The sequence below is a fragment of the Dermacentor albipictus genome, chromosome 3 (assembly GCF_038994185.2).
Source record: "Dermacentor albipictus isolate Rhodes 1998 colony chromosome 3, USDA_Dalb.pri_finalv2, whole genome shotgun sequence".
Taxonomy (NCBI): domain Eukaryota; kingdom Metazoa; phylum Arthropoda; class Arachnida; order Ixodida; family Ixodidae; genus Dermacentor; species Dermacentor albipictus.
Window position 1 is genome coordinate 121,176,326 of NC_091823.1, and position 121,896 is coordinate 121,298,221.

The 121,896-nt window shown below is 48.4% G+C and overlaps 2 protein-coding genes across 2 annotated transcripts; both read left to right on the forward strand.

Moving 5' to 3' along the window:
* Positions 1-15,032: 15,032 nt before the first annotated feature.
* On the forward strand, positions 15,033-37,482 carry LOC135919462 (fatty-acid amide hydrolase 2-A-like). Its single transcript, XM_065453292.2, has 7 exons — positions 15,033-15,283; positions 23,290-23,509; positions 25,666-25,875; positions 29,073-29,192; positions 30,232-30,386; positions 32,120-32,215; positions 36,464-37,482. Exons 1-7 carry the CDS (start codon positions 15,095-15,097, stop codon positions 37,061-37,063), a joined length of 1,590 nt encoding a protein of 529 aa, XP_065309364.2. The 5' UTR covers positions 15,033-15,094; the 3' UTR covers positions 37,064-37,482.
* A 15,091-nt stretch (positions 37,483-52,573) lies between these two features.
* On the forward strand, positions 52,574-119,135 carry LOC135919492 (uncharacterized). The gene is made up of 9 exons (XM_070536003.1): positions 52,574-52,857; positions 54,507-54,891; positions 64,347-64,554; positions 67,575-67,778; positions 85,131-85,334; positions 96,890-97,153; positions 97,680-97,904; positions 116,591-117,041; positions 118,611-119,135. Exons 1-9 carry the CDS (start codon positions 52,633-52,635, stop codon positions 118,998-119,000), a joined length of 2,556 nt encoding a protein of 851 aa, XP_070392104.1. The 5' UTR covers positions 52,574-52,632; the 3' UTR covers positions 119,001-119,135.
* Positions 119,136-121,896: the final 2,761 nt, after the last annotated feature.

Consider the following 121,896-nt stretch of genomic DNA (forward strand, 5'->3'; position numbering starts at 1 on the left):
CATCAACCAGTATGTCCGAAAATATGCTCACGCTATAGTGAGAGAATGGTTAATAAATACTGCAGAGGTTAACGGAGCGAGACGGTCGGCATGCTACTGCAGGTTTATGATAGCATAAAGCTTGAAAGAAAAAAATAAAAGCATAAAATTGCACATGCGCACAGTTAACGGAGGCCAAAGTTGTTGCCATACGATGACCGCAGTGGAATGTGGATCGAGCTATATGGCCACGTCAGCAAACAAAATTATTTCTGTCTTATGCCCCCTTGGCACCATCAGTGTACATTCTGCTTGACAACACCGAAAAAAAGAAAAAAGACAGAAAGCTACTGCTGGCCTTAGGAATGTTTGTAATGAATTATTTCACCGAAAACCGCAACATCTTATCCTTTTGTTCACTACTGCATATTGGTTTAATAACAAGCCGCACGCAGCGGAGATTGCACCGAGCGGCGGCAACTTTTGCGATGCTGAAACGCTTTCCAAAACAGCACACACGCATTCCTCCTCACCCACCCTTCCCTATAAGTGAAAAACAAGCTGCATTATCTCCAGTACTCTGGCAGCCGCAGCGCAGTCTTGAGTGGCCGCTCTTTATGCGCTAACGAGAGCGGCTGATAAGAAAGTTCACACTCTCCACCCCCGTCTGGAAGATGATAGCCAGAAGCCTTTTCACCGCGTGTGTGCAGCGATAAGCCTTATACTTGTATACGCTTGCGTCGTCGGACACAGCGTTCTTCGTGCGATGGCTTCCATCCTGGAAAGCTGTCGCGAGCTGCTAGTGGAGTTGGGCGTATACTTGTGGTGCGTCGTGGTCAGGCTGGTGTTTGCCTTGTGGTTCTCCTGGGAAAAGCCTGTACCACTGCCAGCTGCCACCGACAAGCTTCTGCTCCGTTCTGCTACATCGCTTGCGGCAGACATCAGAAATGGCAAGGTGGAGTAACTTTTTCAAGGTGGCCTCCCTACCAAAACAGCGTTCGCAAAGAAACGTTTCAGTGCGCTGTTCTTTTTTTGGGGCGCGCTAAAACACAGCATAATATAGCAACGACGCTGAGATAAGAGTTTTAAAAAAGTTGCTGAGCAGAATATGATAACACGTGGCTGATACGCGGACTACCACAACGCGGTGACGACATTTCAACGCGCTTAAATCTGTGATACATTGCTGCTCGCCTTACATTTTGTTGCTGTCTAATTCTTTGGTGTCTGCAGGCGTATGACTTTAAATACAGGGTGCTCCAGCGAACACTTTCAAAATTTTTTTTTCCTGTGCCTGTAGGAGATAGCACCATTCTAGTCCATGCGCTCGTCTACTCGAAGAGGCGGACATTACTTGCAAAGTGAAATGCGCCTTGAACTAATTAACAAAACATCACTAATTAAGCTTCGAGCTGATTACTTTATGGCACATATTATAATTTGGGATCTCTTTCGGTGAAACTGCAGGGCATATCAAATTGAAAAGAATAGTGTGGATGACACCACTTACGAAATATGCATCATCGAACCTGTAAAAATGCGCCGTCGTTCCATTTAACAAAAGGTCACTTTATGCATTGAAGCAAAAAGTTAATTGGACCGCCAATGCATTTCTCCGCAAAGTTCGAGAATTAATATCTCAAAACTGGTGACATCCTCAGAATTCTTTCCGACTGAACCCGCCTTGCAAGCTCCCCGGCTAGAATTTGCAAATTTCGATATGTGCGCCATAAGGTAATTAGTTTGAAACTTGGTTAATTTTTTTTAATTAGTGGATTATGCATTTCATTCTTATGTTGTTTTTTTTTGCAAGTGATGTCCACCTCTTCAAGTAGACCAGATCATGGAATGTAATTGTGCTATCTGCCACAGGAAGTTAAAAAAAAAAATGAAAGTGAAAGTATTCGCTGAAACACCTGGTATATATACTGGGTGTCCCAATTAACTTTAGCCAGAGTTTAGAATGTGCAAATGCCACGTAGCTGGACAAAACAAATGTAATGTTGTTTGCCGTCACTTGGAAATACTCAAGAAGTTTATTTAATTCTGTCTAATTAATTGTTAGCCTTAATTAATTCACCAGCTTTTCAAATATTTTAGTTAGATGAAAATTGTCGATGAGAAAATTCTAGAGCGACATGAAAAACTCCCGATGCAGCTTTCTGTTGCTCAATACGTGCTGCAACGGGAGTTTTTCATGTCGGTCTACAAATTTCTCTTTGACACTTTTAATCTAATTATAATATTGGAGAAGTTGGTGAATTAATTAGTACTGATTATCTAATTTGGGCGGAATGAAAAAAAAATAGTTTGAGTATCTCCAAGAGACGGCAAACATTACTTTTGTTCCGTTCAGCTACGTAGCATTTGAATATTTTTACACCCTTGGCTAAACTTAGCTGGGAGACCCTGCATATTGTGCAGCTGACGGCGGTCTGCTCCGGACCACCGTCGATCGCACTTCGCTCCTCAAAGAGGCAGGACATGTGTCGAGCCAGCTCCAGAACGACACTTTGCTATGTGGTGAACCCGGTTTGACTCGTGGATCCGGAACCTTAAAGAGATGCGAGGTAATCCTAACGCATTTATTTTGCATTTACCACCAAATAGCCACAGAATACTCATAAAATAAAAATGAACAGAGGACTTGCCATCGTTTGCTAGCCAGTGCTGCCCTTTTCCCTCGTTTGCGTGTGTTCGTAAAATGGCATTAGCTCTGCGCATGCTGGATTTTTCGCGCCGCAGTTCCAGATCATTCCAGCGTACTGTGGGCGTGATTTAGCCGCGGCTCAAAAGGTAGGTCACCACCCTCGCTATAGATTGTGCGAGCGTTCGATCGAAGCGTAAATTATCGGCGCGGTTGTGTTATTATCAGGTTATGATAATACCTTTTTTTGGGAAGGTTGGCACGAGATTAGCGAAGGTCATCACCTTCGCTATAGATTGTGCGAGCGTTCGATCGAAGCGTAAATTATCGGCGCGGTTGTGTTATTGTCAGGTTATGATAATACCTTTTGTTGGGAAGGTTGGCACGAGATTAGCGAAGGTCACTGAGATTAGGCTTTTATCGGCTGCAGGTATTTCTATCTAACATATAGAATTATCGCATTTCGTAGGCTCGCACAGCAACTGTACGCGATCATTCACGTCTGTGTAATGGATGCCTTGAGTTGTGTCATTGACAGGGTTATCTTGCAGGTATCGAACGGTGCAGATAAGAGCGGAACAGTCTGAATGCCGATGCCGACTAGCAGAACCTCTGTATGCCCGGTATTCTATTATTATTAAGGAGTCATAATGCGCCGCGCGTCAAAGCAAAAAAAAAGAAGCGATAGCGTCTCGAGAAAAAGCGAACAATGTATCAACAATACAAGCTCTCACAATTTCAATAAATCAATCAATGATATAATGTGCCCTGGAGCAGCGCTTAGGTCTGAGTGCGTTAAATAGGAAAATCAAAGCAATATTACCGGCAAATAGAAGTAAAAATCCACAATGTATAAAAGGAACAGTTATGAAAAGAAGATCTACGAACAACAACGCGCAAGGTAAATATAAAAGAAAAAGAATGAGAAAGGCTGTTGAACGATGTGGGAAAATATAAAAGAACAACGCAAAGCTTGGAGAACAACACTGACAGTGAGTTGTGAAAAACGGCATTAAAATAAGCGTTATAAAGACTCAGTGCTGCGTGTACGGTTAAGTATTGGGGCTGACCGGCAGGAGCATAAAGAAGGCCGGCGTTTTCCTGTGATCGTGCCCGTATTACGAAACATGATACAACTCGGGAGTTCGCTGCAGTTGCGCATGCCGTGAAGTATACTCTCTGCAGTGAAGTAAGCTTAATGACAATGATCCAGCAGCGTTCGAGCAAGGTCCAGTGTCCGTACTATTCAAGCAGCGATGATACGTGCTTAGAAACGTTTTAAGCGCAAGCTTACATGCCCCGTCGGTGAAATCGGTGAGATTATGTGTCACCGCGAGAGAAGCGTGCGCCGGAGGAGAAAGGCTCCTGGAGGTGGAGAACAGAATTGCGCGCTGAGGACAAGTACGGGGACGCGCGCTGAGCACACTAAGTTTTATTCGGGAACCTTGCAGCGCACGGCCAGGGTTGCCAGATGGTCTCCCCAAATAATAGCCAAATGATCTCAAAATGTGGTCTTAAAGTACCCAAACGCGAATTTTTTCGTGAGCAAAGAGCAGCCAAAAACATAGCCAAAACGTTTTATGATGTTCTGCAGGTGGCTTACACATGCTGTAGATGGTGTCCGAATCTTGCAGCGTATTTTTCCAGCTCTAAAGTTACTTCCACCGCATGCAACTAGAGCAACACTGGCCTCAAGATCTGCGTAAAGAGCTCTAGTAAGAGCTGCCGCTCAGACGTGTATTGAGACACCACTTATTGTTACAATTAACCGAAGAATTTCTCAGGTTTAATCATGGCATTATCGTTATTTACTGAGCAACGCTTTGAGATAACTTTAGGTTAGGCCTCGCTTTACTCAAGGAATTTTTCTATAAGGCTCGGGCAATATCATTCCAGTTGCAACCTCGAGGATCAGATTTGGCTGGTGACGATCGAGTGCCCAAGAAGCTGTCACAACTCAAGGTATTAAAATAGGGATGCCTTTCCTATACGCTTGATTTATAAAATAAATAAGTTAGTTCTTTCCCAGTCCCTCTCGCCTCTCTCGACTTACTCGAAAGCAGCTCGACGCTGAGTGAGGAAAGGCTGCTGCTTGGAGGCACACTGGACTCTGGAGAAAACTTGAAACCTTCTCTCATTTTCCTCGTGCGAAGAAGCGGCAGTTGTGACTGCAATTTTCCTTTGAGTGGGAAAAACCAGAACAGCTTGCTGGCCCATAACAGAGTAGGTGAATTAAAGTTTATGGTTTCAATTGCCACCTGAATTACGGCGCTGACAATAATCCAGGTGGTATGAGTATAACTGCGCAACATTGTAACAGAGATTCGCAGGCAAGTCTATGGCAATATGAAAACGTGTGCGTAAGAAGCTGTGATTAAAGGCATGAATGCGTTACCAAATTTCTGGGGAGGGCTGGGTATCTTACAGTTTGTGCGATTTGAAATTTTTTTTCCATCACAGCTCGACAATACGCGTGAGTAAAGTAGAATTTAATGAATAGTAAGACGAACGAAGAGGAATTACAATGGTCAGAAAGTAAGCGCATAAAAAAATAAGCCATAATCGCAATTGCTCGTACGCGCATAGTCTAACGAGAAAAACATTGTCGCAGCAATACGGTATGAAAATCGACGAGTTATTATCCTGACGTTGGCAAGGCAATCACTCGCAAACCTTTGGTGACCAATTGTCTTGCCATCTTCACTGTGGACGAACATTCTTTTCATATATTTACAGAGCTTATCATTGTAATCATAATATTAAACGTTCACAAAGCATCATAATACAATAGCAACTTTCAATTAATACAAAGCCGCTTGACTAAACCAAAGAACGAAAAAAAAAACATTAGGTAGAGTCCAAGTTGGCACTTCTCCTACTGGGGATTTACATAAACTGAATAAATATACAATCTAGACCCATTTGAGTTTACGCCGACTGCCACTTGGACGATATAGAATTGCCGAGTTGAAACGCGACAGAAACTGTTCATCTGGCTGAAAATCTTTGCAGCAGTTCCCACTCTTTGCCAGTACCAAACTTGACGCAGTGTCTCATTCGACATGCGGTTTCTCAGACAATTCCTTGTGAACGAAACCTGGCTGAACAACACGCTTTCAACGGCTGCTTTCGAAACAGGCAGCGCAGATAGGGACAAAGCAAGCTCAGACAGCAGAGGGAACATTAAATTTTCGGCAGTGACTTTTGCATTCCTCATGGTAGCCCATAACACGGTGATGCTTGGATATTTCGTTTAAATCTTCAGTCGAGAGTACTGCGCTTCGCTGATAATGTACAGTGCGCGTCACGCCTGTGTAAAGCACAGAACGGCGGCCGCCGGGGCGCGCCGCTGCCAGCCAGTGACGCCCGACGGTAGTAGCTGGGCCCGAGATTATATGCGCCGGCCGCTGCGTGTCGACACAATTCTTATCTCGCGCCCAGCAGCTACCGTTAGACGTCGCCGGCTGGCTCTGGAGCGCCCCGGTGGCCGCCGTTCCCGCACTCTTAAGCAAAAGTTACACCCTTTGGGGTGTATATTTGGCACACAGTTACACCCTAAAAAGTTTACACCCTTTGAGTCGTATCTTGCCACACAACGCTCTAAGAACAGTTTACAACCTTTGGCGTGCCCCTTCTGCCAGATAACACTCTTAGAAAAATTTACACCCTTTGGGGCGTATCTTGTCCCACAACAATACACTCTTAAAATTTTACACCCTCTGGGGCGTATCTTGTCCCACAACAATAATCGTCATCCGTGTTGCCCGCGTTTCCTTTCTTTAACGCTGCGAGCCCGGTACTTCCCAGTCACGAACGGCATGCGCGTTATCAGTGTGACGCAGCATTCTCGACAGGAAAGTTGCGAGCGCCAAGTTTTCAGGAAAGAAAACGCAAGCAAGCCAGATGACGTATATTGTTGTGGGACAAATATACACCCCTAAGGGTGCAACCGTTTTAAGAGTGAACGATAATCGTCATCTGCCTTGATGCGCTTCCTTTCTTTAACGCTGCGAGCCCGGGACTTTCCAGTAACGAACGGCACGCGCGTTATCAGCATAGAAAACTTTACACCCTTTGGAGTGCCCCTTCTGGTAATGCGCGTGCCGTTCGTTACTGGACAATTCCGGGCTCGCAGCGTTAAAGAAAGGAAGCGCATCAAGGCAGATGACGATTATCGTTGTGTGGCAGATGGGGCACGCCAAAGGGTGTAAACTGTTCTTAGAGTGAACAATAAACGTCATCTGTCTATCATCTGTTTAAGAGTGCACACTCTGCGAAAGGGTGACGCGCATTCTACGTAAATAATCGAACCGTCACGTTTCTCGTTTAGGGAGACTTGTGAATTTTTTGCGCAACGCAACCAGATAAATAATGCGTTAGTCTGCACGAAAACCAAGCGATAAGCTTCGAACAAGCCTTGATAAACGTTGAAAGACCACGGGTAAAAATTACGCGCCGTGACATGCGTACGTACACTTTAAAAACAGTTGCACCCTTTGGGGTGTATATTTGCCCCACATTTATAATCGTCATCTGTCTTGCCCGCATTTCCTTTCTTTAACACTGCGAGCCCGGTACTTCCAAGTCCCGAACGCATGCGCGTTATCAGCGTGACAAGCATTCTCGACAGGAAAGTAGCGAGCGCAGCGTTTTGAAGAAAGGAAACGCAAGCAAGACAGATGACGATAATTGTTGTGGGACAAATATACACCCCAAAGGGTGCAACTGTTTTTAGAGTGTATATTTGAGCTGTTGTATAAGCACACATAATAATTTGCCGTATAGCTGCCGGCAGCGAACACGTACTCGAAAGCTGTCAGCCCCACTCTTATTGAATCACGCGTGAACCGTCAGCAGATGGTGCCGAATACAAAACAAAAAGAAGAGGGCTTAGCAATGGAATGACATATAAACATGGCAACCATGACTAAATGCCATCCTCTCAGCGCGGACATTGCCTAAAAACACATCCTTAGAGATTGCCTGCACAATTTTGTAGCAGCAATGAGCTTTGGCTTTCATCAATGGGCGTTGCCGAATTTTGCCAGTGTTGGCGTGGTCCTCGGGACTCGGAAGACGTTAAGACAAAAATAGCCCAAATATAGCCATGTAGCCAACTCTGAATTTTCGCATCATCCCGTATAAAAGGTAGCCCAATTTGGCTACTAATCGCCCAATCTGGCAACCCTGCTGACGGCAAAGCAACGCCACCTAGAGGAAAGCCTAGGTGGTACTGAGCGATGCAGGGAAGGAGAAAGGAGGCGAAACGTGGCGGAGGAGAAGGGTAGGTGGAGGCGCGCTGGGTTCACCTCCTCCGGCAGTTGCTACGAGTTCTGTGTGCACTATGGACGTTCCTGGTTTGTCTCGTGATCGAGAGGCGGAGCTCTGAGCGAGATTGCTGTGGCAGCGGCGCAAGCGGCGGCAGGTCAAGCGCGAGTGGACCGACCCCGAAATGGTCGCCAAGCGCCGGTCATGAGCTAAACAAGTCCGAGAAATGTGCTGGCTTGCCCGGCAGACTCCACAAGATGAAGAACAAGAAGAGCAAAATGAATAGTGGGAATAGTACATTACCAAATTGCTTGAAATACTAAACACTGCGCATTTCCTTCCAATGCCTTACCATCTTTCCTAATTGCACATTGCACTTTATAAGAATAAAGAAAAACGGTCGTAAGACATTAAAAAAAATATAAGCCTTGAATAAACCGCTACACTTACACACGATCAGAAGCAGCAATTGTAGTGAGAGGCAAGGCACCAGTGCAACCAGTACACAAGCTCTCCCAAGTAACAAAAGGCCTAGTAAATAAACGACAAAGAATCAAAGTGTCCAACTCAAGAGATAAGACAGAATTCGCAGAACTGTCAAAACTGATCAACAAGGTGAAAATAGGTGAAGTTCGAAACTACAACGGGAGAAAGTCTGAAGAAGCCGTTAAAAATGGACGCAGCCTGAAATTGGTGAGAAGGAAACTTGGCGCAGGACAAACCAAGATGTATGCACTGAAAGATAAGCAGGGTAATATCATCAGAAATCTCGAGGGTATAGTAAAAGCAGCGGAGGAATTCTGTATTGACCTGTACAGTACCCAGATGAGTCAGGATACCTACATTGGAAACACTAACGAACAGTATGCACAAACTCCTCTTATATCTAGGGATGAGGTCAAGAAGGCATTGCAAGACATGATCTGAGGAAGAGCGGCACGAGAAGATAGAATAATAGTCTATTTAATCACAGATGGAGGAGACATAATGCTTGGAAAACTGGAAGCTCTATATACGAAGTGTCTATCGACTGAAAAGGTCCCAGAAAACTGGAAGAATGTAAACATTATACTAATCAACAAAAAGGGAGACGGTAAAGACTTGGAAAATTGTAAGCTCATTAGGCGTACTCCCAGCATTATACAATATATTCACCAGGATAACCTCCAATAGAATAAGGACTACACTGGATTTTAGTCAACCAAGGGAACAAGCTGGCTTCTGGAAGGAATACAATACTATGGATCACATCCATGTCATTAATCAGGTAATCGAGAAATCTGCCGAGTACAATAAGCCTCTCTATGCGGCTTTCATAGATTACGAAAAGGCATTTGATTCAGTAGAGATACCAGCAGTCGTAGAGGTATTACGTAATCAAGGTGTACAGACCGCTTACGTAAATACCTTGGAAAATATCTACAGAGATTCCACAGCTACTTTAATTCTGTACAAGAGAAGTAGGAAGATATCTATAAAGAAAGGGGTCAGACAGGGAGAGAGAATCTCTCCAATGCTATTCACTGCGTGCTTGGAAGAAGTATTCAAGCTACTAAACTGGGAAGGCTTAGGAGCAAGGATTGATGGCGAATATCTCGGCAACCCTCGGTTTCCCGATGACATTGTTCTATTAAACAACACTGGAGACGAGTCACAACAAATGATTGAGATCCTTAACAGAGAGAGTGTAAGAGTGGGGTTGAATATTAATATGCAGAAGACAAAATATTGGCAAGGGAACAACATTTCGGGATCGCCAGTCATCCTCTAGAGTCTGTGAAGGAGTACGTTTACCTAGGTCAACTAATCACAGGGAACCCTGACCATGAGAGGGAAATTAATATAAGAATAAAAATCGCTCAATTGGATCATATATTGCAGACATTGTCAGCTCCTGACTGGAAGCTTGCCATTATCATTGAAGAGCAAGGTGTACAATTAGTGCATTTTACCCGTGCTGACGTATAGGGTAGAGACTTGGCGATTGACAAAGAAGCTTGAGGGTAAGTTAAGGACCGCACAATGAGCGATGGAACGAAGAATGCTAAGTATAGCGTTAAGAGACAGAAAGAGAGCGGTTTGGATCAGAGCAAACAGGTATAGCCGATATTCTAATTGACATTAAGAGAAAAAAATGGAGCTGGGCAGGTCATGTAGTGCGCAGGGTAGGTAACCGTTGGGCAATTGTGGTTACAGAATGAGTACCAAGAGAAGGGAAACGCAGTCGAGGACGGCAGAAGACTATAAATGGAGCGATGAAATTAGGGAATTCGCGGGCGCTAGTTGGAATCTGTTGGCGCAGGACAGGGGTGAATGAAGATCGCAGTGACAGGCCTGCGTCCTGCAGTGGACATAAAATAGTATGATAATGATGATAATTATTATTATTACAATGACAATATGGGGAAGGAACAATCTCGTAATATTGTACAGTACGTCGCGCACCTATGTCGGAACATACGCTGGCCCAAAAGATAGCAAATGCGAGAAGAAAACTGAAGCAGCTCGGTTGGCCAACCACCATGTGTAAGCGGTGCTGCTATCAAATACAAGTGCCTACAAGAGTTTCGCTATTCAAGCCTCACTCGGTTTCGCGATTACTCTTGCAGTCGCGGTTACGCAAAGAAATCGCAAACGGCAGACGAAGCTTAAGCAACACGGTTAATCGCCGAAGGTGCGTTTTAACCGTCAACGGAGACAAACCTTCCCGATTCCTAAAAATAGAACACGCGAACGAGCAATAGTCGAATAAGTGTAGCGTAAACGTTTCCATCATTGCAGAGAGCGGACACCTAAGCAGGACCTCACCATCATACTAGCACGCATCCGACATATAAATAAGGAGCAGTTTAACAAGTCTCTGCCCAAAAGTTTCGTTATTTTAATAAACACACATGCACAGCATTGTTTGCAACGAGCAACACATCGGCCTAAACAAATAAAATAGAAACGCGTGGGAAAATTCAGCAGCGAGGCCAATCAACCATCACGCCATCGCGATACAAATGCGCACTAAAATTCAGTTATGCCACCCTTACGCTATTTTACGATGGCTATCGCAAGTGCGGTTACGCAAACAAAACGTTAACGACAGCCGACGCTACAGTAGGAGTACAGTGACGGCAGGTGCCATCGCAAATCTCTAAGCTCGCTCGTCACAGCGGACTTAGTAATGTCGAAATGACCTTCACGCAGCAGACGTAGAAGTTGCTGCCCGCAGGGCTATGGAACTGCCGCACCAGTTCCATGTATACCTGAGCAAGCCATCACTGAGGGTGATATGATGTTTGTGTTCAAAAAAGTTTTTTGTCAGGAGACAGGTTGCGTTTAGAAAGCCATTCTCTTTGCACAGCATGTGAAGCTGTTGCAGGCCGACTCTGTCTTCCGAGATTCTCGAGGTAGTTGCCGAGGATATGTTTTGATCGGGGCAAAAAATTTTAGAGCGCAGCTCTTTGGCGTCCGTTCCTGGGTTTCGCGTCGTCGTCGGCCTCGTAACCAGCTCGCCGACGAATCTGCTCCGCCGCCGCGCATGCGCGCTGTCGGCTCTCCGGGCGAGGGAGGATGATGGAAGGGAGGAGGAGAGACTGTGGAGGAGGGCTGGCTACACAAATGGCTCTTTGGCGTCCGTTCCTGGGTTTCGCGTCGGCGTTGTCGTCAGCCTCGTAACCAGCTCCACCCCCCTTTCATCCCCCCAGCGCTAGCAGCGACCGACTGATACCGCTTTCGTGAGTCCGCTACCGCACTCACGAAAGACGTCGTGCACTTCCTGCAACTCGCATTAACCGTCCATCGATCCACACCGATGTTAGTAGTGGGGGACTTTAATGTTGACATAAAGACAAACAGCAATTTCCTAACACTTATGCGGGAGAACATCCCGTTCCTCTCGCTCGTAACGCGTCCCACGGCTGTGACAACCTCGCGAGGCACTTGTATAGATCTCGTCTTTGAGAATCAAGCATTGGTGTACCAAGTCGAACATATATCAGTCTATTTCTCCGACCACAAAGCTTCCTTCATGACTGTCAAGAACTGTTAGTGGAGTCTTTGTTAAAGGAATACGTGTGAAAAATTAAAAAAAATTCTGTGATAGCGCATACATGTGTTGCTCGATTTCTTTGCCTCAATCTATCGAAAAGGTGAAACAGCTTATTTGCTGCGCTCAAATTTCTCATTAGGAAGTAACGTTATCGTCGGTAATTTTTTTCATTAAACGAACAAAAACATCGACTTACTCTATGTCATAATGGCCTGTCCCTTGTAGCAGGGATCTTGAGAGCAAGTCTCAGCTGCTTGGAGTTCGCTGCTAGGGTCATACGAAATCGTACCTCATCACCTTCACCTTCAGCCTGTGCTGAGACTGTGCTGAACAGATAGCTCGGGGATGTGGTTCGCGTCCACACAAGCGACATAGCGTTTTTGACACCAGGCTTGCTGGATGGGAGATGCTGCTGTTCTCTGTGCGGCTGGCCGTGCTGAGTGCGTGTGGTGCTTTTAAAGTTTCCTTGTACTACGTAGCTTTCTGACATGATTTAGGTGACGGTGCGCTCCTCTTGGTAGAGTGCACATGTGCGCACCGTGCGGTTTGCATGTGGGGGGATGTGGAATAATGAGAGACTCTCAAGGTAGACACAGACATTCATATGTGCGAGAAGAGAGAATCACTTAATTGCTATGACAGCGCATCAAACTTATCAACGAAGTAACAAAGTGGAACACGTGACAGTAAACAAAAAGCAACGCAAGAGGGGATCGATTGAATAAACTGTATTGGGACGACGAGGCTCGTGTTGGCCCAGGTGGGCAGGTGGGTGGCGTCCTTATTCTAGGAAGGCGTGACTCTCTGCCGACGACCTCGTTCTGCCAGCAAAAATAAGCCATTAGTCAGGGTCCTGGCGCGTACGTCAGCCGACCCTCCCACTGGTCTCCTGATGGTTACTGTACTTGTTGCGTCTTCCGGTCATTCGTGCACCCCTATACCATGTAGAACAATGAGATAAAGGAGAAGGAAAATAAATTGTCTGCGGTCCAGAAAACAATTGAAAAAAAATTCCCCGACGATTAAGGTACTCCGTTATGCGCAATATGAGGGCAGTGCTACACGTGTTTTCATTTCGCGATATATTGGCCGGCGCGGACAACCCGTCTCCTGCGGGACGTTGCTAACGGAGCGAATTATGGCGCGACTGCCTTGGTAATCCGTAGATTATCAGTGCCGGCGCGCGGATAACGCGTTGCAACAGCAACTACCGCAGACAGACCTCCCAGTCGACGCGCCCTACTCTGTTGGTACAATCGTCGCCGCACTGGGCTTTTCTTCTCACGCTTTCGCCCTATCCTCCTCCTCCGCTTTCCCACTCATGGTTCCGCTGCGCGATCCTCCTCTCTTTCCAACCTCGTGTCTTTCATCCTCCGCTGCTGCCCGCGTTCGTTCTTCCGTCCTTCGCTGTGCTCGTTCGCTCGGTTGCGCCAATGGGCGCCTAAGAGGTGCGCTCTAAAACATGGCCTCGCACGACCACCGACAAACGTGTTAATCGCACAACATGCGGGGTGGCCGGGACCGGCCTAACTTTTACTACCGTTTACTAACCTGACGCTAAAACTGCTTGAAAATTGACGCTGCAACATATGATACTAACGCGCATGGTGTTCTGTCGTCAGAGGCCTGACAGCCAAACACCGTAGTTATTAAAATTGTACTTTGCGGCGGGTTTTTCTCATCCTTTTTTTTATTTTAGCGGCTTGGCTACAATGTCAGCTGCGGCACCCTACATATTGTGGGATGAAGCACACGCGAAAGAAACAAAATTTAACCTTTGAGAACTGCGGGCTGAAAACAAAGCTCTTTACGGACACTAACGTTGCTAAGCGGCTGCAGCGGCCGGTGATGATGCGGCTGAGTCGATTCCGGGCTACTTTCGATGGTACCGGTAGTCGACATTAGGCCGCACGAAACGGATTGCCGCACTACGGAGGTACACGAGCCGCTCTCGACTCCTACTCGAGCCCATGGCGCAACACTTCTTCCGCTTGCCGTCTATTGAAGGTTGCCCGGTGTGTGACGTCGTCGGAGACGTTATTCCCGAAGTATAGGGGACTGCGGCACTAGTGCGGTACGCAGTTCGCTGCGCCCACCGAGGCAAATCCGCGACGGTGCTTCCGCCCGCACCGAGCGCTGACCAACCGTCGACTTCCCGCAAAGCCGCAAAATTATGCTGTCTTCGTCTTTGTTTATCGCAGCCTCTCATTGCAGCCCCTAGGCGCAAGAACAGCCAAAGCCTCTAGAGTCAGGATTGCAGGCAGGAGGCGGCATGAAAAAACAAAGGGCGAAGCAGCCACGCACAGAAGGCGACGGAATGCTCCTAGCAGTGTTCGTCAGACGCGCTTTTCGACGAAACCTGAATGCGTCTACGGAAAACCGTATCTGACCTCAACCACTACGTCCGAAAATATACTCACGCTATAGTGAGAGAATGGTTAATAAATACTGCAGAGGTTAACGCAGCGAGACGGTCGGCATGCTACTGCAGGTTTATGATAGAATAAGGGTTGAAGAAGAATAAAACACACAATTGTTCAAAGCCAAACACGTTAACGTAGGCCCAAGTTAGTACCATAAAGTGAGCGCAGTGGAAAGTGGATCGAGCTATATAGCCACAGCAGTAAACAAAATGATTTATGTCTCTGTCCCCTTGGCACCATCAGTGCGCGTTCAGTTTGACAACACCGAAAAAGAAACGAGACAAAAAAGTTCAGTGTTTGACGGAAGCCCGTCTAAAGCTACTGATAGCCTTAGGAATATTGGTAATGATTTATTTCACTGAAAACCGCAACATATTATAGTTTTGTTCACTACTGTATATTGGTTTCAAGAGAAACGATATGTAGCGGAGATAACATCAAGCGACGGCAACTTTTCCGATGCTGAAACGCTATCCAAAACAGCACACACGCATTCCTCCTCGCCCACCCTTCCCTATAAGTGAAAAACAAGCTGCATTATCTGCAGTACTCCGGCAGCCGCAGCGCAGTCCTTGAGTGGCCGCTCTTTCTGCGCTAACGAGAGCGGCTGATAAGAAAGTTCACACTCCCCACCCCCGTCGGGAATATGATAACCAGAAGCCTTTTCAAGGCGTGTGTGCCGCGATAAGCCTTATACGTGTATACGCTTGCGTCGTCGGACACAGCGTTCTTCGTGCGATGGCTTCCATCATGGAAAGCTGTCGCGAGCTGCTAGTGGAGTTGGGCGTATACTTGTGGTGTGTCGTGGTCAGGCTGGTGTTTGCCTTGTGGTTCTCCTGGGAAAAGCCTGTACCACTGCCATCTGCCACCGACAAGCTTCTGCTCCGTTCTGCTACATCACTTGCGGCAGACATCAGAAATGGCAAGGTGGAGTAACTTTTTCAACGCGGCCTGCCTACCAAAACAGCCTTCGCAAAGAAATGTTTCAGTGCGCTGTTCTTTTATCGGGACGCGCTAAAAACACAGCGTAATATAGTAATGACGCCAACATAAGAGTTTTAAAAAAGGTTGCTGAGCAGAATATAACACGCGGCTGATACGCGGACTACCACAACGCGGTGACGACATTTCAACGTGCTTAAAGCTGTGATACATTGCTGCTCGCCTTACATTTTGTTCCTGTCTAATTGTTTGGTGTCTGCAGGCGTGTGACCTTAAATACAGGGTGTTTCAGTGAACACTTTCGAAATTTTTTTAATATGCCTGTAGGGGATAGTACGATTCTAGTCCATGCGCTCGTCTACACGAAGGGACGGACATTAATTGCAAAGTGAAATGCGCAATGAAGCAATAAAAACACTTCACTAATTAAGCTTCCAGTTGAGTACTTTATGGCACATATTATAATTTGCGAGCTCTGTCGGTGAGACTGCAGGGCATATCAAATTGAAAAGAATAGTGTGGATGACACCATTTACGAGATATGCGTCATCGAACTTATAAAAATGCGCTGTCGTTCCACTTAACAAAACGTCCCTTTATGCATTGAAGCAAAAAATTAACTGGAACGCCAATGCATTTCTCCGCAAAGTTCCAGAATTAATATCTCAAAACTGGTGCCATCCTCGGAATTCTATCCGATTGAACCCGCCTTACAAACTGCGCGGTTAGAATTTGCAAATTTCGATATGTGTGCCATAAGGTAATTAGTTCGAAACTTGGTTATTCTTGGTTAATTTCTGGATTACGCATTTCAGTTAGTTGTGCAAGTGATGTCCACCTCTTCAAGTAGACCCGATCATGGACTACAATTGTGCTATCCGCCACAGGAAGTTAAAAAAAAAAGGAAGTGAAAGTATTCGCTGAAACACCTGGTACATATACAGGGTGTCCCAGTTAACTTCAGCCAGAGTTTAGAATGTGCAAATGCCACGTAGCTGGACAGAACATATGTAATGTTGTTTGCCGTCGCTTGGAAATACCAAAATGCTTATTTAATTCTGCCTAATTTGATATTTAGCCTTAATTATTTCACCAGCTTCTCAAATATTTTAAGTAGATGAAAAGTGTCAATGAGAACATTGTAGAGCGACATGAAAAACTCCCGATGCAGCTTTCTGTTGCTCAATACGTGCTGCAACGGGAGTTTTTCATGTCGCTCTACAAATTTCCCTTTGACACTTTTCATCTAATTATAATATTGGAGAAGTTGGTGAAATAATTAATACTGATTATCGAATTGGGCGGAATGAGAAACATAGTTTGAGTATCTTCAAGCGACGGCAAACATTGCTTTTGTTCGGTACAGCTACGTAGCATTTGAATATTTTGCACCCTGGCTAAACTTAGCTGGGAGACCCTGTATATTGTGCAGCTGACGGCGGTCTGGTACGGACCACCGTCGATCGCACTTCGCTCCTCAAAGAGGCAGGATACGTGTCGAATCAGCTCCAGAACGACTCTTTGCTATGTGGTGAACTCGGTTTGACTCGCGAATCCGGGACCTTAAAGAGATGCGAGGTAATCCCAACGCATGTATTCTGCATTTACCACCAAATCGCCACAGAATGCTCTTAAAATAAAAATAAACAGAGGACTTGTCATCGCTTGCTAGCGAGTGCTGCCCTTTTCCCTCGTTTGCGTGTGTTCGTAAAATGGCATTAGCTCTGCACATGCTGGATTTTTCGCTCCGCAGTTCGAGATCATTCCAGCGTACTGTGGGCGTGATTTAGCCGCGGCACAAAAGGTAGGTCACCACCCTCGCTATAGATTGTGCGAGCGTCCGATCGAAGCGTAAATTATCGGTGCGGTTGTGTTATTATCAGGTTACGATAATACCTTTTTTTGGGAAGGTTGGCACGAGATAAGCGAAGGTCACCACCTTCGCTATAGATTGTGCGAGCGTTCGATCGAAGCGTAAATTATCGGTGCGGTTGTGTTATTATCAGGTTACGATAATACCTTTTTTTGGGGAGGTTGGCACGAGATTAGCGAAGGTCACCACCTTCGCCATAGATTGTGCGAGCGTCCGATCGAAGCGTAAGTTATCGGTGCGATTGTGTTATTATCAGGTTATGATAATACCTTTTCTTGGGAAGGTTGGCACGAGGTTAGCGAAGGTCACTGAGATTAGGCTTTTATCGGCTGCAGGTATTTCTGTCTAACATTTAGAATTATAGCATTTCGTAGGCTCGCACAGCAACTGTAAGCGATCATTCACGTCTGTGTAATGGATGCCTTGAGTTGTGTCATTGACAGGGTTATCTTGCAGGTATCGAAAGGTGCAAATAAGAGCGGAACAGCTTGAATGCCGATGTCGACTAGCAGAACCTCTGTGTGCCCGGTATTCTATTATTATTAAACAGTCATAACGCGCTGCGCGTCAAAGCAAAAAAAAAAATGAAGCGACAGCGTCTCGAGAAAAAGCGAGCAATGTATCAACAATACAACCTCTCACAATTTCAATAAATCATTCAATCATTTAATGTGCCCAGGAGCAACGCATAGGTCTGAGTGCGTTAAATAGGAAAACCAAAGCAATATTACCGGCAAATAGGAGTAAAAATACACAACGTATAAAAGGAACAGTTATGAAAAGAAGATGTACGAACAACAAAGCGCAAAGTAAATATAAAAGAAAAAGAATGAGAAAGGCAGTTGAAGGATGTGGGAAAATACAAAACAGCAACGCAAAGCTTGGAGAACAACAATGACAGTGAGTTGTGAAAAACAGCATTAAAATAAGCGTTATAAAGACTCAGTACTGCGTGCACGGTTAAGTGTTGGTGCTGACCGGCAGCAGCATAAAGAAGGCCGGCGTTTTCTTGTGATCGTGCCCGTATTACGAAACATATGATACAACTCGCGAGTTCGCTACAGTTGCGCATGCCGTGAAGTATACTCTCTGCAGTGAAGTAACCTTAATGACAATGATCCAGCAGCGTTCGAGCAAGGTCCAATGTCCGTACAATTCAAGCAGCGATGATACGTGCTTAGAAACGTTTTAAGCGCAAGCTTACATGCCCCGTCGGTGAAATCGATGAGATTATGTGTCACCGCGAGGGAAGCGAGCGCCGGAGGAAAAAGGGGCCTGGAGGTGGAGAACAGAATTGCGCGCTGAGCACACTACGTTTTATTCGGAAACCTTACAGCGCACGGCCAGGGTTGCCAGATGGTCCCACCAAATAATAGCCGAATGATCTCAAAAGGTAGTCTTAATGTAGCCAAACGCAAATTTTTTCGTGAGCAAAGAGTAGCCAAAAATATAGCCAGAACGTTTTATGATGTTCTGCAGGTGGCTTACACCTGGTGTAGATGGTGTCCGAATCTTGCAGCGTATTTTCCCAGCTCTAAAGGTACTTCCACCGCATGCAACTAGAACAACTCTGGCCTCAAAATCTGCGTAAGGAGCTCTAGTAAGAGCTGCCGCTCAGACGCGTGTTGAGACACCACTTATTGTTACATTTAACTGAAGAATTTCTCAGGTTTAATCATGACATTATCGATATTTACTGAGCAACGCTGTGAGCTAACTTTAGGTCAGGCCTCGCTTTACTCAAGGCATTTTTCTATAAGACTCGGGCAATATCATTCCAGTCGCAACCTCGAGAGTCAGATTTGGGTGGTGACGATCGAGTGCCCAAGAAGCTGTCCAAACTCAAGGTATTAAAATAAGAATGCCTTTCCTATACGCCTAATTTATAAAATAAATAAGTTAGTTCTTTCCCTGTCTCTCTCGCCTCTCTCGACTTACTCGAAAGCAGCTCGACGCTGAGTGAGGAAAGGCTGCTGCTTGGAGGCACACTGGACTCTGGAGAAAACTTGAAACCTTCTCACGTTTTCCTCGTGCGAGGAAGCGGCAGTTGTGACTGCAATTTTCCTTTGAGTCGGAAAAACCAGAACAGCTTGCTGGCCCATAACAGAGTAGGTGAATTAAAGTTTGTGGTTTCAATTGCCACCTGGATTACGGCGCTGACAATAATCCAGGTGGTACGAGTAGAGTATAACTGCGCAACATTGTAACAGAGATTCGCAGTCAAGGCTACGGCAATATGAAAACGTGTGCGTGAGAAGCTGTGATTAAAGGCATGAATGCGTTACCAATTTTCTGGGGAGGGCTGGATACCTTACAGTTTGTGCGATTTGAAATTTTTTTCCATCACAGCTCGACAATACGCGTGAGCAAAGTAGAATTTAATGAATAGTAAGACGAACGAAGAGGAACTACAACGGTCAGAAAGTAAGTGCATAGAAAAATTAAGCAATAATCGCAATTGCTCGTACGCGCATAGTCTAAAGAGAAAAACATTGTCGCAGCAATATGTTATGAAAATCGACGAGTTATGATCCTGACGTTGGCAAGGCAATCACTCGGAGACCTTTGGTGACCAATTGTCTTGCCATCTTCACTGTGGACGAACATTCTTTTCATATATTTACAGAGCTTATCATTTTAATCATAATATTAAACGTTCACAAAGCATCATAAAACAATAGCAACGTTCAATTAATGCAGAGCCGCTTGACTAAAACACAGAGCGAAAATAAAGACATTGCGTAGAGTCCAAGTTGGCATTTCTCCTATACTGGGGATATACACAAACGGTTTAAATATGCAATCTAGCCCCATTTGAGTTTACGCCGACTGCCACTCGGACCCTATAGAATTGCATAGTTGAAACGCGACAAAAACTGTTCATCTGGCTGAAAATCTTTGCAGCAGTTCCCACTCTTTGTCGGTACCAAACTTAACGCAGTGTCTCATTCGACATGCGGTTTCTCAGACAATTCCTTGTGAACGAAACCTGGCTGAACAACGCGCTTTCAACGGCTGCTTTCGAAGCGGGCAGCGCAAGTAGGGGCAAAGCAAGCTCAGACAGCAGAGGGAACATGAAATTTCCGGCAGCGTTTTTTGCATTCCTCATGGTAGCCCATAACACGGTGATGCTTGGTGATACTAGAGCAGAATATCTCGCTGAAATCGACAGTCGAGAGTACTGCGCTTCGCTGATAATGTACAGTGCGCGTCACTCTTGTGTAGAGCGCAGAACGGCGGCCGCCGGGGTGCGCCGCTGCCAGCCAGTGACGCCCGACTGTAGTAGCTGGGCCCGAGATTATATGCGACGCCGCTGCGTGCCCACACACTTCTTATCTCGCGCCCAGCAGCTACCGTTAGACGTCGCTGGCTGGCTCTGGAGCGCCCCGGTGGCCGCCGTTCCCGCACTATTAAGCAAAAATTACACCCTTTGGGGTGTATATTTGCCACACAGTTACACCCTAAAAAGTTTAACCCTTTGAGTCGTATCTTGCCACACAACAATCTAAGAACAGTTTACACCCTTTGGCGTGCCCCTTCTGCCACACAACGATAATCGTCATCTGCCTTGATGCGCATCCCTTCTTTAACGCTGCGAGCCCGGAACTTTCCAGTAACGAACGGCACGCGCGTTATCAGCATACAACAGTTTACACCCTATGGAGTGCCCCTTCTGATAATGCGACAGGAAAGTAATGTGACAGGAAAGTAGCGAGCGCAGCGTTTTCAAGAAAGGAAACGCAAGCAAGACAGATGACGATAATCGTTGTGGGACAAATATGCACCCCAAAGGGTGCAACTGTTTTTCGAGTGTATACTTGAGCTGTTGTATAAGTACACATAATAATTTGCCATATAGCTGCCGGCAGGGAACACGTACTCGAAAGCTGTCAGCCCCACTCTTATTGAATTACGCGTGAACCGTCAGCAGATGGTGCCGAACACAAATCAAAAAGAAGAGAGCTTACACTCTTAAAACAGTTGCACCCTTTGGGGTGTAAATTTGTCCCACAACAATAATCGTCATCTGTCTTGCCCGCGTTTCCTTTCTTTAACGCTGCGAGCCCGGTACTTCCCAGTCACGAACGGCATGCGCGTTATCAGTGTGACGCAGCATTCTCGACAGGAAAGTAGCGAGCGCCGAGTTTTCAAGAAAGGAAACGCAAGCAAGGCAGATGACGATTATTGTTGTGGGACAAATATACACCCCAAAGGGTGCAAACTGTTTTTAGAGTGTAGCTATGGAATGACATATAAACATGGCAACCATGACTAAATGCCATCCTCTCAGCGCCGACATTGCCTAAAAACACATCCTTAGAGATTTCCTGCATAATTTTGTAGCAGCAATGAGCTTTGGCTTTCATCAATGGGCGTTGCCGAATTTTGCCAGTGTTTGCGTGGTCCTCGGGACTCGGAAGACCTTAAGACAAAAATAGCCCAAATATAGGCGTGTAGCCAACTCTGAATATTCGCATCATCCCGTGTAAAAAGTAGCCCAATTTGGCTACTAATCGCCCAATCTGGCAAGCCTGCTTACGGGAAAGCAACGCCAGATGGTGTTTAGCGATGCGGGGAAGGAGAAAGTAGGTGGAGCGGGGCGGAGGAGGAAGGTAGCGGAGGCGCGCTGGGTTCAGCTCTTCCGGCAATTGCTACGGGTTCTTTGTGCGCTATGGACGTTCCGGCTTTGTGTCGTGATCGAGAGGCGGAGCTCCGACCGAGACTGCCGGAGCAGCGGGGAAGCGGCGGCAGGTCGAGCGCGAGTGGACCGACACCGAAGTGGTCGCAAAGCACCGGGCACGAGCTAAACAAATCCATCCCAAAAGTGGGAGCTTGCCCGGCAGACTCCTCAAGATGAAGAACAAGAACGAGAAAATAAATAGTGGGAATAGTACATTATCAAATGTCTTGAAATATTAAAGACTGTGCATTTCCTTGAAGTGACTTTCCATCTTTCCTAATTTCGCATTGCACTTTAAAAGAATAAAAACGGACATAAGACATACAAAATACGAAATAAGCCTTGAATAAACCGCCACACTTACACAAGATCAAAACATTTTTTTAAATGTTCTACGCACATTGCACAAAAACGGGAACAGCAACCGTACGCTTGCGCGCAACCCGTGTTCACGAAGTGAAGCGTCACTGTAACTTTTGTGCACCCGATCTATACTGTGACTAATGGGTCTGGAAATGGCATTCCGGACGACCGATGTGTATTTGAGTTGACGAAAGCAGATTGTTGTGCACTACTTGCGGAGAGTAGGTGTCGGAGAATTGAATTTCCTTGATAGTCTGGATCGCACACCCCGCATTGTAACACGTTTAATGTGAATAGAAAATGTAAGGTCATATCAAGGCGTGCACCAAGATCGTTGATTTCACCGACCTCACACAATGGTACAGAATCTATAGAATAACCACAAGTGATGCTCGTTTGCTTTGCAAGTGACAATTGAGACGTTTGTCTTCGCTTCATTCAAAGCGAGGTTATTATCTTTCTAAAATTTAGGAAGAAAAAGAAACAGGTCACACTGCAGAATGCGACAGTCTTCAACATTATGAATTTCCTTAGAAATATTGATGTCATCGGCATATAGAAGGAAATAGTTATTTTGAATAGGTGGAAGAGACATCATTAATAAAGATTAAAAAGAAGTGTCATCCTAATACAGATTGTTGAGGGACGCCGCTAGCTGCCATGTAAAGGGAAGACGTTTGGCCATGGGCGTTAACGCAACTTGACATATCATATCAAGACGATGACTGTGCGGGAGATTGAGCAGTGACGACTCAACACCAAAGTGCGTAAGCTTGACTAGGAGCAGCGAATGGCTCATTACATCAAAAACTATGGTAAGGTCACAGTAAATGGTATCAACTTTCTCCCACCAAGTGATTCTATCAGGGCCCAGGATAGGGAGCGCTACAAGGGCCTAAGACCCATTCGCTGATGCATTTATAGATTTCGGCAGAAAGATAAGTGCATCATTAGGCGAATGAACATGTTTTTCTTATTATTATGCCGTTTCTTGCGCAGCCAAGTTAGAATTTTGTTTATTTCTTTTGCTGCCTTAGTCGAACTAAGCCTAAGAGGAGATCCCCATGCTTGCAGGTCAAAAGCGTCGACCTCGTCTCGGCCTACATCGAGCGCATCCGGGAGGTTCAGCCTGTCATCAACGCTGTCGTCGAGGAGAGGTTTGAGGAAGCGCTCGAGGACGCCAAGGCGGTCGACAGATTGGTGGCATCGGGGGCCTTGAGCGCAAGCCAAATGAGCAAGGAAAAGCCGTTGCTGGGGCTGCCGTTCACCGCCAAGAACAGCATTGCCATCAAAGGTTATTTTTTTTGTTGCTGGCATGCGATGCCGGCAATATTCGCTCTTAAAGAGACGTAACATCATTTATAACGTGAATTGAGTTAGTCCAGCCGGTGAAAAGCTCGTGCTTCGTGTTGATTGAAACAAACACCGGTTTCTTAATGAAACGACGATTTTTGCTTTTAATTTTTGACGAACAGTTGGAATCAATGACTTTGTCACGCGGCAAGAACATTACAACAAGTACGATGCCCTGTCTAGCTACTGCCCTTTATTGTACGCGGATCATGGGTGTATTTTGAAAATCTTTGAATACAATGCATAATATGGATTATAAGTGTCTTTTCATAATTACTATGCACAGCTTTATTTTTGACTGTTGCGAGTAGAAAAGTGGTGATACCTTCGCATGACGCCTTGAGGTGATGCTGTTTTTCAAAATCTGGGTCGTCGGTTTCTTTGCAGTCGTCCGGGGAAACATCGCGGTTTAATTGCGTAGCCAGGAATATTTTTCCCGAAGTACACGCACTTGGCCGCGGGTGGGATAGGTGGACGTAAAAAGTTGGGAATTGGGAGAGAGGCACGTAACTGCTGCGGGTACAAACACTTCCGTGAACGCATGAGCTTTTCGTTGTGCCATAAAAAAATAATGGGTTCATAAAAATCAGTTATTCCCTTAAAAATAACTTGAAAAGATCCTTTAGCTTGAAGAAAAATTGTGCATTAAACATCCTGGAGCACCATCAACGTTTCCGCCATTCGAGGCTCGTTAAGTTAGAAAAGAACAAATAAAAGGCAGCTGACCTCTGAAAGGCCACGCTAGCATCCATTCTAACACTTTCGAGAGTCCACGGGTCCCTTCTCCCTTCGTGATATGTTTTCAGGACATCCTATAAACCATCCGCAGCAAAACTCACGAGCATTGCGGGGCACTATCCCAAGAACATCCAGGCATTCGGAGGCTTCACAGTAAGAATACCCATGGGCGAGTTGATGAGTATTGACACTGGCCAGTATTGTTCAGCTTTTTCAGTTGTACAACACTTGCAAGGAGGCACACGATGTAAAGTTATGAAGGGCGAAGAAATGGACGATTTGAAACCGTTTATTGCTGCGTGTAATAGCTACTGGCAACTAAATAAGAACTTTGGTCAAGTTGGTCACCGCGTGTGAACAGAAGGATGTAACAAGTAAATCAGAAAGAGCAGTTGCTTTGAGTTTTCTTTATTATGCCATTTGTTTTACGCATTGGTCTTGACAGACAACGGCCGCCACTTCTCTTCAAGCGAGCAAATTTTAGTGGTAGGTCCATAGAGAAGTGGTCATGGCCGTCGTCGTTCGAATGCTGTGCTTGGGAAGTGCGAGGTCTCTGGTGCGAAGCAAATATATATAGCCACTCGGACGTCTTCTTAATTCTTTCATATTGTGTTGCTGCCTTTGAACTAAAGCGTGGCAAGCAAACGTGCGAACCAGTAAGATCGCCAAGTTTCGTAATTTATATTGTTGCTGTGCGGAGAAAAGAAACCAACTAGAAACTTGCCTTGCTTCTGATTTCGTTTTTGTGCACGAAACACCCGTTACACGACCGTTAAACAGTCGCCTGTGAATATAGTGGCAAATAAATCCTTCCACATGAGCTGCATTCTAAACTTCATAGTGGAAAAACCCCATCATGCCGTTACAGCATGTCCTATCCACGTTCAAAACATTTTAAAAAACGAGGACAGGTACCAGGATTAGTGCTCTGATATCGGTACGACGGAGCGTGTGCCTGGATAAAGACCTGCCACTGTCATAAGGACTGTTACGTGCGTTCTCATGTTCTGCATTTGCATCCGGCAAGCTCCCCTACCATGTCCCTTTTGCACTTTATAGCAATTGAGCGGCGAAGTATTTTGGAAGACAAATAAGAGCCTCATTCTCTTTAACAGCCATTGAATCCATTCCGTTCGCAATTTATAAGATTTCTTTGCATGGCGGCCTTGATTCTGGCATTGCACTGACTGCACGCCTCTGTGGGGCGATAGAAGCAGCACAGTGCACTATACGTGCTCACCATTGCCTGCTTCTGTGTTTACATTATGGTCATGCAAAGATGACTGGCTTTACAACTGTTCGCTGTCGCACAATTGCTCACTCCCGGGTTTTAACTGCGTAACCATGTTCGATTCGCAGGTTTACGACAGGACGCGGGCTCGACGTTCTGGCACGGGCGGCTCGCCGAGGAGGACGCCCCGAGCGTGGCGTTGCTCCGGGCAGCGGGCGCCATCCCGCTGGCGCTGACCAATGTGTGCGAGCTGTGCATGTGGGACGATGCGATGAACCTGGTGGACGGCTGCACGCGCAACCCGCACGACACTCGCCGAAGCCCCGGTGGAAGCAGCGGTGTGTACTTCGATTGTGTCTTCTACAGGCCTCTGCCGTTGTTTGTAATATACGCGGTTTCGTATTACGAATACGCGGTTTCGTCATGACAGCAGCCCCTTACTCTATCAGACCGTAGATGACCCATTAGACCATGTTGGAGAGAAAACGTAAAGACCATGAGCTGCCCTAATAATGTCAAACGGTCACTTTCGTGACGGCCCTCAGTTATTTAGCTACTAACGCTTCAACTTGGGGCACATACGCAGTCGGTGCAAACATATCTGGTCTCATCACTTTCATATGCCTGTATAACCTTACTCTATCACCATTCGGGGTTGCTGAGTACCTAAGGCGCTAGTGTACTCAGCTCAAAATTTGGGCTAATCCCCGGCTCCGGAGATTGTAGTTTGAATGGAGGCAAACTTCGAAGGCGCCCGTGTGCATCGTACCGCACGTTAGAGATCTCCAGTTGGGCAAAATTTTCCGTAGACCTCCACTACGGCGTCTGTGGGACGTAAGAACACTATTGGCTATAAAATTATCATTACTCGGCCCCATTTTTCCCAACAAATTTCTATTCTCGACGTCTAGTTAGGAAAAGCAAAATGCTTTTTTTTTCTTTCTACAGCCAACAACCCATCTAGCTAAGAATTATCTTCCGTAACAGTGAGAGCAGACAGAATGGTGGTGTTCTCAAGGTTGCCTGAACGCCTCTCTTTTTTTTTGTATAATAGACAACTTGACTAATTTCCTTCCAATTTCACTACACTGAAGTGTGGTTCATACCTAGTGATCCATGATCGGGTCAACAAAGTTTATTGAAGAGGGGCACATACCTTCTGGCCCATGCTCAGTGACCCGAATCCTCGTCACGGAAGTTCACTGAAACCTGGTACTCGCCTAGTTTCGCATACCCAATTAGGCAAGTTAAAATGAGCTAGGTTGGTTGAAGAGAAGCACATGCCCAGTGGTACCTATGCAGTGATTGAAATTCACATCGACGTTCGTTGAGTTCTGGCACTAGCCTGCTGTCACCTATGCAATGATGCAAGTTTGGCGGAGCCTGTTTTGTTGAAGAGGAGCACAGAAACCGCTACGGTATTTCTTTCTTACGCCGTCGCATTGAATAAATGCGTTGTTCACAAAAATAGTAAACTTTTACGTGCTCGGTGGATATAAGGGCGTCCCAACGGATTCTCCAAAGTAAATTGTGGTGGTCTTTGTACAGCCTAAACAAATCTCTCGAAAGGCCAATCTTGTGAAGTATTTGTGCTAATAAAACACGTGGAGGCACTGCAGATTCAAGTGGATGTCCGAATTCCCTCTTCCCCGCCTATAAAATTGTAAAGAAGGTTATCCTGCGATCACCCTCTTAGGGTTGCAGTATGTACAAAAAATAAAAAAAAAACTACCTTCACTTCTTCACTTCAATTTATTGCCTTAAAGACCCCAGTTATGGGGTATTACATAAGGGGTGAGTTTACAAATCAAGGTTACAGAGAGTGATCTACATGAGAAACAAATGTAGTCAAGTTACCCGCAAAAGTTGATGGACACGTGATAGCTGCAATGTCACGGGGAAGGCCATTCTAGTCCACTGCTGTGCGAAGAAAAAATGAGGCCGCAAAGCACAGAGGCGGGCGATTGTGTGCGCCAAACATCCGACTTCCGAGGGGACGTGCCTCTATCGTCGATGTACTGGACTGGTTACTCAGGATGATGGGCAACTGGAGCGGCATGAGCAAAGGGAAGCGGCGTGTATCCAGCTTCGCAGTACGATATCGGCTGCGCCGACTGGAGTGACACTGTAGGAGGAGTACGTACGAAGAGCGGCGGAGATTCCGCGTAGGCCGCACGGTGGTATTCACTATGTCTTGCCGTAGCATTATCAGGTGGCAAGTTATCACGGAGAGGCTGGTGCAGTTCGTCCTTGATGACGCTTGTAAGGGAACTTATCGTAGGGTGCGGTTTTCGTGAGACGCCGGCCTTTTGTAACTCTTCACACACTACAGAGCGGATGACCTCTTTCAGACAGTCACTGTTGCTTCCGATGGTCGTGAAAATGTCAGCAGCGGACATGCTGTTCACTTGCCACCGATGCAGGAGCATCTTTTCCATGGTCACAGCCTCGGACAAGAACTCCGCGACCGTCTTCAGAGGACTCCGCACGAGACCAGCAAAGAGCTGCTCCTTGACCCCGCGCATCAGATGGCGTAACTTCTTCTCCGTCATTCCTGCATCAGCTTGTCTGAAGAGGCGCGTCATGTCTTCGATGTACGTGGTCACAGTTTCGTTTGGCAACTGCACGCGGGCCTGAATTGCTCGTTCCGCTCGTTCCTGGCGATCAGCACTGGTGTAGGTCTAAAGAAGACGACGACAAAATTCGTGCCACGAGGTCATTTTCTCTTCACGGTTCCGAAACATGTATGCGCGCCGTCCTTCAGGTAGAAGTGTACCTGTCTCAGTTTTGCTGCGTCGTTCCAATGGTTCAAGGCGGCCACGCGTGTGCAGTCGGCCATCCATTCTTCGACGTCTACAAACACTGCGCCATGGAACGTCGTCGGAACCCGTGGGCTCTCAAGTGTATACCGGTTCAACATCGTGCCCTCCGTACCGGTTGGGGCGGGTAGAGTGGAAGCGCTGGTCACACCGGTTGAAGTGGTGGGCATAGCGTCGACGACTTCCGGGGATAGTTCCCTGATCCTGCGGCTGGCCCTATGCACGGGAGTGTCGACTGGCACTGGATTCGTCGAGCGGATCCTTGGAGGTGTTCGCAACATCCGTGAGGGCTACCCCGCACCTTCACCAGTTTGTCACGAACCTCCAGATTACTCTTGGGGTTTTAATAAACCGGAGAGCAGCGGGCTCTTGGAATGCACGTGCATGATAAGCTCGTACAAAGCTCAGTTTACTATTTCGGTCAAATAAACGCGACAGAGTTAGGGCTAAGTAAAACACTCTATTTTACTGCCGCTTTCAAGTGTCTTCTCTTGACGTCAAGCATGATTTCTGCTTGTATTCACAGTTCGACGCTTGCACCATCATCTACGACAGGGTGTAATTACGGTAAGGAAATCACATACTCATTGTTGCTCGGACAGGATGTTCTGCTTATTTCCTGTAAGCGTCTCATTTGTCCACGAAAGTACACGCCCTAGACGTGTATTTCTTTCATTATTTCATCTTTCATTATCATCTTTTTTCGCAAACCATAGGTGGAGAAGGAAGCCTCCTGGCAGCGGCTGGCTCCCTGATTGGCCTAGGAACAGACATCGGCGGAAGCGTGCGAACACCAGCCGCCTATTGCGGGGTCTTCGGCCACAAGCCAACAGCCGGTGATTACAATTCAATTGCCTTTTTTACTGCGTTAGCATTAGGTGCGTCAACGTGGAAAAATATTTGTCTCCAAAGCGTGGGAAGAAGGTCACGTGGTAGAGTTGGAGATGGCAGAGCTCAGAAGAGCGTATATGTATGTATGTATGTATGTATGTATGTATGTATGTATGTATGTATGTATGTATGTATGTATGTATGTATGTATGTATGTATGTATGTATGTATGTATGTATGTATGTATGTATGTATGTATGTATGTATGTATGTATGTATGTATGTATGTATGTATGTATGTATGTATGTATGTATGTATGTATGTATGTATGTATGTATGTATGTATGTATGTATGTATGTATGTATGTATGTATGTATGTATGTTGCTACTGAGGGCAGTCAGCTCTGGACCACCGTGAGTTGAACTTCGCTGCTTGAAGAGGCAGGAAGTCTGCCGAGTGAGCGCCTCGACAACACTTTGCAGCGAGGTGAATGCGGTTTAAATCACGGAGCCTGGACCCCGAAGAGGTGCAAAGTAGTGCCAACGCCTTTGTCTAGCACTTACCGCTAAATTCCTGGTGACATTTTTCCCCCTCATTAAGTAACTTAATTCTCTTCTCTTCTTCCCACCGTGATTGTTAAGCGGTACGGAGTCGTGCTCATGGCATGTTAGTGTACAGACCTTGCCTGCAGCCTTTCGACGGAGCTTGTGACGCGAAAGCGTGCGTGATCACATTTGGCCGTACATTTGAAGCCCCGGGGAATCACAAATAAAGTGGGCATACCGAATATATCACCTCTATTAGCCATAAACTCGATTTACGTGGAACGCTATCAATACACAACTAATTTCGTGTGCCTCTCCTGTCATAACTATTTATGACCCCTCTGCTCAGAATAGAGGCATGAGCTAGCTCCATTCACCCTTTCCATGTTAAAGGATTCAGAAACTTTGCAATTGGAAAAAAAAATGGGTTTACATGGTGGCGATTATGGCACTACCGTTGTTGTGCTGACTTCTGACCTTTATACACTACCCTCAGGTGTGGTTCCCAACACTGGCCTGCTGCCAGATGTCGGGGAAAACCTGGTGCATTTCAACTGCGTGGGCCCCATGGCCAGGTTCGCGGAGGACTTGCCGCTGATGCTCAAGGTTCTGGCGGGAAGTCCAACCAACGGGTTTCGACTAAATGAACAGGTGTGTACGATTCTGTGGGGTGCTGTCATAAAGTGAGTCAACGAGCCGTCATTGTTGCGGACCTAATGAAGACAAGGGCGAGCGAATAAGAAAAAAAAGTACAGAGGGTCAAATGTGTCCCAAATTCGCGCAGTTTGTTCTGAGGAATAAAAAAAATATTTCATGTGGAGAGCGTATACTAGCAAACGTCACGGCTCTTCAAAGCGTCGAAAAAAAAAAGCCCTGACGGAGCGTATAGACGATAGAACGAAAACAGCTTTTTTCCCCCTTGTTTGCAATGATTATTGATCTTTGCAAGACTAGTGCGGAATGGAAATGAGAGAAGAATACAGCAGGCTATTTCAAAACATTGAAAAAGTGCCGATAACGCGCGAGGATTAGTGTGGAAGAAACAATAATTTCTGCTTGCAGTCATTGTTCTTTTCCTGAAGGGAACTACGTAAAGGTGCTAAAGCTGCGTATTGGAAAATAAAACCCCTATTTCATGAAAAACCCGCTGAATTAACTTTATCAAAGCTGTCGAATGAGTGGGAAATTAACGCGGCTTGCTTTATTTCTCCACGAATTGTAGGAAAGTTCAACTCCGCGGTATCAAGAAAAAAGATGTTTAGATGGGCGAGGCCTTGCCAAACCACTCACTCCACTGAAACACATACAAGACATGTTTGAAAAGCAACTGACCTTGCTAATGTTAGAAAAGAAGCGTCTCCTGGCGTTTTCGTCATCCCAATACCATTAAAAATAGTTTCCTCCTTCTTCGACGCGCACCCTGTCCCACGGTCTTTCCTATTCGCGAAATAGTTCTGGAATACCTCCTCGGAAGCGCTGTTAGGGCTGCCGTCGCATTGCGCTTGATGTTTCTTCAGGTATTATAGTATTTTCCTATCAAGTGCTTTATTGATTTTCGGGAACAGCCAGATCTTGCATGTAGATATGTGCGCACACTGAGAAGATTGACGAATCAACCGAATGCTGCGCTTGATAAAAAAATACTGAACCAAGCGAGCTTCATGGACGGCAGTGCCACTGCCCTCGTGCCGCTGCCTATTCCTCGAACGCCTCCGAGACACAAACTTTGGAGGCAACCGCTTAATTCCCAAATCGTATTCAAAATTGCATTCACAGAATTTTGTTTTGTGCACTAGGTGAACAATCTTTTTTCACATTTCCCCGAAGGTCTCGTATTTCCAAGGTTTCGCATTTTTTAAACAATTGCTTCATTATGGCTTGTTGATAACCTCACAAAAGCATAGTTCACTCTCCACAGATGTTTCACTTTTCCTGAGGCATTACTATCACACATTTATGGAGTCCGTAGCGTCATCTCCAAGCGCTGTTTCAATCTTCTGTAATGCTTCTGCTTGGCTATATCCAAACTTCTCACAGAATGTTATATGGTAGCTTTGTTCGACTCGTTCTGTCCTTTACGCTAACTTAAAGTCGCACCGAGTTGAGACGACGATACTCAATACAATTCATCATGCACAGCAGAAAACACAAGTGAAGGTCAAACTGCCTGTACGCTAAACACATCATGGGCTCTCCTCCCGCTTCGCAGTGTGACCAACTTGAACCCTCTAGCTTTCGTTAAAATAAATAAAATAAGATATTTTTCAGGCCGGCCCACTAGTTTCTGCATAGGCACGCAACATCACGTCAGCGAGGGCACATCTCTTATTAAGTGAAGCAACACCATCCGAAAAACAAAACTCGACACTATTTTCTTTGTTTAGGTAAATATGAAGACGCTGAAGCTGTATTACATGGACACGGAAGGAAGCTTTTACATCAGCCGTGTGACCACCGAGGTTCGTCAAGCAGTTACACGGGTAAGTATTTTCATAAATGCTTTAGAGGAAGCCCCCCCCCCCCTCTGTTGAACATCTAATTAGAAACAAAATGACCAGTGTTTTGTTTTGATAGGTGTATGGTGTACTATACCGAGCCATCGCCTACGCCGAAAGACCTTATACTCCTATTGTTCTGAGAAATACATTTTTCTACAGCTCCGCAGTAGATGGGCTTCCTAGCCGACAACTTCCTCCGCCGTCCACCGCCCCCCTCCCACACACATACACACACACACTCACTCTCCTTCTGCCTTTTACCTCGTATTCTCACTCCTTTTCTTGCTGCTACGAAATTCTTTGTCCCTTCATTTGTCCCATACGCATCACAAGAACACACGCATGGTGCATTCGTCTCGAATCGGCGGCTGACGCCCGATGGTCACGTAGCAAAAATCGCAGTGATGATATTAGAGCGTACGCAAGCTACGCTGGCCTATAGATAAGCTCTGGGGCAGAAGGTCCAGGGCAAGGCGCATACGATTGAAAGCCCTGTCGGTCTGCGGCTTCTTCTCTTCAGCGTCCCGGCATATAGCACACCGTGGCACAAGTCCACCGCCGTAAGAACGCCGTGCCGCTGCTCTGAAGCACACCGTGCGAGTTCGAGTAATAGAGCTTGAACCCGGAGATGCGTACAAGTTCAGCAACTCTGGCTGATGTATACACATATGGGGCAACCAATGGCTCACGACACAATAGAGGTCAACCAACATAACGAGGCATCAGCTTTCCACAGCGACCCACCTGTTCGAGAAGGGGGGGGGGGGGCAAAGGAGGACCTGGAATCCAGGGTCCATGCGGGCATTTCAGTGATAGCGATCATAAAGTGTTTTTTGGTTAGTTTGAGATACTAGAAGGCGATCATGGGCGATGCAGCTTGCGGCTTCGGCGAGGCCAGTGGCGTCATGATCATATAGGAGCAGGTAGAGAGTGTATCAGCATATAAGAAGCAAGGAGTCGAAGAGTCAAAACGAGTCGTGGCCATATGAGAAATAGAAAAATGAATAAACCTCAGTGTTGCGGCACGAAGGGTTATAAGCAAAGGTAAGAAAGAGCAATGCAGAATCCCAATGCACTTGTCTTCCAATACATAGGTACTGAGCATGTCGGTAATCGTACCGTAGACGCATTCGGCGAGTCCGTTTGTTTGGGAATGATAAGCCGTCGTTAACTGGTGATGTGGGGGGAAGGAATGGAGGAGAACGCCGACGACGTTTGCGACAAAGGCGCGGCCGTGATCTGTGATAACGTCGCAAAGAACATCGGCGACTTCGATGGTGCAGTTCGTGGGAGGAGCGACCACGTGACAGCGAAGCGAGTCGCATAATCAGTGATGACGGCAATCCAACGCTTGCCTAAGGTTGACGTCGGGAAAGGTCCGAGGAGGTGCAGCCCCGCGCGAAAAGACAAGGTTAGGAATGTCGGTACGCTGCAGTAATCCAGCTGGAAGCAACGAAAGTTTTAGTGGCGTCGGCAGCGCTAACAGGTTGCAACGTATCGTTGAACAGTACGGTTAAAGCCAGGGCGAAAGAAGTGTCGACAGACGCGGTGGTAAGTGCGAGCTTTGTCGACCTCGAGTATTCAGAAATCGTGAACTACCGCAGAGGGCGTCGCTTGCGATGTCCACCACCCCATCGAAATCTGAACACAGAAGATGCCGCTGCCTGGCGTAGGCTCCAGACAGGCACTTACACGAACTTACACATATTACATAGGATACACCCCACAGCCTACAGGGACGAATTCCCATGGTGCGGGGCCACACCAACCCTATACCATATTACGTGGGAGTGCGCACTAAACAACATAGAACGCCCCGACACGAACACCACGAGGGAGCAATGGGAGGCACTGCTGTCCAGCTCGGCCCTCGACGACCAGCTCAAGCTGATAAAGAGAGCCGAGAAGATAGCAAGAGCCAGCGGAGCCCTGGACTAAGGGGCCCGACTATTAGCTGTTTTTTAATTATTATTTTAATAAAGTTTATCTATCTATCTATCTATCTATCTATCTATCTATCTATCTATCTATCTGTCTGTCTGTCTGTCTGTCTGTCTGTCTGTCTGTCTGTCTGTCTGTCTGTCTGTCTGTCTGTCTGTCTGTCTGTCTGTCTGTCTGTCTGTCTGTCTGTCTGTCTGTCTGTCTGTCTGTCTGTCTGTCTGTCTGTCTGTCTGTCTGTCTGTCTGTCTGTCTGTCTGTCTGTCTGTCTGTCTGTCTGTCTGTCTGTCTGTCTGTCTGTCTGTCTGTCTGTCTGTCTGTCTGTCTGTCTGTCTGTCTGTCTGTCTGTCTGTCTGTCTGTCTGTCTGTCTGTCTGTCTGTCTGTCTGTCTGTCTGTCTGTCTGTCTGTCTGTCTGTCTGTCTGTCTGTCTGTCTGTCTGTCTGTCTGTCTGTCTGTCTGTCTGTCTGTCTGTCTGTCTGTCTGTCTGTCTGTCTGTCTGTCTGTCTGTCTGTCTGTCTGTCTGTCTGTCTGTCTGTCTGTCTGTCTGTCTGTCTGTCTGTCTGTCTGTCTGTCTGTCTGTCTGTCTGTCTGTCTGTCTGTCTGTCTGTCTGTCTGTCTGTCTGTCTGTCTGTCTGTCTGTCTGTCTGTCTGTCTGTCTGTCTGTCTGTCTGTCTGTCTGTCTGTCTGTCTGTCTGTCTGTCTGTCTGTCTGTCTGTCTGTCTGTCTGTCTGTCTGTCTGTCTGTCTGTCTGTCTGTCTGTCTGTCTGTCTGTCTGTCTGTCTGTCTGTCTGTCTGTCTGTCTGTCTGTCTGTCTGTCTGTCTGTCTGTCTGTCTGTCTGTCTGTCTGTCTGTCTGTCTGTCTGTCTGTCTGTCTGTCTGTCTGTCTGTCTGTCTGTCTGTCTGTCTGTCTGTCTGTCTGTCTGTCTGTCTGTCTGTCTGTCTGTCTGTCTGTCTGTCTGTCTGTCTGTCTGTCTGTCTGTCTGTCTGTCTGTCTGTCTGTCTGTCTGTCTGTCTGTCTGTCTGTCTGTCTGTCTGTCTGTCTGTCTGTCTGTCTGTCTGTCTGTCTGTCTGTCTGTCTGTCTGTCTGTCTGTCTGTCTGTCTGTCTGTCTGTCTGTCTGTCTGTCTGTCTGTCTGTCTGTCTGTCTGTCTGTCTGTCTGTCTGTCTGTCTGTCTGTCTGTCTGTCTGTCTGTCTGTCTGTCTGTCTGTCTGTCTGTCTGTGCGAGCTTTGCCCAAGTGGAAATACATTTCCTCAGGCTGTGGGGGCACTTCGTAGTGTATACGTGCTTGGGAACAACCACAAGAAGTACGGCGCGTCAGGGTGGAAGATAGGCCACTACAACACATCGCTTATTAAATATTAAGAGACCGGAGTGCGAGATCCGAGTGTGAAGTGGTGCAGCCATTGATGATGCATATTAAAAAAAGATCACGATGCTGTTCAATGGAGAAGTGGACAAAGTCCGTAGCGGACTATACGCCGGCATCGGTGCCGGCCGGCACCGTCGTCGATGGGATCAGACTGGCAGGTTGGATGACACGACATACAGCCGGAGTGTAATCTGCCTGATTTCTATAGCATAGAAAACGAGTAGTCTCGTAATCGTAACGCCCAGTGGCCGAGGTGTCCCGTGCGGTCTTCGATCGAAGACCTCCGGAATTGGCCCCGTTTTCATTACACCGTCTCCGGGATTGGCCCAGTTTAGTATCACACCGTCTCCGGGATCGGCCCACTTTACTTGAGAAAACGACCTGAGCAGATAAGCCTGTCCACGACAAGTAAGGCTAAGAATGACTGGTGTAAATAGAGGAACCGTGCATTTGAATGCGTATATTTATTTCAGTGAGGACCCTTTACGGACATTTATCCAGTGCACTACATTCAGTACCGGTCGAGGTCGTAACTGAAGAGGCTGTAATGATTTCTTGCCAGTGTACACGGAATCGGTTGTCGTTCAATCGTATGCGTCAGTGCATCATCGTGCCTTTGCCTTATTGTTGTCGTCACACACACGCACACACACCCACTCGCCTCAGACACGCAGTGCTTCGGCTTAAACGGTTATGCTAGCAACACTGCGGGGAACTAACAAACGATGCTGCGTAACTACCAACCTGCAAAGTGCTTCGCATATTCCTTCAGTCTGTGAGATTTGCCCAATTTTTTTATTTCGTATACAGAAACCTCTTGCCTCTCTCTTGCTGCCTCTCATCAATTTCGTTTCTGTACTGGTAGAAGTAGGAGAAACTACATTTTAAGACGCTTCTCGTTCCTGTAATCTGCACGCGCAGGTCACCCAGCACCTCAAGGCAGCGCACGGACTCGAAGCGCAGCGACTGCAGCTGCCCGAGATGCGATTCGCCATGTACATGTGGTACAAGGTCGCCGACGCGATGGACGACAAGCCACTGGCCGAGATGTTCAGACCCGGTGGCTTCAACACGCTAGTCGACACGCTAGTCGAACTGTTTCGCTACCTGGTGGGAGCTGGCCGGCACACCCTGGCGGCATTGGCCGCGTGCACCATCATGAAAGTTTGCCGCTTCCGTACCGACGCCTACATGGCCTCCCTTGACAGCGCCCGCGACAGGCTCGAGCAGACGCTCGGGGAGGATGGAGTGCTCGTCCTGCCGGCGGCCATGAGCGCCGCCCCGTTCCAGAATCAGGATTTGTTCTTCTTGGATTCGTCTTGCATGACGGCGCTCTTCAATTGGTTCAAGGTGCCCGCCACGGTGTGCCCCGTAATGCGGTCCGCGCAGGGATTGCCCCTGTGCGTGCAGGTGGTGGCGAAGAGGGGAAACGACAGGCTGTGCTTGGCTGTCGCCAGGGAAATCGAGAACCGCTTCGGTGGGTGGCTTGATCCTTCGACGAAAATGGAAGGTCGAGTCTAACGTCCGGGTAATTGTGACGCATTAACGTAGTTGGTCCTTGTTTTGACGCGGTTTCTTGTATTCACCATAATTGCGAGCAAGCTCTTTCAACGTGTGCGTAACTGCAAAGAAGAGTGCCTCAGGTTAATAGCTTGCAGAAAAGGTCTTTTGTAAATTTTATTGTTGTCATGTCAAGTAAGAAATTGCTCTGTACAAAGCATTTCTCATTTTCATACATGACGTTGCACGTCCGCGTTTCGGTCAATATTTCCCGTATTTCTAAAATCAGGAAATATTGCGAGAGAAATATCTCGTGATTTTTTTTTTCAATGGATGGATGAATGAAAAATGCGTTTCTTTATTCGTTATTACACGCAGGTTTTCCTTGCGTCAAACGCGGCGAAACAATGATTTTGCAGTTAAATTTTTTTGCAACTCGACGCCTGACAAATATGTTGGCACGAAGTTCTGGGAGCAATACTCTACTGTCCCGAGAATTGCGACCAGAAACGCACCACATCACGGTTAAAGACGTCGAAGTGACTGTCTCAATAGTGAATTATAGTGTATCATCAGCCCTACTATAGTATATAACTAAATTATAATTTTTTTCTGGAATCGTTCCGAAAATATCTATTTAGGACAATATGAGCCTGTGGTTATAACAACCAGCTTCTACAGGACCTGTCGCATCAGCAAATAAGTCCGTAGTGGACAGAAGGCCGAATATTGAATAACCTAGAAGACGCTCTTTAACTAGTTGTTTTAAGTGTAAAGAAAAGACTGCATCCGAAAGCGAAATCATGGAAGAAGAATATTGTCGCGTAGGAAAATTCGGAGAAGTCCACTGTTGGCAAACGATTTAATACTGTGGCAAAAAATAAACGTCGTTGACGCGATTGACTGAGTTAGCAAAATAGCAAGTGGAGAAGAAAATAGTTCAGCAAAGAAAGAAGCACACAAGTTGTTACAGGGAGGTTCCCATATCAAACGCCTCTTTCACTTTATTAACATTAGATCGGATTGTTTTCATAATCCAGCATCTTCGTCAGGATTGGCATAACCATTTTCCAGAAAACAAAAACAACTTATAATTACTATTATTTAGATATAGGTAGTACTGACCAATAACTTGCGCGGAAGCAAGATCTTAATGTTATGCTTCCATTGCGAACCATGTCCTCTCCCGCCCCCCCCCCCCCCCTCTCGTGGGTACGTGCCATAAGTTGACGGTGACAAGTCGTGTCAACACAAGAGTGACAGAGCAGGTAAGTCATCGTGAGCGATGAGCTTTCATCCAAACAATGTGCAGGGTGGTGCGCAGTTTTATGGCGAGAGTGCCTTGAAGAGACTGCTGTGAATACTCTAGTTGACATCATTTTGCAGTTGAAGAACTAGGCATGACCCAAAATAGCAGTGTAGCGCTGTTTCGGAGAGGCCTCGAGACGTTGAAGCTCCACATTCAGCAGTGATCGCTGGTGCTGCATATCACTTCTATGTGGCTAACTTTATACTGGTGAACATCGTAGGCTTGCTGACGCGATTGCTTCGTCGGAACACTTGGCGATTGAGTCCGCATCCGGGAGAGCATGTGGGGCCGATTTCGCGTCTATGAAGTGAGCAAGGAGTGAATCTGGTGGTTTAAGGGTTATTGCAGGGTTTGATGATGGACGCTGATTCGCATTATTTTAATTTGCATCTTATTTAACTCATGTCGCGGGTTTATGGTTCCGACGATCTGACAGCCTCGTCGCGAGCCGCCACTCGAGGAAATATTGGAGCAAAAGGAAAAGCTAAACTCAACTGGCGTTTTCTCCGGTCGCAACTCGTTCCACGAGCATACAGACCAGCTGACTACGAACCGAATCCTTTTCCTGGTCTCTGGATCATTATAAAGAAAGAAGGTTGAACTAAACAACAGCCATGCGCGTGACCGTTGAATAGATGGCGACAACTGAACGCATCTCGAGTTAATCGCGCGGGCACCGAATCGACGAGAAAACTGGCTTTCAGACCCCAGGAGATGCCGATGAATACCGTCATCCAAAAGGAGTGAAAAGGGCAGCAATGTGTTGACCACCGAATAGCTGTCACGTCTCAACATTAACTTGGCGGCGCCTTAGGAATGTCTGTGAGTATTGGTGGCGTGGGCGGGGGTGAGGGGGGGGGGGTATGCCGCTTAAATTCGTTGGAGGGGGGCCGCCTCCCTCCACTGGGTACGTGCATGGTTGCAGTATTCTTGCGGTTTTGCTGTATGCGGAGCATGGACTAGTAGGATAGGAACGCGAGGGATAGGCGCGCCGTGGTCTGCCAGGTCGATGGATAGAGAGTGAGATTTTGACCAGCGGTGCCGATGAGCAGGCTCGAGTATGAGCAGTTCGGATTCAGCCAGGGAGTAGGAAAAACCGCGTGGTTCGATCTACGATATCACTGTATCGATGGCTGCTTGTAGGGTTGCTTGAAATTCGCCATCACTTCCTCCTGCGGTCCACAGCTTGGTGTCATCCGCATAGACTGTGATGGAGTGGGGAATGGCGGAGAGACGTTCCGGGAGTGGATCCAACGAGGGCGATGTTGAAGAGCATGGGCGAGAGTACTGACCCTGGCGGTGTACCCCTACTCCCTAGCGAAATGACGTGCGATTTGAGCGCCCCGATGGTTAGACAGTAAATCTACAGTATAGCGGTATGTGTTGAAGCCGATGTGCAAATGTGACAATGCCTCCAATGTGGCGTGTTGACGCTGTCGAAAGCTTCTGTAGGATTCAAACCAAGGATAGCCCGTGTGTCGAGTTGAGGGCCTTGATGGGGATCTATAATTTGGTGATATAGATGAAGCATAGTGTCTTGCGTGAATAGTCGTGCGCGGAAGTCAAACATGGTCTGTGGTAGATAGTTATGCTCGTCTAAGTGTGCAGTAAGGCATTGAAGAATAATGCGTTCGATTACTTTCCCCAGACATGACGTGAGGGAGATGGGGCTCAGATTGACAAAATAGACGGATTTGTCCGGTTTAGGAATTTGTGTTCATTGTAGACGAAGTGGCATTTTATTGCGAGGGAAGGTTCTTAGATGCAAGCCAGTTTTTAGTATTTTATGTTCATCGATAGACCAATGGTACGAATGGCCTGAAGGTCGGTTTCAAATTATTGGATGTGTTCTTCAAACGTCATAGAGAAGACAACGACATCGTCTTAGTACAGGAGTGTTCATGAAAGCGTCCATGATTCGCATAAAAATGGTGGACGCAGAACACAAGCCGTAAGGGAGAACTTTGAACTTATACAGGCCGTCTGCTGAATGTACTAAATGAACGATCGCGCTCATCAACTTCTATCAGATAGTAGCCACTGCGCGATTTCATTGACGAATAGTGTAGCAGGTATGCCGGAGACAGTCTAAGGGGTTATAGAAGTGGGGCAACAAATAAGCCTGATGAGTCGCTACCCTGACAATACAACCGGCATCAAAAACACCCAAAACGGGAGTTGCCGAGAGCAGACGTCAGCTCTTTGAGGTGATCATACTTCTGTCCCGCTCGGCGCACACAGCATCCGAGTTGACGGCGCCTACCATCCAACAGGATGTCGGAACGTACGATGCCAGACCGCAGTATATACCAGATAAACCGTAGCGGCAACCGTGGCCCGCGGCCACCCCGCTCCCAGAGCCGCGACTTTCAGAGTCAAAAGGAAGAAGCTATTTTATATAAGACACTCGGACCCCCCCCCCCCCCCCCCTAGACTTCCGTGCTCACTCGCTTCAGGCTTGTGAATTCTCCGGGGGCGCTAAGCCTCGCCGTCCCAGGGTGCAGACCATGTGGTTCTCGTACCGACGAATGGTCTTCAAAATACTTGCGAAAAGGCTTAGCATGTTGAAAAGTTGAAACACGCTATCCAGCAACCGTCGCCTCACTCAAGAAAGCACGCTGCCGACGCTTGCGATCAAAATCGATGCCTATACGCTTCGGTTCAAACGAATGTCTCGAACTGAGAAAAACAGTCACAACTATCGTCTTAGGCCCCAAGAGGAAGTTGGGCAGCCAATTGTGGAGTTTTAGACGTGCCCTTGCGAACATAGGAACGACAACGGATGTCGTGTCAACACAAGGGCATTTATTCCACCTTTCATACACTAATGCCTGCTAGCCGAATTGCTATCCACAGCACATGCCGATGGGTTCGCAACGAATTGAGGCAGTACGACTCACCGGGACCTGATAGTGAGCGTATTTGTTTGCTCCCCATACTGGACACCAAGTTCGTGTCAGCAACGCCTAATCGTTCGCGCGTATGGTCACGCGAACGGTGGCGCGTTTGAACGATCGTGTTCCCCCATTCCAGTGTTCTGCTACTAAGCCTTTCTTGGGACGGTCCTGCGAACGGTGGGCGAGCGCGCGAAACGTCCACGCCGCTCGCCGACCCCGGACAGCCTGAGCAAACCCGCTGTTAGGTGGCGCCAGGAGCGCAACACTCGCGCTATCTCTTGTACTGATAGACAGCAACCACACCGTCCGCCGCCGGCGCGAAACCACGCGGCGAAGCCGTATTACAGGAGATGGAAGCCATGCAGGGAAAACAATACCAGGGGACGCGTGAATGTAGAAGTTCACCGCAACATCTATTGCTTGCAGTTAGAAGAACGTCATACAAGTAGGTTATTTTAACACGATAGCGTTAAGACCTCGCGTCGCAGAAAATTATGTGTCGGCGTCCGGCGTCGGCGTCGGTCGTCGTGTGAGAGAAAGTTGCCATATATATTTTACACGGCGCTAAAGTTCTTCTATCACTAAAATTGCTCATACCTTGCATTCTTCACAAAGTTATGCCTCGGAATTTTGAGAATGACAGCCCACAACTAAATGTCATCAAAGAAAACACCGACAGCGCATGCCTTCTATGTGAAATCTTCTCAGACTGAAATATTTAAAGTCTAAAACAATAACAGAAGATCGGCACACGCGTTTCCACCAGAAAGCTCGCCTTCGTGCATAGATAGCGTTCAGCGTCAGCGTTTGCCGGTAGGAAGGAATTACTTTATTGAAAGGGGTTGGGATGAACGGTTATGAGCTCGATGGGTGGGAACCCAAATCGAGGGCTCCACTGGCTGCTGCCGCCTGCCTGACGTGATCCAAAAGCTCAAGCTGCACCTCAGGGTCGGTGCTGACGAGCTGTGCCTCCCATTGCTCCGAAGTGTTCGATAATTGAAATTTACCTAAAAAGGTATTTAAATTCGGTGGTCTATTTTGGCATCCCACGAAATGTGACATAGCGATGGCGAGCCGCCACACCACGGACAGGTGTGCCCATACGGCGTTGGGAAAATTTTGTTTAGTCTTTCTAGATTTGGAAAGACCCCCGTTTGAATTCTGCGGAGTCTATGGCGTCCTCCGCTTCTAATGATTTGTGAGGGCCGCTGTATTTTTGTCGCGTGCCGCGCTGGTGAGCGAGAACTTCGCGAGGGGCCATTCGGGATAGGTCGTTGTCCTCCTTGAATGTTTGGGGGGATTGACAGTGCTGTCGAGGCTCTGCTCGGTTCGTGAGCCCTGGAGCAAAAGCGTCCGCACTCTCGTTTCCCGCCAGGCCTGTGTGTCCCGGACACCAGATCAACTTGTATCCGTTTGTCAATATCCCGCCTAGGAAATTTTTAACTTTTATCTGGAGGCGGCCGTTCAGAAAAAAACGGCACGCATCCTGCGAGTCGGAGATTATAGTCGTGTGTGGTTCCTCCCTCCGTTCTTGCTCTTTGATCGCCAGGGCAATCGCAAAGCATTCCGCCTTGGCGATCGAGGACGTGTACAGGGAAGCACTCGTCAACATTCTCCTGTCGCTGCCAATTACTGTTGCTACGGCCCGTCTCCAGTTGTAGCTAGAAGCGTCCACATACAAACATCATGGTTACATAAGCTGCATTTGCCGGGAAACGTGAGAAGTGGTCAGAGATATTTGAATGGTATCGGCGTTCCATTTTTCAAGGCGAAGCTTAAGCGTCTTTCGAATTTTTAATTATCATCATGTATCGTGGGGTTTCCGAAATGATACTTGTGGCAAACGCTTGTGGGATTGCGTTTTATGAAATCGTTTCCCCTGTTTAAATTGGAGATTACATACTTTCGTTCGAGGGCACTCACGCTCTATCCAAGATCTTACGTTTGCTAGCTCAAGCACTGCTGTCACCTCCTGGGACAATGTTGACTCCTGTACTAACAGTGATCAGCTAACTATAATTTTAGAGCTCAACTCTTATTCGCCCGTTCCTGCGGCGAGCGTCGGCGTTCTCTGCGTAACCGAGCGAGCGATCACAGCGAAAGATGAGAGCAAAAGCGGCGAGAGAGAGAGAGAGAAGAGACGCGAGGAGGAAAGCAGAGAGTAAAGTCCCTTGATAATTTGAAAGTAACGACACTCTTTGAACTCTGCCGCCGCCGCGCGACCTCCTCGCCTACTCCTCACCCCTTGCGTGTTCCCCCCGCGGTAACCAGTTTCGCCCCCGTTTTTCTGCACGACAATTGGTCTCCCTGCCGTTGCCCTTGGAAACGCGCGGATCTTGAGTTTTGCTTGTGTTTTTTCTTTTTCGTTCGCGCCATTTTCCTCCTGAGCATGGCTGGCTCGGCGCTTTAGCTCGGTGTAGCGAACGTTGTACGCCGTGTTTCCTGCTCTATGTACTAGCGCTATGCCGGGCTGTTGCGCATATAACTGCAGCAAGAAGCCTGAAGATGGTTATGCCGTTTTCATGATACCACAAGGAAAGCGTGATGGCTTGCGTAGGAAGCAGTGGCTGCATGGCATTGGCCGAAAGAACTTTGTTCCGACAAAGAACAGCGTTGTTTGCATGCTGAGGCGTCTTTCTTATAGCTCGTACCAAAGCATCCTGTAATGCTGCATTTTTTTTTTCATTTTTCCGGTCTGCTCACCAGTGCTTTTGCGGTTGTCCTCAGTATGCTTAATATTCCCCTCGCACGTCGCTGACTGTTGTTATTCAGTCGGAAGTGCAGCATTATAGATTCTGATTTGCGCCTTGAAAAAATTAGTGGCAAGTATACCCGCGGTATTGCAGGTGATGAGCTTTAGCTAGTCAACATTGAGTTTTCTTTAGTTGTAAGACGAAAGCCTTTAGATCTCTATGTTTCAAGGTCGCGTTGTAAACTGGAAGTATCACGTGACCCAAGCAAGGCCAGAGGTGACCCAAATCATTAAGAGAAGAAGTATCTTAATGACTGGAAAATGTAGAGGGGTCGGCCGGATAATGGAGCATCAGGCTTGCTACTCCACGTAAGGGAAGGGGAATAGGGGAAGAAAAGGGTCACAATGGGGGATGATTACCGAAGGTAATCAATGAATCATTAGTGATTAACATAAGGTGTATTAGGGATGATTAATGTTCATTATAGTGTATTAAAGAAGATTAAGGTGGATTAGAGTACCTTAAGAATGATTAAGATGCATGAATAAAGATTAAGGTGCGTGGACGGGGATTAAGGCGGATTTTGGTGGATTAAGGTGAAGGGTTGATGAAAGGGTATTAAGAGCGATTAGGGTGCATGAAGTAGGATTAGGGAGGATTAAGGTGGGTAAAGTAAGACTAATGTCGGTTAATGTGGATTAATGTGCATTAGGGTTGCTGAAGGAGGATTAAGACCGATTAGGATGATTAGGGCAGAATGAGGTGTATTAAGCACCATGGACCTGAATTAGGTTTGATAGAGGTGGATTAGGGTGTATTAAGATAGATTGGGACTATTAAGCAGGATTAAGTTGTATTAAGGTGCATGAATAAGGATTAAGGTGGATAATGGGTCATTAAGGCGGATTATGATGGATTAGGATTGATAAAGGAGGATTAAAACCGTATATGGTAGGCTAAGGTGCGTTAGGGGCGATATAGGTTGATTAGGTTGTATTAAGTTTGATTGGGAGTATTAAGCTGGATTAAAGCAGATGAAGGAGCATTAAGGTGGAATAGGGTGGACTAAGGTGAATTAGGGTGCATTGAGTATTAAGACCGATTAGTGTACCATATTCCTCCTAATGCACATTAATCCACAGAATCCACATTCATCGACCTTAATCCTCCTTCATTCACTTTAATCCACCATTTTCCATGAGAGCCCTCCTTAATGCACCCTAATTCCCCTTCATCGACCTTAATCTACTCTAACCCTCTTTAATGTACTTCATCAACCCTACTGCTTCCTCATTCACTTTAATCCGCCCTGATGCACTTTAATCGTCCTTAATTCACTTTAATCCACATTCATCTACCTTAGTCCACCGTAATCCTCCTTAATGCACCGTTATCCTCCTTCATTCACTTTATTTCACTTTAGCCCACCATAATCCTCCCTAATGCACCTTAATCCTTCTTAATCCACCCTCATACTTCTTAACGCACTTTATTCCACCCTAATCGACTATAATCGTCTTTAATGCACCTCAACGCACTTTCATCCACCCTAAGCCACCTTAATAGACCTTAATCCAACCTCGTCCTCCTTTATGCACCTTAATCCACTTTCATCAACTTTAATCCACATTAACACTCCTTAATACACCCGAATTCATTTTAATTCAATCAGTAATCAATCATTATTTTGCTAATCATTAATCATCTCCTCTACGCGGCTGCACATGCTTTGGTTCGCTTCCCGCCTTCCTTCGGTCACGTGATATTTTCTGTAGCTCACAACGGGACCTTGAAACAGAGGTCTAAGGCTTTCGCTTACAAAGCCACACACAAAGGGATGTGACACCAGCAATACTAGATCACACGCACGAAGTAAAGAATCTGATCATGCTGCAGAAAAATTGTCTGGAGTATAGAACTCGCCCCAAAGCTCCTTTTACATCGGTATACCCCGTTCATACGGCTTTAAGAAAAAACAACCTCCTCATAAACGTTGCCTCCAGCATTATCGATGCTGTTATTAGCATTTCTCCAAATTTCCAATCCCAGTGGGGCGGGCAACTGGACCAAAATAACACGCCTCCATAGAATCCTGGGGCCCGTCCGCGGGAACCCAGGAGGAAAAGCGCGCCGTGCGCAGCCGGCGGGCGAGGAGAATCGAGGTGGAAAGCGCCGTGAGGAGGAGAGTGTCGCTACTTTCAAATTATCAAGGGGCTTTAGCAGAGAGAGCAGAGAGGAGGCTGCATCGGCACCTAGCGGAACCATGAGGTCGAAAGTGTGAGTGTGTGAAAAAGCGTGAGATGAAAAGTATACGTAGTGCAGCGACGGTGGCTGCGAGTAGGCACCGCCGTAGCGCGCGTCGTCTAAAACCCCTCAATCTCCCAAAGTAGCGCCATTCACTTCCCTCCTCCTCCGCTCGGCGCGGCCTCGACGGTGGCGCCGCCGGTGGTGGGCCTGCCGTAGCAGACGACGGCTAACACGCTACGGGAGGAAATCCGCGGAAAAGTTAGTTCGAGTCCTGCGGAGCAGTTTTTTCAATCTAGATCTTGCTTTGTCAGTCGGTAACTGGCCTTAAGAATGTCGTGTCGGATTTGCGGAAGAAATAGAGAAAAACACTATTATTCAAGGCGCATTTAAGGAGTAAAGCGCGCGCACGTTGAAAGTTCGTGTTGCTGAAACACGACAAAAGCACGCGGTGTGCTCAGACACGCGAGTAATTACCAGAGTTTCAGGTTTTGACAGCGTGAAAGTATGTGCACGTGGTTTCGTAGGTTAATTTACGTACCTGCAGGATGCTTTTGTTCGGCCGGCGCGTGAGAGATTCCGACTGTCTGCGGTTAGCAATGCCTGGCAGCAGGGCCGTTTCTGTTCCGCGCCTTTTACAGATGTACGTAGCTCATGCACAGGTTGTGGTGGCCATGAGCAACGTTTTCACACATAGGCGGTATAGATAATTTGAACAACGTACCAGCATATGAAATCGTTATTTATTTATTACACTGCAAATGGTGAGAATTTGGTAGAAAAAAAAGAAGGAACTTGATGGGACAACTGGAAAGAGGTTCAGAAAATAATTATCCCCCTCCCCTCATTGGCACCAGCAACACTCTTGTTGAAGTGCTAATTTTATCTCTGTATACTACGTGCGTCTGTATTCTTTTGCGTTGTAAGTTTTCACAAGGAAGCAGTGTTGCGTTAACTGGAACAGTCAAGGCACACAAGACAGAAAAAAAGTTGATTCTTGGGTTTTACATCCCAACACCACGATCTCATAAGGCACGCCATAATGGGGGCTCCGGATTAATTTTTTTCCAGCTGGGGTTCTTTAACACGCCCCCAATGCACTGGACACGGGCCCGTTTTGACACGGGCGTCAAAAGAAGAGGTTGGAGGAGCCGTGGCACTTACTTCACAAAGCCGCGCGTTCTTTGCCACTTGCTCGAAGTCAGCCCGCCCGATCTTGTGAATCCACACTTTTCTTCGTTTTGCGTTGCGCCCGGCGGATGGTAAAGCAAAAAGCTTTTTGCCATCACTGGGTCTGTTGTGGCAACCGTAGGCGCAGAAGCACGGCATCGCAATTAAGCACTCGGCCCTAACACATTGTATAAAACTACCGCGCTCCTTCAAACCGCCTGCCGTACTTTCGTCGCGTAGGCCCAAGAATGGGGGTCGCAGCGCGCTGGAAAGAAAAGATATACAAAAGCGCGGCGCCTGCTCTGCGCCGGAAAGAAAAAAATATACAAAAGCGCGGGGCATGCTTTCACGTGACACAGATTGGCCAATGGGGGAGCGGAGGAGGCTGGGGCGACAGGAGGAGTGGAGGAGGAAGCGCCTGGGTGAGCGGGGTGGCGGAAAGATCTAAGAATGGCGCTACTTTGGGAAAATTGAGGGGCTTTAGCGTCGTCTGAGAGGTGGCGCCACGCTTAGCTCCGTTTGCAACATGCCGCACGAGACCGATTATCCACAGACAAGTATCGCGATATGAAAACACGTGTAGAGCTGCACTTAAATTTCGCATTATGGAGTATCGTGATTGTCGGCGAAATATTTTAAACTGTTTACTCCGTTAACTACCTTACATAGTTACGTGCGCACTTTCGTTAATTATCCCAAATTTAAAAATGTGCTAAAATTAATCTGTTTTAAACGCTAAGGAAGGCATGCAGAGGGATCTTAAGGGGATGGGCTCTTGTTCAATTCTAAACAAAAATAATAAAAAAGTCTCACGGTGTCTTACCGTCGACTAAGGGAGGATAATATTGTCCATGCTGGAATTTTGACTGCAAGCGAAGTTTTGGACGTCGAAAGGTTCATGGAAAGAGCTTTTATATAACCGATGTCCTGTTAATTGGGCCGAATACACATATGTAGCTGCTACATTTAAGTGAACGTTCTTAAATGCTAAGGACGTTTATGATTCAAAGCACTACACATACCTATCAAAGTCGAGTAATAAAAAAGCCCTGTTTAAATTTATTCGATCCCGTAATGTTATACCGGCGACTGTGAATATCAACTCTGTCGTACTATCAACAAAACAATTTTCAAAGTCACTTGAGAAAATGCTCAAGGACTTCCGTCACGTTTCACGCATAAATTGCCGACAGGACTATTGAAACCTCCCACGTGAGACGACTTTGTAGAAGTAACATCGCCAGAGCTTGCGGTCATTATTATATCACTACCGACGTCATCCCCAGGCCCAGATTGAAGTACAACAGCAATGCTAAATGTTTTGCTTGATTATGCTCCCGAGAACCTACTAAATGTAGCAAATTTTTCTCCCAAAAGTTCGTGGGTTCGAAGAGAGTGGAGGGTAGCTAAAGTTATTCCACTGTTGAAGAAAAAGGCAGTTACACTTCAGCTAGAAAACGTGAATAATTTCTCTTACTTCCAATGTCGTAATATTTATAGAAAGGTTTGTTCATGGCCGTATAGCAAATTGTATGCCGGATGATACACTTTCAGACCTTGTCAGATTGGAGTTCGTCCAGGGCACTCCATATGGTGCGCCCATGCAGATGTAGACAGTCGCATCAAACTTGTTTGCCGCAAACGAGAGTGCGCAGCTTTGGTGACGCTAGATGTAGCGAAAGAATACGACTCTGTAGAATACTTTGTTACATTCAATAAGCTTCACTCTACGAATTAACCGAAGTATATAACCACTTGGATATATGAATTTATGAAAGGCACAGGCAGAGTTATTTCGACGCGGTATTTCGACGTTTAAATACAAGCAGAGAAGAGGTGTGGCACAGGGTGACTTCGTTTTTTGTGTTTTGTTTATTATACTGCTAGTCATAATTCTTCTGTATCGGGAAGTACACGTTTATGTTTATGCGGTTGAAATCGCATTTTTGCTGGCCAACTGCTGGATTAGGTGGTGTCTGTCTGAAGCAGCGAAACAAGCGAACGAGGAAGGCGCCTGGAGGTGAAGAGAATCGCACGCCGGCGAAAGTACGCAGGAGCGCGCTGAGCTTTGCTGAGCGCGTGGCCGAGTAACGCCACCTAGAAGAACGTGTGGGTAACGTTGAGTGAAATGGCGATGGAGAAAAGAGGCGAGGCGTCGCAGAGGAGGAAAGTAGGCGCTGGTATCGCCGGGTTGACCTCCTCTAGCAGTTGCTACAGGTATTCTTTGCGATGCATAGGTTCCGAGTTGCGTTTTTACAATTACTAGTAGGTACAGCGGGGCGTGGCGCTTTTCGCGGCGCTCGACGTTTCTGCGCAGGCTCGAGTAAGAGCGCGTGCGAGACAGAAAATCTGGGGGCCTTTGCTCCTTGAATATGTGAGTCTGCCTAGGCACATCGGAGGAGGTTTATTAACGCGGGTTGTACGCGTTTGTCCCCTAGGCATGCCGCCATTGCGGAATGCGGTCCAGTTTACGCTCCGCCGCTGGCTGCCCACGCGGTGAGCCAGTGGGCACGGACGCCCCATTTGGTGATCGTTTCGTCTGAAGGGGCAAGGTTCTGACTGGTGTTGTACAAGTCGCGGGTCGATTTTTTAGTGCCGACGATAGATTGCATTTTTTACAAGCACTCCTACAGGAAGGTACATGCAACCGGCAAACAGAGGCCTCACGAGAGCACCTGAGGTTATATTAAAGCAGGTGGCGAAGGATCTCCAGGGCACCCAAGCGGTAACGGGGGGATCATAGCTGGAAGCAGGGAGGTCCGTGGGTTGGCGCCGCGGAGGCCGAAGCGTGCCAGGGAGTGTTGGCATAAAAAATTGGCTGTCCCCCGATCTTACACTTCCCTGGCACGCGGAGGCCTCTGTGAGCCCCAACCCGCGGACCAATCGGGGTTCTAGCTTTGATGTCTCCGTTGCCGCTTTGGTGTCCTGGAGGTGCCACCAATAATGCGAAATAATGCCACGTTGTTTTAATTACTAAAAAACACGATTGAATAAATATAACTGCGTCGAGCCTCCAACTTGCGATGATAAGTTCCCCACTACCGCACCCCGCTACTTCTGCCGGCGCGCCTAGGGACAAGCGCACACAATACGCGCTAAGAAACTCTTCCGTAGTGCCTAGGCAGAGTCGTATATTCAAGGAGCAAACGTCCCCACATTTCCTCTCTCGCACCCGCTCTAACTCGCGCATGCGCGCAAACGTCCGTCGTCTCCACAAGTGCCACGCCCCGCTGTACCTATAGCTAGGTAATCGGAAATACGCGCTTCCGGGTTCGTCTAGTGATGACGTCGTCCTGGAGCACCGTACCCGGTGCGTGCGAGTGAAATAATGTGACGGCACGCGCGCAAGGGGAGTACGCGCGCCGTATTCCGTCGCGCGCGCATGGCACCGAGGAAGGGGAGGGATGGGGGGGGGGGGGGTCGTTGTACTTCAGCGGCGCGCGCTCGCGCGGACTTGTCTAGAAAGCTGTCTGGTTAGGGGGCCGGTATAGGTAGGTCGACGGCTCGTAGATTTGCGTGCGCCGTGTTCTCGCCACTCAGTTTGCGTTTAAGCGATAGAGAGACTGAAGGTGACTTCGGTCGCTGCTGCTGCCGCAATTCCTCACGCCAGCGTTTTTGACAGCGAGCCTCCGCGGTGATCGATTGTGAAGTGTTCATGTTTGTCTTTGGGCTCTGACACTATACTCGGTAATTTAGATAAGAAGCGAATGTTTACAACGCGGCGTTCTACACCGGCGGCTGCTGCGCATGACACGGCCGCGCGGGCCCTGTCTTGAATACGCTATGCGATGCGGAGCGTATTCCGTATTACTCCATTCCGTAGATAGCAGTCAACGCTCTGGAGGCTAGAGAGGCTTCCTGCAGTGGCTTTGTTGGCACTTGGATGTAGTTCGATGTTTTCTGACCGCAATTATAGGTAACTGTTGTTTATATAGGCTCTGTATTGAACGGAACAAGTTTTAATCCCCAGAAACAAACGCACCGTATTATACGGCTGCTATGTAATGCTTTTATATATAATTTTTTATGTTTGTACTTATCGGCTTTTCATTTGCAACCCATCGCGAGGAACGCTGTTGGCGCGCAGCGGAGCATTCACTCACTAGATAATCCCTCACTGCTTTGTCATATCTGTTTAGCCGAAGTCAGCTGATCTAAACGCGGACAGTACAGACATTTCTATATATCTCAATATTCCACGAAATCCATTCTGACTCCGTCTTCCGAGTTCCACCTTTTTTGTTTCCCGTGGAATAATAATTGGTGCCCTTCAAAGCGATTGGAAGTTTCTTTTATAAAATTCAGATGTGGTATACCGCCTCTGAATTTTAACTTATACAGGTCTGGTCTCGCTGTGTACTCTGTATGCTCTTTTTGCAATGAACTTGAATCTATTGAGCATATTTCTTTCTTGTGCCGCCGATTTTTTCAAAAAAGAAAACGCTTGGAAATTTCATTTCGACAACTCGCGCTGTCGCTATAACCTTGCGAACAATTCTTTCTTTTGGGGCGTCTACCCTGGGATCCAGCCACAGGGATGCATTTCTCGCACTTTACAATTTTATTAGTGAGACAAAAAGAGTACTTTGCTGAATTTCTAAAATTATCTACGATTTCCTTTATTTCACTTCATTTGTTCATTGTTTTATCTCAAACTTCTTTCCAGTATTTTTTCATTTCTAAATTATAATTCTTTAACACACGATCTGCGTTGAATAATTCGTTTTTGTTTTAGTTCTGAACATACTTGAAAACACTTGCTTCTTGGCGAATCCCCCGTACCGGGTATGCGCCACCATTTGGAACCAAGACAAGAGTTAAACACCCTCATGAACTGGGACATCAAATAACAAAATAATAAGCGCAAGCGGACAAAGAATTGATCCCTGCGGTACCTCTCATCTGTGTATATGTACCCAAAGTCATCCCATACCTTAGACAAAAGAAGTGACTACTAGCAAGAAACTCTTTTATCGAGACCACATGTACTCGGCAACAGCACAGCTCACTAATTTAGAAATTAAATGCGTCTGTCTGGCCGGCGGTTCTTCATCGTTAAATTATATTATGTACCGTAAATTGACATCGCAGTTTGTACGTGTCCCTTCGATCAATGCCCTGCTGTGGTTATATCTTCCCTTGTTTTTGTTGCATCACCAAACTCTGGCACGAAAGTCACTACCTGCGGAAGAAGAGGAGACGTTTCTAGAAGGAGCAGAAGAAGAAGAAGAAAAGCGACAGCTCTGATCATCGCAGAGTCCCTGGCCGGCCGAGACCATGTCACAGATGCCGTCACGGTCAACTGAAGCGATCGGGCAGGCCACCGAGCGTGAAGGAGGAGTGGTTCAGCAGGATGAATGTCCGGACGTGTGGAGGCCACCAAGTCCAGGCGGTCCCCGGAGAGTACGCCGCTCTGCAGGCAGCGTTGAATTGGCGAGTCGGAAGACAGCGTCAGGCCAATCGTTTCTGAATGACGAGGTCTTGCAACGACTGCGTACCCTGGTGAGTCGCACGGCGCAGAAATCCGGGACCGCGTTCCGGAAGCTTTTTGTTTGTAAATGTTGTTTCGCACTGGCTGTCGGCCATCGCTAATAAAATGTCCAACATCAGGATTAGCTGACGCCTGCTCTTAAGAACAGTTCTAAGCTGAGAATTTTTTTTCAGAATACGAGCCCCAAATAACAGCTGCATATACCAGCATCGTAACTGGGTGTTCACGTTTCACCGGATTTGCGGATACCACCGTAGCTTGAGTGCGCGTGCATTTAACACCGCGCTCAACTAGCACCTCCTCATTTGTACAGCCCCCTCTCAAGCCCTTCAATGCTTCTGCGACAAAGAACAGTGCACGTTATTTTTTCTTCATCATCATCATCAGTCTGGTTACGCCCACTGCAGGGCAAAGGCCTCTCCCATACATCTCCAATTACCCCGGTCATGTACTAATTGTGGCCATGTTGTCCCTGCAAACTTCTTAATCTCATCCGCCCACTTAACTTTCTGCCGCCATCTGCTACGCTTCCCTTCCCTTGGAATCCATTCCGTAACTCTTAATGACCATCGGTTATCATTCCTCCTCATTACGTGTCCTGCCCATGCCCATTTCTTTTTCTTTATTTCAACTAAGATATCATTAACTGGCGTTTGTTCCCCTCACCCAATCTGCTCTTTTCTTATCCTTTAACGTTACACCTATCATTCTTCTTTCCATAGCTCGTAGCGTCGTCCTCAGTTTAAGTAGAACCCTTTTCGTTAGCCTCCAGGTTTCTGCCCTGTACGTGAGTACTGTAAGACACAGCTGTTATAAACTTTTCTCTTGAGGGATAATGGCAACCTGCTGTTCATGATCTCAGAATGCCTGCCAAACGCACCCCAGCCCATTCTAATTCTTCTGATTATTTCAGTTTCATGATCCTGATCTGCAGGCACTTACTATCCTAAGTAGATCTATTCCCTTACCGCTTCCAGTGCCTCACTACCTATTGTAAACTGCTGTTCTCTCCCGAGACTGTTAAACATTGCTTTAGTTTTCTGCAGATTATTTTTAGACCCACCCTTCGGCTTTGCCTCTCGAGGTCAGTGAGCATGCATTGCAGTTGGTCCCCTGAGTTACTAAGCAAGGCAATATCATCAGCGAATCGCAAGTTACTGGGGTATTCTCCATTAACTCTTATCCCCAATGAACTCTTCTTAACTTGCCCTAAATCACTTAACATACCGCGCTCTGCCCTCAACCAGCGATATAAATGCTGCGCACGGCCTGCCGCTTGCCCTGAACGTCGGCCTTACACAAGGCCACCTGTGGACGATGGTGCAAAGCAATCTGATGACGCCATCTGGTTTCAGCTGCACGAACTGGTTGCAGTAAAGCGTCTGTACAGTCGGCAACGCAATCTCAATGGCTTCATTTCCTTCATCGAAAGTATGTAGGACTTCAGAACACTAGTGTTCAACTGAGCTGTAGCTGGTTCTTTGCTTCAGCCGTTCAGCTGTTCAGTTCATGTGTTCGAAGTCGTGTGGAATCGTAGTACTCACTTTAACTGTACGACCGCTTGCGGGTCCTTCGCGCTATGCGCGATTCTTTAGCAAATGTATTAACGCGAGCGCAGCCAAATGAGTGCGAGCAAGATTGCTGCCTGTCAACAACGCAGGCGACGGAAGGCGCGCGCGGTCACAGCCCCAGGACGGAGCGGCTCCTGCGCCGTGCGGTCCGCCTCGAGACTGTCGTCCTGTGCGCTGTGCTCGGAGCCGCTGCGCTGCTGGCCTCGCTGGCGGTGTACTTCGTGTTCCGAGGAACCGCGGCATCCGGAGAGCTGGCACGCGCCGCCTGGTGCCAGAGCGCGGCATGCGACTTGCTGGCGAGATCTGTGCTGAGCCAACTGAACCGGAGCGTCGACCCCTGCCGCGACATCCAGGCGCACGTCTGCAGTCGCTTGAAGTGGGACAGCGACCTGACCACGGACACTGACACCGACATGATGCGCCAGTGGCACAGGCGCGGCGCCACCTTCCTCGAGACCAAAACAACACCCGAAGGTCAGTGGTCTGCAACTTCTTGAATGCAATTAAGTCACGCCGTTAAACAAACGCAGTCGCCTTTGGACGTATTGTTGCGTATTCCAGGGTAGCGTATCGTACTGCTGCCGAGAAGTAGTGTCGCCTGCCTATCGACGCTCGACCGACGGTACTTATTGGGTAGCGTGGCGTTGTCGGCGGGCTGCAGGCATCCGGTAGACCATGGCGACCAAGCAAGGGCGAGACGATTTCTAGTGCGAAACTTGCATGGTTTATTCAAAGGTAGATGAAAGAAAATGAGAAGAGCATGAAGTGTGTAAAAGTATATTTCGGAGCCCCTTAAATAGGCTCTCTGCAATCGTGGGCGGGATCTTGCTTCCGTCGACGCCACGTGACTACTGTAGAGAGCTACTGCAAAGAGCTACTGCAAAGAGCTACTGCAGAGAGGAGATGGTCCCGCCTCCTGGAATTGTAGACGCCTGTCCGCCTCTTCTGCGCGTTGCGGTTTCGTGGAATTCGAGAAAATGGTCTCTCTAAACTCGCACACCCACACACACATACGCACACAAAAGAGGCCTGTACACTGCGGGGCTTCCGGCAGACAGGCAGACACTCGAAATGGTCATGGCGAATTAGAAAGTCACGCTTCATTTCGACGAGGCAGGGTGAGATGGTCGGTTGAAATTCCTTTCAACACGTGGCACCAGGCGCCAACCCTAACAGCATCTCCGGCGGGGGAGGAAGATCCCGACGTGTAGGGGCCAGCAGCTGCTGTACGAGGGATCGGCGTTTCGGTAGTAGAATTCCCCTTAGAGGTGACGAACCCTTAGTTCGTAGCAGGTAGATTCCTGGGAGTGGTCATCAGTCCTCGTGGCGCTCTTGTGACTTTTCTCCCTGGTCCGGTCCGGTGAAATTGGTCTTGCATGCAGGTCTCGCAACTTTTCGTCTCCTGCGTGGGCAAGCAATCACCCCAGAACAGTGCCGGACCCACAACCACAAAGCAGCGAGCACAAGGCCACCCTCCCCCAAGAGACACCCGGCTTTTTGAAAAAAAAAAAGAAAACCCGCTACACCTTTCTCATTCCCTACGCGCGTCCCCCCCCCCCCTGGACACTAAAAACAGCCATTTCTTGAAAGCGTTAAGACGTGGTTATTAAACTCAGCTAACAATCGGCTTCACTTCGGAAAAACGTATGAATTCGGAAAACGTATGAAAGAGCGTAAAAATGTCGCGGAAACCCGGATGAGCATGAGGCTTTCGTAACTCTAGGGGCAACGACTCAAACCATCGGCATTGCAGTTAAGCTTACCCTTCTTGCAGCGAATATCGAAAGTGTACTGTTGAAGAGCCAAGCTCCAGCGCAAAAGACGACCGTTTTTCGTAGACATGGACTGCAGCCATGTGAGGGGACAGTGGTCCGTCTCTATGGTGAACCTTGAACCAGCCATATAGGAAGCTAGCTTCTGCACCGCCCATACTACGCAGGCGCATTCCTTTTCTGATGCACTGTATGCTCCCTCACGAACTGAAAGCTTTCTACTGGCGTACAGTACAGGGTGTTCGTTCTCGTCATCTCTCTTTTGACAGAGCACCACTGCCATACCCCTGTCACTGGCATCACACTGAAGAATGAATGGCTTAGGGTAGTTGGGCGCGTTCAACACTGGCTGACTCGTCAGTGCTTTCTTCAGCATACTAAAAGCCTTTTCTTTTGCGTCATCCCACTTCACCGTTTGTGGTTTTGTTTTTCTGAGAGCATCCGTTAAATGACTCGCAATCTCGGAATACCGCGGGATATATCTTTGGTAATAACCCGCCAAGCCAAGGAATGATCTGATGTCCCGCTTGGTGCGTGGTTGCGGGAAGTTGTCTATGGCGGTCAGTTTAACCTCGGGAGGCCGACGATGGCCTTGCCCTATTACATGACCTAGATAAGCTACCTCTGCGCGCCCTAATTGGCATTTGGGAGCCTTAACAGTTAAGTTCGCCTCTCGTAGACGACACAGCACGGTTCGCAGATGTTGCATATGGCCCGCCCATGATGAAGAAAAGATTGCTATGTCATCGAGGTGGGGAAGTGCAAAGTCCTCCATTCCTCGTAGCACCTGGTCCATAAGGCTAGAGAAGCAATATGGCGCATTCTTCAATCCAAAGCTCAGGACTTTCGGACGAAAGGTTCCCATCGTGGAAAAAAACTCCGCAAGCCTGCTTGCCCTCTCGGTGAACGGAACCTGCCAATACCCTCTGACTAAATCGAGCGTAGAGATGAAATTAGCACTGCCCACTTTCTCAAGCCTTTCCTCGATATGCGGTATTGGATAAGTCTGGTCCTATTCGTGATTAAATTGAGCCTGCGGTAGTCGATACATGGTCGCGGCTCCTTTCCTGGGACCTCAACTAAGATAAGAGGGGAGGTATAATCACTCTCTTCTGGCTCGGTTACACCTAGCTCTAACATTCAGTGGTCATGACTTCACGTTGACGAGGCGAAACTCGATAAGCTTTCAAACGAACTGGGTCCGACGAGGTTAACTCGATATCGTGAACGATTGCAGTGGTCCTGCCTGGTTTGTTTGAAAACACGTCTTTAAATTCAAACACGAGTTCCCTCAGTTCGGGCCTTTGATTGGGATTCAACTCCGCCTGTTCTACTAACTTGTCAATGGTCTCGTGAATGTCTTTCGCCTCCGTCACTGCTGTTAACTCTGGAAAGTCGACAGGCATCTCCTCGGGTTGGTTATTCAACAAGGGTTTCAGGATCATTACCTTTTCCCCAACTTCAAAGCGTCGCGTGCGAGCCATCCTGTCATAGTAATGCTCAGTATTGCTTCGTGCCTTAGCATTTCCTGCTCAGCGATCATTGTCCCAGGGCTTACGTTCAATAACTTTCTGCATTCTGCCTTGCGAGACATTTCAGGCTCCGGCGTTTTCCTGACCTTTTGCTGAGCTGGTGCACTTTCCGCATTATCCCTTATAGGGCTTTCCTGTTTGATGCTGGTTGATGACTCCTCCGTCAAACATATTTCCTCCACCAGAGGACATTCGTGCACTGCCCTGGCCGCGAGCTCCCTTGCCTTGGAACGAGTTAGGGCTTGCACTGTTCCCTCACTAAACCCGATTCCCTTGCGTCGTAGCAAATCCTCTGATTTGTTAGAAAGCAAATACGGATACTGCGGTGGGATATGTGCCGAGACGGCGGCTTCAGTGTCCAGTACTCCAAAAGGGCCTTCGATACGAATCTTGGCCACTGGGAGACAAACACTGGAGGCCTCTACGGCTTGCCTTATTGAAGCACATTCCCCTGTGGATTGGCCTTCCTCTACGTACGACGGATGCACTATGTCCATTGTGGCTGCCGAGTCGCGAAGCACTCTACACGGTATGCCGTTTACCACGAGGTCTCGAATGTATGGTTCTAGCAAGTTCAGATTTTCCCCGTTACTATTTAGTGACATCAATAATAGTTTGGGATTTCTGCACCCCACGAAGATATGCCCCGTTTGCTGGCAGTTGTAGCAAAATACTGTTTTCTTTGCCTCGAAAGTTTTTTCCTTCTGCCTTTCTGCACTCCGTTCGGGTGGTTCCTTTTCTCTCTCGCTTTTCTCGCCACTAGTTTTCACCGAATCTGACCTTTCCATTGTTTTATACCGACTCGACTTTGACCATCGCTCTGGCTTGTCAGGTCTGTATTTAGTTACCTCCTTCTTAGGAGCTTCGTTGCCTTCGTCCGCACGACTAGTTACGTACTCCTCAGCGAGATAGGCCGCTCTCGTAACAGTGTCAACGCCTGGCCTATCCTGAACCCAATACCTTATGTTTACTGGCAGCCGGCGGTGGAACTGTTCTAAAGCAACGCACTGCATTGTCGTTTCGGTGGCGCCGAGTGCACCCTCTTCTCTGAGCCATTCCTTAAGGTTTACCTCTAAGGTGTATGCAAAATCTGAGTATGGCTCGCTTTTGGTCTTCTCGACTTCCCTGAGTTTTCGCCTAAATGCGTCCGCTGACAATCTGTACTTCTTAAGCAGGTTCGCTTTGACTTCATCGAAATCCTCTGCTTCTTCCCCGTGCGGGCAATGGTATCAGCTACCTCGCGTGGCAGTAACGTAAGCAAGCGTTGCGTCCACGTGTTTCTCGCGAATTTCGCCTTCTCGCACGTGCGCTAAAACTGCACCAGAAAAAGACCTATGTCCCCTCCTACTGCGTAGGGTGCCATCAAGTCTGTCATTCTGCACTCGCTTTCACGTGCCTTTGTGCCCACTCGCTTTCACGTGCCTTCCAGTATTTTGAGCTTTCAGGAGCTCAATCTCTAGGCGTTTCATTTCAAGTGCGTCGCGTGCAACACGGTCACGCTCTTCGGCCTCAAGTGCGGCGCGCTCGCGCTCCTCTTTTTCTTCTAAGCACTTACGCTCTTCCTCTTTCTCTGTAATGCTGTCTAGGCATTCCTTTAGTTCATCGTCGTCGGCCCCGATCGCCTCAATGATCTCCGGCTTTCTCTTTGATTGGCAATTTGAAGGCCCAACTCTTTGGCCAAGCTCAACAATTCCGGCTTCTTTGGTGCTTTCAAGTTCATGGCTGCCCTTAGTGCTGCTAACTCTTCACTCTATACCAACCTTGACGTGCTCAAAACTTCCGTCAACGGTTAAAGAAAAATCACTGCACTGTACTTTCCAAAAAATACGTAAAAGCCAAGCGATATCTCAGTGAAGAAAAGCAGTGCAATCACCATATGCAGTAATGAATCCAGACACTTTCCTTCCGAACGTTGTCGCCAGGACGAAGTGGCTACGATCTCGTAGTTGTCGTCCAAGTTGGGGTCTCCAAGGTTCCGTATCCCAATCGTTGCCAGTCAGTTTGTTGCGTACTCCAGGGTAGCGTATCGTACTGCTGCCGAGAAGTAGCGACGCCTGCCTATCGAAGCTCGACCGACGGTACTTATTGGGCAGCGTGGCGTTGTCGGTGGGCTGCAGGCATACGGTAGACCATGTCGACCAAGCAAGAGTGAGACAATTTCTAGTGCGAAACTTGCACGGTTTATTCAAAGGTAGATGAAAGAAAATGAGAAGAGCATGAAGTGTGTAAAAGTACATTTCGGAGCTCCTTAAATAGGCTCTCTACAATCGTGGGCGGGATCTTGCTTCCGTCGACGTAGCGTGACCAGCACAGAAAGAGCTACTGCAGAGAAGAGATGGTCCCGCCTCCTGGAATTGTAGACGCCTGTTCGCCTCTTCTGCGCGTTGCGGGTTCGTGGAAGTTCTCCTCTAGGGCCAATTCGAGAAAATTGTCTCTCTAAACTCGCACACCCACACACACATACGCACACAAAAGAGGCCTGTACACTGCGGGGCTTCCGACAGACAGGCAGACACTCGAAATGGTCATGGCGAATTAAGAAGTCACGCTTCATTTCGACGAGGCAGGGTGAGATGGTCGGTTAAAATTCCTTTCAACACGTGGCGCCAGACGCCAACGCTAACAGTATGCGGCTGCAGCTCAGCGCTCTTTTATCTCATCGTGACTATAAAACACGAATCGCATTACGCTGGTGAAGGGTAGCACGCGAAGTGTAGGTCACTTAAATCCTGCGTATATGCATTGAAAAGGTAAGGTTTTGGAATGCTCATTTCTTTACTGTACACCGGCTTTGTTCACGTCTTTCATTATCGTTGTGTTGTGCGCTGGTATGAAAGAACGCATGTAAACGCTTGCGCACCACATTAAGGGAGAGAGAGGGGGGGGGAACACGAGACCGTGGCTGAGGTGTGTTCTGCGCTCGCCGGCCACAGCTTGTTTATGGCGCAGTAGCGTTAGGAGGGGTTTACCGGAGCGCCATATGGTGCCTCGATGTGCGCCCATCAGCGGAGAGCACGCGCCCCGACGCACTCTACCACATTTAAATGCCGTCGCGTATCATGGATAATCTGGGGAACGCCCTACTCTACTGCTGAAATCATGTAAACGCGGTTTACGCCGCCTATAATAGGAGCAATTCATGTGGCAAAATGACACTATAGTTTGCGCACCGTGAAACGGCGCGCGCGAGAAAGCGCCAGTGCCTTGAGGCAGCTAGAATCGAAGTCGAGAGAAGCCGATGCTCAACGGCTGGTTCATAAGTGCAGGATTGACGGTAAAGGGAGAGTTCAAATTCAAACACATAATGCGGTTGTCAGTCGAAGTCCCTGGCCGCGACACGCTGAAGTCGAGAGGGGAAACGCAGTTGTTAGAATGCGACGCAAAAACGCTGTGCCATAGCATGCATCCGAAGCAGACAGTTTCTCCGCTGCCACTAGAGAGATCGAGTGGCGGATTGTGCAGGAGGAATTTAATCTTAAACACGTCTGGCGATTCACTTGAAGGCTTGCATTGCATAGTTTATGTTTACTTTAACGATATGTGAGCAAAGGTTCCTGTTGAGGGGTTTTTCCGTGTCTCTCTGTTGTCAATTCCGTTGACGGAGATAGGGTGACCGACGTTCTAGGCACGAAAGACGAGGTTGCACCGTTATATTGAAGCGGGGAAATAATCAGACATGTTGTAGAGGCCGCGCTTATACGTCTGCATTATGGCGTGAACATGCCTTCCAGTTACAGCTGCTATTGGTTGTCTAATGAAAAAAGTCGCGGTATCTACCGGATGTCGAAGCACCGACTGCGATAGAAAATTAGAAAATAGCCATAGACCAGAATACGCTAGCCTCGCACCCAGGGTAATCGAACGCATACTCTCGCACCCGGATTGCTCGGTCGACCAGCGCCATTTTGTTCTGGGCTGCCAAAGTGTGTTCGCCGGCGACCAGCAGGCATGGCTAGCGCTAGCTCTGGGACTCCAAAGTGCGGAAATGTGCCCGTTCACATGGATCCAAAGTACAAGAAGTCATCTGGGCATCGTTGCGTCGTGTTTGGATGCCAAAATAACCAGCGGAAAAGGAGCAGGTTGCTTAGCGCTGTTTGCGAAGAGCACAATACACGTAGGGAATCGTGCCGGTGCGGTGTTTTCAGCCTGCACCGATTTCCATCCGCAACGAAGAATGACAAGCTGCGCCACCGGCGGATAGCTGCAGTGAATAGGAAGAACTACCAACCCAGTGAAAATGCACGAGTGAGTATTCGATCTGTGTATATTTTGGTGCCACGTTCAACTTTGTGCCCTATGAACGTAATATGTGTAACACGCAGGTTTGCTCCGAGCACTTTCTGGACAAGCCCACAGAGCAGAATCCCGCGCCGGTGCTTCGCCTTGGCTATAACAAGAAGGCAAGCCTTTCCGTGTTTTCATTCAGGCAGAGCTCCTGATGGTTAAGCGGAACAGTTGAGTTTGCGGTTAGCGATACTTGCAGCTGCTGCACGGCATGACCATTAAGCGTGAACGACAAGTTGTAGGCCCTGCTGGTGGGCGTTATTGCTAATGAAAGTAAAACGAAGTCTGCTCGTCACGTAGCATGCGTTCACAAAAACGTAAACAACGACTGCTCGTCGCCGAAGGCGTCCTTGCAGCGCGCCTGTCTTTACGAGCTGGTGTTGCAGGTGTCATTCGTAACGAATTCATTTGAGCCTCCTGAGCTCTAAACTGCGTGCGGGCTGTTATGCGGGGCAAAGCGCAAAATTTTTCCGTTCATAAGGCGAGGAAAATAAGGTGCTTAATTATTGTTGTATTTTGTAACAAAATTTTGCTCGTTCTCACCAGTTTCTTTTACTGTTTTCTAAGGGAGCGCTAACAATCCGATATGGCCTCGCACAAGCGAAAAAGGTCTGATACCAGGTAGCTGCAGTTGGTGGGGCTAATTTTTTGGAATGCAGGTGCGGTTGTTGTTTTGTACCAAAGGCTTCCCTGATGATGCAGCTTTAAGTAGGGGTGGTCATTTTATGGGCCATGTCATGGTTTGTGCAACTGTACAACACCTGCATTTGTCATGCTCACCCTGTTATACGGGCTTTGACTGCACATGTAGTTGAACACTATAACTACTGTAGTTCCTCATTTTCCAATGAGTGCAGGTTTAGCATCATATGCTGCTTGTTCGAGTGCTGCAGGCTTGTGTTCTGAATGTTGTACTCTTAAGTGGTTGCACGATACAATTGGCCTGGTGCATTTTCTATTTCATTTTGAGAGGACTTTATATCTTCGCAACAGTGATGGCATGAGAAAGAACTACAGCCCTTCTTACTATAACGTCTATTTTGTTTTCAATGTGCAGGTGGTGAAGGGCAGGCGTCTGCTAATCAGGCAGTCAAACGACCTCGCCAGTTGGTTGTCAAACGCGGCCAACCCAGTAGTGACCATGTCAAACAAGACCAAACTGAAAGTGCAGAGGACAATGTTCTGCGTGCTTTAATAAAACGTGGCACCAACACAGTGCTGTAAAATCCTTCACAGGTTACGTGCTTACGTGGTTACCCGATGTATTCGCTTCTGCAGTCTGCACATCACTCAGTGTGGCCATTGCGGACTTGCATGAGGTCTTGAAGTTTGATTGAATCGAGACAGCGAAAATGACGGGCTAGAAAAAACGCGAAACACACCTTCCGCCCAGCTAAAAAGCCGAAGTTTCGCTTTCGCGCGGGGTCGCATCTCCCGGCGTGGCAGCCCAGGCCTGCTACTTCGCGGCGCTTGGGATAGATGGCGCGACCGGCGCTCATCAATATGGCGGCGCGCTTTGAATTCACGGTGTTCTGGTGTATATGAAGTAAGGATAGTAGTTTTACCGGTCGTGTAATCTTTTGAACATTCGCTTACCAACTAGGTTAAGAAGCATGGTGACACGCGCGCACAAGCAACATGGACACAGCTTACTCGATGACAGCGCACACTGGCTGTCAAAACGCTGGAGCGAGGAAGCGCGGCAGCGGCAGCGAGCGAATCGACATGTCCTGGATTTTGCTTCAAGGCGAACCATGCGGCGAGAACACAGCGCATACGAAAGTATCAGCACTCAGCGCACTCTGTCCCCATCGCAGATAACTTTCATTATGGGGCTGTCGATCACTGTGCTTGGTTCCCGGTAGGGCTTAGTCGACGCGCTCTCCTTCAGCTGCGTGCAGTTACCGACTCATTGATACATTTTCTGATTTCGCGCACTTTCTTTAGAGCCCCGCAACAAGAGCATCAGCACTTATTTTCAAAGGAAACATAATTCAATTAGGTGTTTCTCAATACACTATACAGCTTCTACATTGACGATATCGAGCTGCGTTTAAGCAATGCTTAAACGCTAGATAATTACCTACTGTGAATTAATGAATTAAGCTCATAGTAAGTATTACCCTGCGTTGCTGAAGAGGGCAGTCGACAATAGTGCTTTGGTTTCATTCGTGTATCGCATGCACACCTTTTTCTTTCTTTCTTTTGATACGGTCGGCAGAACCTAGCTAAAACACCTGTATGCCGTCCTGTGCACGCGTGAAACGAAGTGTGATCGGCAAAGTGATTCGGAGCCAGCCCATGTGAGCTTGAGGGGGCTAACCGTCTCTTCACCTCGCAGCGGCGTTTTCCCTTTACCGTGCCTGCATGAACCCGGACAAAAACGACGTCGCCCATCTGGCGGCGTTTATGCGGGAACGAGGCCTCCTGTGGCCCGAGTACGGCTCTTCTGGTCGTCATGCGCTCTACGTGGTCCTCGACCTGCTAATCAACTGGGGCGTACCCTTCTGGTTCGAAATGAGCCTACGCCGGCTGCCCAACGAGTCGAGGTAAGCAGTGGGACGCCAGTCTCGAAGCGCAACTGTATTATTTCTATTTCTACTTTTGCGGGACCCTGCATCTATGGAAGTGAAAGTTAGCGGACGTTGTATGAGGTAGGCATAGCGAGCCAAATATCGGAGATAAAGTTAGATACATATAGGAGCTTTATAAATAGATATGGGACCCAAAGACAGGTCAATCCATCGGGTGAGCGTGCGAAAGAACACAAAAGCAGTATATGAGATAGCTCACATTCAATGTGGGTTTCACGCACGCGCAGTACCCCTAGCGCTAGTTGTTGGTAAGCTACTTATTAAACTCCCTGATGGGGAGGCTATCGGCCAGGCGTACGTACGAAAGCTCAAAAAGTGCACAAATATTTAGTCGCCCTCCCGGCCCTGCAAAAGCGGATGTCCAGCGAAGCTGTTGAGAACCACTTTTATAACTGACGAGGGGGGGGGGGGGGGCGTGTATGTATGCTTGCGATGAGCCTCTTGGGAACGAGGTTCATCAATTTTAAGAGCACGCCGCCGCTGGTTGTATCGCCGTTTCTTTTCCCTTTGCCGCTCCTCGTATTCACGCTATATACTTCTCGGAAGTCCTAACTATGCGTTGCTTACCCATAGCGGTGCTGCAACAACAATGCAATCAGTTGCAAGGCTGGTTCCTTTATATATGCAGTATATATGCAGTGTATATGCAGTACACGCCTCATAAATAACTCGCTTCGACGGTGGCGATACATTGTGTCGCTATATTGATTCAATGCTATGGGCGCATTACCTTCGACAGTCATCGTGATATGGGTTCTTCCGATTTTCTTAAAGTATAGTAGGAATACGTTGCCGATCAATTAACGAGGCTGCTTTGAACACATCAGCCAGATATTATTGCACTGCATGTAGGAAGGAATTTACTGTGCGTTGTCAAAACCAGGGAAAAATCGCTTGCTCTCGCTTCCTCAATGTTCTCATGCAGTGTCATCGCAAACAGTCGGGCCAACAAAAGCTATTGGCTGATCTTGTGATCACCGAGAATATTCCTAGTAATACAATTATTGCTAATTTCAGTTATATAATGAACATATATATTTGTTATCTCAAAAATGACTGAAAGATCATTTCATCTTTGCACTGCCGCTCTACACACGACAGTTGCGCGTTGCTGCGTCTACTGTGCATGGCGTCCGAGATGAAAAGCTTGCCGCCACTAATCTTCTCGCCGCCGAGACGTTCATCCTTTTGGCGGAGCCAGCGTGGCATTGAGTGGCACTAGTGTTCCTGTATATGCTCCCGCAGGGAGCAGAGTTGCGCATAGGTCCGCCGTCGTGATCCAGCTCTGCAGCGAAGCCCCTCCTCGCGCGCGCAGGAGCCAAATGCCGCGCGGTGTTCCGCCTTTTTCTCTAGTGGTCGCGAGCTAGAAGCGCCAATTGTTCGCAGGCGCTTAGCAAAGGGCAACTCTTAATACAGGCTACGCTCGAATGAGTCATTCGTGCAGTCGGAGGGTGTGGGCTTCCAACCAACCGAAACTTTGTATGTACCTATGTAAACATGCATATACAAACACACACATGAACGTACAAATAGGGGGTAGGACCGCCTTCGATTCCCCAGAATAAAATACTCCCGTGGCTCGAACAGCTCCAAAGTTCGCTCGCAAACGCGCAGTACGTTGCCACAAAAGGCGGTGCAATGATTTTCAGCATGCATATGAAGTTGTCTTATCATTGTCAGAAAGCAAGAAATGTTTTAAAGAGTGCTTAAAACTTCACACACGTAGGCTGGACACTTAGCGCATTTTGGCTGCCGAAACCAGCCGATTAATGACCGTCGCCAAGAGAGCTATCGTACCTGCAGTTATGTGAGTGACCGTTAACAGAGCGTCATTTATCACTAACCATCGTTCACAACAGCTGCACGTTTTCGATACATGCGGTGCAGACACAGATTTAAGCGCATTTCAAATGTTCACATGCGCACATTTTAAGCAAAGCTTACTTTTACGATTCATTCATACCGCACACTAATCACCTATATAGTATCAGCAAATCTGCAAGTAGAAAAAGATTCAAGATGCAAGAGCTTCTAGATTAAATTTATTTCGTACAAGGGAATGCATGAACGGCTGCTGGCAGCAGGCCAAGTGTGCTGGTTCTTGGAACCTTGGGGGCGGAATTCAAAGAAAATGGAAAGGCAACAAGCTATTAAGAGTAACAACAGGTTATTTTTATTGCACTAATCACATCAAGATGGCAAACTTGCAAAGTAATTATTCACACAGTGCAGACTGTAATCTGACAACACATTTTTGGCATCGTACTGGCACAAGTGCCAGTACGATGTGTTTCGTATCACTTCACCAACGTCCTTGACTTCACATCGTCGAATACCGTACCTGAAACCCGCAGCTGCTCCTCTCAACGCACGATCGACGGTCCGCTGATTGCAATGGCGATGGCACTGACGGAAACGACAAGTTCGCATGAGTCGGCGATGCGCCCGTAAAGTTGGCTTCGCAGCGGCGCGGATCATTTGACGTCATTTTTCGCGCTCGGCCAATAGCTGTGCGAGCGGCGCCGGAAAAGGTATGCGCAACTCTGCTCCCTGCGGGAGCATATACAGGAACACTAAGTGGCACTGCCCACTTGCGCCCCCTTGCGGTCTGCCCTGTGGAGCTGCCAGCGCGCTAACAGAAATGTGACGAGAAAGCTGGACATCGCTCCAATAACTTCTTCTAATTTCGCATGTGCTAGAAGAATTCGAAAAATTCTTCGCAGCGGTACATTCGTAAGGCAGCGTAATTAATGGTTATTTCAATTTACGATTAGTTGAATAAGTGTTTCAGGGCCCCTTTAATATAGTACGCTGCCAGGCGACACGGCGGCACACGTGGCCCAGGTAAGGTATCGTCATATGGCGACATTTTAGCGGGCTAAAGCGCTCTCTACATGGCTGCTGCGCTAATGTGCGCCGGTTTACGCATTCGCGCATTTCCCTACGCTCACCTGGCGTACGCCCCGTCGTTGCAGGTACAGCCTGTACATCAACTACGTCAGGACGATGGACACGTGGCAGCGGCGAAAGCAAGTGTCGGCCGACGCGGGATTCTTGAAGAGCTACGTCAGCGGCCTGTACAGCGTGTTCGGGGCCTCCGAGGCTGCGCGTTCCCGCATCCCGACGCTGCTGCGACAGGAGGCCGTCATTCACGACATCATCACGTTGCCCGAAGCGCGGTCTGTGCACACGTGGAGGCTAAGTTATTCAACGCCGATGAGCTCGATCCTTTCTCAAGTTACCTTCGAAAGCGCGAGCCCTATCGAAGAAAACCGTAACACCCATGTCCCATAACACCACATGAACTTAGGGGCGTCCCGTACGAACGCTCACATGCTCCCGATTGTCATATGGGGCACGTCCCGTATGATGCCGATATGAACGTTATGGGGATCCCACGTCAAAGCACGTGCGTTCCTGCATATCATACGAGGAGCGTGCCCAATACGATATATGGGAACATGCGGACTGTTACATGGGATCCACATAGGTTCATAATGTTACGTTGCGATGTGACTTCTGCAAAGTAACAATATGATTATGTTGAACTTGCCCCATTGTTATATGGAAACATACGGGTTATGGTACAAGAGTCCCTTATGTTTCTGCAGATATCAAAAGGGATGTGTGACATATATGAATAAAGAGGTTTTTATAAGGGCTTTTATGGCTGTACATAAAGGCTGTTCTTTTGTGAGAACATATAGGCTTTTATTATTTTACAATAATGCCGTATGATCGTATAAGATTATTGGCAGTGAGATTTATGCATTTATTCGATAGGGAAGAGTCTATAAGAAAGCGCAGACATGCGGCAATGTGAATATATGTGACGCCTAGAAGACATGTAATATATGAAGAAGACATCCAGGAGCTTTGATAAAATAACAATTTCCCAAGTTGCACTTGCTGGCCATGTTCCGTAAGGCACCCATTTTAGCGCATCGGTCAAAGGCAACATCTCCTTTTATGGCCGTTAGTTATATGCAAAGCGACTATATGACTTCGTACTTGCGCATGAAGCACTTTAGAAAAAGTTGATAGCGACTTCAACGCACGCTAAAGGGGATGAAGTCGAAAGCCTGCCCACTCATAATACATTAATTACATCACATGACATTTTCATTCTAATGCGTTGTCCCTTTCTATTATTTGTTTTCTCCCCTCAAAGGCCGTGGGTTCCAATGCCTTAACCCTACCTTAATTAACTGTGTCTAAATTAACTTCGCCATAATGAACACCAATGTCGTGGGTTCGACTTCCACTAAATCTAGTCATTGGTTCGACTCTCGACCTTCACAATGTCAACTGGAATCCAACTTGGAGACACGGCTGGTTCGCCCATATCTCCAAGGGTGTTCGACTCCCACCAGAGGTCGTGGGTCTTAGTTATTTATTATTATCATTATCCTCAGCGTGGCTACGCCCACTGCGTGGCAAAGACCTCTACCATACTACTCCAACTACCCCGGTCATGTGCTAATTGTGGCCCCCATGTTGTTCAAGCAAACTTCTTAATCTCATCCGCCAACCTAACTTTCTGCCGCCCCCTGCTTTGCTTCCCTTCTCTTAGATGCAGTCCGTAACCCTTAATGACCATCGGTTGTCTTCCCTCCTCACTACATGTCCTGCCCATGCCCATTTCTTTTTCTTGATTTCAACTAAGATGTCATTAGCTCGCGTTCCTTCCCTCACCCAATCTGCTCTATTCTTACCCCCTTACCGTTACACTCCTCATTCTTCTTTTCATAGCTCGTTGCGTCGTCTTCAATTTAAGTAGAACCCTTTTCGTAAGCCTCCAGATTTCAGCCCCGTAGGTGAGTACTGGTAAGACACAGCTGTTATACACTTTTCTCTTGAGGGATGAAGGCAACCTGCTGAGAATGCCGGCCAAACGCACTCCAGCCCATTATTATTCGTCTGATTATTTCAGTCTCATGATCCGGATCCGCGGTCTCAACCTGCCCTAAGAAGATGTATTCTCTTACCACTTCCACTGCCTGGCTACCTATCGTAAACTGCTGTTCTCTTCCGAGACGGTTAAACATTAGTTTTCTGCAGATTAATTTTCAGACCCACCCTTCTGCTTTGCCTCTCCGGGTCAGTGAGCATGCATTGCAATTGGTCCCCTGAGTTACTAAGCAAGGCAATATCTTCAGCGAATCGCAAGTTACTGAGGTATTCTCCATTAACTCTTATCCCCAAGTCTTCCCAATCCAGGTCTCTGAATACTTCCTGTAAACACGCTGTGAATAGCATTGGAGAGATCGTATCTCCCAGCCTGACGCCTTTCTTTATTGGGATTTTGTAGCTTTCTTTATGTAGGACTATGGTGGCTGTGGAGCCGCTATAGATATCTTTCAGTACTTTTACATACGGCTCGTCTACACCCTGATTCCGTAAGGCTTCCATGACTGCTAAGGAATCAAACGCTTTCTCGTAATCAATGAAAGCTATATATTGTGACGTGGTGGTGACGTTGAAGAACACAGTAGCAATACTGTGAAAGACAAAACTAACTTTTATTAGGCGAACCTGTGCCCACAAAAACAGGCTACACTTTTAGCACAACGGCAGCGGCGACCATGGTCGGCGATCGTCGAAAATCTGATCAGCGGGTCAAGCGCGTCGGCTTTTATAGATCAGTCGTCGAATGTTCCAGAGTAACCGCTGGGACCCGATTGTCTTCCACAAAGTTCTACACTATTCGCGTCGCGCATACATGCAATCACAGTACACAAGCTGCGGTGAAAGACAGTGGACGGAACCATCGATAACATTCCCGAAACTTCTTTTACATGCAGGCGCGTCCTGCGCTGCACGATAACATTTGTTAGGCGGCCAAACGTGGTCGCCCGATAAAGATGAAGTACACGTGTCAATATAAGGGTTGGTTATATTCTGCACATTTCTCTATCCCCTTATTGATAGTATGAATATGGTCTATTGTTGAGTAGCCTTTACTAAATCCTGCCTGGTCCTTTGGTTGACAGAAGTCTGAGGTGTTGCTGATTCTATTTGCGATTACCTTAGTAAATAGTTTGTAGGCAACTGACCGTAAGCTGATCGGTCTATAATTTTTCAAGTCTTTGGCGTCCCCTTTCTTATGGATTAGGATTGTGTTAGCGTTCTTCCAAGATTCCGGTACGCTCGAGGTCATGAGGCATTGCGTGTACAGCGTGGCCAGTTTCTCTAGAACAATTTGCCCACCATCCTTCGACAAATCTGCTTTTACCTGATCCTCCCCAGCTGCCTTCCCCCTTTGCATATCTCCCAAGGCTTTCTTTACTTCTTCCGGCGTTACCTGTGGGATTTCGAACTCCTCTAGACTATTTTCTCTTTTATTATCGTCGAGGGTGCCACTGGTACTGTATAAATATATATAGAACTCCTCAGCCACTTGAACTATCTCATCCATATTAGTAATGATATTGCTACGGCACAATATGTGCGATCACGAAAGGCCAGCAGTGTGAAGACGACGACGACGATTTAGAAGCTAGCGCGGGCTGTTGCCTCTTGGCCAAGCGCAGCGTATTTTCCTTGTAAATATATTTGTACATAGCTTGTCGTCTGCGTCTTTCTACGTAACATATTTGGTGGAGGTGGACGTTCCCTGTACCTCGTCACGGAGCTTCGCAGCGGACGGTACGTCGAGCCTACCTTCATGGCTCCCGGCGACGCCAACCCGACTCCACCGGCTCCGACACCTGCTGCCACTTCGACGACCTACATCACCCTCTCCGCTCCCCGTGATCCTGGCGTATTCTCGGCAAAAGATGGGGAAGACGTCGAGGACTGGATCAGCCTTTACGAACACGTCAGCCGCAATAACCGGTGGGACCCAACTATCATGCTCGCCAACGTCGTCTTTTACCTCGGTGGCACACCTCTAGTTTGGTATCGGACGCACGAAGATGAGCTGACCAGTTGGGATTCGCTTAAGCAAAAGCTTCGAGACTTGTTCGGCAACCCCTACGGTCACCAACTTGCCGCGCAGAAGGCGCTTTCCGGTCGTGTGCAGACGTCAACGGAGCCCTACGTCACGTACATTCAGGACGTCTTGGCTCTGTGCCACAAAGTTGACACCCACATGACTGAGTCAGACAAGGTTTCCCACATCCTCAAAGGCATTGCCGATGACGCCTTCAACTTGCTCGTTTGCAACAACGTAGCCACGGTGGATGCTGTTATAAAAGAGTGCCGCCGCCTGGAACTCGCCAAAAGCCGACGTATTGACCAGCAGTTTGCCCGTCTGCCCAACACCCCAGCGACATCTTCCTGTGCCGACGCTCCTCGTCCCAACCACACTGCCGATGTTACCAGGATCGTCCGGCGTGAGATCGAGGCCGCCTATCCGGCTGCCTTCGACTCCAGTCCCACCACCGCATCTGCAGTCATGGTCTCACTGATTCAGGCTGTTGTCCGCCAGGAGTTTGAAAACATGGGTCTTCACACCATCTGCTCGGCCCATCGCCCTGATACCCACCCGGCTTCTTCGATTTCGCCCCGTCCCGCATCTTCTTACCCACCACGTTTCCGCAACCCATCTGAATGGCGCACTGCTGACGACCGGCCTATTTGTTTCCACTGCCATCGCATCGGACACATTTCTCGGCACTGTCGTAGTCGCTGGAGTTCCCCGATCCGGTCTCCCTATACTGCCTACTCTCGCCCCTCAGGTGGCCCTTCTCGTCCCTATGCCGCACGCTCCGATAATGCCGCCACTGATTCTCCTGCAACGAACCGCCCCTATTCTCGTTCGCCTTCGCCCCAACGACGACAATCGCGCTCTCCCCAGCCCCGTCGCTCCTATTCGCCGACTCCCTTCGGACGCCGCTCCCAGCCGGAAAACTAGACGATGCAGCGCCTCGAGGTGACGCTGCATTGCCCCCTACGCCGCCAAATCCTCTACTGACTTTGCCCACTCATCTGAACCTTCTTGACGTGCAAGTCGACGGTGTTTCTGTGTCTGCTCTCATAGACACTGGGGCGCATTTGTCCGTCATGAGCGCTGACCTTCGTAACCGGCTCAGGAAAATTATCACGCCCGCCACGACGCCTGTTGTCCGTGTCGCCAATGGCGGAACAGCCCCCGTCATTGGTATGTGTACCGCCCGCGTCTCCTTCGCCGATCGCTCAACAATCGTGCTATTCACAGTCATCGCCCACTGTCCCCACGACATCATCCTCGGCTTAGACTTCCTCTCCGCCCATTCTGCTCTCATCGATTGTTCCGCCAGTACTCTCCGCCTTGACCTGCCTGTTCTGGATCCTGCTGAACCACACCCCAGTCGCCTCAGTTCCGCCGACTTCGTTCGCTTGCCACCTTCGGCACTGACCTACGTTGACCTAGTGTCATCCCCACCAGTCCCCGACGGTCACTACATCGCGGCTCCTATGCCAGACGTCCTCCTTACACACGGGATCACAGTACCCCATACGGTTTTATCTATTACGGCGAATTGCGTCTGCCTGCCAGTGGTCAACTTTGGCTTGGCGACACAAGTGCTGCCACGTGGGATGTCTTTGGCCCAGCTTTGTTCATTCGAGGATCACTCAGTAGCATCCATTGCAGTAGACGACACTTCATCCAATCCTCCTCTCCCATCGCAGTCGACAAATTGTACCATCGCTGACTTACGGAAAATGATTGCCTCCGACTTGCCCTCCGAGCACGCTCGTGACCTCTACCGCGTTCTGTTTTCCTACCACGATATTTTTGACTTTAATGATCGTCCTTTAGCCCAAACTACAGCTGTCAAACATCGCATTAATACCGGCGATGCCCCTCCCATTCATCGCCGCCCGTATCGAGTGTCACCAGCTGAGCGTCAAGTTATTCACGCAGAAGTTCGCCAAATGCTTGCCAAGAACATTATTGAACCGTCATGTAGTCCTTGGGCGTCACCGGTTGTGCTGGTAAAAAAGAAGGATGGCTCATGGCGCTTTTGCGTGGATTATCGGCACCTTAACAGGGTTACCAAAAAGGACGTGTATCCCCTACCTCGGATTGATGACGCCCTTGACTGCCTCCACGGTGCTCGCTATTTCTCCTCTATTGACCTTCGCTCCGGCTATTGGCAGATTGCCGTAGACGATCTCGACCGCGAGAAGACTGCCTTTGTAACACCCGACGGTCTTTATCAATTCAAGGTGATGCCGTTCGGCCTATGTAACGCTCCTGCCACTTTTGAACGCATGATGGACTCCCTTCTTCACGGTTTCAAATGGTCCACGTGCTTGTGCTACTTGGACGACGTTATCGTATTCTCCCCAACGTTCGCTACGCTCCTCGAGCGCCTCTCAGCAGTCCTAGACGTTTTTCGGCGAGCCGGTCTGCAACTCAACGCATCGAAGTGCCAATTCGGCCGTCGCCAGATTACCGTCCTTGGACATCTCGTTGACGCGAACGGAGTGCAACCGGACCCAGGCAAGATCCATGCTGTTACGCACTTCCCTGTTCCGAAGTGTGTCAAGGATGTGCGCAGCTTCATCGGCCTTTGTTCGTACTTCCGCCGTTTCGTGCGGAATTTCGCCGCCATAGCACGACCACTAACCCACCTTTTGAAAAAAGACGCTCCTTTCCAGTGGGGCGATAACGAGGCCTCTGCATTCTCTCATCTAATCGACATTCTCACAACGCCTCCTGTTCTGGCCCATTTCGATCCTTCTGCGCCTACCGAAGTCCGTACTGATGCCAGCGGTCACGGAATTGGAGCAGTACTGGCACAACGCCAGCGTGGCCACGACCGTGTTATCGCTTACGCCAGCAGGCTCCTCTCACCTGCGGAGCGCAACTATTCCATCACTGAGCGTGAGTGTCTGGCCCTAGTTTGGGCGGTTGCGAAATTCCGCCCATACTTATATGGCCGATCCTTTTCCGTTGTCACAGACCATCACGCGCTTTGTTGGTTATGCTCATTGAAAGACCCTTCAGGAAGACTTGGTCGCTGGACCTTACGCCTCCAAGAATATTCGTTCTCTGTCACCTACAAATCTGGCCGACTCCACAAGGACGCTGACTGCCTGTCTCGCTACCCGGTAGACGAGCCTGACGACGCCGACAGTAGTACCGCCGACGGCATTTTCTCTGTGTCTGCCTTCGCTAACATCGCCGATGAGCAGTACCGAGACCTATCGCTGCGAGTACTCATCGAGCGTCTGCGCTCTACACCTACCGACGCATCCGTTCGCCGATATGTCCTCCAGGGCGGCATTCTGTACCGAAGGAGCTTCCTCCCTGATGGCCCTGATCTTCTTCTTGTCGTGCCACAACATCTACGACAGACTGTGCTCTTTGAGATGCATGACGCACCCACTGCAGGACATCTTGGGGTAACCCGCACGTACGACCGCGTCCGCCGCCGCTTCTATTGGCCTGGTCTCGCTCGCTCCGTTCGACGCTATCTTGCTGCCTGTGATCCCTGCCAGCGTCGGAAGACACCTCAGGTGCTACCTGCCGGTCATCTGCAGCCGATCACGGTCCCTGTGGAACCGTTCTTTCGTGTTGGATTAGACCTGCTCGGTCCCTTTCCCACGTCATCCTCTGGGAACAAATGGGTAGCCGTCGCGACTGATTACGCCACCCGATACGCTATCACTCGGGCTCTCCCTACCAGCTGCGCCACTGACGTCGCGGACTTTCTCTTGCGTGACATTATCTTGCTTCATGGCGCCCCGCGACAGCTGCTTACTGACCGTGGTCGAAACTTCCTCTCGAAAGTTATCGCTGACATTGTGCGTTCCTGCTCCATTCAACACAAACTGACTACTTGACTACTTCATACCATCCTCAAACCAATGGCCTGACAGAGCGGTTAAACCGTACTCTTACCGATATGCTGGCCAAGTACGTCTCCAAGGACCACCTCGACTGGGACATTGCCCTTCCTTACGTAACATTTGCGTACAATTCTTCCCGGCACGACACCGCCGGATTTTCTCCCTTTTATCTACTGTACGGTCGCGAACCTACCTTGCCCCCTAGACACGGCACTTGCTCCTGCTGCGGTCTCACCAAGCGAGTATGCGCGCGACGCCATCGCCCTCGCCGACCATGCACGCCAGCTTGCCCGTGCTCGACTTACGGCCTCACAGACCACTCAGCAGTGTCAGTACAACGCCCGCCATCGTGACGTACACTTTTCACCTGGTGCGCTCGTGCTCCTGTGGTCGCCCTCTCGTCACGTCGGACTTTCAGAGAAGCTTCTTTCGCGATACACAGGGCCCTACCGCGTGCTGCGCCAGGTGACGCCTGTGACTTACGAAATTGCTCCTGTGGGCTCAAGCTCGTCCTCTCCTGTGGCATCTAGTGATGTCGTACACGTCAGTAGGCTCAAGGCCTACTACACTGCTTCCGAGTCCGATCTTTAGTCGCTCCGGGACGGCGCTTTTGCAGCCGGGGGTAGTGCTACGGCACAATATGTGCGATCACGAAAGGCCAGCAGTGTGAAGACGACGACGACGATTTAGAAGCTAGCGCGGGCTGTTGCCTCTTGGCCAAGCGCAGCGTATTTTCCTTGTAAATATATTTGTACATAGCTTGTCGTCTGCGTCTTTCTACGTAACAATATTGCCGGCTTTGTCTCTTAACGCATACATCTGATTCTTGCCAATTCCTAGTTTCTTCTTCACTGCTTTTAGGCTTCCTCCGTTCCTGAGAGCATGTTCAATTCTATCCATATTATACTTCCTTATGTCAGCTGTCTTACGCTTGTTGATTAACTTCGAAAGTTCTGCCAGTTCTATTCTGGCTGTAGGGTTAGAGGCTTTAATACACAGACGTTTCTTGATGAGATATTTCGTCTCCTGCGATAGCTTACTGGTATCCTGTCTAACGGAGTTACCATCGACTTCTGTTGCACACTCCTTAATGATGCCCATAAGACTGTCGCTCATTGCTTCAACACTAAGGTCCTCTCCCTGATCCTGAGTTAAAGCCGAATATCTGTTCTGTAGGTTGATCCGGAATTCCTCTAGTTTCCCTCTTACCACTAACTCATTGATTGGCTTCTTATGTACCAGTTTCTTCCGTTGTCTCCTCAAGTCTAGGCTAATTCGAGTTCTTACCATCCTATGGTCACTGCAGTGCACCTTGCCGAGCACGTCCACATCGTGTATGATGCCAGGGTTAGCGCAGAGTATGAAGTCTATTTCATTTCTAGTCTCGCCATTCGGGCTCCTTCATGTCCACTTTCGGCTATCCCGCTTGCGGAAAAAAGTATTCATTATCCGCATATTATTCTGTTCTGCCAACTCAACTAATAACTCTCACCTGCTATTCCTAGAGCCTATGCCATATTCCCCCACTGACTTGTCTCCAGCCTGGTCCTTGCCTACCTTGGCATTGAAGTCGCCCATCAGTATAGTGTATTTTGTTTTGACTTTACCCATCGCCGATTCAACGTCTTCATAGAAGCTTTCGACTACCTGGTCATCATGATTGGATGTAGAGGCGTAGACCTGTACGACCTTCAATTTGTACCTCTTAAGTTTCACAAGACCTGCCACCCTCTCGTTAGTGCTATAGAATTCTGGTGTATTTCCAGCTATATCCTTATTAATCAGGAATCCGACTCGTAGTTGTCGTCTCTCCGTTAAGCCCCGGTAGCACAGGACGTGCCCGCTTTTTAGCACTGTATATGCTTCATTTGTCCCCCTATCCTTACTGAGCCCTACTATATCCCATTTAACGCCCACTAATTCCTCCAATAGAACTGCTAGACTCGTCTCACTAGATAACGTTCTAGCTAAACGTTGCCAGGTTCAAATTCCAATGGCGGCCTCTCCGGACCCAGAGATTCTTAGCACCCTCTGCTGCGTCACAGGTCTGACCACCGCCGTGTTCAGTTGCTTCGCAGCTGCTGGGGACTGAGGGCCGGGGTTTGATTGTTGTATTCATATGGGAGGTTGTGGCCAAGTACTGCACCAGGGGGGCCAATCCTGCTCTGGTGAGGGAGTGCGTTACCGGTTCTGGTCACCGGAATCAGGCCGCACTCCAGGCCTGTTTATGCAATTTTATCAACACGAGGATTGTTTTTTATCTGGTGGAAAATTGCGCGGCACCGGGATTTGAACCACGGTCCTCTTGCACGCGAAGCGGATGCTCTACATCCACGCCATCGCTGCATCTTAATTAAATTCGCCTTAATTAGCACCATAGGTAGGGGTTTAGACTCCTACGAAAGCTGGAGAGTGCGACTCCCTATGAATTTTGGTGCCGTAACTCCGGATGGCGTAACGCCAGACGTCGGATTTTTCGTCCCGTGAGCCGTCTAAGGCTTTCGCCTTAATAAGTGCTGCTATTGGCCTATGCGCTCGTACCAGTTCGTGCTTTAACAGGATGCTTTCATTTCAGCACACAGGCAGTGCTACCGCCCTGTGGCTAAGCAAAACGGCTACACAACTTCGTACTTAAGAACGAAGTACCAAAGCTGACTGTTGTCCTCGGCGTGTGCGTTGATACCATTTCGTACTTATGCTCGAAGTACTGTAGCATTTTGTACTTAAGCGCGAAGGCACTGTAGCAATTTTTCAATACTTCCTAACGGTTTTTGAAGGTCTGAGTTGCAATTTTCTTGCCTGTTTTGTTAATGCGAGAGCATTATTTGGCTCATTGATCGACCCCGTGTTCAACAGCAAGCCGTGACATAAAAATGGCACATAAATTACATCTTCATCTACCCAAAAAGAGAAAAGAATTGCTGGCTCTCCCGTAATCGAGAGTAGATGTAAGCATAAAGTGGCTACTGGCAAAGCAGATCAGTTGTAAATGATACGAGCCACATTTTTAAAATGGGTGCGATGCATGTTCGCAACGGCACACCCCACCACATCACACTGCACCACGCTATACTGTGCACTGGTCCATATGGACGCTGCCCTGCTAGAAGAAGAAAACCGGTTGAAGGAGGCACAACGAGCAGCGAAGCCCGTCGGCCAACGACTACAGCATCCCCCTAGAGTGTGAGGTGAAGTTCGCTTACGAACCTGATGAAGGAATGACGTGTCCACACCATGCTGCCGCTCGGAAAAAGTCCCTCGGCAAAGTGGTGTTATCGTTCCGAAAATGGTGTCATCGAGAAAGAACACTCAAAGAAATGCGCACGAAACGCTAATTTAACGAGAACTCGGCAAACAAAACTCAGCTGAGAGGACGCAATGTGGCCGCTTTGTCGTCTTGCGTTGTTTCGACCCCATAAGCAGAAACATTGCACTAGGAACATAACGCAGCTGCACCAAACTCAGCGACACACTTCGCGACAAGTAATGCTCTCGCATTTGAATGAGGTCTTATTATTATTAGAGAAGGTACAATATAAGGAAATATTATGCAGGAGGAAGTCCTGAGGTTAAAGACTGTAATGGGACCTCTCGTACAGCGTATAAGTAAAGATATAAACAACAATTGCAACAATTATCGTACGAAAATTTTAAAAAAGCAAACATGGTATTAGGGTTAGCAGTACTCATACAAATCAGCTTCAGACATGCTAGTAAGAAATATAATAATAATATTATTCCATTCGACTAATTAGAGAGGTACAAGTTAATATAACGCCAATTTGAAGTAAATGAATAAGGAGACATAACCAACCGAACTTTTATTTGTGTAGCATAAGTATTAACAGTGTGTACATTTGGAGGGAGCAACATCATAAATATTGCTTAGGTGACCCTATAGTTTTTTTTCTTTTTGTCTTTCCAAAATTTTCAGGAAGGTGCATTGCTATTCGAAATGAACCTTGACCATCTTCCCAGTTAGTGAGTCATCAACCTACACTCAAATACTTTTTAGACATATATGTGTGCAAGCAATCATTTTAATTGAATAAACATCATTTACCACTGAGCTAGACTCCATTCATGCAGCGTAAAAACATGGCCCTTCAAAGGCGTGAGCGGGCAAAATTCTGAGCAGCGTTCTACTGCGGCTGTAGTCACGGACAACTTTCTGTGGCGTGTTACGCATCTGAGCACAAGGTGGTGTAGGGGTTGAGGGACGGACTTCGGGATGAAAACCAAACTTGGGAGTATTTATTTTACATTATATACAGGGAGGTGAGAGATATTTAACAGTCGTACAGTCATTACGGGCCGGCAGCAACTCGGACGCTGCGGCCCGCGGCAAGAAGTTCGAGAGAGGTGAATCAGGGAATCAGGCAATGCTCTGGCCTCTCTGGAATGCTTTTTATAAACCCTTCGAGCACTGGAAGTCGCGTCATGTTTGACCAATGGGAGAGTCCGCTCAGATGACGCCATTTTCGGCCAATCGTTGGCGCCCGTGTCGCGGTGTCACACCCGGCGGCTCTCTGCGGTCTTGCCTCGCTGACTTGCAATGCACTTCTTCTAAGGTGGAGAAGGGGAGGGCGCTCATGCTCCATTGTACGAGGGCCCACCTGCTCCCGGTGGTACGGCTCCGCAGTGGTGGCAAATGCCTTCTTCAAAGGCGAAGAGGGGTGACGATTGGGCTCTATTGTCCGCGGGCCCCTTCTAATCCCGGCGGCGTACGAACTTCTTTGCAAGTGTCCTGCTTGCCCCTGCTTCTGAAATCCTCAGTTAGCTGTGCTGCGATTCGAAGTGGTTTGGGGAACTCGATGTAGCCTCAGGAAGCGGCGCCATATCTAACAGCTCGTCCTCGCCCCGGTTGTTCTGAATGGCCGGTGAACTCAATTCGCTGGCCATGAGGAACGCTGATAGAAGCTGCAGGGTACTGGGGTCGAGCCTCGTTTGACGAACTTCGGTATCCCTGGCCCTGGAGAAAAGACGTCAAACAAACAAAACAACACAGCGCTGCACCACGTGTAAGCGCAGGCTCTTCACCCCTGACTCGCCAGGCTATTACTGAGTTAAAATGAACCCTGAACTTTTATTTCCCCCAATTTTGACCAAACAGTTCCAACCACCCTTCCAAACAGCTATCCATTTCTCCTCGATTGCCGACAAGACCAGAGTACTATTGTTGTTGCAAAACAAAAGGGTCGTTGAGGATGCAAACAACAAATGAAAACAGCCGAACATAACTTAAGTGGCCTAACTACACGAACAGCATGTTTCCAATCTATCGCGGTGGCGTACTTATCTCACGTAATGGTGCCACTGAACAATCTGGTCAACCTCACAAGTACGTAATCACAAACGCACTAGCCTTGTGGTCACTAAACAAAACGCGTACTTGCGTTGTAGGCAAACTTTTCATTTATGCTTACTCACGTTTCTTCCCTGAAAGTCCTACAGGACACGTGACCTTAACGAACAATTAAACTTGCGGGACTTACACACTCCGCAGAACCCTTAAAATAATGCGTCTTTTAATAACTCGTTCCACGCATACTTATCAGAGAAGTCAGAATACGGCTGCCCCCAACACACACGAGCAACCCAGTCATAAATCTGCTTCCTTCCGTCCACACAGGACATGCGCTAATCGAACTAAGAACGCCTCTCAGTGCAACTCATGCACTCACTGAAAACTATGCGGTTAACCTTAGAAAATGAAAAAAACGCTTATAAAAAAAAGAAGGTTAACTAAAACACACGCGCGTTACGATAGGCCTCTCAACGATAACCTTGACCTTCAGGTTACTCACACACACACAAAGAAAGCCTATATACTCATTAAGTAACACACGCGAGACTACAGGTTTACTTGAAACGCATCTTTCAAATCTCGGAGCTTTCTCAAACCAAAACATAAACAAAGCTCAAACCTTACACCTTGAAAGAAATCCTAGTCTCAAATCGCGAAAACTTTCCGATGCTGAAAAATAAAACAAAATAACACGCTTCATTTCTACGGAAGGGCTCTTGGCCTCCCTTTCCAAACGTTTTCGACTGACTCATACTTTCAGTCGGACTCGAGGTGGGCGCGGTTTCAAAGCTACTCTGGCTGCCGAGAAACAACAAAAGGGCTGATTCACTATCAGCTCCCCCAAGACGTTACGGTCTCCTGCCAATTTGCGCCCTGGCGCCCCGCTTTCCTCACAAACTTGATCGACCGCGTCGCTGCTCCCCACCTGGTCTCGTCTTGCCACCTTGCGTTTCTTCGAACTGCACGCTGAGCTGTGAAAAGAACTACGGAACGACGAGGAGTTTAACTGCATCGTGCCCTTTGTCTGCGTCCGTGCAGAACATGCTTCGCGGTCCCCCTTTGACCGGTGGCTCGAACGTTCTGGATGCGTCAACATCGTCCTTGACGACCGCAACTTTTTCCTCGCGCCCTGCCCTTTTGGGTTTCTCGCCGTCTTTGGCGGCGCTACATTAGTTACCGTCTTTCGGTCTTTACCGCGCTCCTTTTTACGGCGCTTCCTGTTTGCACTCGCCTTCATGTCGCCTTCTCGTGCCTCGTGCTGGCCGGTACACATTTCGTCGGCCCGGATCGGTCTCTTACCCGCACAGTCTGAGTGATTGTCACTTAAATCAACACTCTCTCTGCCTCGACTGGCGGACAGCTCAACCGACTCTAGAACAATGCAGCAGGCTTTACTCGAGTTAGACAACTCGCACTCTTGCGAACTGCCCTCTACTACATTGCCCAGCTCACGCTGTGCATCGGCACACAGCCCGTCGGTATCGATCGCTGTCTCACGCGCACAGTCCGAATGATTAAAAACTGAACCATCCCTATCTAGGTTATCTTGACTGGCGAAGAGCCGCACCGATCCCTGAACAATGCAGTTGTTCTCTCGTGAGCTACGGAGCTCGCCACCCCGAGAACTACTCTCAACTGCATCGTCCAGTTCGCACTTCACTTCTGCACGCAGATCTGGCTCTACGTGGGTGCTCGCGTCTGTCGGGTCAGCAGTACCCTTTTCTTCGCTAGCAACCTCGCTAACATTACCAGCGACGCACACGCGCGGTAACTGTGCCAATTTGTTCGCAGCTGGCCTAGCTGTCTCTACAGTCATCTGTTGGCACAGCACCTCGTCGCTCTCACTGCGGCCTTTAACGGCCTCTGTTGCCACTAAGGCATCGTTAGCAGCTAGCATTTTCCCTTTTCCTATGAATCTGCAGCCAATCTCACAGGCACTACTCTTCTCGTCGTCTTTTGGCGAAAATCTGCTAGACACTTCCTCATTCTTTCGCTCTGTACTACCTACAGAATTCTCAGACAGCCGTTGTCTCTGTGCCAATAACTGATCACAATACTGTATCTCTTTGATCAGTGCTGCCTTTTCTCTCTCATATTTTTGCTCACGCTCAAGCTTACGTTCCTGATACTCACGTTCGCGTTCATTCTCACGTTCGTGACGCTGACACCTAAGAGTAAGTTCTTGAAGCTCATGCTTCCGTTCATTCTCGCGTTCTTCACGCTTATGCTCACTCCTAAGTTCACGACGCTCTCGCAAACGTACACGACGCTCACGCTGCCGTGGCTCCTGTATCACCTCCCAAGCAAGCTTAATGCTTTCATCATCATTGCCACTATCGTTAATCGCCTTTATGATAGCTGGTGTTTTCATCCGTTCGTCCGCCTCAACTCCCAAATCGTCGCACACCAACAACAAGTCTAACCTCGTCAACCTTCTAAGATCCATGGCAGCTGCCCCGACAGGTGGTCAAAACTGTTTTCCTTAATTAATTTGTGCAAACACACAATGCATCAAACTCCCGATTCCCAGAACTATCAAAATTGAACACACAACATTTGAGTCTGGCGAATCAAAAGGAAAAAAACCACGCGCTCACTTACGGTTGCAGCACCCTGCCATCCGGTTCACTTGTCCGCTGTTCCCGGTTCCTCCGGACTCCCTGGGTCGAAGGCTCGCTCCTTCTTCGCTACTCCCAGTTTCTTCGGACCTCTTTCGACGAAGGCTCTCTCTTCTTCGCTCTTCCCGGTTCCTTAGGATCTCTCTCGACGAAGGTTTATCCGTAGCGCTGCCACCAGCTGATGCATTCGGAGGCGATCTCACCGCTGCCAACCAGATGTAGGGGTTGAGGGACGGGCTTCGGGATGAAAACCAAACTTGGGAGTATTTATTTTACATCATATACAGGGAGGTGAGAGACATTTAACAGTCGTACAGTCATTACGGGCCGGCAGCAACTCGGACGCTGCGTCCCCCGGCAAGAAGTTCGAGAGAGGTGAATCAGGGAATGCTCTGGTCTCTCTGGAATGCTTCTTATAAACCCTTCGAGCACTGGAAGTCGCGTCATGTTTGACCAATGGGAGAGTCCGCTCAGATGACGCCATTTTCGGCCAATCGTTGGCGCCCGTGTCGCGGTGTCACACCCGGCGGCTCTCTGCGGTCTTGCCTCGCTGACTTGCAATGCACTTCTTCTAAGGTGGAGAAGGGGAGGACGCTCATGCTCCATTGTACGAGGGCCCACCTGCTCCCGGTGGTACGGCTCCGCAGTGGTGGCAAATGCCTTCTTCAAAGGCGAAGAGGGGTGACGATTGGGCTCTTTTGTCCGCGGGCCCCTTCTAATCCCGGCGGCGTACGAACTTGTTTGCAAGTGTCCTGCCTCAGGAATGTGGCACCCCTGCTTCTGCATTCCTCAATTAGCTGTGCTGCGATTCGTAGTGGTTTGGGGAACTCGAAGTAGCCTCAGGAAACGGCGCCATATCTAACAGTGGCTAGATCGAATCACGGCCACGGCGGCCGCATTTCGATGGGGGCGAAATGTGAAAACACCCGTGTACTTAGATTTAGGCGCGCGTTAAGGAACCCCAGGTGGTCAAAATTTCCGGAGTCCTCCGCTACGGCGTGCCTCGTAATCAGAAAGTGCTTTTGGCACGTGAAACCCCGTAATTTAACTTTCTATGGCTATGCAGGAATTGCTACGGGGGCGCAGTTTCTGCAGATGTGTTACAGCGCCAAGTAGTCCACCGGCGTTTGACAGTGCTTTTTGGTTGCTCAGAACAGACGCTACATATATATAGGCTCAGCTTCCACGTGCGACGGTTTCGCGTTTACCCAGACGCGGAAGGGAAAAGCCGCAAAAGAAGTAAACCTTTACATTACGAGGTGTGTTTTCTCTTCTTTAAATGTTGCTAATAAAGTGTGCGCGTTTTCTCTTCCCCAGCTTAAGCTAACGTGGACGAAAACGCGGGACTATTTTTCAGAAGCACTCTCAATTGTGCGCGCTTTGCCTTCGTAGCTTTCCGTTCATAGCCACAGAAAGTTGTCCGCGAATACAGTTTGTTACCTCACGAGTGCTATCGCGCCATCTATCGAGAAAAGTCTGCGGGGTGCGCGCAATAGCCGATACGCAGTTCCAAACCTACGCCATAGGCACTGGCTCCGGGTGTTTTAACGCGTTAGCGTTAAGGAGCTCGTGTCGCAGAAAAGCCGGTGTCGTCGGTGTCGGCGTCCGCGGCGTTGGCCGTGAACGATAAATCACGGCAGGCACTTCATAAATAAAAAGCAACTTCGAAGACGGGTTGGGTGGGAATCGAACCAGGGTCTCCGGAGTGTGAGATGGAGACGCTACCACTCAGCCACGAGTTTTGGTTTTTATAGGGTAAGCGACTCGAACGAGCTGTTGGAAATTACGTGCCACGGGTTCGCGTGTATACTTGTATGCAGGGGCCAGGCGCGCGGAGCCGGCTTGTTTGTGATGGCGATTCCGCTGTCCTTGGTCTCGCACTTCGTGCCGCACATCAGCGCCGACATGTGGCTCTCGTATCTGAACGAGCACTTGAGTCCGCATCGTCTACAGCCTGACGACAAGATGCTGGTGGACGACGTCGGCCTGGCGCGCTGTATGAGCGCGCTCTTCAGTAACTTCAGGTGAGCGAGAAACAGCCAAAAAGACCGGATTCATGCGCACCGCTTGCGAGCCACGTTGTTCGACGGTCCGAAATAATTGGGAGACATCCTCTGTCGCGCCCTAAGTCGACAAATTCCTGCTAAATTTGAAAAAAAGCATATTTATTTCTCACGTAATAATTTCATCCAGCCATCTCACAAGCCAATGTGCGACCCTGTATTTGCGTTAAAAAAAATATGCAGTCCGACACACATGTTGGAACCTATGTGAAGCGAAGCTATAATCAATCAATCAATCCAATCAATCAATCAATCAATCAATCTTTATTTTCATTCTGTCAATGATACAGAAAGAAGGACTGTGACAAAAAGCTGTTTTTTAGAACAGCTTGACTAGGCCATAGCCCCATGGAAAAATTTCGGAGCGGTAACAGCACTACCGTAAAATAAATCAAACTAACACTAACAAACTAAAGCACTAAGTAAAGGAAATGCTAAGGTAATACAGAAAGGCAGTTTTTACAGTCACCAAAAAATAAATACAGAACACTTTCTTAGAAAAATGAAATATCTGAAATGCTATCAAATTACAAATGTCTAGAATAAATACACTGAATGTACAGAAAAAACAAAATATAAATCAATTTGTTACAAACAGTTACATACAACCAGATGAAACAATTCAATACGGTTATGGATTTGATGAACGAGACAGTTTGTAGTATAACCAGTGTTAAGTAGTAGGCGTTAATTGAAGGCGTTAATGAAGGCGTTAATTAAATGTTTTACAACTAATGACGATGCGTATGATGTTTCTTACTTTCGTGCTATACGCAACGTGTAATCTCGTGCAATGTGTGTGTTTATCCGCCTCAAAGGTCGCAACTTCACTGCCACGCACTTTTGTCTGTTGACGCGCTAAATGGCTCGCAAGACATGTCGAAATGTAAACTCTAAATCAGGCGGATGCACGTGGCAGTGCGAGACGTCTACGCAGCGACATCCTGTGCGACGGCGACGCAAGATACTTGTCGAGGGAATAGCGATGTATACAGGACTGCGTATAGAAAAAAAAATGCATGGAAGGTATCATGCAGCGTTTTACGGATTCACTGTCCTCTTGTGTCACAGTGGGACAATCCTGTTCTACAGAGTTAGCCATGAACGGGAGCACATGCAGGCACATAGCGAATGGCTAAATAACAGAAAAATAAAAATAAAGTAACTTAAGGAACCTGGACAATATAATCCACTAACCATTAACAAGTCGGTGTTCTTTAGAAATACCTCTGAGCCGACATGCCGTGTTCAGGTTATATGTATATTTTTTTTTTTGCATACAGAAGCAGTGCACTTATTTGCACTACGTTGCAGCTCACTGTAAGAGGGGTCACATTAGCTCGTTCGTGGGTACTTTCATTTGGTTGCATGTGTCCCATTCGTACATGTCAACAAAAGTAAGCGCCGAGAGGTTGACCGACCCAGCAGCCACTCCGAACGCGGCAGAGGTAGGCAAAGAAAGCTTCGCTTTAAAATGAGAGTCCCCGTGTGCATAATATTGGATTACATTACGCAGGTGATACAGGGACGCACACACGCGCACGGCACAAGAGACGGCGAAGTCAAACCCACGAGTTCGCCGGTGTTACATGTTACTATAGCTATACGTTTCACAAACTCACAAAACAACGGGTTCACCGGTGTTTTTTTGTATGTTTTACTTTAAAGAAGTTCGGTCAGGCAGGGGCAGTGGCACCACAGCGTGCACGTTCTCGCGCCGCTATACCTTGCAGTTGAGAATACTTCTGTCGAAGGAAACCCGCAACAAAACTTTTGGACCGCTCAAGACACGTTTCATTTCAGATATATAACTGCCTCCATGGGAAGCTCTACGTCTGGCATAAGAGTGATTGCGTTGCGGAAAGCTCGCAAAATAAACACGCTTTCTTTTAATGCTAAAATATTTACAAGACGCCGCCATTAACGTTTTCCTGAAGGGGCCCGCGGAGCACAGAACGCTCGAGAACAAGCGTGGGTCCTCGGCATGGCTTCGAAGATCGGGTGGCGCGTATGCGACAGGCTGAAAGTCTCGGAGGCTATGGTTTTGAGATGGACGTCATACCCAATAAGTACCGGATACAGACGTACGTCTTCTGCTTCAGTGTCGCATGCTGTTAACAACAAAACTAGACAATTACCAGCCATGCAGCTTCGCCAATATTGCTTCATCTACTGTTCATTAATAATCAAATCAGCCGAAGGGAAATCTCCTTGCAATTAGTCGTTAAGTCTTGCCTGCAAGTAAGAATAGGTGCAATTTGGTGCGTGCGCTGGTAGCTGCGTCGCCGTTTCACGAAGCGCAACATTTCTTGCACAGAATCAACCTTCGATTATCACTGATTCACGGTCGTCTTCAGTCATTTGCAACATTAATTGCTCCATTTAGTTTTTTGGTACCTGCTGACGTGCAACACCCCGTTTTCCTCTTTTCTTTTTGTATGCATTATCCAAGTGCAGTTCAATAAATTATTGCTAATGACGCCATACAGTATTATGAGTTTTTCCACGAAATCGGTGCTATCCTCATGATCATCATCGTGTCTATTTGCGACTACATGTCGTGCTACTGCGTGCTTCTGGGACTGCGCCGCTGCACTTACGTAAATTAATTTTCTTCACAACACGTCTCCGCTGGCATTTAATTCATCGACTGCGCTTTGGCTAGCAGATGGGCGTTCTATAGAAATTCTAACACAGACAGTGCTAGCAGTGCGACGGCCTTGATGCAATGAACTACACAGACATCTCCCTACTCTCCCAGTCTCAAAATTTTAGGGAAATTTTACGAGATAATTAGCGAGTATGTACTTTGCAAGTGGGAATGAGGTAACTAACTGCCGTTTCTTGTTCCGCGGTGACTTTTCTACGGATATCGCAACCGTTAAAATTTCGTCGTCATCATGAGCCTGATTACGCCCGCTGCAGGGCAAAGGCCTCTCCCATACTTCCCCGACTACCCCGGTCATGTACTAATTGTGGCCATGTTGTCCCTGCAAACTTCTTAATCTCATGAACCCACCTAACTTTCTGCCGCCCCATGCTACGCTTCCTTTCCCTTGAAATCCAGTCCGTAACCCTTAAAGACCATCGGTTATCTTCTCTCCTCATTACATGTCCTGCCCATGCCCATTTCTTTTTCTTGATTTCAACTAAGATGTCATTAACTAGCGTTTGTTCCCTCACCCAATCTGCTCTTTTCTTATCCCTTAACGTTACACCTATCATTCTTCTTTCCACAGCTCGTTGCGTCGTCCTCAATTTAAGTAGAACCCTTTTCGTAAGCCTCCAGGTTTCTGCCCCGTACGTGAGTACTGGTAAGACACAGCTCTTATAGACTTTTCTCTTGAGGGATAATGGCAACCTGCTCTTCGTGATTATAGAATGCCTGCCAAACGCACCCCAGCCCATTTTTATTCTTCTGCTCATTTCAGTCTCATGATCCAGATCCGCGGTCGCTACCTGCCCTGGGTAGACGTATTCCCTTACCACTTCCAGTGTCTCGCTACCTATCGTAAACTGCTGTTCTTTTCCGGGACTGTTAAACATTACTTCAGTTTTCTGCAGATTAATTTTTAGACCCACCCTTCTGCTTTGCCTCTCCAGGTCAGTGAGCATGCAATTGGTCCCCTGAGTTACTAAGCATGGCAATGTCATCAGCGAATCGCAAGTTACTAAGGTATTCTCCATTAACTCTTATCCCCAATTCTTCCCACTCCAGTACTCTGAATACCTCCTGTAAACTTGTTGGGAATAGTATTTGAGAGATCGTATCTCCCTGTCTGACGCCTTTCTTTATTGGGATTTTGTTGCTTTCTTTATGGAGGACTACGGCGGCTATGGAGCCGCTATAGAAATCTTTCAACATTTTTACATACGGCTCGTCTACACCCTGATTCTGTCATGTCTCGATGACTGCTGAAGTTTCGACTGCATCAAACGCTTTCTCGTAATCAATGCAATCTATATATAAGGGTTGGTTATATTCCGCATATTTCTCTATCACCTGATTGATAGTGTGAATATGGTCTGTTGTTGAGTAGCCTTTACGGATTCCTGCCTGGTCCTTTGGTTGACAGAAGTCTAAGGTGTTGCTGATTCTTTTTGCGGTTACCTTAGTAAATACCTTGTAGGCGACGGACTGCTGATCGGTCTACTGATCGGTCTACAATTTTTACAATTTTACAATTCTACAATTTTACAATTTTACAAGCTGATCGGTCTACAATTTTTCAAGTCCTTCAAGTCGTTAAAATTTAGACACAACTAAAATATTAAACCTGTGCATTTAATTATTGACGAACTGTTCAAACATACTTTGAAAGTATTTTGATGCTGTAATTCATAACGTTACACATAAAATTAGGCGTTACGTAACATGCTTTAAACTTTTCCGGAGCTCTCTTGTCCCAAATGATGTTCTTATAAATTACAAGCTCGCGTACCGTTATTACCGGATATACTTTTGGGAATTCCGTTATTTCGTGTTCATATTACTACGCAACAATTACCACTGATCAAAAATACGCCTCCTTTGCCATGATTACGAAGGCGTCATATTCTGTCGTGGGCTGTTCGTTATGCGCAGCCTGAGTCGCCAAGATGACTCCGCTTTCCAGCTAGGGCCATTGTAACGAAGATGAAGATGAAGTGAGAACAGAGCGCGGGCTTGCCATTAAGTCTACAGCGTGACGTGACACTACCCAGCACCTCCGCCTAGGCAGTCTACATGCAAGTCAAGCTTGTACGCAGGCTCTTCACTACCACCAAAAATATTAAGGTGTTCAACTGTAAACACCCTGCAGTCTTGGAGAAGCCGTACAGCTGTTGATTCTAAGGTAAGGCACGTTGTTGGGCTAGTCGGTTCACGATTCAGCAAAATTTTAAACTGCGCGAGAAAGACAGGACATGAACAGAAACATAGACGCGCACACAAAGCGTAGACTTGACAAGGCGATCAAGTTAACGTAGGTAAAGGTTGCTTGTTCCTTGTTCTTGGGAGATAGAAAAGAGCCCGGGGTGGTAGGAGTATACTAAAGTGAGGCATGCGTTGGGCCAGTCGGTTCACAGATTCAGCAAACTTTTCTATCTTTTTCTGACTCTATGAACCGACTAGCCCAACGACATGCCTTACTTCGATATACTTATACTATCCCCGGCTCTTTTCTGCCTTAGGACAAGGAACAAGCAGCTTTTACCAAGGCTAACTTGACTGACCTGTCAAAGTCTGCGCTTTGTGCGTGATTCTGTGCCTCTGTTCGCTCACTGTCTCCCTCGCGCGGTTTAAAAATTTTGTTGATTATAAGCACGAGCTCTGGTCTTGCTTTATTTTCTTCGTCACTACAAATGCTACATCTGATCCACTCTAACGCGATAATATTGTTACGTAAGAAGACGCAAATGAAAAGCTATATACAAGTATATTTACAACGTAATACGCCGCACTTGGCCAAGAGGCAACAGCCCGCGCTAGCCTCCAATCGTTGTCGTCGTCTTCTTACTGCTCGCCTCTTCGTCATCGGTAATACTATTCCGTAGCACTACCCCCGGCGGCAAAAGCGCCGTCCCGGAGCGACTAAAGGCCGGTCTTGGAAACAGTGTAGTAGGCCTTGAGCCTACTGATGTGCACGACATCACTAGGTGCCACAGTAGATGACGAGGTTGAGCTCACAGGGGCAATTTCGTACGTCACAGGCGTCACCTGGCGCAGCACGCGGTAGGGCCCTGTGTATCGCGAAAGGAGCTTTTGTGAAAGTCCGACGTGACGAGAGGGCGACCACAAGAGCACGAGCGCACCAGGCGAAAACTGTACGTCACGGTGGCGGGCGTTGTACTGACGCTGCTGAGTGGTTTGCGAGTCCGTCAGTCGAGCACGGGCAAGCTGGCGTGCATGGTCGGCGAGAGCGATGGCGTCGCGCGCATACTCGCTTGTTGAGATCGAAGCAGGAGGAAGTGCCGTGTCAAGGGGCAAGGTCGGTTCGCGACCGTAGAGCAGATAAAAGGGAGAAAATCCGGCGGTGTCGTGCCGGGAAGAATTATAAGCGAATGTGACGTAAGGAAGGGCAATGTCCCAGTCGCGGTGGTCCTGGGAAACGTACTTTGACAGCATATCGGTAAGAGTACGGTTTAACCGCTCTGTCAGGCCATTGGTTTGAGGATGGTATGAGGTAGTCAGCTTGTGTTGAGTGGAGCAGGAACGTACAATGTCGGCGATAACTTTCGAGAGGAAGTTTCGACCACGGTCAGTAAGCAGCTGTCGCGGGGCGCCATGAAGCAAGATAATGTCACGCAAGAGAAAGTCCGCGACGTCAGTGGCGCAGCTGGTAGGGAGAGCCCGAGTGATAGCGTATCGGGTGGCGTAATCAGTCGCGACGGCTACCCATTTGTTCCCAGAGGATGACGTGGGAAAGGGACCGAGCAGGTCTAATCCAACACGAAAGAACGGTTCCACAGGGACGGTGATCGGCTGGAGATGACCGGCAGGTAGCACCTGAGGTGTCTTCCGACGCTGGCAGGGATCACAGGCAGCAACATAGCGTCGAACGGAGCGAGCGAGACCAGGCCAATAGAAGCGGCGGCGGACGCGGTCGTACGTGCGGGTTACCCCAAGATGTCCTGCAGTGGGTGCGTCATGCATCTCAAAGAGCACAGTCTGTCGTAGATGTTTTGGCACGACAAGAAGAAGATCAGGGCCATCAGGGAGGAAGCTCCTTCGGTACAGAATGCCGCCCTGGAGGACATATCGGCGAACGGATGCGTCGGTAGGTGTAGAGCGCAGACGCTCGATGAGTACTCGCAGCGATAGGTCTCGGTACTGCTCATCGGCGATGTTAGCGAAGGCAGACACAGAGAAAATGCCGTCGGCGGTACTACTGTCGACGTCGTCAGGCTCGTCTACCGGGTAGCGAGACAGGCAGTCAGCGTCCTTGTGTAGTCGGCCAGATTTGTAGGTGACAGAGAACGAATATTCTTGGAGGCGTAAGGCCCAGCGACCAAGTCTTCCTGAAGGGTCTTTCAATGAGCATAACCAACAAAGCGCGTGATGGTCTGTGATAACGGAAAAGGGTCGGCCATATAAGTATGGGCGGAACTTCGCAACCGCCCAAACTAGGGCCAGACACTCACGCTCAGTGATGGAATAGTTGCGCTCCGCGGGTGAGAGGAGCCTGCTGGCGTAAGCGATAACACGGTCGTTGCCGCGCTGGCGTTGTGCCAGTACTGCGCCAATTCCGTGACCGCTGGCATCAGTACGAACTTCGGTAGGCGCAGAAGGATCGAAATGGGCCAGAACGGGAGGCGTTGTGAGAACGTCGATTAGATGCGAGAATGCAGAGGCCTCGTTATCGCCCCACTGGAAAGGGGCGTCTTCTTTCAAAAGCTCGGTTAGTGGTCGTGCTATGGCCGCGAAATTTTTCACGAAACGGCGGAAGTAGGAACAAAGGCCGATGAAGCTGCGCACATCCTTGACACACTTCGGAACAGAAAAGTGCGTAACAGCATGGATCTTGCCTGGGTCCGGTTGCACTCCGTTCGCGTCAACGAGATGCTCAAGGACGGTAATCTCGCGACGGCCGAATTGGCACTTCGATGCGTTCAGTTGCAGACCGGCGCGACGAAAAACGTCCAGGACTGCCGAGAGGCGCTCGAGGTGCGTAGCGAACGTTGGGGAGAATACTATCACGTCGTCCAAGTAGCACAGGCATGTGGACCATTTGAAACCGTGAAGAAGGGAGTCCATCATGCGTTCAAAAGTGGCAGGAGCGTTACATAGACCAAACGGCATCACTTTGAATTGATAAAGACCGTCCGGAGTTACAAAAGCAGTCTTCTCGCGGTCCAGATCGTCCACAGCAATCTGCCAGTAGCCGGAGCGGAGGTCAATAGAAGAGAAGTAGCGAGCACCATGGAGGCAGTCAAGGGCGTCATCGATCCGAGGTAGGGGATACACGTCCTTTTTGGTAACCCTGTTAAGGTGCCGATAATCCACGCAAAAGCGCCATGAGCCATCCTTCTTTTTTACCAGTACAACCGGTGACGCCCATGGACTACATGACGTTTCTATGATGTTATTGGCAAGCATTTTGCGAACTTCAGCGTAAATAACTTCACGCTCAACCGGTGACACTCGATACGGGCGGCGATGAATAGGAGGGGCATTGCCGGTATTAATGCGATGTTTAACAGTTGTAGTTTGGGCCAAAGGACGATCGTTAAAGTCAAAAATATCGTTGTAGGAAAGCAGAACGCGGTAGACCTCACGAGCGTGCTCGGACGGCATGTCGGGCGCAATCATTTTCTGTATGTCGGCGATGGTGCAAGTTGTCGACGGAGATGGTAGAGGAGGATCGGCTGAATTGCTGTCTACCTCAATAGATGCTATTGAGTGATCTTCGAATGAGCAAAGCTGGGCCAGAGACATCCCGCGTGGCAGCACTTGTGTCGTCAAGCCAAAATTGACCACTGGCAGGCAGACGCAATTAGCCGTAATAGATAAAACGGTATGAGGTACCGTGATCCCGTGTGTAAGGAGGACGTCTTGTATAGGAGCCGCGATATAGTGACCGTCGGGCACTGGTGGGGATGACACTAGGTCAACGTAAGTCAGTGCCGTAGGTGGCAAGCGAACAACGTCGACGGAACTGAGGCGACTGGGGTGTGGTTCAGCGGGATCCAGAACAGGCAGGTCAAGGCGGAGAGTACTGGCGGAACAATCAATGAGAGCAGAATGTGCGGAGAGGAAGTCTAAGCCGAGGATGATGTCATGGGGACAGTGGGCGATGACTGTGAATAGCACGACTGTTGAGCGATCGGCGAAGGAGACGCGGGCGGCACACATACCAATTACGGGGGCTGTTCCGCCATCGGCGACACGGACAACAAGCGTCGTGGCGGGCGTGATTATTTTTTTCAGGCGGGTACGAAAGTCCGCGCTCATTACCGACAAATGCGCCCCAGTGTCTATAAGAGCAGATACAGGAACACCGTCGACTTGCACGTCAAGAAGGTAAAGATGAGTGGGCAACGTCAGTGGAGGATTTGGCGGCGTAGGGAGCAATGCAGCGTCACCTCGAGACGCTGCATCATTCAGTTTTCCGGCTGGGAGCGGCGTCCGAAGGGAGTCGGCGAAAAGGAGCGACGGGGCTGGGGAGAGCGAGATTGTCGTCCTTGGGGCGAAGGTGAACGAGAATAGGGGCGGTTCGGCGCAGGAGAGTCAGTGGCGGCATTATCGGAGCGTGCGGCATAAGGACGAGAAGGGCCACCCGAGGGGCGAGAATAGGCAGTATAAGCAGACCGGGTCGGGGAAGTCCAGCGACTTCGACAGTGCCGAGAAATGTGCCCGATGCGACGGCAGTGAAAACAAATGGGCTTGTCGTCAGCAGTGCGCCATTCAGCTGGGTTGCGGAAACGTGGTGGGTAAGACGATGCGGGACGGGGCGGAATCGTAGAAGCCGGATGGGTATCAGGGTGATGGGCCGAGCAGATGGTGCGAAGGCCCATGTTTTCGAACTCCTGGCGGACAACTGCCTGGATCAGGGAAACTGTGACTGCCGGTGCGTTGGTGGGGCTGGAGTCGAAGGCAGCCGGATAGGCGGCCTCAATCTCACGCCGAACGATCTTGGTAATATCGCCGGTGTTGTTGGGACGAGGAGCATCGGCACAGGAAGAAGTCGCTGGGGTGTTGGGCAAACGGGCAAACTGCTGATCGATACGTCTGCTTTTAGCGAGTTCCAGGCGGCGGCACTCTTTGATAACAGCATCCACCGTCGCGACGTTGTTGAATACGAGCAAGTTGAAGGCGTCATCGGCAATGCCTTTGAGGATGTGGGATACCTTGTCCGACTCAGGCATGTGTGCATCAACTTTGCGGCACAGAGCCAGGACGTCCTGAATGTACGTGACATAGGGCTCTGTTGACGTCTGCACACGGCCGGAAAGCGCCTTCTGCGCGGCAAGTTTGTGACCGTAGGGGTTGCCGAACAAGTCTCGGAGCTTTTGCTTGAACGAATCCCAACTGGTGAGCTCCTCTTCGTGCGTCCGAAACCAAACTCGAGGGGTGCCACCGAGGTAAAAGACTACGTTGGCGAGCATGATAGTAGGGTCCCACCGGTTATTGCGGCTGACGTGTTCGTACAGGCTGATCCAGTCGTCGACGTCGTCCCCATCTTTGCCCGAGAATACGCCAGGATCACGAGGAGCAGGGAGAGAGATGTAGGTCGTCGAAGTGGCAGGAGGGGTCGGAGGCGGCTGAGTCGAATTGTCATCGCCGGGAGCCATGAAGCTAGGCACGACGTACCGTCCACTGCGAAGCTCCGTGACGAGGTACAGGGAACGTCCACCTCCACCAGATATGTTACGTAAGAAGACGCAAATGAAAAGCTATATACAAGTATATTTACAACGTAATACGCCGCACTTGGCCAAGAGGCAACAGCCCGCGCTAGCCTCCAATCGTTGTCGTCGTCTTCTTACTGCTCGCCTCTTCGTCATCGGTAATACTATTCCGTAGCAATATTGTTACGTAAGAAGACGCAAATGAAAAGCTATATACAAGTATATTTACAACGTAATACGCCGCACTTGACCAAGAGGCAACAGCCCGCGCTAGCCTCCAATCGTTGTCGTCGTCTTCTGACTGCTCGCCTCTTCGTCATCGGTAATACTATTCCGTAGCACTACCCCCGGCGGCAAAAGCGCCGTCCCGGAGCGACTAAAGGCCGGACTGGGAAACAGTGTAGTAGGCCTTGAGCCTACTGACGTGCACGACATCACTAGGTGCCACAGTAGATGACGAGGTTGAGCTCACAGGGGCAATTTCGTACGTCACAGGCGTCACCTGGCGCAGCACGCGGTAGGGCCCTGTGTATCGCGAAAGGAGCTTTTGTGATAGTCCGACGTGACGAGAGGGCGACCACAAGAGCACGAGCGCACCAGGCGAAAACTGTACGTCACGGTGGCGGGCGTTGTACTGACGCTGCTGAGTGGTTTGCGAGTCCGTCAGTCGAGCACGGGCAAGCTGGCGTGCATGGTCGGCGAGAGCGATGGCGTCGCGCGCATACTCGCTTGTTGAGATCGAATCAGGAGGAAGCGCCGTGTCAAGGGGCAAGGTCGGTTCGCGACCGTAGAGCAGATAAAAGGGAGAAAATCCGGCGGTGTCGTGCCGGGAAGAATTATAAGCGAATGTGACGATATTATTAGGAACGCCTTTGACCACAGCGTCTAGAGAATGAGCCCGCGTTTAAACCACATTAAAACGTTTCCGGATACGCATCTATTGCACCGGTGTCGAAAAGGGGCTGGAAAATCATCACTTTTAATTACACCGTCTACAGAATGAACCCGCTTTACTCGGCCAGATACACGACCACATGCCAAACACAATGCAAATAGGCAAAGAAAGCTTTAACAAACTAGCCCCTCGTGCTTCCTGTCAATTCGTCATGCGCGGCATGGCGCCTCGTAGGACGTCGTAAAGAATGCAGCATTTTTTTTAAAGCATTTCCGATTCATCCCTCATGCAGCAACGACGACCTGCTCTACACGTTAGGCTGGTGGTTCGCGCAGAAATACACGGTAGTGACGTCGATGGACGGCGGCATCGCTTCGTACGGAAGCGCAACCGTGGCGCAGACAAACCGGCCGATCGACTGCTACGCGGTCACCGAGAGCCGATTCCGGAGGCAGCTGTTCCACGCGAGGGCGCAGGCGTCGCTGGGCAGCGCTGGGCTGGACCGGGCGGCTGAACTACTCGCAAACATACGAAACACCACCATCGCCATGATCAGGTGCGAAACTCCGTGTTCTCCGTATACGGTCTCGTTGGCGTTGCTCTCGTTGTCAATGCTCGCTCTACGTTCATGTGGCGAACGTGAGCACCCTGGTGCCTGTGGTTCTAAAAATCTGCTGTTCTAAAGAAATATACTGCGATACAAGAAAATACTGTCTGCCGTGATTTTTTTCAATTCGTGTTTTTTCTGGGCATCCTGCTCTAGTTTGTTTGAAGGGACCTTCGGCATTCTAAAAAACGGAAGCTTTTAAATTTATCCAGGTCCCTTGTTGGATTACTTAGGTGTAGTATGGGATGGAATGTCATACACAAGCATTCTTTATTTGTAGGGAATTGAAGGAATAGCTCGTGTTTTAGCCCAATGACGAAAGCATGCACCCCAACAAGAATACACAGAGGGCAGAGGGCGGTAGTTCATCTGTAGTTTCGTCGCATCGAATAAAACCAAGAGCCCTTACAATAAATAAAGAATACAAATAGGCTTTTGTGACTTTCTCACCCTCATAATGATTTCAATCGTGCAGGTTGCTGCCCTGGCTTGACGAGGAAGCGCACAACGAAGCAGCTCTCATAGTGCGAGCCACAGAGTTCGAGCCATGGACGTCCGAGTTTGGCATCAGCACCGCAGGCTGGCCGTCGCTGCCACCCACTAGCCAAAAACGGCATGGTGAAGACCGCGCGATTCCACAAGAACCTGCTCGTCTTTTCGCAACTGCGCCCGGGAAGACGCATCTTTCCGAGCCTCAGAGGTGAGGCATACATATATGGAGTACCAAGTAACTGTGCTCCTTCAGGTCTCGGCATTGAGAAGCCGTTGTTGAGCCTTTGAAACGTTGTTATTGAAGACTGCTAAGGACTTAAAAGCACATCCAGAATAAGGAACTTAGTGGTCCGAGTGAACAACGGTGGGTAAACAAGGCAAGCGCCAGCCTGGAGCCAATGTATCGCAAGAACACCTCCTTCAGGCTTGCCTTAAGACAAATCCTCTTTTTCTTATGACTTCCCTAAGACCTGCCAAAGACTTGTGTAAAGGGATTTGACTCGAAACAAGTCCTCCTCTCCCCATCCCCAAACACCGAAAGCGTAAAAATTATATGGTATGCGAAAAAATAAACAGGGCAACTAGTTGACAATTTTTTCTCGTATTGATATGTGGTCACGATAACAAACTTTCCAAGCAGATTGAAACCAAGTTGACTCTACCTAGTTTACTCGTATAACAGTAGCCAGCCAGTCCACCTGTACGTTGGTAGTAGCAATTTTTGCACAATTTTCCGCCGTTTATGACAACGCTATCGCTTAAAGCACTCCGACAGATAATAACGGGCAAGCAGCCACTGTACTGAACTTTGTAAGTCATCAGTTAGACGGTCGCACAAAGCTTTACGGCTGTCTTTCTGTTCATTACATGCTTTCACTTGCCAGAAGGTGGGTAACTTCACTAATGTTGCTTACGTGAATTTTATCAACCGTGAGAAACACAAGGAAGTTAAGAATTAAAAGAGCACGCTTCTGTGCACAGGTTTTTCCAGCGCACCGAAAGCCAGACATTCCGAATATGCACGAATATGCGCAAGCATATTCTTGCGGACGCCCTTTTGAAGAATGCTGGCTGCCCGGCTGTAGAGGCATTCGACGAAGTAGCACAAGCCGAAAGAATGTCGCGTTGTCTTTCTGAAAGCCTAAAGCCTATTCCCAGTATTGAACTGGAGCAGCGGTTAGTCAAAGTGTCAAAAAGCATTGGCAAAGTGAGATAAAAGTACATCTGTGAAGTTTAAAGCCCTTGGCGCAGAAGCATTAATTCTACTTGAATGCAAGATGAAGATATTTCGTCTTGGTCTTAGTACAGGGCATGCCTTTGCGACGTGTGCCTGCGATCCAACATTAAATCTGTTACGCTGAGAAAGTGCGAAGAGAGACCATAGCGATATTGCATGGTTCTAAGGACCATCGAGCAAGGTAACACGAAACAAAGGTGTGCGAACTTTCGCATGCACACAAACCTTCCTTTGCGATCTCTTGTTTCAAGAAAGGACATACATTAGCTTTATAGCTGCCAGCAGTGTTCTTAATACACGCTGACGCATTGATGGTGATCTCCTGGAAATAATAAATTGCAATACAATATATGCACTCCAAACGCGGTAAATTAAAAAGAAGTTACATTTCAAGGAATGTGCAGTTTAATAGTACACATTCATCTGAGATAAGTGCTGGTAAACTACAAGTGACATTCTCGCTCTTGCAATGACACTTTAAGTACGTGTAGTCACATGCACTTACATATTAAACATAGCACGTAGTGTTGACCGTAACCTGCAATTGCTCACGAGGTTTGTTTGGAGAAATTTAGCTCTGGAGTATTCGCACTTCCTTAATCATTATATGGAAAGTCTCAACGTTGAATAGCATGCTCAAGAAAGATGACCCCAAGCACATTGTGCTTGCACATCATAGTGTGCCGCAGTGATTGATGCTTTGTAAACCATCTACGGTATACAATAAACACTGACTAAAAGATTTGGGGACCCACAAAGCTCGAACTTAGTGCTATAACATAAACGTGCCTGCCAAGTGCCATAAGATATTACTAGCTTAGGTTCTGAAAATTTATTGTGTACGCCAAAATATTTACGTAGATTGTAATAGAGTCGGTTCTGATAACAGCTTTCTGACTATTCTAAGTTAAGGACGACAACTGCGTAGATGCTGGTGGAATGAAATACGCATCGGCGCTCCACTGATTTTAAAACTGCTTAACTTTCACTGAACACACGGCATAGTTGTAAAATTTACTGTAACAAAATGAAACAATACAGTTAAAAACAAGAAGTTTAATATTAATTTTTTGGAACACAAATGGTACCCAGTTTACGTGGAAGTAATTCTGTTGCTAACGATATTACAAGGAAAGCTGCACATATTATGTAAAGCACAATATGAATGGATGGATGGGTGGAAAAACTTTATTGTGGGCCATTAGGTCGCGCTAGTTTCCTAACCCGAAGCGGGTCGCTCCTACGTTGGGACCGAAAGGCCAAACCTTCCGGCCGCTTAGTGGGCCCGTTGGACTGCCCACAGCTGTTCTTCGAATGTGAGACGGCGCAGGGCTTCGCCCCACCTCTCTTCCGTGTTGTCCTTGCCACTGCGTAACACGGAGTAACGCCAGAGCATATGACTAATATCTATGGTGCCGTTACATTTATCGCATGTTGTAGGTGTGGAGAACTCCGGATAGATCTTGTTGATTAGAAGCGCGTTCAGATAGGTTCTTGTTTGCAAGAGCCTTAGCGTAATGGCCTCAGCTCTATTTAGTATACTCTGCAGAGGGGTAAAGACCCTGCGTCCTATAGTTAGAGGTGCTTGGTTAGCTCTTTGTACGTGAGGAGGTGGTCCCTGCAGTCTGGAACCTCAGCATCTTCGTGCCTTGTGGCTACACAGTTGGCAAGTCCTCGTGCAGCATTGTGGGCAGATTAGTTGAAGTTTGCGGATGTACCGGTGATTTTTTTCCATATGAGCAGGAAACCAGATGATCGTGCAGGGTTTGACGACCTTTCCGTCGAGAGCATGTCTAGAGGTGACTCATTTGGCAAATGCTTGGCCGGCTGCCCTAGAATCGCACTGGATCCTGGATTTCTTTGGGTCTAAAAGTGTCAATGCGATGGCTACCTGTTCTGTAATTTCTGGTTGTGTGCTGTACGTGGAAGCCGACTTGACGACTTCACCTTTGCCGTTTGGCAGGACCACTGTGAAGCCGCGACGACGAACAAGCTTTGTTCAGCCTGATTGTAAGCCTTCTCTAGTACGGCTTTGGCTCTGGCTTGCCTACTGCCCACATTTTGAATGGAGTGAACATTCCTTGGAACAGGCATGACTTTGATATTCCTCCGCAGATCTTTGGGAGTTTGTCTATGGCTATTATGTAGCGCTGTAATTGGTACACCAATTCGCTTGAGGATGTGTCTTCCTGATATCGTGATGGAGCGTCTAATGTACTGGGCTCTTTCTTGTGCCTCGGCTATTTCCTCCAGTGTATTGTGCAGCCCTAGCTGCATGAGTCTATCAGTTTCTTTGTATATAGGTAGCCCAAGAGCTACATTGATTACCTTCCTTAACAATGCATTGAGTTTCTCTTTTGGATCTCTACCACTCGTGCACGGCTGCTACGTAGGCGAAGTGACATAGCGCAAAAGCGTGAACTAGCCTGACGGCGTTGTATTCCTGCAAGGCCATGTCAGCGGTTAGTTACTTTTTTGATCAGCCTAATTACGTTGTGCACTTAACGATACGTAGAATTGTTTGAGTATTGGACCCATTGGCTCATATCACCAAGCCCAGGATGCGGGTGGAGCCCAACCTTGTGATGACGTTTCCGCTCCTGGTATAGAGCGTAATGTCGTTCTCCCCAAGACTAAGCCATCCTCTGGGTTTGCGGCCTCGTTTCTTAGATCGGTATAGTAGGAGCTCCGATTTCTTGGCTGAGCATCGGAGTCCCACTAGGATGAGGTACTCTTCAACGACGTTTACGGCGTCTTGTAATCTTTGTTCTATTTCTCCGTTGTTGCCTCCAGTAAACCATACCGTGACGTTATCCGCGTAAATGGTGTATTCTATGCCTCCGATGCCTTCGAGTGTTCTGGCGAGACTTATCATGGAGATATTGAATAAAGTGGGCGAGATGACAACTCCTTGGGGCGTGCCTCGGTTACCTAGATTCGTTGTATGGGATGTTAGGTTCTCAGGCTCGAATGGGGCCATCGTTCCACTGAGAAAGGCTTCGACATATTAATGAAAGTAGCTACCCAGACTGAGGTTCGAAATGGTTTCGAGTATAAACGTATGGAGGATATCATCAAAGGCTTTTTCCATGAAGTCATACGAAAATTGTAAACAAGGTTTGCTCCTCTCACACACGCCCTCCAAAAAAGGTACAAACAATGCTTGGCAGATATTTCATCAGATGAGCTTGAAAGTACAAAACACTAGTCTCAAGATGTGCAGCTTTTGTGCAACTACATAACTTCCTTAGTTAAGAATCTAATTAGTGAATGTTTCTTAATTGGTGGATTATGCATTTCAATTTTTTTTGTCCAAGTAATGTGTGCCTCTTCGAGGAGACCAGCTCATGGACTAGAATTGTGCTATCTACAGCAGGCAATAAAAAAAATTGATACTGTTCGCTGAAGCACCCTGTATGTGCAAATCTTTGCATAAAACTTATTTTGTATTGTTCTTTCCAAGCGAAATGCACAATACTCGAAGTTTTTGATACATTAGATGACCAAGCATTATATTAGGGCTTGTTGAAGTCTTTTGTCGGCGACTCAGCTGATGTCTAGTGACATTGCCATCATGAAAGAAAGTGTCCTCGAAGTACGACGTCTGGTATAGAAACAAGTGTTGGGCAAAGGCGTCTGCAAACTGTGTACTGCTATGGTTAACAATGTCCTTGAGAATTCACTTCAAGGCCTCGACTCAGAAACGCGCTTGCATGCAGTCGCTCATGATTGGCCCAAACGAATATGTCGTCGCTTATTTAGTCAAGAGTTCGACGAAAGTTTGTCGGCTTAGGTAACATGATGATCAAGTCAAGGTAAAAAAAGAAACAAGACGCACACGTTTCGGGAACCGTATGGGTTTCTTGATCCCACTGCAACCAAGGTGATCAAAGAGCCCGCACGGGTCGCCGGACGTTCCTGTGTGTCTTCTCACCTTGACTTGGTCAGTAACCGCAATTTGTTCATCTCGAAGTCAGTTACTATTCATGGACACCAGCTACTAGAAGAGTTGCAAAGGCAATTCGACTCCTAGTTGACGCGGATGAATAGCAACGTATTCCTAGGCGAGTTGGGGGCGAGAATGGTATCTACGAACCTTAAAATTTATTCTAAAAGGCCTGCAGTAATCTCAAACGACAGCGTCAGCGCCTTCCATCACAGGCGCAGCGTTTCAAAGGTAGCGTCTGAGATTGCTATCTTTCAGGAGGGAAGGATGCAAGAACACTCCCCTCACCACCGGTACCGCCATGGGGCGGTACTGGGGCGTTATAATGTAAAGTTGTTCCAAACTGTCTTTTCTTTCATTTCTGCAATAGTTCTATACAATTGGTCAAAAAAATTCCGCGCCATACCCACATCGCCTGTGTGTCACGCGACGTTGTCAGAACCGCGAAAACTCCTCACCTGATACGTGTACATACGAATTTTGCACGATTACACCGAACAAACGAAAAACATTTTTTTTTCAATTCTACGCCTTTCTTACCGTTAGCCTACCACGATTAGCCAAGGTGTCTTCGGGCTACGCCCACTTCGCCTGTCTGTCATGCGACATCAAATTGTCAATCAAGAAATTGAAGGCCATCATGAAAAAATTGCAGCAGAACCCATCTCACGAAGTCTGTCGACGGTAATGCGTTAGCACTGAATCAACATAACGACGCAACGTATTGCCACCGCCGAAACGATTTATTCATGAGACGTGTACTCAGCGAGACTCCTCGTTCGCACTTCCCTAAGAAGACTCGGTGCCATTAGAGGTGCAGCCGCGAATCCTGCCCATTGCCTCCGAAATGCATGGCACGCGGGGGAGTGAGAACGTTGAAATGAACGTCACGCAACAACCGGGTTTCTCTATCGCGCTTCTTTCTCGACACGCTGCGCCATCTAGTGACACTTCGGTGAAGCCCGCGCCTGGTTTCCAAGACGAGAAGCATTGCGCTCCGGTGCCTGCGAACTCTGGGAATCGCGCCGTCGCTTGCCGCACGCTCAGAGGCACACACTCAGTGACCCAAGTTGGCAAGAAGTCCATCGAAGAGCGGCACATACCCAGTTCATTCGTGGTGCAGCTCGCTAAAGCGTTCACGTGAAATGCGTTCATTGAAAAGTAGAACATACCGAGGGCGTCTGTGGCGTGGCCTGTTAATGCGTCGGGCTGCTGTGCTTGAGGAACTCCTTCAGGAACCCTTGTCACGTTGGTCCGATTGCGCTCAGTATCGCAGAAATTTAAGTAATCTTTTTGGTTATTGTAGAGAGGCACATGCTAGTGGCACACAACTATTTACCCAAGCTGGCGTCGAAGGCGTTCACTGAAGAGCGACACACACCTACTGGCGCATACCCGGTGACCCAAGTTGGCATCAGAGAGGTTTAGTGGAGATCGGCACATGCCGAGTGGCGCTACCTATGTGCGGCACCTATCCAGTCCCGCATCTTACAATGACCCATATCGGTCTGAAAGAAGTTCGATGTGCGCATTGCCACATATATGTGAAAATACACTTTTAAATGATTTATTGGCACAGAGTACTAAGATGTCCAAACATCTGCTGCCTTAAAACCGCATTCCCTCCGTCGCGAGCTCATCTTCACTTCGTCCTCCTCCATGCTCCGCGCGAGGCCGATTTCCAACACACTCCGTGGCCGACAATGTCACCTGCATACTTCCAGAGGACAAGGAAGTTGAACCAGCCTCGTGCGGTCAATGTAGTCTGCTAGTCGGACTTTGCATGCTCTGACGTACCCAACGTTCCCCTTAAATATTTAAACATCTTTAGCTAATTTCCTAAACATAATGGTACTTTGTCATCTCTAATGGTGACAAAGTCATCACTATTTAAACTGCCTGTGTGCCGAACTTTTGTGACCTGATGTGCGCACTTCTTAGTGTCAAGATATATTCTTTATATGAGCGCTGCCAAAGGTCATTTAGTTTTTGGTTGTCTACATCTCAAGGCGCGCAGTGTGTCTGTGTCCCAATTGTTCACGCTAACTTGAGCTTGAGGAAGGGCAGTAAGACGTACACGACAAAAAGTGTCTATATTTCGGCTTCGCAGCATCATCAGACATGTATGTGAGTGGTCTAGAATTTATCTCTGCCTCTACCTCTATCGGCAAAAGGTCGAGCTATTCGACGCTGAAGCATCACTTTTCTGATATTTTCCTAAGGCACTTCTTAACTGTTCGAATCATTCTCTCCCAAGAACCTCTCCACCATGAAGCGAGCTCAATAATGAACTTCCACGTGATGTTACTAGACACACAAATGTTTTGTAGCTGAACATTGCGTAGAAGTTCACACGTAAACTTAAGTTTGCGACTGGCTGTCTTAAACGTTATAGCACTGTCAGAATAAATTAAATTCTGTAAACCATGGCGCGAAATACGACGAAACGTCAATGAAAAAAGCATTCACTGCCATGGCACTGGAAAGTCCTAAGTGAACAGCTCACACCACAGCACAGGTAAACACTACAATGAATGCGTCCACAGAGCTGTTTCCCTTCACAAATACTGGGCAAGCGAAGTCGACGCCCATGACTAGAAATGGATAAGACCTCGAGACTCTGTCAATCGGAAGCGGGGCTTTAGACACTGAGTCAGCTTTAAGACGAAACACGCACAGACACATCACTAGCGAGGCATCTTTTTAACGCACTGGCGACCACGCACTACCCAAAGTCCCTCTCGTAACTCGGCGAGTGTAACAACACTGCTGAGAAGGTACCACTGTTCACTGTCGACGATGAGGCGCGTGCAGCGATGAGTAGCCGGTAGGAATACGGCACATTTCACGTTTTCTGAAGCTGCTACATTGTCAAAGCGAGTTCTGATCCCGATAATGTCCTTGGCATCCACGAACGAGTGAAGGCCTCGTATGTTCGACGTCTTGCCGATAGCCTTCTCCATGGTAAATGCAGCAGTGTCATTTCAAAAGATTTGCGCTTGTAAGGTCTTGACCCAGGCGTATTCGCTTTCCGCCATCTCGTGAGCGGAAAGATGTTCAAGCATACTGGATCATGTGACGACAGTCGCGCACAAGGTGTCCCTTCGTCGAGCACTTGAAGCATCGACCATCTTTGCTGAGCATGCTGCTTTTGTCTTGAGGCTAACGCCACATGTGCATCGTTTTAGCTGTCCAGTGGTCCTCGGCCGAACACAAGAAGCATGGATTTGCTAAGCTTTTAGCCTTGTTGTGAGGTATCCTTGCAGCAGGAGTCAACGACGCATTGAAGCTCTGGCTGTGTTGAAGACGTGTTTCATTCATCCTGGGTGTCCTAGTCTGAGTGCACTAGCCCCTACATTCGAAGTGTACCTAAAGAAATTACAGCAGGCGCTCTAACTCCCGTTCAGATGTGTCCTCACTGTTGCGAGTGGTTACCGACGGCGTAGCGGCATCGATGTACTCGCGCTTGTAATAGTCAACTACCATCTCTGGAGGTGCACCTTTCAGGAGTTTTTCAGTTAGCATTGAGGCGTATGATGAAGTGTTCACCCCAACGTTTGCGAGTACTCTTCGGTTGTGTTGAACTGAGATCAACTTCCGCGATGCTGTAACGTTGTTCGGAGACGTCACCTATCCGAGCATTGGTTCGTTTTCGAAGAACTTCTGCTCGACAAACTTGCGGTTTCCACCGCGCTGTTTCAGTATTTTAAATGCATTGCTATGGCTTGACTCCGTCACTTGAATTCCGGCGACCACTTCAGCGGCAGCTTCGTCAAGTAGAGAAATAAGGACAGAGACAACCTCAGGTTCTCGTGAACGGAATGCAGAAACATATTGTGAGGGGGCGTCAAACAGATGAAAAGAGAAGCACAATCTGTGAACAGACTATTTACAGAGATGGCCAAGATGACTGAACGCGCGTAACGTCCAGGTGATTGTCATCTTCGTTGGTTCAAGGAGGTGAGTCGTGCCATCTAACATCCCTGGCGGGTGGTTCGCCGTCTCGGCGCAGTTATTACCCAAGGAGGAGGCAGAGGAAAAGTACGGTTTCGACGGGGATACGTGCATGACGTGAGTTGATAACAGGGTAGACGTTGAAGAGCTGTCCAGTGGCGCGATCTCATATTTAACGTCACTAACCTGCGTAAAATCTTGTAAAGGCCGGTGTAACGCCACTAAAGCTTTTCGGAAAGACCTATACGACGAGGTGGAGTCCAGAGAAGTACAAGAGATCCTGGAGAAAAGCAGAGGTGTCGGTGGCCGCGGTCATAGCGTTCCTCTTAAAATAATCGCGAGCCGTACAGTCGTTCATGCGCGATCTGATGTGCCAGATGGGCTCGCGCGGCAACGCAGCGGGCATACTCTGTGCTATCTTGTACAGTAGCAGGCAGTATCATGTCGAAAGACAATGCTGGGTGGTGCCCAAATAGTAGATAAAAAGCGAGAAACTGGCGGTGTCTTGACGAGATAGTTGTACGCGAACGTGACGTTGACAAAGTGCTCTCCCAGTCACGGTGACCATCAGACACGTACATCGGCAGCATATCGGTTAAGGTGCGATTGAGCCTTTCAGTGAGCCCGTTGGTCTGCGGCTGGTATGCAGTAGTGAGGTTGTGCTCCACAGAACTGGAATGAAGAAGGTCATTGATGGCTTTGGACAGGAAGTAGCGTGGCCTCGGTCATTGAGCAATTGCATAGGGTCGCCACGATGAAGGATGACGTCATGAAGTAGGAAATAGGCGACGTCAGAGGCGCAAGTAGTCGGCAAAGCTCGCGTGATTGCATGCCACGTAGCGTAGACGGTCGCAACTGCTACCCTGAAGTAGACGTATGGAACGGGCCGAGGAGGTCAAGACTTATGTCGTAGAATCGCTCCATGCATGTCAATGGGCTGCAGGAAGCCCTCAGGCAACGCCGAGTGCCGTTTATGTCGTTGAACAAGGTGACCCGCAGCAACGTAGCGTCGAAAAGATTGGTACAGACCAGACCAGAAAAACGGCGCCGCACGCGGCCGTATGTGCGGGATACTAGATAGCCAGCGGTTGCGGCATCGTAGAGTTCTTGGAGAACAGTAACACGAAGTTGCTTGGGAATAACAAGCAGAAGCTCCGCGCCTTCGGGAAAGGTACTACAACGGTAAAGAAAATGGTCGTGAAACTCAGTCGGAGCGATCGGTCGGGCTGACAAGAATGGAGGCAGCCGATTATAGACCGTAGTGTGTCGTCGTTTTTCTGTTCAGCGCGGATGTCGGCCAAACCATGAATAGCCATGACGAAGTCACCGCCATCACGCTCCTCCGCGTCTGGAGAGTCGACGGGGTGACGTGATAAGAAGTCAGCATCTTAGTGCATCCAGTCAGACTTGTAGGAAACGTCAAATGTGTACTCCTGGAGCCGTAGTGCCCAGCGCTCAAGCCTTCCTGTATGAACCTTCAGTGACGAGAGCTAGAAAAGGGCGTGATGCTCCGTGACAACAGTAAACGTGCGGCCATATAAGTATGCGCAGAATTTTGCCACAGCCCAGACTAAAGCGAGACATCGTGCTCAGTCGAGAGCAACGAGGTGTCACTCACCCAGCCCTGCCTCCCGGGAAAACTTGAGTCCAGCAACCTGCGGAGGTGAGGTCGCTGACGTTGCGAACGCTGAAGGTCCTCCACTACGACGACCGCGATATGACGTAATTGAGACGCAGAGAAAGCAGTGTAATTCCGTGTCGGTATCCTGCGACGTACCAGTTACCATAGATGACCACGAAGTCAAGGCGTTAATCGACACGGGTGCGGACACGTCTGTTATGAGCCAGAATCTCGCGCGTATACTGAATAAAGTTTCAACGCAATGGACTGGAACTCAGATTCGTACAGCAGGAGGGCATCTCATAACTCCAATTGGCCGGTGCACTGCGCGAGTCAACATTCGGGGCTTCACGTATATCGGCGACTTCGTCGTTCTTCTTGAATGTTCAAAGGACCTTATACTTGGCATGGATTTCCTTCAGGCGAACGGCGCCATCATCAACCTGCAAGAGTCTAGAGTGAGCTTCGCTACTACGCAAGCTATAGCGAACAGTAATGACAACGACCATGACGTCGCGCTTCGCGTAGCTGACGATCACGTCACGTTGCCACCCAGGAGCAGGCTGCTTATACCCTTGTCCGATGCGACATAGAGGACGACGCCGAAGGAATTGCTGAGGCGAACATGCCCCTGCTTCTTGAGCGCCACATTTGAATAGCCAGAGGGCTTCTTCAGGTGCGAAACAAATGTTCAGTCGTTTTGCTAACGAACTTAAACAAAGAATATCGGCATGTACCACGAGGAACGACAATCGCATTCCTTCGCGAAATCACTGATGTAACTGACATTGCTACATTTGAAACCGCATCGTGTGAGCGTACTGGGTTATACCCAGCCTAAAAGAACGGATTCACGTTAATTCCGCTCTGCCAGACCATCAGAAAGATCGTCTACTGAGCCTCGTGAATGAATTTGCGGACTGTTTTTCAACGTCATCCAAAGTGCGGCGCACGTCCATCACAAAACACCGCATCATTACGGACAAGTCCGCACGTCCTGTCCATCAGCATCCCTACAGAGTGTCTCCAGTGAAAAGGGAAGCGATCAAGCATCAGGTGAAAGAGATGCTCCAAGACGACGTGATCCAGCCATCCACCAGCCCGTGGGCCTTCCCTGTAGTGTTAGTCAGAAAGAAAGACAACACACTACCTTTCTGTGTAGATTACAGAAAGTTGAACCGTGTCACCAAGCGCGATGTTTATCCATTGTCACGCATCGACGACGCACTGGATCGTCTACAACATGCGAAGTTTTTTTCATCGTTGGATCTTGAATCAGGGTATTGGCAAATCGAAGTTGATGAACATGATCGTGAAAAAACAGCGTTTGTGACACCTGACGGGGTCTATGAGTTCAAGGTTCTCCCCTTCGGTCTCGGTTCCGCACCTGCCACCTTTCAGCGGATGATGGATACCGTGCTTGCTGAACTCGAATGGCAAACCTGCCTCGTGTACTTGGATGACGTCGTCGTGTTCTCGAGCACGTTTGACGAACATCTCGCACGACTCGAGCGTGTCCTCGCTGCGATCCATACTGCCGGCCTCACCATCAAGCCTGAAAAATGCTACTTCGGGTTCCAAGAGGTCAAATTTCTTGGCCATGTCGTTTGTCCTGAAGGCGTCCGACCAGACCCCGACAAGTTAGCCGCCGTAAGCGAGTTTTTACCACCCACAGACAAGAAGGCTGTCCAACGCTTCCTTGGTTTGTGCGCATATTATAGGCGCTTCGGCGAGGGATTCTCGAAAATTGCTGAACCTTGACATGGCTCACACGCGACGATGTGCCTTTCATTTGGGCGGACGAGCAGCAGCAACTAGTCGTTCAATGAATTGCGCAAGGGTTTGCAAAAGGGCCCAATACTTCCTCATTTCGACGAAGACGCTGACACTGAAATTCATACTGACGCCAGCAACGCGGGTCTCGGCGCAGTTCTTGTGCAGTGGCAAGCTGGTGCGGAACGCACCATTGCTTATATGCAAGCCGCAGTCTCACCAAGGCTGAGAAAAAGTACTCAACCACGGAAAAAGAATGCTTAGCGGTTGTGTGGGCCATTAGTAAATTTCGACCCTACTTGTACGGTAGACCCTTTAAGGCAGTCAGTGACCACCACGCGCTGTGCTGGCTTGCCAACCTCAAGGATCCTTCAGGCAGACTAGCACGTTGGAGCCCGCGCCTACAAGGGTATGTTGCGCTCACGCGCATGCGTCTGCCTACACCAAGTGCCGAAGCTCGGCGAGCCTTTCTGTGAGATAAGGTGCTGTCGCGCATGGTTCTGCTCGTGAGGAGGGTTGTGTTTCCCTCTCCCTTTGTGAAGGCGAGGCTGGTTAAAAGGCCAGCGCAGCCACGCCGTAGTGGCTTGTTGTATCAACCGGCAGCAGCTATGCCGGAAAAAAGTAACGTCGTTCTTCGTTCGGCGTAGTGTTCCTGTGTCGGCTCGGAGCCCTGCTCGGCCAAAACGTAACAGCTGGTGGCAGCGGTGAGATGGCGGATTCCCGGAGTTTCTGCGGCAGCAGTCGGTGAGGCGTTGGTCTTGTACTCTGGTACGCCGAGCGTTATAATTTCTTGGCATAAGCAGGAAATAGGAAAGGCGTTACAGTTGCGGGCAGCCATGGATCTGAATAGCTTGCTAAAAGTAGATTTGTTAGCCGTAGCAGAAGAGCTCGGTGTGGAATGCAGCAAAGCTATTCGGAAGCCCGAAATTGTGAGCAAAATTTTAGCTTGCAAGGCCAAAGACGATGAAATTGCTGAAGCAGTGGATGAAATCCAAAAGAAACGCCGAGCCAGACAAAGAGAGGAGGAACTTAAGCAGTGTCAACTGGAACAACTAAAACAAACACTGGCAAAAAAGGCAGAACAGAGTCCTGTCAACTGTGACATGAGAGGTTTTCTTCAGCCTTTTTCCATCGGTAGTGAATTGGGGTTGTTTTTGACAAACTTTGAGCGCACCTGTACAAGAATGGGCTTTGAGCTGTCCTCCTGGCCACAGAGACTTCTGAGTTTGTTACCGGGGGAAGCCGCCAATATTTTAGCCAGGATGAGCCCCGAAGAAGCGGAGGTTTACGCGGACGTAAAAGGAGCATTGTTAGCAAAGTATAACTTGTCGCCTGAAGCTTTTCGGTTAAAGTTTAGAGAAACAACTAAACAGCCAGACGAAAGCTACTCGGAGTTTGCATACAAGCTAGCAAGCTTTTTGGAAAACTGGCTGAAAGGCGCCGACGTGTTTGATGACAAGGTGAAAATGTTTGAGGAATTTTGCCTAGAGCAGTTCTATTCCACGCTTCCAACCAAATTGAGGGAATGGGTGCTCGACAGGTCAGACGTGAAAACTGCACGGAAGGCAGCGGAGTATGCCGATGACTACTGCGCTAAACACCGTTCTGATAATTCCGGAAAAAACGGATGGGTAGCAGGTCTCTCCACAGGACAGCCGAGATCATTTCGTAAGCCAGAGAAGAAAGATGAGAATGAACTAAAGGAATCTTTCAATTCACGGCACAAGTCGTTTGAGGCGCCGAAACAAATTGTCTGCTTTAACTGCCAGAAATCCGGACACGTGGCCGCGGGATGCCGGGTTCCGAGAGTGACCCCGGTCCAGTTCGTTCACGAGTCAAACGAAGACCTACTGCGTCCGTACCTTCATGACAGGGAAGTTAACGGAAAGGAATGTAAAGTATTGCGCGACACAGGTGCAACGTATGACGTGGTGCACACGTCCTTCGTAAAGGCGGGAGATTTCACGGGGGATTGCGTGTGCTTACGGCAGGCCTTGGAAAAAAGTACGTTGAGCCTACCAGTAGCCAAAGTAACTTTGAAAGGTTCGTTCGGTGAAATTGAGACCGAAGCAGCCGTCTCTGACGATCTATTGCCAAGGTGTCCATATTTGTTATCAAACAGAACGGCAAAAGAGCTGCTGAAGTCTGGAGTCACGCTCGACATGAACCCTGTTATGATTGTTACTAGGTCGATGGCGAAAAAAGCTGAAACTCAACCGCAGCTTCTCCCACGCGCTATCACTCGCAGCGCTGCGGACCATCATCTCGGTCTGGCCGATAACAACGGCGGCCCAAGTTTAGGCTCGCAGGAATCCGTCGACGAAGAAAGCGAATTTGAAACCAGTTGTATCCCCCCCACGAGCCGCGATTTTCAGGCGTTGTCTTCCGTTGATAAGGACACGTTGATCGAGGAACAAAAGAAAGATTCAACTCTTGCAAAATGCCGTGAAAGCGTTTTTAAGCAAGAAACAGGCAGCGGCTCATTCTATGAACGGAGTGGCATAATGTACCGTTTGTTTCACGGAAAGAAAGGTACAAGCGTTGACCAACTTGTGGTTCCTTTTAAGTACCGCAAGAACATTCTGGAGCTTTCCCATCGGGCAGGCTGGTCCGGTCATCTCGGCATTAACAAAACAAAAGCAGAGCTCGTGTATGGGAGGGCATTGCGCTCACCGCTTCAGCTAGTTCGTGAGAAGTGGGAAGATAAGGGAAGCGATCCAACGGTGGTCGAGTACGTTTGTAGCCTGTTGCAACGCTTGTACGATACGCAGGTTCTGGTGGAGGCTAACATGCTCGCAGCACAGGCAAAAGCGAAAAAACGTTATGATAGAAACAGCAGCATACGCCAATTCAATGAAGGGCAAAAAGTGCTTATGCTACGCACTTCGAAAGCGAACAAGTTGGAAGTACACTGGGAAGGCCCCGGGACGGTACAACAAAAGCTTTCAGACACTAACTACGTTATCAAACTGCCGGGTCGTAAGAAGGAAGTGCGTATCTATCACTGTAACCTCATGAAGCCGTACGTAGAGGGAGTGCAGATCGGGAACTTGTTGCTAAATGAACCGGAAGAAGTAATAGCCGAACTTCCAGATATCCCACGCAACCTAGTTTGTTTTTCTGTTGATGAGATCCTTGCTTTGACAGTCAACAGAGCGGATCTCAGCGAAAGCCAGCTTGCAGGTCTGACAGAATTGATAACTGAGTACCAACACTACATCAAGGGCTTCTCGGAGGTTGCTAGCTCACTTACAGACGCACTAAAGAAAGACGCCCCTACTCGGGTAGAATGGGACGAAGCCAAACAGGCTGCATTTGCTTCTTTGAAAGCTGCACTTGCAGAAAAGCCAATCCTCGCAAGCCCGGACTACTCAAGGCCCTTTCTTGTGCAATGTGATGCCAGCGAAAAAGGGGTGGGTGTAGTACTAAGCCAGGAAAACGAGCACGGACACGAACATTCGATTTTGTACGTGAGCCGAAAGTTGAGCGCTCGCGAACAAGCCTACAGTACCACATGTTCTCATACAGTACAGCTCTCATGTTACTTGTCAGGTTCAGAATTCATTTTTATTACAGATCATAGGCCGCTCACATGGCTTCAACAAATGTCGAACAAAAACGGTAGATTACTACGTTGGAGCCTAAGTTTGCAACCGTACGCGTTCACGGTTAAACACATGAAAGGATCTCTGCATGCAAATCCAGATGGCCTGAGCAGGGCCTTCTCTCACTCGGCGTCACTCGGCAGTAATGCAGCAAAGCATTCATTCTGAATTCATTATCCGGCCTGGGTCTGTCGAGGGTCCTCACTGGTCGTCAGTTCTGTTTCTTTTAAAGATTCCAAAACCCTCTGCGTATCGGGGTCGGGCCGGGCTGCATCCGGCGGTTGTTGTGCTTGTGGAGGCTTGCCTTCTTGCCTATGCCCAGGATCTTGGCCATGGAGGCCTCCTCGAGCAACCCTCTGACGTCGGCGGTCACCTGAGAACCCGGTGCCCGATCTGTCCACCCATCAGTAGCTCAATACTCCAGAACCACTTCACCACGGGCTCATCTCTCAACAATGCGCCCGATTTGGCCAAGGAAGCCTCTACTAGCAGTCTTGTGACGTCTGGGGTCACCATAGGTCCTGGCGCCTGATTACGCATCAGCAGCGCCCAGTACGCCGGAGTCGCTCCGTACCCTCGGCTCACCTTCCGGCACTTCGCCCGCTTCAACTGCTTCAAGGGACAACCGAATGTGTTCTTCTGTCAAACTTCGACAAACGTTCGGAAGTGCATTTGTGTTGCAGTGTGGACCTTCTGGGAACCACTCCCCCCCCCCCCCCCAATCTTCTTCCGTGGGGAGGAGCTGTTGCGCTCACGCGCATGCGTCTGCCTACACCAAGTGCCGAAGCTCGGCGAGCCTTTCTGTGAGATAAGGTGCTGTCGCGCATGGTTCTGCTCGTGAGGAGGGTTGTGTTTCCCTCTCCCTTTGTGAAGGCGAGGCTGGTTAAAAGGCCAGCGCAGCCACGCCGTAGTGGCTTGTTGTATCAACCGGCAGCAGCTATGCCGGAAAAAAAGTAACGTCGTTCTTCGTTCGGCGTAGTGTTCCTGTGTCGGCTCGGAGCCCTGCTCGGCCAAAACGTAACAGGTACGACATTACAGCTGTCTACCGATCTGGAAGGAAGCACAGTGACGTGTCTGTTTGTCACGCGCACCACTCCCTACGACGTCATCGGACCCTGACCATGACTTGCCATTTCTCGGCGTTATCAACGCCATAAAAATGACTGAGCACCAACGCGCTGGCCCTGGGCTGCTGCCGCTGATCGTGCACTTTCAAGGAGTTGAAGGTGTTTTACCCCGCTCGCTCGTGCGCGGCTTATCATCATACTACTTGCACAACAACGTCCTTTACAGGAAAAACTGCGGAAGTGGTCCCAATACCTACCTCCTTGTCGTGCCGTCGGCGCTTCGCCAAGACATTTTGTAAGCGTGCCATGATGAGCCATGCGCGGGACACCTGGGATTCGCTAAGACATTAGCAACGATACGACAGAAGTATTACTAGCGCCGGCTTTATTCTGTACAACGGTACGTGAGGACCTGCCGCGATTGTCAGCGCCGCAAGAAACACCATTCAAACCGGCCGGCTTTCTCCGTCCTGTAGACCCTCCTCGAACACCGTTCCAACAAATAGGAATGGATCTACTTGGGCCATTACCACTGACCTCTTCACGCAACAGATGGATAGTCGTCGCTACCGACTACTTAACGCGGTACGCCGAAACCGAAGCTATCCCTCAAGCAAACTCGTATGAGGTGGCCAAGTTCTTTCTACGCCACATCGTCCTACAACATGGTGCATCGCCTGTTGTAATCACCGACCGCGGTACAGCATTTACAGCGGAGCTTATGCAGGACGTTCTCCAGCTGACGCATTGCTCTCACCGCAAGAGCACTGCGTATCACCCTCAAACCAATGGATCAACTGAACGTCTGAACAGAACGCTGGCTGATATGCTCTCCATGTATGTCGACGTAGAGCACAAGACGTGGGACAAGATTTTATCCTATGTGACTTTCGCGTATAACACTGCTGTACAGAAGACTACACAGTTTACGCCGTTCGAACTTGTATACGGGCGCCACGTCACGTCAACACTTGACGCTATGCAACCTCTGGCTGATAATAGCCCGACCAGCGAACACGCGGAAGAGTTTGTACAAAGAGCCGAAGAGGCACGCCAGCTTGCTCGGCATCGTATCCGGAGCCAACAGCATACCGACACCCTTCGATACAACCAGGGTCGACGTGACGTCCATTACAATACCGGCGCCTGCGTGTGGGTCTGGATGCCCGTCCGTCGCCATGGACTCTCGTAAAAGTTGATCTGCCGGTATTTTTGGTCCCCACAAGGTTACACGCCGCCTCAGTGACGTGACCTACGAAGTCGTCCCCCTGCAGTTCTGACCCTGGTTCGCTCCGTCGTCATCCTCGCGCTGTTGTTCGTTGTTCATGTAGTGCGCATGAAACCATACTATGCGCGTACGTGAACGCCGAGATGCACCTGAGGAGCTCCACTTCTTATGTCGCTGAAAGAACTTTGTGACGCGACCCAGACGGTCGCTTTTCGCATGGGGGCAATTGACACAAAAATGTAGGGCTCCCGCACCGCAGAACGGCGCGTGCAAAGGTCGGCGCCATGAAAGACGATGAAGTGCGTAAGCTGCACGCTCTTCTTCTGGCCCGCCATTAAAGAGAAACGTCTCTTTTGTAACACTCAGTCTCCAACCTACGTTACTATATACGTTACCGTGATTACAGTGTAGTCCTTCGCTTTGTTGTGTTTGGATCGCGCAAATGTCTAAGATCTTCTCGCAGGGAACCAGCCAGCTCGAAAAAAAATGGCCAGGACCAAGAACTGGCAGGGAAAGGCTCGAGCGGTTCGTGGAGCGCGGAAGAACTCGTAACGTTCCCCGTGCGCCCGCCTCGTCAAGGCCGTCGATCGAGAGGACTGCCAACTGACGAGCGGAGCTTCAGCGAGGGCCGCCAGGTAGTCCGGGCGTATTTCTCTACGGCCGTCGTGGGATGGATCGAGTCGGCCAGTGACTACAAGCGCACTTTCCCGAACTGGCCGCTTGACGACTCGCTACTCCACAGGCACCTTTCTGCCGCGCAATTGGCGAGCTACGACTACTGGTGGAACTCGGTGTTCTTCCAGATGGGCGCCTTCGCCGAGCCCCTCTTCTATCCAGACGCCTCCATGTCCGCAAACTACGGAGGGCTGGGTTTCTTGGTGGCGAAAAACCTCTTCAAGGCCTTCGACTTCAAGGTTAGCCTTTATTCGTGTCCTGAGCAAGAGGCTGTGCATCACTAAAAAAGATATAAAGCTGCCCACTTAACAGTACGGCTGCAAATCACGCTTTTCACTATGCAACTGGTCCATATTGTGCTTATGTTGAATATATTTGGTGTTATTTGCGCTTAAAAACTCCACGCAATTGTTACAGGTAGTTCAGGCGCTACAGCATCATTATACTATTGTGAAAGAATCACTGAAGTTATTGTCATTATTAATGCGCTTATAGGTAATACCGTACTGTACAACTCCCAGAATTGTGAACTGTGGTTTCAGTTGCAAGTGGTAACATATGACTGAACAAAGAAGCAAGACACAACGAAAAAAATTACAGGGTCTCTTAAGATCTCCCTTATGAGGTGAACGGTGAAAGTCTACTCTTCCTCCTCTTATCATTTGCCGCTTTCGCTTTGTCTCTCCTCTTTCTCTTCTTTCTTTTAGTCATTATTGCTGACTACTAAGCATTTTTAGCCATCTGTAATCAATTTTGGTCATCACAAGCCGTTGTTAGACATGTTGGTCATATCAAAGTCATTAGTTGACATTAGAAGTCATTTCAGTCATTATTAGTCATTACTGGTTATTACCAGATATTTCTAGTCATTTCTAATCAATTGTGGTCATTACACGCCGTCGTTAGACATATTGGTCACTCCGGAGTCATTAGTAGTCATTATAAGTCATTAGTAGTCATTATTAGTCTTTGGTAGAGGTTAATAATGACTAGTAATGACTAATAATGACTACGAATGACTTGTAATGACTACTTATGACAATCATTCACTGTCTGTCACTATCAATTATTTTTCATTCGTTAATCTATCTTTATTCTGTCTTCATACGGCGTCATGACGCTTCGACGGACACTCCGGCGGTCAGGTCTGCTGACACAAACTTCACCATGAGCCTAGCAAGGCTTTCGCATTAAAAAACAGCATTTTAAACCGCCAGAGTTTGAAACAATCAATTTAAGTCCCCTTAAACAAGAGTGACACTACACATTTCTTCCTTGCTAAAACATGTTTCAACTATCTTGATAGCTTACGTCCAAGGGAGCCTAAGAGCGGCATTTAATTTTGGTGCACTCTATGGCAACAAAACACTAATCCTCCACAATTATATTACCACATACTGAAGAAAGGGAAAATTAGTGTGACAAGTTAATTCACGCCGCCTTTTAGATACAATTGGAGTTCTGGCCGCGAAACCATTGAGCATTGTTTCGGGTAGCCCGCTTTTCAATAGGAGGGTTGAAGCATCGCGAAAGCCGAACAACGGGCTGCTCGACGCAGATGCATTGAAGCACAAAGAAGGGCACACTTGAACGGTCGACCACGTCTACGGGTTGTCGTTTGGCTTTGAGAAACAAGCAATGTCCAAGAACCGATCGACAATTGTGAAAGACTTCTGCTCACTCTTGTGTCTTTTGCTGCAAAGATTGCTAGACAAATGTGAAATATTTCTGCTCGCTCTTGTGTCCTTCGCAGCAAGGATTGTTCGACAAATGCGAAATGTTTCTGCTCGCTCTTGCATCCTTCGCAGCGGGGCACCCGGCTGGACGCCAAGCGCCAGCTTCGTGACTGGATGTCCTATTACAGCCGGCGGTCGTACGAGCGTAAGAGGGCGTGCGCAGGACACGACGACGAAGTGCTGGCTCACGTCGCCGCGCTGGAGATCGCGTTCGCCGCTTTCGTCCGCTCGACGGCCCAGAGCGCCGGCGAAGGCCACCCGGAGCGCCGCTTGCTTCCGGGCCAGAACGAGACGTTGTCTCCCGAGATGCTCTTCTTCCTCGTCTACTGTCGCGCCTTGTGCGGCTCGCCGTTGGGCTGCGGAGAGGTTCTGAAGCGCGTCAAGCGCTTCGGTCGAGCGTTTCAGTGCAGCCAGGACTCGCCGATGGCTTCGATGCCCAGCTGCACCTTCTTCGCGGGCTGAGCTGTGCACAGGCAGAACTTTGCCCGAAGGGTCCAGAGGAGATTATTGTGCTGTAGTGTTGTAAACCTTCCTTGCCGTACTGTGTCTGCGTACTGTGTACTGTGTTTTGTCGTAATATGATCACTTCGGGATGGCCACGCTTTGATCAGAAAATATTGTTCGTACGAATTCGCTTCATTTTAGCTTGCGTTTGTGCTTAGCGGTACAGCAGGAGTGCATGGACTGGCAGTGTCTGCACCGATTGGCTGTTAGTACTTTCCACTGAAACTGCTTGCGTGAAAGAGCGGCGAGGACAGTGTCACTAAGACAAAAGTATTTGAGAAGCTACTCACCTTTGCTGTCAGCGGCTAATATAGCTAGTTTTTGTTGCATTGGGTTACCTTTTCATTATATTCGGTCAGTTACTGTTTCTAGCGCCTTTCCACTGTAATACAGCTGTGTAGGTAACGGAGTGGTGCAGTTCTATAAAGCTACAGGCTTATGGAAAGTGCGCGTATGCAAGGTGCAGATTATCACTTATACACCGATTCTGACTGCAGTCGTTTTCTGTAACTCTTGCAGCAGCTTTTCAAAAGCTACGGATGAGGTGAAATTATGATTAGCCAAAAAAGCATAAACAATTGTTCTGAAATCGCAGCATACTCATCGTAAAGAAATTTACAAGGCTAGTAACCCTTTAGTAGAAAAGCGACTTCATAAGCGACTGCTAGCTTAGCTCCCTAGCTATGCTCTATCAAGATCAGCTAGCAGTAGCCTCTCAGCTAGCCCGAAGTCATTAAATATAATGACCTGGGGAGGCACTAGGTGCTGGAGACAATGAAAGCTGGGATGAAACGCTCATATCATATTGTATGCATCTTTTTTTTCGTTATTAGCTTCTAGCTTTACCATTTGTTCAGAAACTATAAGATTTCACGTGACGACGTTGTTTTCTATGCATAAGATACATTTTAACGGCCGGTACTCCTTTTAGATACAGTTCGCGCTGCTGTGAAACACTGGACATTGTGAAATGACTTTATAACAGCATCAGTAAGCAGGACAATATTGAAGGTTGGCTTGACACCAACGTGCCTTTTATTGTGCATGCCTACAGATTTCGGTGTATGCTCCTGCTTTGCCAGATCACTGCAGAAGCGCTTTTGCAGAGCACGCTGTAGTGACTCGAGTACAGCGTGATGTATGCACCGAATTTCGAAAATTATTTTGTGTATCAATAATTATCTTTGGTTTCGCGTCCGAGATTTTACACGCAATGTATAGTTGCTGTCCGTTGTCGCCGGCAAAGCAGAAAGAATAGTAAAGTTAGGTGTGGGATCATAACCGTGTTCTGAGGTACAGTGAGGTGCAGTCGCCGGAGTTAGGACCTTTATATCACTGCAAGGTGGGATGCTAAAGCGCTTACTGCAAAAAGTTTTATTTTACAGCTAATATAGTTGTTATGGTCTGAAAGCGCTGGTTGTTTTGATATTTACCGGTGTTTATCGCTGGAGGCCCAGAATGGATTGCCGGTATAAAGGAGTAGAGAAACAGCTGTTTATTATAGTTGAAAGAAAGCAACTATAGAGAGGTAGGGATGCACTGCTTTTGATGTCGTGGCGCCGCACGCGCCCGTGCTAAGGTCGTCGCCTTCGAGCATTTTAGCATCCTTGCGGCGTACCAATATTCATGGGGCTTGTTGCTCATTAAGGATCTTACTCTTGGGGCTTTTTCCAGGTAATGGTCGCATAAGGTGGCGCCCAAATGAAAACATCACTTTTCAAGAACGTATTTTGCCGCCCTTTGCCTGGGAAAAGTTCTGTGATTTGGGCCATTTACCACAGCTGCCTTCGAAACTTTCTTTCGTTGATAGCAACAACCACTCCAGGCTTGTTGGAAGTATGTATAGGTCTTCAATTTTTGATCATGTGTGCTGAACACGACTTTCGGATGTACGCCCCTAATTATCGGCGCCACAGTTGGCCCAAAGTGTATCCGCAGTCGCTTTTCGTCACTCGAAGACTTTGATTCTCTTGCAGTTGCCCGGCTATATTATTTTGCCCAGTCACGTCTGAATGCAGGCGATTGAAGGCGAGCACAAGCTTCTATTTACCTGTACCTACTATCTCTTCAGCAGGAGTAGGCTCGTCTTGGTCGCCGTTGCTGACAATCGTGCTTTCTTTTCGTCCTCCGCTCTTTCAAAGATTTAGGCATCTTCTTCAAACAAAACGTCTTGGCAATGAGATCCCTGGCCAGTCCCGAAATCGTTTCTATTCCAGCGCCAAATTTGAGACGTGCTTTCTCGCTGCGGAAGAGGCCCTGTAGAGGGGTATTATTGGCCCCAGGTGCCACCTCCTCGGAGAAACCTGAAGTTCCTTACTATTGTTCCATCATGCTCCTTTTGGAATTTCAGATTTTTTATGAATTTTCGTTGCAGATTTTTCAGCCTTTGCAGCCCAACGTCTAGCTTGTCTTTCAGCTCATGAATGCATAGATGCCTAGGCAAATGGACGTGGTACCGTCCTTGTGATATCACGGCATTGTCTCTGGTGTCTCCAGAACCCTTCAAAAGGTCCTTGTGCTTCACTGAAGGTCACCATGATCCGTTATCGAATCCGGGGTATTCTATTTCGGGGAATGACGTGATTTGTTCGGAGAGAGAGAAAAAAAACTTTATTTTCAGGTTGTGCGGGTGTGGTGAAAAGGCCCTCAGTCCAGAGCCTCGCTTACAGCCTTCTTCAATCCAGCAATAATAAACGCTGCAAGGTATTGTTGGTCGTCGGCGCTGGTAGCTTCTGTCAGCTACTCGACATGTGGTTTAGAAGGAAGGTTTGTGGGAGCAGACAGGGAAAGCGGACGTGGTCCACAGGACCAGAGGAAAATGTTTCATCGTTTGTGAAACTTGCGTGAGGACTCG

Bases quoted from the DNA above. Each gene is read 5' to 3' on its own strand.
- LOC135919462 (XM_065453292.2), top strand. From the start codon at position 15,095: ATGGCTTCCATCATGGAAAGCTGTCGCGAGCTGCTAGTGGAGTTGGGC. The intron at 15,284-23,289 runs GTGGAGTAACTT...CCATGCTTGCAG, and splicing joins CAGACATCAGAAATGGCAAG to GTCAAAAGCGTCGACCTCGT. The intron at 32,216-36,463 runs GTAAGTATTTTC...CTGCACGCGCAG, and splicing joins TTCGTCAAGCAGTTACACGG to GTCACCCAGCACCTCAAGGC.
- LOC135919492 (XM_070536003.1), top strand. From the start codon at position 52,633: ATGTCACAGATGCCGTCACGGTCAACTGAAGCGATCGGGCAGGCCACC. The intron at 54,892-64,346 runs GTCAGTGGTCTG...TTCACCTCGCAG, and splicing joins GACCAAAACAACACCCGAAG to CGGCGTTTTCCCTTTACCGT. The intron at 117,042-118,610 runs GTTAGCCTTTAT...CATCCTTCGCAG, and splicing joins TCAAGGCCTTCGACTTCAAG to CGGGGCACCCGGCTGGACGC.